The sequence below is a fragment of the Mauremys reevesii genome, linkage group 2 (genome assembly GCF_016161935.1).
Source record: "Mauremys reevesii isolate NIE-2019 linkage group 2, ASM1616193v1, whole genome shotgun sequence".
Taxonomy (NCBI): domain Eukaryota; kingdom Metazoa; phylum Chordata; order Testudines; family Geoemydidae; genus Mauremys; species Mauremys reevesii.
Window position 1 is genome coordinate 177346574 of NC_052624.1, and position 136254 is coordinate 177482827.

General features: G+C 42.6%; 1 protein-coding gene across 4 annotated transcripts; it reads right to left on the reverse strand.

Annotated features, from left to right (window-relative positions):
* Positions 1–6115: 6115 nt before the first annotated feature.
* Positions 6116–106013, reverse strand: CAP2 (cyclase associated actin cytoskeleton regulatory protein 2). Of its 4 annotated transcripts, none has more exons than XM_039526878.1 (13): positions 105778–106013; positions 94814–94938; positions 91124–91224; positions 66153–66230; positions 36271–36414; positions 35683–35768; positions 33612–33717; positions 15730–15919; positions 14563–14738; positions 13050–13173; positions 12742–12824; positions 9928–10068; positions 6116–8047 (listed from the first exon to the last, which is right to left on the reverse strand). In XM_039526878.1, the coding sequence occupies exons 2-13, from the start codon at positions 94935–94937 to the stop codon at positions 7964–7966; spliced, it is 1437 nt and encodes a 478-aa protein (XP_039382812.1). In that variant the 5' UTR covers position 94938; positions 105778–106013; the 3' UTR covers positions 6116–7963. The 4 variants fall into 4 exon arrangements, with proteins under 4 accessions (XP_039382812.1, XP_039382814.1, XP_039382813.1 ...); XM_039526880.1 differs by lacking the exon at positions 105778–106013 and adding an exon at positions 98727–98737; XM_039526879.1 differs by lacking the exon at positions 105778–106013 and adding an exon at positions 95556–95573.
* Positions 106014–136254: the final 30241 nt, after the last annotated feature.

Consider the following 136254-nt stretch of genomic DNA (forward strand, 5'->3'; position numbering starts at 1 on the left):
TCAACAGGGCTGGCAGCAGTACGTCAAAGAAAAACCACATCTTCCCGCTGCCCAAGTTATGGTGCTCAGCAACATTGGAGAAGTAGCTGTCTATATTACCTACAAACCTCACAGGGATTAAACCATATTGATTTTAAAGTCAATCTAGTTACTTTGTTGCAAGCCCCAGTACAGATGGATTGAAACCCATTTAAATCATGCTTAAACTGATTTAACTGAGGGGGACAGACATATTAGCTAAATCAGTTTAAGCACATCTGTAGTTGGAAGATCCACACTAGTGCATGTTTTCTAATATAGCCCAGATGAAAAGTAGAGATCGGATTAGGTAGATGAATTGAGACCTTATACTGCAAAGTTTGGCATAATGGGGAAAGATAAGAGGAGAAGAGGGTAATGCATAAAGTGATCTGAAAAAAGTGTTTGTGTGGGTCTAATATTTTCTATAGAAGTGAAAGCGGTATCACATCTGCCTGTCTCTCTGCAGCCCATCAGTTCTGTCCCTTCAACCCTTCACATCAGGTCTCCCCCCGCCTTGCCTCATCCCTGCTCCTGCAGCTCTCACATAGGGTGACCAGACAGCAAATGTGAAAAATTGGGACAGTGGTGGGGGGCGCCTACATAAGACAAAGCCCCAAATATCGGGATTGTCCCTATAAAATCGGGACATCTGGTCACCGTACTCTTGGGGTTCTTTGCCTGTCTCTCCCAGGCTCAGGGGCTGCACTGGCATCCTCTCTCCCCTTTCCAAGCTGGCGGGGAGGCAGCTCCAGGGGCTCTTCACTCCCATACACTTTCCATTCGAAACCCATTTGTTCGGGGGTGGGGAGGAGGTCCATGAACCATCCCGTGGTTCACAGGAGGGGAAGAGGGAGTGGAGCTACCCTGCGTTTTTTGTGCTCCCTCCAGTGAGAAGGGCTTTGGCTCCTGAAAGGAAAGGGAGAGAAAATGGCTTGTTTCCTGCAGCAGCTCTGATTGAGTGGCCCCAGGAGATGGGCAAGAGAGGAAAGCAGGACATATTCCCCCTCTTCCCCCCCCCCCCTCCCCCCAGGCAGGGCTGAAATGTCACCCTGCTTGAGTTTTAGAAATTTTATTTCTGGGCCTCTAACCCAGTGCACTTTAATCACCGAGAGAGGGAAAGGAGAAAAGATAAGAAAGGCGGTAAAGAAGACAAGAACTGCACCGTGTGATTCATGTAAGGTAACCTTTTGGATGGAAGACCGTGAGATCAGGAACTCTTACAGTAGAGAGTTGCTCTGCTGCTGAATGACTATGGCAAGCCCAGGGATTTTTTTAAGAGATCCTGAAGTGGATTATTAATCCTTAAATGGAGATCTATTCTGGAAAGGGACTGTAAAATTGGTATCATGGGGGCTCCTTGTTCATTACTTTTCACTGATTTTTGTATTAACTGTACTTTTTTAAAATTTTGCTTTAAATAGGTTTTCTAACTTCCAGCCCTGCAAATTCAACTAGCCTCCAGAAGTCCAACTTAGTTCTTTCCTTCCTGGGCATTACCACTTGTATAAAGAGTTCTGAAGGCCAAATTAGACCTCCAGTTACATTTGTGCAACCTCCTAGGCTACAGGTATGCCCTCAGTGATACCTGTGCAATCCCATTGTCCTCAGGGGTTTTACACATGTGTAATTGGTTGGAATTTAGTATGTAATTCTGCTCTTGAGGCACAACACGAAAGAGAATCCAGCTCACTTTCCCACAGCTGTGTTGATTCTGGGTCTGACAAATTTTATTAAAAAAGCAGCTACAAACATCCTCTTGTTATGTAAGTGATCAAACAGGATTGTGAATACACACAGAGAACAGATCTGTTGCATAAGAAGGTGCTATTTTTACATAGTCACTTTTCAGAATAGTACTGCACTAATCCCTTGCGAAGTTAATGGAACTTGGTGAAAGCATGTAATTCACCTGCAGTGTGGGGTGCACACAATCAGGTGCACTCTGAGTGTTGTGAGTTATTAATATGAAGTAATTTTATTCCCCTGGAACAGTTTTGTAATGCTCAGCTTGGTCTTTGGATTCTCAGGCACCAATCCTGCAAACTTGGGTGCTTAACTTTAGTACTGTGAATACTGATTAAAATCACTATTCACGATACTAAAGTTAAACAAATATGCACTTGCAGGATTGGGACCCAACCCCTTCTCCATAAATAACAGAGTAATTCCATTGTCTAAGGGTTAGCTATACTCTCTTGTGAAGGAAAATCAAAAGGGGGAAGTGGTCTCTGGTAGCCCAACCTGCCATTTGAAGAGAAATAGGAGGGAATGGCCTTTAACAGCTTATTATTTTCTTCTCTAGAGCTGAGACCTAGAGGAAAGCTCTGTCTCTGTCTTCCTCAGGGCAGCAATAGCTAAGGAGTGGCTGTCTCTCACACTAGGTTCTACCTATCTTAAATACTTATATGATCCTCATTACTATAGTATCTGAGCACCTCTTTAATGTATTTCTCCTCACAACATCCCTGTGAAGCTGGGCAGTATAATTATCCCCATTGTATAGATGGGGGAGCTGAGGCATCGAGAATGGACTCTTTCCCTAGAGATCTGTAGTCACTCATCTGGGATGGCACTTGAGGCACATAAAATACCACTTGAATGCAGTTAAGGACAAGGTAAGAAAAACATTTTAAATGCTTTAATTTCCTTTTCTGACAGACTAATTTTTTTAGTCGGCGGAAGAACTCCAACGTAGAAAGGAGTGGTAGTGTCTGTGTCGAAAGAGGACTGAGTACATAGTGCTAGTAATGCCTCTGCTATTAATAATGGTATCTGTGACTTCTATAATGTTTTATATGGTCAAAATACTTCACAGACATCAGCTTATTAATCATTACTATATAGACCAAATAACAAATGCTACTATCTACTCCAATATCTCTCTTTTATTATGTGGGTGCAGAGGACCTTGGATTGAGCTGAGTGGCTAAACATAGTAGCTGTTTGTGGATAGCCTCGGCCAGGCCAGAGAACCCCTTGCCCTCTGGATCCTCTACACCTTCTCCCCGCACCCAGCTAAGTAATCAGAGGGCATTAGAGGCTGGAGTAATAGTCACAGAGTCTTTCTACCAGCATGTGGATCTTCCATTCATCCCCACCCTCTGCAGGTGCAAGGGATATGGGGAGAAATCCTGTCCCCATTGAAGTCAATGGTACCAGCATTTCACCTATGTAGGCTATTTAGCTCTTAAGTTGGTGATCTGCATTGACTTCATGATATGGGCTGATGTTTGGGAGTAGAATTTGGGGTTTCAGGTGTAGGTATTTCTGGGATATGTATATATTACAATGGCACTAAATTAAATACTGGATGCAAGGTCTACAGGGCACGTGACTTGTACAAAGCCGAGCACCCTAACCACACTTAACAATTAATAATAACATGAATGCTTTGGTTGAACACGCTGGCAAGATTTCTGTATTTCAAATGCAGACTGGAAATGATTTCCCCTGTCACCTTCTTTAATAACCCTGCTCACTAGACTTCAGTGTTCTAAGCCAACTAGGTATTTCCTGTTGCATGTGTTTTTAAAAATGGTTATTATAGGAGGTTAGCTGAAAATGGATGAGATTAATTATTCACTGATACCTAGAACTGAATGTTCTCTCCCCCCTCCTCCCAACCCACCGCCCCCTCGGCACTTTCTTAAAAAAAAAAATCCTTTTATAACTCTGGATTTACTCAAATGATCATTTTCAGAATCAATCTTTTCTTGTTTTTAACAATGTTAATTTTGCCTTGTTTTTGGAGTGTAAACTTTCCTAATTCCTGGATTAGCTGCAATTTTAAATTAATACATGCATTCTATGTAAATAGTATAGTTCCTACATTGTCTGATTACCAACAAAGTTTGGAATTGCTTGCACCATAATAGTTTTCTGCCACCCGGTGGATATATAGGGTCAGTACCTCAATAGTTACAATCTCTTATGTTTTCCTACATTTTTAATGACAAGTATGATTAATTAAATCAGGATTTTTAGAGAGTTTCCTTTTTCAGATAATATGAAACAAAAGGCCAATTCACCATTTCTTGATAACAGTTAGGGAATTATTGTATTTACTACCTGAGTTTTTGCTTTCAGGGATATATCCTGTCATCAGTCTGAATCAAAAATTGACCTAGATTCTATTATATAATGTTGGGATTATTTCTAGAATTGCATATCCCTTAAAGTACTTAAGGTCTGATCCTGATCCCATTAAACTCCATGGCAAAACTCATGTTTTTAATTTGGCAAGAGCAGGTTCTCCAGGCCCAAATACTACACAAAGTGCAAGGCAGTAGAGACAAAGGCTAAGTGTCAACAAAGGGTGATGAACTTCATATGGGATGTTGCCCCACAGTATCAATCAATGAAACCTTTATTTTGTGGCTTTCTACAAACTTGATCATTCTAACACCATTACATGCAAACTTTGTATTATGCAGTAATTATTTTCATTATTTGGCAACACACATTGCATGTGTCCTTTTGGCCACATACTTACAGTATCACTGAAATGCAGTAACCTCTGGAGTGGACAGCAGCGGCCAGCCAGCCAACAAATGGCACAACAGTGTGGAGCAGGCAGGGCTGTCCTTACCCATACGCAAAGTATGCAGCTGCGTAGGGCACCAGGAAACTTGGGGCACCAAATTTCCTGGTGCCCTGTGCAGCTGTGTGCTGCTCCAGCCCCTGCCCCTCCTCTTCCCCGTGGCCCCCAGCCCTGCCCCCACTCCACCCCTTCCCCAAAGCCCCCGCCCTGCTCTGCCTCAGCCCTGCCTCTTCCCGCCCCTGAGGACTGCAGCAGGGCTGGGCCTGCACTCACTGGTGGTGGGAAGTGCAGGGACCCGGCCCCAGCTGTGCCGCTGGTGAGTGCTGGGGGGTGGTTTTCCCCCAAAGCCAGCCTCCCCTCCTGCCCCCCCAGTGGAGGCCTAGGGCCCACACCCTGTGAGGGGGCTGTACAGGGCCCCAGAATAGCTAGGGACGGCCCTGAGAGAAGGGACACTTTTGGCTAAGAACCATGAAGCAACCCCTTACTTTGTGGAAAGTGTCATAGGATCTCTAACATCCATGCAAAGCAGACAGGCCCTCAGGGAAGGTATGATAATAATAAAAAAGGATGTACACAGTAAACAACGTATGGTGTTGTTTATACACCTTGGAAGGATAAAGGGCGGAATTGATGCCAGAAGGATTTTAACCTGTGGTTCCAGAGTCTAGATATTGTCTTTATTAGTACAATGATGATAATCACATTTATCTATAATTACACTGATGAAAAGAAGTTGAGATGTGTTTAGAAGATACAGCCTCGTGTCCTGTATTTATTACCTTGGATACAAGGCTGACTCTTCACTCCTAAAGCTACAACTCTTCAGCCACTGAAACTAGAAGCTGCTATTTTGGCCACCTCATAACTCCCATCTCTTTCCATTAACAAACAAAAATATACAGACACTGACAACATTGAGAATAAAGGCTTTAAAGTTCAAAAGGGCCTGTTCTTTGCGTTATTTCCAATATTTAAATGTTTTGCTTCAGCAGTCCAAAGGTTTGGTTGGCATCATATTGCTGAGTGATGACATACATAGTATCAATATCAGATGCAGGATTAGAAGAGAAGTCAGTGGCTCAGGTTTAGAATGTTCTTTGTGTGATTGTTTTACGGCAGAAATGATTAGTGTTCTTAATGTTAATAAACTGTTCTGTCATGACCTACACCAGCCACCTGTTTCTTTAGGTATGTGCTCTACATCCAGGTGAAATATATTGCACAACTAGTGGATGATGCTATGCTGTGCATCTCTGACAATCAGCCCAAAAGGGACATGCCCAAGGACCCACATTGAGTTATTGGCAGAGCTGAGACTAGAAACAAAGTTTCAGTGACTCCAACTTGTCATTTCCAGGACATACCCTATAGCACATACAGATGCACCAAAAAGAGTGATGTTGTACAATGCAATTATTTAAAGTGAGGGCCTCTGAAGTTCTGTGGTTGCTACTAAGGCTTTAATTTTGAAACTATAAGTCTGCCCATTATCACTAATACATTATATCCAAGCTGGGAGAGGGAAGGTTGGATATGATGTACAAGAGACACTCGGTCAACAGCAGGGAGTCAGAGCTGCCTCTCCTCATTTTGAAATGACATTTAGGAAAATGGATGAAAACACTTAAATGAAGTACACTTTGAACTCGCTGTATTTAAACCAAGTACAGACTCCTTTTTTATTTCAGAATAGGTTTACGGTTCAAAAATGGTATGTACTAAAGCCACAACATTATACATACAGATAAAACATCAGATAATAAAACCTTGTTGTATGAGCACTATTGGTTGTGGTACAATCAGATACTTTAAAACTGAAGGAATTTAAGTACTCTGAAAAGGTGCAGTAGGCACAATGTATATCCTGTAACTAGCTTTGCAAGCATATAACCATGATTTCACTCTTACAAAATATTACAAGTGATCAAAAATGTATGCTGAATTTTGACTACTACATGCTGAAATTGTAAAATGTATAGCACACTCCACCTTAGTGTTAAAAAAGCATGTAATAAGAACTGTAACATAGAATCAAGGGTCTTAAACAAGAAATAGTCCCTTTAATTTGGATTCAGAATTCAGATGGAATACATCTATGGCTTTTATTTATGGACATATTTGAAGATTAGTATGCAAATCTTGCAAGTGGCCAAAAAAAAACCCTGGGACTACATCCCCAACAGACCACTTATACAACAGAATACTTTAGAGAAACAAAATCAGCAAGGAAACCAGGTATAGGGCATCTGACACTTAGCTTGAGATAGCATGTGCCCCAAATCATAAAACAGCCCTATGTCTACACTACCATGGAAAGTCGACCTACATTATGCAACTCCAGCTACATGTAGCTGGAGTCGATGTACCTTAGGTTGAGTTACCGCGGGGTCTATGCCACAGGGGGTCAATGGAAGAAACTCTCCCATCGACTTACCTTACTCTTCTTGTTGCGGGTAGAGTACAGGGGTCGACTGGAGAATGATCTGCTGTTGATTTGGTGGGTCTTCATTAGACCCGCTAAATCGACCGCCAGTGGATTGATCTCAGAGCATTGATCCTGGCTGTAGTGTAGACCTGCCCTCAGTTTTCAGAGCAGGCTGTGAGGTACTATGTGAAGGAAAAAAATGTCCTCCCCCCCCCAGCCCCAAATAAAGGAACACAAGAGAAATTAGAGAAGTGAAAAACTTCAGATGATATGCTAAACATTAAGTAATGTTTTCTAGAAGATATTAGGATTAATAATTTACAACCAAAAGGGATACAACATGTCTGTGTAAACTGAAAGCTGAGGGATACTCTACATATACATATTAGAAAAATGTTTGATTAAAATATCCTGTTTTTATATTCCACTGGCAAAATGTATTGCTGAAAATTGTACTTTTGCGTCTTAAAAACCCCCATGATGATTAGAACAGAACTACAAGAATCACACACTTCCTAGGGGTACATGTTCACCACATCATACATGAATTATCTAAAAGGTAAAATAAACATCTTAACTGTTTTTAAGATTATTTTTGACTAGCAGAAACGTAAAAAGGAATGCACTGAAACATGATTGTAACAAAGTATATCATGCAATATTTTTGGCTTATTGTGTGCAGTGTAATAGCCAATAATGTGAATGGAGTTTTTTTTTTTTAATCCCTTATGTTCACATGACATCATGTAGAATCAAAACCGTAAATGAAGGCAAACTGTGTGGAAACTTTAAAAATATCAGAATGCCTAATAAAAGCGTGCCAGACATGTCATTGTTTCTAGTGTACAGAGCTGCTGTTTGAAGACCGACTACAAAAGTATGAGCTACTGTTACTTCTAGTTCTTTATGTTGCTGTTTTATTTAGGCTGACCTTGGTCTGAGATTGTGGTCAGCAGGTGCTGTATGGCATTAGGAAGTTAACCTACAATCTCTGCAGGTTCAGTGACCAGCTTAGATCCATCCCATGCTGTCTTGAACTGTTCAGGAACAGGAAATTCTTTCTGGTAAATGGAAAGAGCAACAACGAGTGTTAGATAAACAGTGGCTATCTTATAAAAACTGATGGAGTACTATTAGTGCTGCATGATTGACAAGGCATTTATAACTCAGACATGCCTGGATTACAAAGAGGCCTTCTTCATTGCGTGCAGAAAACTGTTTCAATGCCACACAGAAAACAAGCTCATTACTACCATAACTCACATAGCTTTGTTCATGTGCTAGTTTGTAACAGTCCCCTTTCCTCATTATTTGGGCAAACTACGTCAATGTACACCTCTACCCCAATGTAACGCAACCCGATATAACACAAATTCGGATATAATGAGGTAAAGCAGTGCTCCGGGGGGGGGGGGGGGGGGCTGCGCACTCCGGTGGATCAAAGCAAGTTCAATATAATGCGGTTTCACCTATAACACAGTAAGATTTTTTGGCTCCCGAGGACAGTGTTATACCAAGGTAGAGGTGTACCTTGTTTCAAAAAAGACTATGGACTCCATTAGCATGCAGCCAAGCTAACTGGATGGGAATGTAGAAAAGAAGGTCTTAAACCTGGTAAGGTAGTGACAAGACTAACAGGAATTTTAAAGAGAAAAGTGATATCCTACAGAGCAAAACCCATGGTCAATCCCCAGAATTCGGTGGCAGATTTAATCTCAGATCTCAAGATAACTGTTCACCAGTCTTAGGTGGATGAACAAAGGTGCATGTAACAAAAACACTGTCACGTTATCACTTTAACAGTGAAGCATTCCAAAAGACACAATATGTACAGTCAATGATGCAGGACTTCACAGGAGTCCTTAGCTCATTCAGTGTGCACCTGTGAAGGTGGCCAGGGACTCTGTTGGAGCCCTGGCCTCAGGTTCTGCACACCCTGTATGGTAAAAATTGTGTGATGCTCCTAAGATGTGGAAGAGAGGGCTCCTTTCTTCATACCCTGCAAAGGCATTTCAGTAGATTTACATTTTCTTAAATGACTAGTGATTTTGGGTACCCAGCTCGAGACACGCTTAAAGGGGCCTGATTTACAGAAAATGAGGCCCTTTTAAGGTGTCTGAAGTTGGGCACCCAAGACCACTAGCCACTGCTGAACATTTAGGGTATAGTGTCTAGCTTTTTTTTTTAATTAACAAAAAACTCCCCAATCGAATTGGAGCACAAAAATATTAAGAGAACGTTAAGGTAGCCTGGTTAAGCCCTCAGTAAAGTTGCATACACAACTTTAACCCTGCCCCTTTGAGTGTATGTATTACAACACAGTCTAACTATATGATAACCTGCTACTGTAAAGCATGCAGTGAATGAGGCACAGCTCCACAGGAGGTGCTGAGATACTGCAGTCCTAAGTATAGTATAAGAACCTCAGTAGAGGAGTCAGAGCCCTTGCTTCAGGTAACGTGCACCTTCTGTATGAATGGCTTTCCTGGACTCTGTCTGGCATGCGCAGAAAGTACAACAAGATACTATACGTGTACAAAAAGCTTGTATTTAAAAATACATTGTATTATTTGAGAATTAATATGTGATTATGTTGACCTTTAACACTAGCATTTCCTGATCTTCGAGTTAATAATGTGTGTCAGGAAATTATAGTTAGAAATCTGTTTCACACTGGCTAGAGACTAAATTGACATAGGAGACACTGGCTTTTTTAATGTAAGAAATTACCTTGCACCCCAGGAAAAGGTGTTCTTTGATGGACTGTAGCTGAGACTATTGGTGTATGAAAGAGGGTTTATTTCTATGGTTTGAATCACACCTTGCTGGGGGGGAAATTGTGGCACTTTATAACTTCTACTTGCCTAGTAATATGAAAGGCTAATCACTGCACAGATTAAAAGAGGGAGAAAAATTGAGTCTTTAAAAATATTCCACTTACATAATCTCCATTTAGGGGGATGAGAATGTTCATTTCAGATGACTTGGCACTCACAATCTCACAGTCTAACGAATCTTCACTGAGGTATATGTGGCAGCCTTCTGTCTTGTTAATCGAAATGGTTGGCACTTTCCCCATTACCTGAAGAACAATAAATGCACCTAATACCAAATGCCACTGTGACAGTGAAAGTAACAGTTAATAACAAAACCCCCATCCGCCTTCTGGTCCTGACTTTGGCCACCAACCTCTGACATATGGCAGCTGCATTTACATTTGGGGATTTAAACAAACTAGCATTGACCAATTAATAGATGGTGGGAAGGTTGCTACTGTTTAACTGTATTAAATGTTATTCTCTAGCCCAGAAGTTCTAAAATATCAGCTTTTAAACAACAAGCCTCTACTCCTCTCTCTCTCTCTCTCTCTTTCTCACACACAAAGTCTCCACCCCTTGGCACTCTTTACCAAAGGGGATAAGATCATGGGATCCACACACACTCCCACCAGTACTAGTGCATAACTTGCATGTAGGTCAGTGGGACTTATGGGGAAACAGATCCCCCCCACCTTCCCCACACACATACAAAGTGACTGACTGCAAATACTCCTTCACTGGAGAGATGCTCTATAAGTTTCTGCATAAAACATTCTGCAGCCTGAAGGGTCTCTGAGGTATTGCAGCACATAGTAAGAAAGAATTTTTTTTTCTTCCCCTGCCAGCTATGGTACAGCTCTAAAAGTGTATTGAAATTGATTACAATTTAAATTAAACAGACATTTATTTAAGTCAGTTTGAAAGCAAGTGCAAGATTTATTTGAGGCGAGAAGAGGAAACAAGCCAACTCCTCTTTGCATCTGTGGGGTTGTAAACAACTCCACAGGACAAAGTGGCTGAGTCACTGTTTGTCAGTAAGAATCCCCTTCTCTGCCCCGCCCCCCCCCCCCCCCCAAAAGCAGTAACTAGAGCCACATGGTATATGCTCGCCAAGGTATCAAAAGGACAGAGGTTAGTTAGGGTCATAAAACAGCAGCAGCAGCAGGGGGATATATAATATATATAATCTTCACATGCAAATAAAAAGGAGTGTTTGCTCACATCATTCACGTTAATACATTTCAGATTCAGTTCCTGAACAACATGCTGATAAACACAGAGTGTTAAGTGACCATGGCCTTGATTCTATGGCTAGTCTGTGCAAGTGGAGCACTGTGTCTAGGCTGATTTTAATGGAGCTCCACTGAGGCGAAAGTATGTTCCTATATGGATCATATGCTATGACTGGGGATATTTTATTTGATTAAATATTAACCCACCAGGAAAAAAAAAATCAGTAAATAGTTATACTGGTGGGGGTGAAGAGCTAAGAGCATTGCACTACTATTGCTATTTATGGCAAGATCTGCTTGTGAATTCCAGTGATCTGTTACATTAACATATCATTCATATGACCAAACCTGCGAAGTGCTGACAGAATTCAGGTGCTCAGCACCTTGCAGGATCAAACCCTTAAAAAGAAGACAGCAGCCTGCTTGAAACAGCTGTTACTCAGCCTGATTCATACTTTTCTTTAAGTGCAAGACCAGCCATGCTATAAGGCACTGAAATCTTATGCAACATTCATGAAGCCTGAATCATCAAAGGCATTTTGATTTTAGCAAATATATTTCCCTCTTACTTGAATTTTAACAAGATGTGGCATTCCTATTCATTATGTATAGATTTTTCAGCTTTTGTGAATAGTTCTAGTGCTAACAAACAAAATCCTCTATTTATTGAAAAAAAGATCACTGTGTCCTAAATAATCATGCCCTTTTCTCTCTCCCAACTGCCTCTTTCCCACAAAAGGAAATGTAGTAATTACCTATAAAGTTATTGGTTAATGTTCAGAAGTAGACACGTAGCTAGTAGTAATGGCATCCACTTGTTTAACATTTAAAATATACAAAATATCTTGCTGTTCCTCTCCCTGTGATGGCTTTGACCCACATTACTGAAGCATGGTACAGTATTCTTCTTTATTAATGTCACTCACTCTGCTGTATCAGCCCATCTACATGTAAGTAGAAGACCCCACTGATTTCAGTGAGGAAGGTGAGCCTTGAGACCAATAGCAGGATATGAGCTGATGAATGTTTCAAGGGTTTTATTTTTTATTGATATTTTAAAGAAAAGCCATTGTCTGCCCTTCTCCCAACACAGCCGGAGAAGCCATTTCAATTCCATTCTGTTGCTAACAGGGTAGACTTTCAAGGGTGCAGCACCTAGCTCTCAATTAAAGTAACTGAGAGTTAGGTGCCATTTAAAAATCTACCCCAACATCCTCAGTGGGCAAATGGAGAAAATTAGCTGAGCCTCACAACCACCTTCTTGACTTTAGCACCAATTAGGCAAACGAGTGGCACTATGCCATGACGCTTTGCCAAACTCCGGCACTGATGGACCAGGATGCATGGAGTCCAAAGCTGGGTACCATTCATTGAGAGAACCTGACCACCACTCCCCAGAAGTAACAGTTCCCAGTCTATCAGAAAATACCTCTGCTGATCTCAACTACGGCACCAGAACATTAAGGAAAGGTGTTCTTGAAAGGGAGCCTTAATCAGTGGCACTTTAAAACTCAAAGGCAAAAACAATAGTAACTTTCTATTTTTTTCTAGACAAGTTAGAAGAATTTAGTGCATCTAAAAGCTAACTTTTGGAAATATAGAAATTTTTTGTATACTCCAGGGAAGCTGAAATAATCTCGAGTAGCTGAATACCACTTTGCAGTTGTTGGTTCTTTTCTTCTTCTTTTCTAATTGGATGTTTACCTGAATCTGAATATCCCTGGAATTGATCACTTCCACGATACCCACGACGTTGTCAAACACAAGGCCAAACTTTCTGCAGTTGTCTACAAACAAACAAACCCCAAACAAATGAAGGCAAAATAAAAAGATGTCTTTTTTGAAAAAAATATTACATGACCACATTAAAAACTAAAATGCTTCAACCCTTCAATGACTTACACTTGTGAGTACCTTTACCCAGGACTACTCATGTCCATAAAGTTAACTGCATGTGCAAATCTTTCCAGGACTTACTGACCCAAAGCTCATATGTGAGACTGTTCACTCACCAATTGTAATGGAATTTATTTTTCCTTTCATTTGTAGTGTAGATTTGTTGCATTTAAAAATGTAAGCCACTTGCTTGAGTTCAGTATCAGTAATAACAAGGTCGTTCTTATCCTCTTGGTATTCCTGTTTTAAAAAATGCATATAATAAGGCAGCAATAAGGTAGACTTTAAGCACAACTTATTCCAGTCACTGCATCTTCACATAGAAAGAGAAGGGGGAAAAAAAGATTCACACTTATCTCAGCCTGTGATAAGTCTAACTGATTGGGTTTATGAGGGCACATATTCAGTGCTGTGCATGCATGATTTAGAACTGAAGTGTCTGTGTTGTGAAGATCTTAACACTGACCAAGACAAAAAAATGTTTATTTTGGTACTAGGTTCTTATACACTCAACTATTTAAAACTATTCCAGTGAAGTTGTTGCTTGGTTACCACCCAGTTTTAGAACAAGAAGGCTCCTTCAGGAATAGAACAAGTTGTTGGTGCCATACTGTTATATAATTCATTAGGGTTAGGTGTGAGCAAGGCAGTATCCAACAAGGGGTAGCGCATGAAGACCTTCCCTTCTATCTGTAAGACACTGAGGGCCCATTTTGTGCTCAAGACTTCCAACTGATTTCAATGGGGAGACTTGAGGTACGTAAGCTACACACTGCCTGTCCCAGCATGGTAAAACAGAATTCATAGCAAAATGCTGGTCTACTTAGCATGTACACAGGGGCTCTCCCATGTTTTGCCTTTACTGCACTTTCCTGTCTCAGTGAGAGTACCTGGAATATTCTATCACTAGCATAGCACAACCCATGTAAACAATGGCTGTCCCTCATGCACACTGTGACCCATGCAAACAAGGGCCTATGGAAGCTACCAACTGACTAAATCATGTCTTGTCTTCCCCCCCGCTCTTATAAACAACGTAACTTTCCATTTAATAAGTTCTTTGCATGCATATGCAACACTCGCCCCCCCCCCAAAACCCCAAACAAACAAAAAAACCACCTTTGATTAGTTTAATCTATTCCTTCTATGGGCTGGGAAAGAAGATGGAGCAGAATCATTCTCTCTATTTGTAAATACTATGATATTGTGATGATATGAGTACCTAGACAGGTGCTTCCACTGGCTAATAAATGAGGAGAACTTCCATTGCGTCACAACAACTATATCTCTCATATGTAAGAGTGGCTTGCACGATGGGACCTTACCCAACTGGAGCTCCCAGTTCCTGCTGAGGGACTTTTTGACTGAGTTAAGAACTAAAGTATTGGTTCTGAACCTTATAACAGTATTTTCCAGTTCAGGTAAATTATTATACTAATCTCACCAACAAATGAACAAGCTATAAATCCCACAAGAATATTAAGGACTAAGCTGTGGCTAGATGGGACAGTGCAGAACCGCCGTGCCCCCAGAGGAGCACTGGAAAGATTGTGCTTCAGGCAGGTACAATTCCTCTGGGGATATTCCAGGCACAAGTACACGTGCATGTGAGATGTGAGCTGAACTTACCACTCTCCATTTCTTCCCCTCTAGTTCTAACAAAGGAGAATGAATCTGCTGAGGAGAATTTTTGGGAGAAGTGGGGCTTGGAGTATGGCTTTTTGTAGGAGAACGAACTGGCGGACCCTGAGCACGTAGATTGGGATTCTTATGGGTCTTCTGGTCATCTGAGACATGTCGTAGCCCTAAAAAAAAATAAATAAATAAACAAAGAGGTGTTAATATGCCTAAGAGTCTCTGTCACAGCATTAGGCCCCTAGGGAGGTTAATATTAAAACAGGGAAGAGAACACCATAGCTAGTTTGATTACAATTGTATTCAAATGTCCAACATGCTTTTATGCTGCTTTAGGTATTTAGCCAAAAAGGAACGGTCTGGCCTCATACTTTTATTTAAAAGTTCTTTTACTGTGAATGGGCTGGCATTATGTCTTCACAGATAAGCTCAGCAATGTCTATTGGCATCTCTCTGTACGTAGATCTAAAGGTTCACTATATCTGTCGTGATCTGTGCATGCTGCCACTCCATTAATTTTATAGATTCATCTGTGACAATTAGATTCTCTGTCTAATCTGTTTGTAATGCACCCATCCTCAGAATACCAAAGACTGAACTTTACTGTACTGAGTATATTTCAACTCAAAGCTGTGTACACTAATTAAGACTGTCCAGTCTTCTTGAGAAAAGCTTAATAGCTTTATCTAGGTGTACTTACAACAACATTATACTGTGGTATAGCAATCGGTAACTGCTTATCTAAACCAATGTCTCAGTACAAATCAGTGTACTGGGTGTGAAAATGCAGAGTGGACAAATTCTGGTCTCAGCGACATTTGGGCACTGCCACTGAAGTCAACAGGACCCAAAGTGTCAAACTTGGGTGTCTATAATAAGGTGCCCAAATTCACACTGAGGGATCTAAATAAGTGGCCTGAGCACCTATGAGATCCTACTTATTCAATGGGAGCTGCCAGTGCTCAATATCTCTGAAAATCAGGCTATTTATTTGGGTGCCTCAATATGAATTTAGATGCCTAAATTTAGGCTTTCAAGCTTAAAAATATACTGGCTTTGGGCTGTATGGATGTGACTGAAGGGAGAATTTGGCTAAGTACGTTTAGCAGTAGCTAGTATCAGTTGGCTGAAGAGTGACAAGTTGAACTATTTCCCTCTAACCTTTGGTAATTGCTTCTCCCTGGTTAAGCTGGGCAAACAAGGCTGAGCGAGACGTGGTTGCTTCATCCTTTCCACTTTCTGTATCAAAGACAGGAGGAGGTCCTGGGGGCAGCGGTGGAGGTGGGGGTGGTGGGAGGCACTGCCCACTTGTTAGAGTGGACAACACAGATGCTGTTGATGCAGTTGGACCCTATGTGTGAGAGAGATGGAAAATATGTTTAATACAGTTTTTCAGAAAACCCTCTATTATGGAATCTCTTACTATTTTTCATCCTTGAATGCCGCTGGGAGCTGGACTTCGGCCAGCAGTGGACTTGGAAAAAATTGATGGTACCAATGAATGAACTTGCATATTAAGAAAGATTCATAGTGTAAGGAAGAAGGTTTCTTCTTTCCCCAAATATCCAGATAAAATAAAACCCAGAATGATGCACATTCAATATAGGCCAGACAAATAAAAAAGCATTTCACTTTAATTTCCAGTGATAACACAATGAATAATAGGGTGGAACTTGGCCAGCCAGTTATACACATGGAAAGTGGGTATAAAATGCTACCATTCAGATTTTGCATATACTTTGCAACATGGTGTAAGGCTGTGGTGACTCAGGCTGTTAAATTCAACACTATATTTCAGAATTCTGATTTGACTGCTTTTTATTTTTTTAAATTTCTATGTTTCTAACACAATAGCTCCAGGTGCATTCATAATACAAGTTAGACACATACTGTCATGAGGGACATGGATATAGTTTGAATAAACTAATCTTTCAAGCAATTGATTTGTATAATCAGCAGTACACGGTATTGGTCTGTCTGAATTATATGTCCATGCCAGTGCACTATGAAAAGAAACAGAATGGCTTTATTAGTAAAAAATCAGATTCAGATCTTAGATTTCTAATTTGCCTGACTCACAGGAAAGTCAGGAAGGATCAAAGGAATTGAGATTCTTTTTTCTGTCCGACCACTCACTGAGTGTCACTCTGATTCCAAGAATCCCTCATCCGGACAGCACCTCTGCGGAGGAGGACAACGACTATATTTGATAGGATCCATTATGGAAGATCAGACATTTGGAATCTATACCTGAAAACCTCATTGTTTCAGGCATAACTACCACCTAGAAGCAGCAGTCCAGGCTGGCTATATGGAAGTAGCATGAGGCCCTCTGCCCCGATTATATCCTGCATGGGGGCTGCACAGGCGGGTTGCTAGGAGAATGGATGCATAAGAGTGCCTGGCATCTGTGTGGGTCCAGCACAATCCAATGGGGAAGGCGACAATGGAATGAGGCTGCAGGAAAGGCCATAGGTTCACATGTGAGCAGAGTCCCTGAATTATTCCAGCCCATAGACTAGAACAGCAGTCAAGAGGGTGAAGGCTAGGCTGGGCTTCACAAAACCTGAGACGGGAAGGTGGATTTTACCTCCAGAGCCACTCCACTCCCATAGAGCACAGATACTGGAGCCTTATGTGAGATGGGTACATTTCTCCATTAGAGAAAAGAGAACTTTTAGTGTGGGTTTTGGGATCATTTTCCCCCCATGCTGCCCAACTGCCTCACATCCTGTTACGGGCCTGGTCAAAAGCCCATTGCGGTCAATGGGAGTCTTTCATTTGAGTTCAGCAGGCCCTATAACGATAAGGAAGCATTCTGGCAATTGTGTCAGAAGTAAAAAGCATGGCAGTAATTGACAAAAATATGCTAATAATATATTCAACCAACAGTACCTCTGTAATGTACTTTCCCACCGTTTCAGTCTGGGGTAAGATCGTTGCATACAAGTTATGACTCATGTAGTGAGTAAAGGATCAGAACTCTAAACACTTTAAAACCACCAGTGTTTTGTATTCCTCCTGCTCTGTGGGCTAAATAAACAATAGAGGTTACAAAAATCATTATACTTCCACTATTCTCCTAGAATTCATAGCAGCTCTCACTGAGCCATCAAAGATTGAATAGTAAATAAGCTGCATTTTTCTCTTGTTTCTTACTTTTATGCACATTTAGGTGGCTTGGGAAGGGGAGAAGAGAAAATAACAATCAATTTTGTAACAGAAATCAAGGAAGTTCAAGAGTTAAGTTGAACTTCTGTTGCAAACTTTTTTCCTGTGTGCCAAATTCTCTTCTCAATTACAGCCAAGCAACATAGACAGAATATCAGCAGACTTCAGATAAATCAATCTGCACAACAGCCTAGAGTACAATGATAGGTTTTGGAAGAAGGCTATAAATGTTGCTGACACCGAATAGGGAAGTGTCTAGAACAGTGATTTTCAACCTTTTCTCATTTGTGGACCCCTAAAAATGGAAGTGCAGATCCTTTTGAAAATCTTAAACAGTCTGTGGACCCCAGGTAAAAACACTGGTCTAGAAAGAAGAAGAGTTACAGCCAAGTAATCTTATAAAAATCAACAGAATAACATGGGTGTATGTGAGAGCAGAATTTGTCCCTGTATTTATGCATAGGAAGAGATTCTCAAAACCTAGTTCCACTTTTTAACCTGTCATGAGTTTCAGTCATAATTTAGGCCATTGAGACATCTAAAAACAAATCTAAAGTAATAAGATTGCTAGGGTATAACTCAGGGCTGAGTTTGCTCCAGTGTACGTACACATCTCAAGGCATGAGGGACTCAGCTGAAGTTACCAAACACACCCAGTAAGCACACCTGGGATAGAATGACAAGAGAAATGACAGACAAATTTAAATAATTAGGAGGCATACAGAAACATACTGCAAACACTGGTGCTGCTGTTGTCAACTATCTGTCTCTGTGTGTACTGTGTGTCTCCCTCTTTCTTTTAACCTGTGCAATATTGAGTTGACTAATTGAGATCAAGTAAATATTCATGCTGCATGAAGTTCATTCCATGGAGGAGGACCCATGTGTAGCACAGAGGCTCCTTGGCCAAGAGTCTGCTGTTCTTTTAAAACAAATCTCACCTCATACCTGACAATCTCACTACACCAAGCACACCTCTTACAGGATATTTAGCCATAAAGAGCCACATGTAAGGTATCTACAGAAAGCTTATAACCAGACATGCCAAAACCTGGGGGGGAAAACGCAGAAATTTGGCTTGTTTTTGGCTTAATTGGCTTGTGAGTTGCTTGTTGACTAGTTTTTTGGCTTGTAGCTTGTTGTGGCTTGTTGCTTCTATTTTTTTTGATCGGCTCCCGGCAAGCTGGGGCAAAAGGGGGAGAGAGTCAGGGGTGCACAGCAGGCTCACCACAGTCCCAGACTGCACGCTGCGGGACTCTAGTCACAGAGCATTGGGGTTCTTAGGGATTGGTTGTTTTGGCCTTGTTTTGAAATGGGATTAGCTTGATTTTTGGCTTATTGTGAAAGTAGAGTGCTTATTCACCGCATGAAAGTTGGCAACTGTACTTCTAACTTGTCAAGACTCATAATCTTTGTAAGATATATATGGCTAATATTTAAGGAATAATGTATTTTATATTGAAATTAGGCTTTATCAACTTGGAGCAAAAATTAGTCACCAGGGTAGTCTTGGTGATGACCTATTCGAGCAGGCGTTGTCACCCCTCCCTAGTCAGCTGGTGAGGTAATGCAAGATTCTATTGTCTACCATTGCCTCATTGAAGAACAATCAATGGAAAACCATCAAAGACAAATGCCAACAATCAAAACCACTTGGAGGTGGAAAAGAACATTTTAGCAGGCAGGAGATTGCCCTGGCTATGAATAAAACCAAAACACTGTTTCAGTATAACAGAGTGTAGGGAAAGGCGCTCCGGACCCATTCACTGAGGAAACCCGTTAACAAGGGGGCTTTCATGAGTGTTTGGATCCCGGTTCTTGGGAAACCAGCCAGCTCTGCAACAAGCTGAACTTTGGGGGGAAGCCTACTTTATTGTATAGGAAAGGTAACTATTGGTAAGCATAGACCCAGGTTTGTGTTTTACGATTGTTTTGTGTTTGTAACCAGTTGTTTCCATCCCTTTCTCTTTAGTTAACTTCTACTTAAATCTTTATTCTTTCTTACAAAAAACCAAAAGTAGTTTTTTGTAAGTGTTCACAAGTGCTGTGTGGTTTACAGGAGTGGTGGTTTAAGGTAAAACTTGTAAACTGGGGTACACTGTACCTCTGGGTGCTGAGAATCTGGAATTTCTGTGAGTAGCTAGTGTCTGGGGCTAGCTGTCACAAGGGAATGATTTAAAGGGACTCAAGGCTTGGGGTGCACCTATTGTTAACCCGCAAAGTGACGACAGGGCTGGCATAGCCCAGAGGAGAGTGCTTGAATGGCTGACGGGTGTCATCTCCCTGACACCACCAGCCTAGTTACCAGAAGGAAGACTCCCTCTTGCTGGAGGCAAGGGTAAGAGAGAGGACTCACAGTCCTGGGTACCCCGAGAACCATCACACCATGAAAGGCCCTCATGCTGTGGAATCCCTGAGATGCCTCTTGGCAAGGGGACAGGGAGCAGGCAAGCAGACTGGATGTGCAGGAAAGTCTCTCTGCATCCCTAGCCTGCCAGGGCAATGGGTTTTGTGCTGCTTCCAAATACGCTGGTATGGAGGGCAGTTTAGGAGTGGGCTGGGTTAGGGGGTCCACTGGATCCATAAATTGCTCTAGTACTTAGGAATGGCTGCATAGGGACGACAGTGGTGCAGGAATCACCATACAAGCTGGAGTAGTAGCTTTGTAAGGGGTATTTTACGGTTGGGTGATCTGTCCCTGAATTGGGGTGAATTCCATTCCTGTCCAATTTCCACTGAGTTCCCGTCACAAAGCCCATTTATTTGTGCTTTGTATCACGTGGTGTGTGTATGTGTGAGCCCCTGGGAATAGGAAAAACAGCACATTATACGCTCACAAAAGTTCATCTTTTCTAGTACAGCAGGTGCTTAAAAGGCTTGCTATTTGCAAACAACTCTTTACATTAACTTTGAGCAGATGTCCACAACAATGTATCTTTACACAAAGAGTATTTAAGAGCCATTTGAGTAGAGAGGGCTGTTATCTGCAAGCCCCTGTCTTCTATTTTCATTTCAGCTGTTCTCCTTGGTAACAGCTGCTCTCCTCAGTGCCCTGGTTTACATACATCCACTCAAGTTATGCTCAGGGATGTCGGTTCCCACTTGCATCTTTGGGTGGTCATTTTCCATTTGTAATTAAGATCTTTTTGTTGAAATGGTGTCATCACTTGCAAATGTGCCCCTTGTAAGAAATATTAGGGAAGTGACTGACTTCAGCACTAGCTAGCTAAAATGACAATTTTATACCAATACAGGAAGACATCTGAGAAGAAGGGAATGTATCAATAACTTTAAACCCATATATGTTTCATCATACAGTACTAGCAATTTCAATGTGGTTTAAAAGCTTGCTTTAGTGAAGATTTATGTAACTGGACAAGGAATTTTTTGTAGCTGTCTGAGTAAGATCCTGTGAACATTGGAAAGGCTAGAACCTAGCTCAAAGTGGAAATAGCTGTGTAGGGGACAGTAAACGCCACAGGATTATCTTCATGGTGTTTCCTCTGCAGCCGTCCATTGGGGTCAGGATTTGACCCTGTGTAGGTCAGAGTCCTCTGCACAGAGGCCCTGTGCCTCCATACTGACTCTGGCTCCCCAGCAGCCCCCTGTACCTCAGTGACACAGTTCCAGTGGAGTCATGCTTATAAAGCTCCAGCAGCTTCTGCATGCCCCAGGAGTCTCTGTAAAAGGGGGATGCTGCTGTGGAAGGGGTGTACGAATGTAATACAGACTGTGGCTGTATTATTTCTCCACCCTTAGCTCCACAGAGCTACGACATGTTCCTCCTGACCTACCTCTTTTTCCCCCACTGGATGGGCCAGGAAGGTGAAGGAGTAGAATGTTGCATGGAAGAACCTGATACCCCCACACCATGCTGGAGGGGTGATATCAAATGTGCAGATCAGTGGGAAGGGGTGTTTGGACCCAAAGCTCTTTATTCTGAGTAGCTTCTATATGGTAGCTCTTGGAGCGTAATTTAAGCCAGGTAATGTGCTTGAGATAACCTGGCCATTCCAAGTACAATGGCATCAGCGGCAACTCCTTTGATTCAGTGAAATGACATGAAATCTGAATTTGGCCCAGTGCCTGTAGGAGTCTGGGTCTTGATTCTGAGAACTTTCTCTACTTGGGGGAAAGTACCTATAGCTTCATCTAGAACACAAAGCAACAGCCCATCTCTTGAGTCACGTTGAATGCTGTATGCACATACCATCAGTGCTCCACGCGCTGCCCTGGCACTACCTGTTTGTTGCTACAGGGAATTCCAGGTGTTAGTTATGACCTCTTTAGATCTAAATCATGTCTCATCTTTTTTATTGTTTTATTTTTATGTCCCAACACAGGCATTACAACCTACCCAGTCACTCTTGCTGCTACTTCCCAAGGTTAATTTCCTAGGAAGTTTCTGTAGGGCTTGAAGCAGAAAGGATCTCACTTCTGCCACGCATTGAGTTCAAACTGAGTGAGTTACAGAAAGGTATCTGTCCTTATGATAGCATCCAGATGCCACAATGAGAAGTGAGGCCTTATTGTGCTAGGTGCTGTACAAACACACAGAAAGACATGGGCACGCCTCTCTTTTTGTTCAAGCTTTTGGTGATCTACTGCAGGGTTTTATGTGTAATAACAAGGAAGATGGGAGGATGAGGGTTCCAGTGTTGTGTGAGATTGCTGCGGAACATTTAAATGGGAACACATCTCATTTTGTAGTCTACTGATGGCTTTTAGTGAGGAAAGACATTGGGTATAATTAGACATTTCTAAATAATACATACAATTATATTCTATATAACTAACTGACATAAGTTAGAAATAAAATGTATCCCTGTATATCTATTTCATGATGCAAGTATCTACCTGAGGATGAGACAAGTGGTTTTGGGGGGCATAACTCCCTGAAATTCATTGAACACTTTCCTTTTCAAGGCAACAGATGAATAGGACTCCCAATGGGGAGGTTCACTTTCTCCTCATAAAAGGATACCCCACTCCCCTTTTTATAATCCTAGTTACATGCCTGAAATGATTACTGCTCTGTGTTGTTCTCCTCATACACATGCAGGCACAAAGATGAGGATCGTAGAGCTCAAAATATCATGTAACCGTCTCTGGGAACAGGTGGACTGTGACACAGAGACATAGATCTTTTGTTAAGGTGTTTCTTCTGTAAAAGTGGCTTAATGTTATGGCCCTATTAACTCCAACATGTTAGGCCACCTGTCTGCAAGCATTCATGCTGCCCAATGATATGGAAGTTATAAGATGAAACAGCTGATGTGCAGGGGCTGCAGTCTTTGTGAATTAAAAAAAAATCCTCTTTTTCTGGTTCTCGGCAGGATTATTTATCTGTCTGGCTCTCCAGCTCTGAAGCCGCTTTTATGCATTTGTGCCATTTATCACCTGTTCGGGATTTAACATAGGGCCTATGTCACCACGGAGCAATGGTACCACTCAATCATGCAATCAGAGATGCTTTACAACGTTTGGGTTCTCTAAATCACCCTGGAGCTGAATGATGATGTACTATCATTAAGTAATTTGTTTAATGGGCCTATTTAAGCTGCTTCTTTTTTAAAAGTAAGAAAATGTGGAAATACTTTTTGTAATCTAATAAATAGATTAGTAGACATCTTTCTCTCCTTTTCCCGCTATGTATGTTCAGTCCTCCCATTCCATCCCCCTGCTTCCGGAACCTATGGCTGTGTTTATACTACAGCTCAAGCTGCACTTGATGGTTGGTGTCAAACAAGCCATCCCAGGGTTCCCCTTAACCGGGGCTGAATAATGTTCGGCCACTGGTGTGGATAAGGTCAAATTAGTATACAGTGTTACCAACCCCTGCTAGAAGCAGGGAGCAAGGACACTTTCTTAGTGTGTTGGATATAACCGACCCTATCTACACCAGTGGGGAAACTGATTTCAGCACTGGGTGGTGTTCTGCCATATTTGCAGGGGCGGCTCTAGGCATTTTGCCGCCCCAAGCATGGCAGGCAGGTTGCCTTCCGCTGGTCCCGCGGCTTCAGCGGACCTCCCGCAAGCCGTGGGACCAGCGGACCCTCCGCAGGCATGCCGCCGAAGGCAGCCTGCCTGCCGCCCTCGCGGCGACCGGCAGAGCGCCCCCAGTGGCTTGCCACCCCAAGCACGCGCTTGGCGTGCTGATGCCTGGAGCTGCCCCTGCATATTTACATTGAATGTCCTGCATGGCAGTTTCTATAACATTAGTGTCTCAGTGGTGAGACTCTGTCTTACAAGGGAAAGGTGACGGCTGAAGCTTTCTGCAGGAACCTCTGCCAGGCAATCTCCAGCTTGGCACTGCACCAGCAACAGTCTCGGAGCACAGCGTGTTCTGTGAAATGGAAGTGGCTAACATTAAAGTGATACAAGCTGTTCAGCAAAATGAGTGAGAGGGAAATACAACATGGGGCAGAAGGATGTCCCAGAAAATATATATATATATTTTTTTTGCAGGGCAGAGGCCAGGGGGAAAGGCAGGGCAAGCCCTATTCTCTTACCAAGACCTAGAGAATTAAAACACTAGGTCCAGACTCTGCCCTTACTTATATTTGTGCAGTCCCGTTGAGGTGAGTGGAGTTGCACTGCTATAACTTGGGGTGGAATTTAGCCTGATCATGTTAAGCCCTTGTTTTATGAAAGATGAATGTCGCTGGCAATGGTGAGTGCATCGTTTATTTTCTAAAGTTCTTGTTGGAAATATGGAATTGCATCAGGTGTGTGTTTATACCTTCCCAACGTCTCTTCTTTTGAGAGGATGGTCAGAAAAGAAATATGAACTGTACTCTACATAAGAACGCAAGACTTATAATTCCCCCTGGATGTGGCTATGTGGCTTCTTGATAAATGGGTCAAACTACACATAGCATGACAGATATACTATAAAGATAGCATGAGGTTGCTGGTTGCTAAAATCAGCCTTTGCAGCCTCCTCATCTGAGCATGCAGATGGTAGGCACGAGACAAAGTTCTATGGGAAAATGTTGAGGTGTTAAAAGAAATGGTGGAGATTCTGTGAGAGAATGTCTAGAGGAGGCTTACGTAGCTGGGAATGAAATGCCAAATTATTGTATTGGGACTAATATACGGGCAGACTGGCATGCTAATTTATGGGCTGCAGTACTTACCACTGTTTGATCTATCTCTGGTTCTCGCTGAAGATGCTTATGGAAGTTTTAATCAACATTTCAGTTTTTTAAAGAACATTTAAAATATTATGTATTCCATTATTAATATTTTAGAAAAATATGTGTTAGGAGGTAAGACTTGCAGACACGGATAAAACTCTCATTGGCTTCAATGGGAGTAGGATCGGGCCACTGTAAATAAATCTCAATTTTGAAACTGTTGGTAAATTGAAGATTTTCTCCTAGGTATCTGTGTTTAATTTATAAATGGGGAAAATGTTTAGTGTTTCCTTGAGATTGTGTTTAAAGAGAACATTATCACTAAATTCACTACTATTTTGAGACTATTTCATCAAATTGAAAACTGGCCAATTTTGTCCCAAATGACCACGGTCTACAAAAAATAATTTATCCCAGCTCTACACAAGTAACTTGAGATGAATGTTTTGGAAAATAATCCTCAAGCAGTATTTGTTTGTTAGCACTGATTTGAGGTACAGTTAGCTACAGCAAACTCGCCTTATTGCCAGTTGTTTTCAGGTCATACAGTAAACCTGCATGAATAGGAGCAGAAGTGTTTCCCTGGTCCCTCCCAACACACTCAACCCTTCCAGCAAACTAAAACTTTTATGAGACATTCCTGATAGCTTCTACTACAGCTGTTCAGTCCTTTTCTCAAAAAAGAGGGGGGAAAAGTGGGACAGGGGGAGGGAGAGAAAGATAGTTCAGTAGTTTCTTGCATTTCCCCAGTGACAACTGAAAGGAACACTTTATTACTACAGCTGTAGATTTCGTCTAGAGTTCAAAAACAAGGAAACATGGTTGCAACTGTCACAAAACAGAGCAGTTGTTGTGTGGGGGAAATGCTATGCTGATCATTTTCAACAGTCTCTTCTGACATCTGAAAATGTCCAAACATTAATTAATTAAATTTTACAGAGCTCTATTAGGTAAGTAAATATTATTATCCCCAATATACAGATAGGTAAATTGAGGCACAAGACTTTGTGACTTACCTAAGGTCACATAGGAAATGTGTAGTAGAATCAGGTATCACGACTCCCACCCTTTCACGTGATTTCTGAAACTTCACACATTCCAATCAATTCAACGAATCCCCAAAACTTTACTTTAGGGAAATGATTTCAGATTGAATTATTTTGGATAATACTGGCAAGAACAGCCTCTTTGAGTTGCACAAACACAGTTCTGTTAACATTCATTGAAGTTTATGCTTGCACATCATGATGAAAAGATAATTCTATATTTTATTCCATGGGTGTCAGCGGGGCTGAGCGGTGGGCAGCCTGTATGCACTGGTCAATTACCAAGTTGCAGTCAGGAGATGAGTCAGGGTCAAACTGGGTAAGGATACCAGGGAGTCAGGGTCAGGCACCAAGTTACAGCCAGCCGGCAAAGAGCAGAGTCTGGGACAAACCAGGGTCAGAAGCCAGAGTTTAGGGTCCGCAGCAAGGCAAGGTCTGGAGAAGAAGGCAGCAGGCAGTCTATATCATTGCTCAGACAATTCCCCATGATGGCTTCCTGGTTTATATACCAGCATGAGACAATCAGTGGTCTGCGAGGGGCTGCCACTCAGACCCTGTTAGGCAGTATTTCCTGCAGTGCCTAGCTTCACAGGGCACTCCAGTGAAAACCTGGCTTAAGCTTCCGATGACGATGTTGAATTGTTAGCAGCCCAGAATTCTCATGGTCCAGGTTCTAGTCCCCACCCACCCCCCACCAGTTCTGGGTTGGGTTCTACTTGAGTGTTGGGGGTGGTTCCAGAGCATGAGATGTTGTGGTGCCCAGGCTGTACCCCCCCTACTGGGCCTGGTCTGGTTCATTTCCTGAGCTCTTCTGAGCTGGAGAGGAGGCAAGGGTGTGTTCTGGCGCCACACAGTAAAAACAGAGCTTCACTGCTGTCTGTTTTCTCCTGAGGTCAAGTGTTGGTGACCCTTGTTGACCTATATGGATTCAGGACTGGGTCCTACAGGCTTTGGTGTAGAGGGTGGACATGGGGGCATCCAGCCACCCCTCACTTCCTCCTGCTACTCACAAGGCTGAGAGTTGATGTGAGTTCAATAGAGGCCTGTAGGCAGGTGGGGCAGGCTCGCTCATCTTTCATATACTCACTGAGCGCCACTGGAATTGATGTACTTGGGCAGCATAATTCCATTGGACATCTGCTGCACACTGTTGGAAATGCCAACATAGTGGCTGGCCCTTGCTCCTGGGGAAGCTTCCAGAGGGCAGCCTCTGCAGAGCAGCCACAATGTGGGTCATCAGAGATGGTTGAGAAGGCTTGCAAGAAGGAGTCCCAGTCAGAGACCATGGGCCTGCTCTGCTCCAACAGCAGGGAAGCCCAATTGAATGCTTCACAGGCAATCAGGCTGACTATTAGCTCCACTTTTGTCTGGTCTGTGGGGTACATTGGGGGCACAGCAGGAAGAGAAGCCTGCCTTGGTTCAGGAACCCCTGGAATTTCCAACAATCCCTGTCAAACTGTTTGGGCAGTGGCACCGCAGGTGTTGGTTCAGGCGATGGGTGATCTGTCAGGCACATAGTGTAGCTGCTTCTCCTGTAAGCATGCCAGCTGTTTGTGTAGGGTTGTACTTTGGCAGTGAGCTGCGTTGCTCGGGTCTGTAGTATGAGGTTCTCCGCCTGCAGGTTGATGACTTGGTCTTGCAGGTCCCAGGCCCTCGGGGAGCTACTGGTTGGAGGGCAGCCCGCCCCTTCCATCATCTGAGGAGGGGTTGGATGGGCTTAGGGGGTGACGGTGATCTGAGCAAACTGTCAGGGCTGGGCTGTGGGTAGCCTGTGTGCATGGTCAGTTATTAAATTGCAGGCAGGAGAAGAGTAGCAGGGTTGGGGTCAAGCCATGTCAGGATACCAAGACATCCGGGTCAGGCACCAAGCAAGTAGCAGGGTCAGAGTCAAGCTGGGTTGGGATACCAAGGAATCAGGGACCAAGTTACAGACAGCAGGTAAATAACAGAGACGTGGACAAACCACGGTCAGAAGTCGGAGTCTAGGGTCCAGAGCAAGGCAAGGTCTGGGGCAGAAGCAAGCAGGCAGTCTGTGTCATTGCTCAGACAGCTCCTCATGGTGGCTTCCTGGTTTATATACCAGCATGAGCCAATCAGTGGGCTGTGAGGGGCGGCTACTTCAGGCTCTGCTGAGAGGTACTTCCTCCAATGTCTATCTTCACAAAGTCCTCCAGAGGAAACCCAGCCTAAAGTATCAGCAGCCCAGAACCTGCCATCATCCTAGGTTCTAGTCCCTCACGTTCTTCTAATGGGAGCCAGTCTTGTGAATAGTTTTTTCCATGAGCAACATGCCCAGAAATGCACTAACCCTATTTATTATTTGTTAAAAAATCTGCAAATACAGGTGGCTCATTTCTGCCACCTGTATGCACGTTGAGAAGTAACTTACTCTTCAGATAATTACACACATTTCAGTGGGACTGCTCGAGGAATAAGGTATTACTCAACAGGGTGGCAGACTCAAGACCAAAGTGAATAAGGGTGACAGAACAGGGCACATTATCAAAATCTTTCAGTCTGTTCAGATCTGTATTTATCAGTGTAACCACAATAATAAAAGCTGTTAGAGTTCCTGTGATTATATTATGAGGGCTGATTGCTTATGTGTGCTTTCACCCTTATGTGCACTGTACTAGTGCCTCTATACTGTACTCCATTAAGACCTATCTTGACCCTTCCTCTTAAAGCATCCAGAACTGGCCAGTGCCAGAGACAGAGATACAGTTCTTGATGCCCTAATGCTCTGATCTAATTTGGTAACTCCTATCTTGATTTTGTACATTTTCCCAAGATATTTGCAAACTGCTTGGAAAAAAGTAGTACTGTAATTTGCTAATCATTTTCCAAGACACTTTTCTCTCTTTAAAACCCCCCAAAACACTGATCTATTTATTTTATTTGTGTGTATGTGTGATTTCTAGCATTCCTTGTCCAGTTTTATAAATACTGAAGGCAAATTATTTGTATGACATAGTAATTATAAATATGCATTCAAGTTGTTCAAAAGTTTTTTCTATACACAATAGCAATTCTGTACCAACATTTTCTTTCCATAAGCATTCCTTTCTCAATGCCTAGCCAACCTACCAGTTTTTCCTTTTACGCACATAAGTGGATGCTATTGCAAGGATTAACAATTTTGTTTGTAATAGTCCCACAGTACCTATCTAAGACCCTGATCTTGCAAACACCTGGGCATGTGCCCGACTTTATGCACTGTGGGTCTGGTCCTGACCTGTTGAAGTCAATGGCAAAGATCCCATTGACTTCAATAGTGCAGGATCAGGCCTTGTGAATAGTTCCACTGATTTCACTGGGAGTTAAACCTGTGCTAAATTGGTCAAAAGTTCCCTTTTAAATGCAGTATCTTTATGATACAGTCACTTTATGCCTGGCCGAAACTCTTAGGTGTATCAATTTTGAAAGCCTGAGTATATACTCAGGGATTCACTGAAAACTATCCAAAAACACTGATACGTGACTGTTTAATTCTGACTTTAAAAAGTAAAAGAAAAATCTAATTACCATTTTAATAACTCATGGATTTGTTACAGGTGTCTGGTAAAAATATCTAAACAGAGAAGATACATGCTAATTTATTAAACTTCTGACTTTGTAAAGTTCATTTGATGGTATGTCAAAAGAATTACATATCACATCAATAAGAAAATATGTTTAGAATTTGACATTTCAGTCCCAGGTCATCTGACATTTAACTGAACCATACTTTCAGGATAACCCACTTCAGATATGAGGACATACTTCAAGTGAGTGAAACTAATACACCTCTACCCCGATATAACGTGACCTGATATAACACGGGTTCGCATACAACGCGGTAAAGCTCTGACACGCTGCTCTGAGCAGTGTGTTAAGGGTGCCAGGCCGGGGCAGAGGGTCTCAGGGGCGGTCAGAGGCTCCTCCACCCCAGGGTCTAGGAGGCAGGAGCTGAGGAGGGGGCAATTTTGGGGGCGCCGCAGTCCCAGAGTGGCCCAGGGCAATAGTGGGGGGCTGGGAGCAGCCCGCTCTGCTTCCCTCACCCCGGCCCCAGCTGTGTCGCTCAGGGGAGGAGGCTTGGGGGAAGGGATCCCCCCTGCACTCACCAGCAGCGGCGGAAGCGGAGCAGCCCAGCCCCAGCCCGCTGTACTCTGTCAGCTCCCAGCCGCAGCGCTCCGCTTCCCACCGCAGGTGAGTGCGGGACCTTTCCCCAACCCCCCCCCCCCCCCGACGCCCCCCGCAGCGACATGGTGGCTTCCTGGGGCTCCCAGCCGCAGTGCTCTGCTTCCCGCCGTCGGTGAGTACGGGGGGCATCTTTTCCCCAACCTCCCTGCACTCACCAGCGGCGGGAAGTGGAGTGGACTGGGGCCACATTGCTCCACTTCCCGCCGCGGCTGGTGAGTGCCTGTCAGGGGGCGGCGTGTGTGGATAGGGGTTGGAGCAGTCAGGGGTCAGGGAGCAGGGGGGTTGGGTAGGGGGTGGGGTCCTGGGGGTTATTAGGGACAGGGGTCTCTGCAGAGGGCGGTCAGGGAACAAGGAACGGAGGAGGCCAAAGCAAGTTCGATATAACACAATCTCACCTATAACACGGTGAAATTTTTTTGTCTCCTGAGGACCGCGTTATATTGGGATAGAGGTGTAATACTATGGATGAAGTAAATTGTCTTTTAACCAACTGTGATGGATTGAGTACTGTCTGTGGAGAAGTTATATTTGATATGAACAAATAGTGAGTCTCGGTCTGTTTGCATACAGCACTCTGATTGACAATTAAACCAAAGGAAACAGAGAGACCCTGGGTGAGAGGTTGAGATACTGTCTTACAACCAGTCAAATGTATCCTGCAATAGCTACTATTCTGAGAAAGATTGTAAGTGTCTACAAAGCTAAAAATGACTCCTATTTGACAAAATGCAAATAAGATAGCTTTGTCTTATAATATTAGTTCCATACCTGTAAAGTTCCATTATGTAAAATAAAATTATTTCTTTTATATATTAGCAGATATAAAATTGGCCCTTATTCTAATGCTCATTCTGCTAACAGGGTAATAGAGTTCCTTAGCCCTGTCTTATAATCATTTCAAAACGGGTAATTCTTCTCACACCCACTGACTGGATTAAAATAGAATAGGATGCAGCAAGGGTGTAATTTTATACTAAACACTGAGAAAGAAAGTGAAGTTTAATATTTTAAGCCTTTGCTAAATAAAGAACCCCACAAAAAGCAGCTAATTTCTCAGACACCTCAAAAAAGTTTAATATTTTACTTTGGTTCAGACCAAAAAGTACACACATTTCAGCAAATGCTAGTTTCTTCTTTGTTGGAACTTGAACTTGCACTTGCACTTGCTATGCTGCAAGGTCTTGCATGGTGCTCAGGGAAGAGTGCAAAGTTGTAGTCCAGTGCAAATCTGAGCAAAGGCTATCCCTGGGCACAAGTAACAGGATGTACTAGGCACACTTGTTTTCCCTGAACAGAAGTAAGTTGCAAACCCCTTGAGTGCAAAGCATGTGCAGTGAGTGTATGTGTCTAAAAAGACATGTCAAGTCTTTCTTTCTCTGGGCCAACGTAACTCCTATTAAAGTCAGTGGAAAGACTCCCATTGACTACAATAATAGTTGCATCAGGGCCTTTATCCTGACTCCTACTATTAGGCTGTAGTGATTTGGCAACCATGGGTTTGTAATATTAGAATAAGTCTCAGAAGAGGTGGCTTAGTGGTTAGGACGCAGGCATCAGTGGTTAGAAATAGATGCAGTTTATCACATGGATCTCACCTCTACATATGTGTCATATATATTGGGGGCGGGGGAGAGAGGTATCCTCTTCATAGTTGAAGTTAAAGCTAGTTTCCATTATAAAACACTATTTTAGCTCCTCTATGTCTTTGGATTGGAAAACTGTTTTGGCCTGGAACTGTAACATTCTGGTGAGTTGTCCCTTCCCACTTAATTACAAATTTTAAAACCGTCTTTATTTGCTTACACAAAAGAAACTATGAACAATATTGTATGTGTGTGCTTTTTAAAAAAAAATTAGGGCACTCCAAAACCAAAAAACTGTTAATGATATTTCAGGGCCTAAGACATTTTGACTCACATCTAACTAGATAGTAAGTATGTGAGTACATTCTTTAGAATCCCAAGAAGAATCTTAGACTCTTACATTTTTATATTGACAGGGGATCAAAATCCTTGCATGTGTGTCAAACACAGCAAATTCTTTAAGAATAAAATTTAACCCTATTTGAGAAGAATAGACAACAGATTGCCAGATGATCCTCTCATCACATCACATCATAGCTGTAACACAATGAAAGTGTACTTATATTGTATATATGTACACACAATATATACACACAGCATGGAGCTCAATAATTTATATTGTATAACATAGTAAAATAAAATTATCTATACTATAATATGGTACGTGTCCCTTGTATTTCTTTTTCTCATTATTAAACCTCCCTCTTCTCTGTCTTTCCCTCCCATTCTTTCACCTTTCAATCTCTCCTTAATTTTTATCCACTTCTTAATCTTTCTTCTGCTCTCTATCCCCCCCAGCAATGGCGCACCAGACCTTGAGAATCTAATTTTCCTACTCCTCCCTCATTGCTGCTGAGAACTAGGAGCCCAAAGAATTTCTCCACCTCCCCAAATGTCTAAGTCACAATTGTCCTGAAGCATCGTTCCATCCATCTTTCACACATGTTTCAGCTGTTGTCAGCAGAGAGCAAAAAGGATGTCACGTCTGATACTGGCTAAGAACAGTGAGCTGTGACTGTTGCCTGCTCTGCCCTGGAGAAGCACAGTTGCGCAGCAATACCGCCAGCACTATTTTGTCTCTGATTTCTGTAAGATATAAAATTTCTGGGGAGGCTTCACTTCCCTGGGGCCCATCAGTCATGATGCTTTGGCAAAGTGAAAGGAAAGATGAGGGTAGAGATGGCACTACCCACAAATGCAGATTAAAGAAAGAAAAGTCGTGCAGCCAGCATGCATTGAGCCTAGTTTGTTCATGTCTGATGACTATTTGATTATGATGTCCACCTCTGCCCGCTCAGGTCTCCATTTTATCTTATCAATGCACCCAACCCACTTTAGATCTTTCATACTAGGAGAGTAAGGCTTTGTCTACACCAGCACTTTTGTCAACAAAACTTTTGTCAGTCAGGGGTGTGAAAAAAAACACACCCCTGACCAACATCAGTTCCGCCGACGAAAGTGCCAATGCAGATAGTGCTATGTCAGTGGGAGACGCTCTCCTGCCAACATAGCTACCACTGCTCATTGGGGATGGTTTAATTATGCCAGCAGGAGAGCTCTCTCCTGCTGGCTTAGAGCAGCAACACAGGAGACCTTACAGCTGCATTGTACAGCTGTGCCACTGTAAGGTCTGTAGTGTAGACATAGCCTAAAAAGCTACCTTACTACAACATTCACTGCTTTGCACTGTCAGCTTTTGTTTTGAATCTTCTTCCTGTGTCACATTGGTCTTATCCCCTTCTTAAAATATTTTGAGAATTTTAAATACAGAAATGTCTTGTCTTGTCTTGTTTTGTTTTCTTTATCCTTTCCTCTCCCAGAGATAATGTTTGGGCTTGCCGCAGTAATGCCAGAATCTGGTAAAAGCAGAATCAGCTAGTATTGTTTTCCTGTTCTGACAGTGAAAGGGGAGGAGCACTCACGGTTTTACTCCAGGTGAGGCCTGTGGTATGATGCTCTTTGATGTAAGCTTGAAGCTCAGTCCAGATGTTCAAGTATGATTTCACCCAATCAACATGACGTAAGTCACTGTAAGGAGAAAAAAAAAAGGAAATATTTCTATGTATGATTTATAGTGTTTAAATATAGATACTTGCTACCCTGTATTTAAAGCGGACTAGATACTGCATCTGTCACTGGCCACAGACAATGAAGTCAGAAGTCTGCTGACAGATAGGCAGCCCAGCAAACGGTGAGGCCTAGCAGACTGGTGAGCCTTGCAGAGGAGAGATAAGGGAACAAGAGGGCTCCAGGCTCTTCCTGCCCAGGCTCAAAGTGAAACAGGGCAGTAATAAAGCAAGATGGGCCCTGTGCCAGGAATTCAAACCTGGTTCCCCTCAGTGTTTGATTTTTAGAAAATTAAAGAGCAGCATGTTCTGTAAAATGTCCTGGCTTCTGAGTCCAAAGGTAGCTTGTCACTCTCCTTTACACCTCTCAACCCAGTATGTGCTCTGCTACCCTTTCCCCTTGGAACTTTTTAACCAGCACCTTATAAACTCTTAAACGCAACCAAAATATTTATCTCAAAAGAAAAGGAGGAGTTGTCATAAATGAAGGCTGGTCAGGAAGCAAAGGTTATATGTATCTTTAGGCTAGATAATATGGTGTCACATTATAATTTCTGTTAGACTCATATTTATAAGCCAAGATTTTCAAAAATAAGTTAGGTTCCCAAATTATTATTTAAGCACCTAAATAAGTAGCCTAATTTTCCTAAACTCCAAGCACCTGGATGGCTATCATTGACTGCAATGGGACAATGAGTGGAAGTAAGAATATGCACAGGAGTAACTGTTTGTAGGATGGAGCCCTTAATGGTGAAAATCTAGTTAAAGATAATAACAGTGATCACTAAAAGCCTGAGACTCCCATTGATTCCATTGCTTGGCAGAGGGATCAGGTCTTAAAGTAAGTTGAAGCCTCAGAGGAAAATCTCCACACTTAAATCCTGTGTCTTGCTTGTTTATTTTTATATAACTTTTCCAGCTCCAATACTCAGAAATGTCTTGGTGTGAAATACTAAACAGACATCACCCCTAAAAATCATGCACATAGTTTAGTCCTTTTAAAAAGGCGCACTTTCTCACCTGGTGCTTATGCCCCTTCAAAAAGTACATTCTAAAATGGAGCAAAGAATTACCCAGAGTAGATAATTTGGGGCTTTAGCAGGCAATTCATAACTATAATTAAAAGAACTTTCACAAAAATTCAGATCTGCAGATTAATTTTTACTTGAGTAAAAGATTAAATTACTTGAGAGCTGCTTTACCTCTGCTGACCAGTGTGGATGAAAATATGTATCAACAGCCCTGATGTAAGGACTTAAATCAGGTATGTTGTATAAAAGAACAAAAATGGGTTTTGAATCAGACTAATTTGTCATGGAAGATGATGGCTAAGGGGGGAAAAAAACAAATGTGCAGGTATTGTATTTTAGTAACAATATGGTACTAACGGCTAAAAACTGACACCTCTACAAAGGCCAAGAGAATAGGATTTGTGCAAGGGTTCTCCAAAGGGGCTCAGAAAAGGAGTCATCCTCTCCCTATCTCAGGCCACAGAACACCAGTATCACTGCACCGTATCTGCTGCTGCAATCACATGCCTTCCTGTGCCCACACCCTTAAGATCCCCATGCATTGGTGCAAAGAATGCCCCTTTGGAAACACAGCATCAAGGGGCAGTAAAGTCTCAACTGCATGGAGCAGGACTCCAGGTGATAGAGCCAAAGTGCAATTTTTCAAGCAGAAAAGCAAGATGGCCAGTCAGGGAATTCCATCTCTGCAGCAGTGTATCAGTCAGACAGGGTAGTGCTGTAGTTGCCTCTGTGTGTGTGGGCAGGGGGGCGTAAGTTCATGTGTTGAGTGCTTTTTAATTTTCAAAACACTTTCTTGTGATGTTTTTACAAATAATACAGTACTCTCTAGCACCTCAGTTAAGCTAGTTCTAAGCTATCAATAGAGAAAGTGTGGACATTAACACCAGGCAACATACCTGTTTTTGTAGTCCTTTAACACCCTGTTAGTATAAAAGGTAGCAGCATCATTCATCTCCTTGACATAAGGGCCTGGTTTAGGAGACTAAGAGAACAGCACCATCACCCAAGTATAGCAAGAAAAAAATAAAAGAAGAGAAGATTTAAAACATTAGTCAAAACCACCCACCAGTATTTTAGACTAAGGGCTTGACTTCACTACAGGGGAGATCAACGGGGCTGCGAGCAATGCAGCGGGGGAACTGTCTAGTGAAGACCCGCTAAATCGACGACAGAGTGCTCTTCAGTCGACTCCGGTACCCCAGCTCTCCAAGAAGAGTAAGGGAAGTCGACAGGAGAGCATCTCCCATCAATACAGTGCAGTGAACACACTGGGGTAAGTCGACCTAAACTACATTATTCACATAGCTGGAATAGCGTAACTTCGGTCGACTTACTCCCCTAGTGTAGACAAGGCCTGAGTGTAGAGATAAGGAGATGGGAATGCAGAGTTAAATAATATTAGGGACTGCTCTGATTTGATTATTTGTTTATGGAGTACCATTAAGAAGTGTGTCTAAAAATGCCCTAGTCTGTGTGTAACTCACCACTGTTATCCACCCAAGTGCAGGAATGCTTTCGCTGACAGCTGAAAGGTGGTTGAACATTTTACTTCCTCGGTTTCTCTCTCTGAAGGTCTGGATTTCCTGGATCTTGTCAGATATTGGTTTGAGCAGCACGGCCATCTCACTCTGCAGTAAAACATGAAACTATTGTTACCACTGGAAGCACTCTGTGCTCAGTACTTCTCTGCGTAGTGCCATCGATTTAGGGAAGGAATAAGGGTCAATGTCTTGTATCACTTGTAAGCTCACCACACAACTTCATTTGCCCTACTCCAATTACAACAGCAAAACATCCACCCATTAAATACTGATGTGCATTGCAACGTAAATTACAGTCAGCAACAGCAATGTCTGAGATATGTGCAACCTATATAGCAGGGCTTGCCAAACTGTGGCTTGTGAGCCCACATCCTCCCCCATTCTCTGCTTACCAGACTGGAGGGGAGCTCAGGACCTCTGCCCTGCAGTGGGGTGGTGGGGTAGGGGTTTCTGTCCAGCAGGGAGGGAGGGGTCTTGGGGCTTCACCCCTGTAGGGTGCACTTGCCGGGGCTCGGGGCTTCAGCAAGAGTGGGGCTGACGCCCCAAGCCCCAGCTCCTGCCAGGTGTGCTCCAGCTCTCGAACTTCTGAAGATTTTTGTATGTGGCTCACAGGGCCAGTAAGTTTGGCCACCCCGCTATATAGTTAAACAGGGACCTGTGCTTCCTGAGACCTGTGATGCTCCACAAGGGTACCCAGGGTTGTGAGACACCTCACCACTACCTGCCCTTAGCAGACACAGACAAGACTCCATCATACTGTGGATCAGCTCCCTGAAACCAATGGCCTCTGGCAGTACAAGCACTGCCTTCCAGGCCTCTGTAGGCTTCACTCCCTCTGAGCAGGTTGGCACACACCAGCGGCCAAGCTCTCTCTGAGCATTCTCTGTTTTGTCCAGCCCCATTTGCACTAAACACTCAGAGAAATACCAGGACACAAAGAACACTCACATTCGGGAAAACACACACAGAGAAAACAAACATATACATAAGCATACACCAGCTTGTAAGATTCAGCTCAGGACCAGCATTTGTTTAACACCAGCGCACTGAGATATATTTATAGTGAAAACAAGAATAAGTTTATTATCAAACAGTAGATATTCAGGAGATAGTGAGTAAGGATACTGGAAACATGGTTACGTATGAAACAATATAACACACTTTCTAGAGACAGATTAACCTCTGTCTAAAGATTTTCAGCATTTTCAACCAAAGCTAGCTGAGATCCCATTTTCATGAATATAAACACATCCATTTACTTCCTAGGTACAAGATGAAGGGGTTGTGATGTTGCACTCCATATGTTTTATGGAAATATGCTTATGAGTCTGAATATGATGTAACTAGAATATGCTTTATGCAAAAGGTCTCTTGTATGGTATCATTAGAAAGCTTGTAATCTACCGAGTGTGTTCATCCTATTTGTTTGCATGTATTATTTCTATGTCTGGAGTTAGGAGAATAAGATATAAACTTGTATTACTGATGTAAACATATTAAGTGGAAGCCATTAAGGGTGCTTCAGAATCAATGAACTGTGAATGGATTTATTTACCTGCAAGCCTTCCTATGTACATGTGGGCCAGCCCGGGGGTAATGAAGAATGAGGTCTCACAGGGACATGAGACCATGTCACCTGATACTGAAATCCATCTTAAATCTTGTACTTTTCCATTTAGAAGGAGGGGTGGGGGTTGAGCACAGACAAAAGATCCCCGCCTTGTGCCAAAGCTATAAAAGAGGGTGGAGCAAGGCATGAGAGAGCCCCTGCTTACCACCTGAGATGTCAGCTGGAACTAACAAGGACTGTGCCAGAAGAAAGGATTGGGCCCAGACTAAGAAAGGGTCTAGTCTGTGAAAGAAGCTTATTGGAACATCTCTGCGGGTGAGATATAGTACCTGTAATCAGTTTCTTAATGTATTAGGTTTAGACTTGCATGTATTGCTTTATTTTGCTTGGTGACTTACTTTGTTCTGTTATTACTTGAAACCACTTAAATCCTACTTTTTATACTTAATAAAATCACTTTGGTGTATTAATAAACCCAGAGTAAGTGATTAATACCAGGGGGAGCAAACAGCTGTGCATATCTCTCTATCAGTGTTATAGACGGCGGACAATTTATGAGTTTACCCTGTATAAGCTTTATACAGAGTAAAATGGATTTATTTGGGGTTTGGATCCCATTGGGAACTGGGTGTCTGGGTGCTGGAGAGGTAACCTGCTGAGCTGTTTTTGGTTAAAGGCTGCAGCTTTGGGGGCATGGCGCAGACCCTGAGTCTGTGTTGCACCAGGCTAGCGTGTCTGGCTCAACAAGGCAGGGTTCTGGAGTCTCAAGCTGGCAGGGAAAACGGGCTCAGAGGTAATTTCAGTGCAACAGGTGACAATCCCAAGGGGGTCTCTGTGGCCAAACCCATCACAGGGGTATCTTCTTTGTCTTCTAGATATACCCCTGAAGTTCATGGTCTTTACTCACAGGCAGGATAACCTCCCACAGATTGTCTTTTTTCCTGTGTGCCCCTTCCCTGTTTGCTTCACATCTCTTCATTAATATTTGACTTCATATGTGTTTACAATCCTTAATTTACATCCCAACAGAGAGAGACACATATTTCTTACCTCTCGTTTGGAGGAAAACCTGTTTTTCACCTTTGCTGCTGACAAATATCTTGATACAGACTTAAACATATTTTCAGTGTATATATACATAACTTCTTCATACATTTCACTATGATAATAATAACCAGTGTGACACTGACTTTAACTTGAGACCTCACGTGACATTCTTTGGTGAACCAAAATGTACATACTAGAATCAGGATATGCCCATAACCTTATCAGCCGGGATTAAGTGATTCTTGGGTCACAGGACCCCACTCCAAAAATGACTATACATCTTGGAGTTACTGTGACAGTTAGTTTTTCATATGATATTCCAGAAACTTCTTTAGGACATTTGGAATGCCCTGGGTTTTCATTTTATCTATCAAAATGTATTTTATGTCTGATTTTGTTTTTTAGAATTACAAAATATTTTGTTTTGATGTATTGCTATACCAAGTAGAATTTGCTCCGTGTTTACCAGCATCAAACAGTCCAACAGAATGAGTACTCAGTGCGACGAACAGCGTTTGGAATGAAGAGAAAAGCTGGATGAGCACAGACCTCATTTAAGCTATTCTTTTATTCAGTGTGAATATTAATCACACTTGTCCAGTGTATCAGATAAACTCATTCAGAATATTAAGTTGCTGGAAAATGTACCACATTCAGTAATATACACATGTTGCTGCAGAGTGAGAATCTATCAGCATCTTCTTGTCTGTAATATAAACTATCTTGCGACCCTAACATATGTTGCCACAAAAGTGGCTCAGTTTTTTATTTTGAAAGTTCAGTCACCTAACCCATGCCACACACTGACATGTGACTGACTTGAGAGAGCACCATTCCTCAGTGCCCGCAATCTTACCTCAAATATAACCGAGGGGGGAAGTTGGCACTAGTATTTACGGACAAAGTTGTCTGAGACAGATATTTCTTTTCACTTTTCCTAAGAGTGTAACTGTTTGACTGACTTAACTGTTTATTAGACAAAATTCATTTTTCAGAATACTTTGAGGACCAGCATTACCATGCCACATTATTGTACAATTACCTGCCCAGTCAAGGTGCAGGTCCATTCTGTAATAAGAAATTGGTATATCAGAGTGCTTAAGTACTACAGTTATGGATGCTATACAATTCCTAAAATAGGTAGGTAGTGTAACAGAGAGATTAATTATCAGAAAGACTTTCCAGTCAGCAAAGAAAGATTGATTGTAAGTGGCTTCATTTGCAAAAGATGTATCCAAAAGTGGGATGAGTGGAAAAGGTGAAAGCTCCTAAATGGCCTCTTGAGAGCTACACATTCTTCTTTTCCGTGTTGGGAGAGAGTTGTAACAGAGAGAAGTTCAAATGTTCCCCAGATCAGCTGAGGAAAACCTTTACGGGATGACCTTCTTCCTCCCTTGCCATTAAAATATCTCATGACTTCTGATTGGGTAACAATATCTCATGACTTCTGATGGCTGTAAAAAATAACACAGTAGTAAGCTTTGCTTGTTTATTTCCCTCCCCTTTAACATGTGTTTCAAGCCATTCCGCATGACCTAAGCTTCTTAAAATATTCCCCCTACTTAAAATAAATGCATCAAAGTTACCATAAGTCAACATGTGGTCAAAAGGCTTTCCCAGCAACAGGGGAAAAATCAGAGTTTCAAAAATTTTAAAGGAGTCAGTCTCGAACATTATTATTGTCACATTGAGAGAGACCAGTGCATTTGAAAAGTTGGTGATATCTGGCCTGCCTCCACAAAGGGAAAAAATGTGATATTTACAATATTAACTGGATCAGAAAGGATCTCTGGCTCCCCAACTACGAGTCATTAAGTCTGAAAAGACCCTGCGATCTCTTAAAAATTGGTTGTGTGACCATAATATTATCAAGTTTGGGAAAGTTCTTGTTTGTTTGTTTACAATTTTTATTTTTTCATACAACACTCAGGAAATCTGAGTATAAGAGGGGTTAGCAAAAATGAAATAAAAAAAAATAAAATAAAGTATTTGCCCTGCTTTTCTGTTGTGCCAATTTGTTCCTAGAGTATAAGGAATGTTTACAGTCTCTAGTTCATCATGAACCTTCATGGCCCAGATCCAAACAACCCAAGAGAACGTCAGGAGTAGAACATGTAGCTCCAGAAAGACCTTGCATATTGAGGCAGCATGGTCATGGGGATAGGGCACAGGATTGATAGTTAGGAAACCTCAGTTCTCTTCCAGGCTCTGCCACTGACTTATTGTGTGACTTTTGGAAAGTCACTTCAGTTCTCTGTGCCTCAGTTCCCTATATGTAAAATGGGGCTAATGATACTTACCTTCGTTTGTAAAATGCTTTGAAAGCCAAGGATAAAAAGCCCTAAATAAGATATAAGTATTATTATTACTGGGGGCAGGCAGGGCCGGCTCCAGGGTTTTTGCCGCCCCAAGCAGCAAAAAGAAAAAAAGAAAGGGGAAAAAAAGCCGCGATCGTGACCTGCAGCTCTACCACCGCCGCTTCAGTCTTTGGTGGCAATTCGGCGGCTGGTCCTTCGCTCCGAGAGGGACTGAGGGACCCGCTGCCGAATTGCTGCTGAAGACCCAGATGTGCCGCCCCTCACTATTGGCCGCCGCAAGCAGCTGCTTGCTGGGCTGGTGCCTGGAGCTGGCCCTGGGGGCAGGGGACTCAGTTCTGCTTTCACTAAGGTCAACAGAAAAGCTCCTATGACTTCAGTAAAAGATTATGTACATTCGTTTTACGTGTGTTAGAGTATTTCTGTTGCTTTGAATGTAGGGAGATGTATCTTTTCTTTTACTTCACTACATATTAAATATTTCTAAAAATGTAGTCCATTTTACATTTTCTATTAAGTTATTTAAGCCCATCGCAGGGCTTTTAAAGATGAAATATTAAGTGCTAGAGAAACTGAAAGGAGAAGAATTCGGATTCATACAGCAGCTATATTCATCCTCAAAGTGTCTCAGAGCAGTCTACAAAATAATGTTACTGATAGCGTAGTGGCTATGGAAACAGAGCAGTCGCAGTAGGCTAGATCCTCAGCCCTGTTCCATCATTTTTGTGTTGCTCGTAAGGAATGATGCAGCTCTTAAGGGTGTGTGTGTGTGTGTGTTGGGTGTGTGTGTGTGGCTTCTTGTTACTCATGCACCTGGGCAAGGGTCTGTCACAATCCAGCCCTAAGCATCTGAACTTCTTAAAATGAATGAAATGTACCATTAGACGAATGATATACAGTGCATTTGACTATACGGTGAGGGGGAATTAATTAATAAAAGACTTACTTCTGGCAGTAATAGCTCTTGATTTGGCTCTACAATAGGAGCAATATGGATCTGCTCTGCTCAGGATTCTAAAAGAACTTCCTCTTTATTAGTTACCAGCTGATTTAATATTCATTGCAATAAAGTGAATCTCTATACTGTATCTGTAACAAAGAATCAATTCAAAGAGATTAATCTGACCAATTTAGTTGGAAAAAATCTTCAACATGTCTTCGGCATGTGCTACATTAAATTTCTTGTCATGTAAGATGGCACAGTTGTTCAAGGTAATTTAGGACTCTTGGTACATAAACACTAGACATTCCTATTATAACATCATTTTACTGACATTTTAAAAATGCAGAATAGTACAACTGAAAAATATCAAATATAATTCTTATTTTCTCTCTTACCCTTCAGCCTTTATAATAATTAGTAATGCCAGACAAGAATCTCTTACCATTATTAGTAAATCTAACCTAAACCAAACTAATCCATTCCATATAATTCTGAATTAAAAAAACTAAATCAGAGTGACAAGGCTACTGAATTGGTTAGTGTAGCTGAAAACACTCCAAAGAAGTCACTGAATGCAAAACACTGGCTTCAGGGGTTTATTTTAACATACTCTGCCCCAGTCCTACAAAATTGCAGTGCACATCCATGAGGCACTGTTTATTTCAGCAGACCTTGCTGAACCGGTCCCTGCTCCTGGAAACATTTCACTTTATTCATGAGAAGTCCCACAGCTGCATTGGCTTGCAGGAATGGGAACTACATATATCAGTGTTGCCAACTCTTGTGACCTTAGCACAAGTCTTGCAATATTTGGTGGTTTTGTAAAGCTCCAGCCTCTGAATCAAGGTGATTATTTGAAAATTTCAGCTTTAATTTAAAAACAAAAGTAAGTTTCTACCTCTGCCTCCTCCTTCCCCCGCAGTAGTTGTGGAGCAAAGCTTGAAAATGTGAATCCTAAACCACAAGGCAAATAAAAAGACGCCAACGTATTATTTTTAGTCTCATGACTTTAAGCCAATGTCATAGTGTTTTGGGGCTTGACTCATTTTTTTAAAAAAATGCTTGGGGTTGACAATACTTAGGGTATATCTACCCAGCAACTGGGAGGGTGTTCCCCAGCATGGATCGACAGACATGTACTAGCTCTGCTTGAGCTAGCACACTAACAATAACCGCGTAGCCAGGGGTAGCTCAGGCTAACCACCCAACTATATACCCGTGGGGATGGGTGTGATTGTATTCAGGCGGAAGTCTGAGCCATTGCCCGTGCTGCTAAAGGACACTGTTATTTTTTTAGCACACTAGCTCCAACAGAGCTAGCGTGTGTCTATATACCTGTGTTTGGAAGCACCCTCCAGCTGCTGTGTAGTCCTCCCCTGAGTTCTCTCCAACCTTGTCCATACTGCAACAGTTAGCTTGAGTTAGTACGTTTCAGTTACAGTATCCAGGTTACCTGACTTCGAGTGAGAGCAGAGAGTGGTCGCACTGCGAAACAATGCTGGAGCTACACAGAGTGATTGGATTAGCATCTGATGAGTTGTAACCTGAGATGCTGCATCCTCACAGCTATCTGGTCATCCTAGATCCTTCCCATCTCGGATTCCAAGTTAGAATAATTCCCTGCACTTCCACCAAGCAGTACAGTATATCTTTTACTGTGAATTGTGTATGGCCATAAGGTAGGCCAGAGTTAGTGATATCACTGTGTATTGAAGAATAAGGCATTGTAGTTTCTGTTATCGCTGATGAGATGAAACTCTATTATAGATGGATAAAATCATCTAAGAGTTTCTGGCCTAACTACAGTTGCAGAGTTTGTGTGCATTAACTGTGCTTTTCCATACTTTCATATGTTTGTGTTTCTTTTAATGGAAATCTGTAAAGAGCATTTTTTTTAATTGGACTTGGACCCTTCTTTTATTATGCATAAGGAAGACATGAAAGGTTTTGTTTTTGACATTCAAGAATGTCAGCATTGTGATGGAATAATTTTTCTATTTTATTAACAATTTGAACTCAACTGAGATGGTGCTTGTGTTAGGCTGACAAATGATTTTCAGAGCTGAATCTAAATAAAACCAAAACAAGCTGCTAAACAGCCTTGAAACTCCAGGGCTTGCTGCTTGGGAAATATCTGGATCCCTTGAATGGTTACAATTTTCTATTTATTTATTTCCTAGCAAAAATGTATCCAGCTTTCAAAGGCAGCTGCCGGACGGTTCCTTTTGCACACTCCTCCTCCTCCATGGGACGAGATGAGTCACCCCTCCTTGCACAAATGGGCTTTGTCTTGTGCGAGGTTTGAGTGGGAAGAAATTTCAGCCCCTCTGCATCTGCTACTTCAGCCTATGGGCCAGAATAGCATCCTCTGCCCTGTGCAGTGGGGAGCAAGTAGGTTACTGCTAAATATGTGCAGCTGCAGCTTCAGTAGAACTTCCCCCACCCTGAGCCTATAGGGCCTCACCACACCAGCTTATTCGGGATCAGTACAGAGATCCGTCTTCAGAAATCACCCTGTGTGACCAATCCACTCACACCTCCCTCAGGGAGGGCTAGAGCAATATTTCCATGCTGGGGGCCTTGTGCAGACCCTCCATACATAAGTGAATTTTCTGATTTTCTTAAATTAAATGCATCTCCAACACAATGGTACATTTAGGGCTTGTTCCTGCATTCACAGACGTCAGTGGCAAAGCTCTGATTGACTTTAATAGTGCAGGATGAGGGCCTTAACAAGGTGCGACAAAAGTGTGGGGAAAAATTCCTGGCCTTACCAAGTCAGTTGTCTATTGACAGAAGCATGTGATTCAGCATAAATTCATAGATTCTAGGACTGGAAGGGATCTTGAGAGGTCATCGAGTCCAGCCCCCTGCCCTCATGGCAGGACCAACTAATGTCTAGACCAGGCCTGCACAACTCATAAAGCGGCGAGGGCCACATTCCTCCAAAGAAAACAGCTGAGGGCCGAAACCTCCCAGCCCCGCGGAAACACCCCGCCCCAGAGCCGCCCAACCCTGCGGAAACAAACCCTCTTTCCCCAGCGCCGCCCCACCAAAACAGCTGTGGGACAAAAAGGAAGGTTGGGGGTGGGGAGGTGATACTTTATTTTAAATCAACCAGGGGCTCCCAGCTAAAGAGGTGGCTGGGAGCCCTCAGGGTCAAATTAAAGGGACCGGGGCTCCAGCGGCTGGGGGAACCTGGCAGGGCCGGCTCTAGGTTTTTTGCTGCCCCAAGCAAAAAAAAATTTGGCTGCTCCCCTTCCCAGCCCTGGGCTCCCCCCTGTACCCTCCTGCTGCCCCAGTCCTGGGCTCTCCCCCCACCCACACACACCCCCTGCCGCCCCAGCGCTGGGCTTCCCCCTTTCCTCCCCACCAGTGCCCTCCCTCCACCCTGCTGCTGCCCCAGCCCTGGGTCACTGGTAACTCGCTCCCAGGGCGGGTCATTCAGCAGGAATTTTGGATGTGCACAAAACACAGACAGGATTGGTTCCCATATGGTTACAGAGCTGCAGTAAAGTGGAACAATTTTCAGCTTGTGTGATTGGAGGATATCTGGATGCATATTATAAGACTGTCCTCCATAAATGAGGAGAAGTTGAGGTGCCTTTATTGTTTTTTTGTTCCACTCTTTCTTTCCATGGGGAATTTGCCAATGCAATATCACTGTCTTCCTTTCAAACAAACAAAAAGGCAATGGCTGTTGAAAATAGCAATTCCAGTCCTAATAAGCATTTCTTGCTCAATTTTATCCTACTTTTTCTACAGCAAGTTACAGTGGATCAGTATATTTGATTTGGGAGAAATGAAGTAAAAGCTGCCCAAACTGAGCTTGAGCACTCCTGAATTTTGAGGTGTTCAAATCTGGAAGGCAGGTGCTGGGGGCGGGAGGGGACTGTGGGCTCCACGGGGGAGCATGGCAGCAACTGTCTGGAGCTGCACGGAGCCAGACATGCTGGTCTGAGTGGCACGGTAAGGGGGCTGGGGGTGGGAGAAGGGGTAGGGAGTTCCGGGGGCAGTCAAGGGACAGAGAGCAGGGGGTGGGATGGGGCAGAGGTTCGGAGGGGCAGTCAGGGGACAGGCAGCAATTGGATAGGCATGGGAGTCCCAGAGGTTTATCAGGGGACAGGTAGGGGGTGGGGTCCTGGGGGGAAGTTGGGAGGGTCTCAGGAGGGGGCAGTTGGGGACAAGGAGACGGGAGGCTTAGATAGGGGCTGGGGTCCCATGGGGCAGTTAGGGGTAGGGGTCTCGGGAGGGGGCAATCGGGGGACAAGGAGCAGCGGCAGTTAGATGGGGGTGGGGTCCTGGGGGGCAGTTAGGGGCAGGGGTCCTGGGAGAGGGGTATCAGGGGACAAGGACCAGCGGTGCTTAGATAGGGGGTAGAGGTCCTGGGGGGGCAGTTAGGGCAGGGGTCTGGGGAGGGGGAAATCAGCGGCCGCGGGCTGGGAATCTCTGCGGGCAGCCCAGAGCCCTCTGACTCCCAGCCGCGGCTGGGATTTAAAGGGCTCTGGGCTCCCCGCGGCTGCGGGCAGCCTAGAGCCCTCTGATTCCCGGCCGTGGCTGAGATTTAAAGGGCTCTGGGCTCCCCGCGGCTGCGGGCAGCCCAAAGCCCTCTGATTCCTGGCTGCAGCTGGGATTTAAAGGGCTCTGGGCTCCCTGCCCTTGCGGGCAGCCCAGAGCCCTCTGATTCCCGGCCGGGGCTGGGATTCAAAGGGCTCTGGGCTGCCTGCAGAGCGCCGTTTGCGGGGGGGGCTGCATGCGGCCCGCGGGCCATATGTTGTGCAGGCCTGGTCTAGACCATCCCTGATAGACATTTATCTAACCTACTCTTAAATATCTCCAGAGATGGAGATTCCACAACCTCCCTAGGCAATTTATTCCAGTGTTTAACCACCCTGACAGTTAGGAACTTTTTCCTAATGTCCAATCTAAACCTCCTTTGCTGCAGTTTAAGCCCATTGCTTCTTGTTCTATCCTTAGAGGCTAAGGTGAACAAGTTTTCTCCCTTCTCCTTATGATACCCTTTTAGATACCTGAAAACTGCTATCATGTCCCCTCTGTCTTCTCTTTTCCAAACTAAACAAACCCAATTCTGAACCTTTAATCATTCTTGTGACTCTTCTCTGGACTCTCTCCAATTGCTGCACATCTTTCTCAAAATGCGGTGCCCAGAACTGGACACAATACTCCAGTTAAAGTCTAACCAGCGCAGAGTACAGCGGAAGAATGACTTCTCATGTCTTGCTCACAACACACCTGTTAATGCATCCCAGAATCATGTTTGCTTTTTTTGCAACAGAATCACACTGTTGACTCATATTTAGCTTGTGGTCCACTATAACCCTTAGATCCCTTTCTGCTGTACTCCTTCCTAGACAGTCTCTTCCCATTCTGTATGTGTGAAACTGATTGTTCCTTCCTAAGTGGAGCACTTTGTCCAGATCATTTTGAATTATGACCCTGTCCTCCAAAGCAGTTGCAATCCCTCCCAGTTTGGTATCATCTGCAAACTGAATAAGCGTACTTTCTATGCCAATATCTAAGTTGTGATGAAGATATTGAACAGAGCCGGTCCCAAAACAGACCCCTCCGGAACCCCACTTGTTATACCTTTCCAGCAGGATTGGGAACCATTAATAACCACTCTCTGAGTACGGTTATCCAGCCAGTTATGCACCCACCTTATAGTAGCCCCATCTAAGTTGTATTTGCCTGGTTTATTGATAAGAATATCATGCAAGACCGTATCAAATGCCTTACTAAAGTCTAGGTATACCACATCCACTGCCTCTCCCTTATCCACAAGACTCGTTATCCTATCAAAGAAAGCTATCAGATTGGTTTGCCTGATGTATTTCTCTTAAAAACCACAGCAATCCCAACCTAATAACTAATAGGTGTTCTGTCAAAACTGACAAATTACTATTTTAGTCACTTGTGGTTTTTATTTTTATGCATAAAATGTTAGGGAAGTAAACAGCCAGGGACATGAAAGAGAAATAGCTTCCTAATCAGTGAAGAAACCTGGAGCTGGTGTAAACGTCAGTGGAGCTGTGCCAAGTTATACCAACAGAGAATCAGGCCCAATATATTTATCCTGAGAGCCTGGATTTAGTCTGACAATATTTATAATCAGAATTGCATGCTACTGCACACCGTGTTACCCTCTGCGGCCATTCTGGCTAGGCAGTGCACTGTACATCCAACAAAGAGACACTCCTACAGTCGGACAAACTGTGCAGACCCATCTGGGTGTTCTGCTACCCCAGGCAAACTGAACAGATGCCACTCCTAACTGTGGGCTGCTACTCAGGCAAGAGCAGTTATCAAGCTTTTGATTTGCTCCTAATTTTTGCTGCTCGAGGTAATCCTGGGTTCTGTTTGTTAGGTGGTATGCCCTACGATGTATGTTCTAGCTATACACTGAAGCAAATTTCATGACAGAGAATGGCTGTACGAGGGCACGCGCACTAACTGAAAACACAGAAGTGCGCAGGAAGACTGAGCTGACTAGCTATATAAGCTTCTCGGGTTTTAAAAAGAAATCACATGCTGTAGTACCGCTCCAACATGGGCATTCATGGACACTCCAGCTTTAAGGACAATCATTCTTCTCTAAACACTGCCACTGTTAAAATCCACTAACTGGATTCATCCTGTGTTTATGATGGCAAAACCCCCAGTCCCAATGGTAGCAAATTTGCCAGAGGTGGAGATTGAAGCAGTGCCCAATCGCCATGTTGTCTCTCCTGCCAGAAGATGTAGTGGGGGTGAGTGCAGCCCAAAAGTGCTGGGAAGTGGGTGGACATGCTGGCCAAGGGAGTGAGCTACCTCAGTTTTGGGTGTGCAAAAAATGAAGACTATGGTCCCTAGTGTATTAGGGATTCTTACCAGAATGCTTACATCAAAATGGTTTAATGTAAGCTTATCTGGCTCAAGGGCTTGAGTATGAGCATTGCTGCAGGGATTGAAAACTGGCTGAAGGACTGTGGAGAAAGGATAGATGTTAAAAGGAAATGTTTCAGGCAGGTATCCAGTAAGGTGCTACAGGGATTATTAGTGTTGTGTCCAGAGGCATTTTCTATTTCACTCATGATCCTCGAGAGACAATGAATAGCATATCCGTTAAAATGATAAGATGGTGCTCAGCTGCTGCATGGATGTGCTAGGAGGTCAAAGATGGAAGAAGCCTCCCTCTTACTTGTGTCTGGCCCCTGCATGCGTACATGATGAGAGTGCTCACACTGAGAAGTGCAAGGTCTGTGAGAAGCTAGTCCTGGTGGTGGTGTCTGCCCCTCAAAAGGGTGTGAAGAAGCAGGACCGTAGCCCCATCCACCTTCTGCACTGGCCAGAAGAGCTGGTAGGGTACAGAGACTGGACTTCCTCAATGGCAGCACAACAATCACAGTCTTTCTGGACTCCCTGAAGCTTCAGGTGGCATTATGCCTGCCCGAGGCTAAGTGCCCTGCCTGCAATGCAGGGTGTGTCTCAAACACCTCAAACCATTGAGTTGCAGAAGACATTAATTTGGGAGGTTGTGCAGACACCAATGAGGAAAGAGAAACCATACAAGGGGATCTAGAGAGGTTAGCTATGTGGGCAGGAAATAAAATGAGTCTGAAGCTGGTAAAGTGCAGTTGGAGAAAAGAAGTGAGAAATATGCAATCAATGGTGGGTAGCTATTTGGAAAACAATAATACTTACCAAAAAACAACCAAGGATGGTGGTGGACAACTGGATGTAAGTCTGCAATGCTGACCAAAAAAAGAGCCCATGCAGTTTTGGGCTGCATATAAAAAGGCATCATGTGAAGGAGCTGGGAACTGTATGCTGCCTGTGGACCCTCTTTATATGGCATTAATGAGACCGCAGGCATCACATAGTGCTAGGCTTATTCATACCTGAAACATGCTGACAATTAGGAAGGAATTCAGAGAACCAGGGGAGGGTGTGTGAGGGGTGGGTGGGCAGGGGGAGAAATAAGAGTCTAATGATGCAAGGTACTGAGTGCCTCCTATTAGGTGCTCAGCACTCTCAACTCTCATTCACTTCAACCTCCATACTTTTTACAAGATTGTGCCCTGAGGGTCTAGAAAGATTTAAGAAAGAAGAAAACATAATTGGACCAAATTCTACTAGTTACAAAGGTGCAACCTTGCTGAAGTCAACCAAATGAGTAAAATGACAGCGGATCTTGACCTAAAATGTTTAGTTTGGCTGAGCAATAATTGAAGAGGAAGGGATGTATTTAGAAAATAGGTGGTCCATGGGTAGTATATCTAGGAGCAATCAGTAATGGAATGACAATCAACAAAGATAAATTGTACATAAGTAATAGGAAAAATCTCCTACTTGAGGCAGTAGTCTCCCATGGGACGTAGTGGCCATCCTATCACTGGGGTCATTTAAAAATAGGTTAGTTCCCATGCTTCTGCTTGGAGAGCATAGAGGCCACTGAACAAGTTATATGCCTCCATAATGTTTTGTCCTGAGCCAAATCTGGTGGGTTACTGGATTAGATGCCTATGAGCAACATGTTTCTGTTGATACTATCCAACCATTGTGTTTTAGGTCTTCCAAGGGGTATTTTCTATCCTGCTTTCATTGGATAAAATTGAAAATAGTTCTCTCAGGGGAAGCTGGTGGACATTAGAAGCAAATGACCATACCACCTTAGAGAATGTTGGGTGACCGTCCAAGAGAGTGGGACCTGTTTAGTTGGAAGACAGGTTTCTTCGATTGACTTGAATTCATACCATTTGATGTTTTCGAACGTTTCTGAGATGCTAGCTTCATCTGAATGGTGTTCAACTTCTTTTCAATCTGAACAAAATAGACTGGAGAAAAATGTAAGAATATGATGCTGCGAACAATCCTGCACTTGCAGGAACTAGCTGGCTAGAAACATTCATCTCTAATTTCTATAGACTAAATTTTGACACATTTATTCAGTCTCTACTCCAGGCAAATTCCCACTGACTTTAATAGAAGTCATGCCTGAGTAAAGGGCCCTTTAAAACCTCAGATTTTGCTCCTACGATTCTACTCTAACTTCCCTAGTTTTTGTGGGGTTTTGAGTACAAGTTATTGTGATTGATTTTTTTTCCCATCCCCCACCCCCAAATTGGTTATAGCAGAGGTTCTCAAACTGTGGTCTGCAAACCACTAGTGGTCCACGAGCTCCATTCAGGTGGTCTGTGGACAGCTCCCTCTAAGGTATGCGCCTTGGTGGCCGCACATGAGAGAATGTGGGGTCACCCACCTAATTAGTGGAGCCACGCAGGCCTGGCTCCACTAATTAGGTGCCTGGACCCTGGAGAAGACGCACATGTAAGGTGAGATGGTGGCGTTGGGGGGAATAGGGGGTAGGTGGGAGGGGGCAGTGGGGTGAGAAGAGGGGATGGGGGAATTTGGGATGTGTAGGGCTGCAGCAGCCAGAGAAAATGGCAACTTTCCCCAGCTCCAGGACTGCGGCTGCCGGGGAGAGACAGCCCTCCTTCCCAGCCTCAACTCAGGGGCTGCTGTGCCAGGGGAGAGAGGGAGAGACCCCCCTCTTTCCCAGTCCCAGCTCCAGGGCTGCTGTGGTGGGGGAGAGAGGGAGAGGTCCTGCTCCTTCCCAGCCCCAGCTTGGGGGCTGCCGCAGTGGGGTAGAGAGGGCACATCCATCGCATTAGACTACTGATATAAAAATATGAGTTGTGTGCTTTTATTTGTAGAATAAAAAAAGTTAATTATTAAGTTTTTTATATATATAGTGCTTTTATCCAAAGCGCTTTACAATAGTTAGCCAACGGTACAAACAACATTTGGAAAGATCATTAAGTGGTCCGCCAAGACCCTCTGTAATTTGCAAGTGGTCCACGAAAAAAAAAGTTTGAGAACCACTGGGTTATAGCATCTGCACATTAAAGGCAGGTATTTGAGCGGAATGTTTGTCTACAGAATGTTAATATCAGACCAGCTGGGGACTGGCAGACATTTGAATTCAATCAGCACTTTTTGTGTATGTGTGTGTGTGAGGAATTATATTCTAGCACCATTTATAGTCTGAACTGCATCTGTCATCTGAATCAAGTTGTAATAATCTCTTATGACCAGTTTCTTACATTTCTAGCTGTGCCTATTTGTATGGACACTAAATTTTGAATGTAAAGGGTTTTACCTCAGAAGTGCTGTGGTGTAATTTTAAATGAATGGACTTAATGGCAAGTCCATTCATTACATCATGAAAAAGCAGCCTCTCTCTCCCACAACATATCTGAGGAATAAACTTTAATATGAGAGGTTCCTGATAAAATGGACTGCAACATCTCAGTCCAGTACTATCTGCAGCAATGCGTTTGACACAGATCTAAATCTGATACTGCTTATACTTATAATAAATCATGGGCAAATTTATCGTATTAATGATCCCCTTTGTGGGAACAGTGATACAAATAGAAGACCAAACTGACAAAGCAGTTTCTTGAGATATTTAAACTCTTGAAGTGAAAAGAAACAGTTACTGAAGAAGCAGTGGCATAAAATTTATCATTCATAGAATATTTACTGCTATGACTTTGAATGGAACTATTCTGGAACAAGAATGCATTTCTTGAACATCACAAGTAAAAAATTATGTTGTTAAAAAGATAGTTACTCAAGGAAACAAATAACTTTAAATATGCCACAAAATAATATTCTGTTTGATTCAGAATTAGATTTGGAGTAGAATGTGTGGAATAGGAAATGCAGTTCAAAACTGTTTCACAACGTTTTGTTATCTTAATTTCTTGAACAGCTCAAAAAACATATAAATCGAAGTACTCAAAATGCCTTTAAAATAATTTCTCACAGAACACAACACACTTACAACTCTTTTACTCTCTTTTCACCCCCTTCCATTCCCATATATAAATAATTTATGGTAGATAGGTTTACATTTTATAACATTTTAAAATGCATCAGAAAATTACTTCCAATAAGTGGATGAATATAGGAACTCCAGCATTAGTTTGTATCCAGCAGCCACTAGTTGGGAGACAAACATTAATATAAAATGATAGTTTTGTCATGTGATCTTTTCCACTGCACCTCCAAATATAGAACATGACCATAAAAAGTAAGGAGAACATGCACCCTGCTAAGTAATTTATTGCAGTTGATGCAGGATTGGTATGCCATCTGGAACAGCTATTTTCACATATACAGATGATAAAGGCTGTGCACCACAACAAGCTCCAAGATGAAAAAATGCAGAAGCTCATATTAAGAAACAAATCTGAACAAAACCAAGCTAAATGAGTTTAACTATTAGAAGAGCATTTGATAGTAACACACTAACTACAGATATTAAAGAACTAAATTAATTAGTGACCTCAGCATTTGAATAAAAGGAGAAGAGAAAAAAATCCCGGCTTCTACACATTATGTATTTCTATTTTCTGACCCTCAAAGTTATAATATTATTACCACAACAGGCATCTTTTTAATGCTGATTGCCTAATTCATTAGTTTCTTTAGCAAAGACAGCTGAGCTAATTTGTTTTTTCAGGGTTTTTTCTCTTTATTTTTTTTTCTTAAAAAGTCACCATGTGCAACATCCCAACACCACAGGAACTCAGTAAATCCTCTCAGTCTCCACACCGCTGTCTCTGAATATCTACAAAGCTACTATGCCATAATTGCAACTCACTGGCTCATTCACAGCTTTACATTACTAAAGCAAACAGTCTAGACAGCTGAATGACAGAATTACTCGCTTTTCTCTTGCATTTACAGATACCCTGTTATCTTCATTTGCTTTTCTCTGCCCTGTGCATTCTGATACACTAATGATTAGCTTTCCTGTTTGGATTCCACACTGACTTTGTAGCTTTAGGCTATAAATACAAGCAGACCCAGATGACATCACATTGATATAGTCATGGGGGGTCTCCCCTTCCTTCCTTCTCTTGGGCTATTCTATGCTCACCAGTTTTCATATGTGGCGCAGAAAACAATCTGCAAACCCATTAATCTGTGTAGAATTATTAACACAGATTTTTTTTCTACCACTGACATGGAGATGTGAAAAGACAGAGTAGTGCCTGGAACTGCATGCTTTGCAATGGAAAATACTATTCAAGCTGCTGCCATGCAAACTACATTTTGCACAGAATAAGCAGCAGTCAACAGTGTTCAGGTCTGCCCACAGGATAGCTGAGTGTAAAGCTATGCAAAGAACTGAGTCTGAAAAAAAATCAGAATGAACAGCAATATCTTTTTTATGGAGGCACACCAAAATAAATGTGTATATCAGCAATGCTGTCTAATGCTGTTGATATTAAAACCAACAAATGCACTGGGCCTGGTCTCACTCAAAAGTGATCAGAAAAAAAACCTTATTGATTTTTCAATACTTATGACATTTTTAACTTTCCAGTGGTGTTCGCCTACACACTATGTCTATGTGGACCTCCGTCTATAGCTATAACATTCCAGCCTTGACCCCGTAAGTCCTAGTGTAGGTTTCAACAAGGTAAACAAAACTGTGTCAGGGCAGCCAAAGTTCAAGTAAAATTATGCACCAAGTTGCCAAGTCTTGTGATTGTATTGCAAGTTCTGCAGTATGTGGTGTGTTCCTTAAAGTCCCAGCTCCTGGAAAGCAGTGATTTACATGAGAATCTTAGGGTTTTTTTGTTTGTTTTTTAACTGAAAGTTTCTAGCCCTCATAGTTAGTGAGAAAAGCCTGAAAATGTGACTCAATTATGCTAAAAGCTCAGAAACAAGAAGACAAACAAAAAGAACCCCCAAATCCATTATTTTTTAAAGCCAATCATGAACTTTTGGGCGAGCCTTACTGATCATTTTTCAGGTTAGCAATACTGCACGCCTAGTGCTTAACCTATCGTGACCTAGGAACCTCTTGATTGGCAATCAACCAATTGACAGAGGGCAAAGGGGGTTCATAGAGTTTTACAGGGATCCCCTGTATCAGTTATATGGATAATAATGTGCCAAAGAATGTCATGTAAGGTCTCTATTGAAAGCCTGTCTCACACGGTTCATCACAATCACTGCAAAATATATTACAGATAATATGGAAGGGATAATGTGTGTGTATATATACTGAAAACTGCATTCCTAAGGTAAGACAGGTCACCAAAAGGTGATAAACAGCTTCTGTTCAGACAAGGGATAGGAGACACTTATCTCCCTGGCTGACCATTGTGTATTGGGTGTCTTACAATGGAAGTTAGTCGTTAATGGACACCATTAATGACTGCTCCTTGGAGCAGCTAGTTCTGGAACCCACAAAGAGAGAGGCAATTCTTGATTTCGTCCTAAGTGACGCACAGGATCTGTCCAAAAGGTGAATATAGCTGAACCACTGAGGAATAGCAACCATAATGTAATTAAATTTAACATCTTTGTTAGGGTGACCAGATATCCCAATTTTATAGGGACAGCCCTGATATCTGGGGCTTTTTCTTTTATACTCCCTATTACCCCCCACCCCCATTCTGATTTTTCACACTTGCTATCTGGTCATAGAATCATAGAATCATAGAATTCAAGATCAGAAGGGACCATTATGATCATCTAGTCTGACCTCCTGCAAGATGCAGGCCACATAAGCCGATCCACCCACTCCTTAGCAAGTGACCCCTGCCCCATGCTTCGGAGGAAGGCGAAAAACCTCCAGGGCCATTGCCAATCTTCCCTGGAGGAAAATTCCTTCCCGACCCCAAATATGGCGGTCAGCTGAACCCCGAGCATGCGGGCAAGACTCTCCAGCCAAACCCTCTGGAAAAGGTTATATCATACCAGGCACATAATTGACCTATTGACTAAGCCCGTTATCCTATCATACCATCCCCTCCATAAACTTATCTAGCTTAATCTTAAAGTCATGGAGGTCCTTCGCCCCCACTGTTTCCCTCGGTAGACTGTTCCAGTATTGCACTCCCCTGATGGTTAGAAACCTTCGTCTAATTTCAAGCCTGAATTTCCTGACTGACAGTTTATATCCGTTCGTCCTCGTGTCCACATTAGCACTGAGATGAAATAATTCTTCTCCTTCCCTGGTATTTATCCCTCTGATATATTTAAAGAGTGTAATCATATCTCCTCTTATCCTTCTTTTGGTTAAGGAAAACAAACCGAGCTCCTCAAGTCTCCTTTCATACGAAAGGCCTTCCATTCCTCGGATCATTCTAGTGGCCCTTCTTTGTACCCGTTCTAGTTTGAATTCATCCTTCTTAAACATGGGAGACCAAAACTGCACACAATACTCCAAATGAGGTCTCACCAACGCCTTATATAACGGGACTAGCACCTCCTTATCCCTACTAGAAATACCTCGCCTAATGCAACCCAAGACCGCATTAGCTTTTTTAACGGCCACATCACATTGCCTACTCATAGACATCTTGCGATCAACCAGGACTCCTAGGTCCTTCTCCTCCTCCGTTACGTCCAACTGGTGCGTCCCCAGCTTATAACTAAAGTTCTTGTTAGACATCCCTAAATGCATAACCTTACACTTCTCACTATTGAATTTCATCTTGTTACTAATACTCCAGTTTACAAGGTCATCTAAATCTCCCTGGAGAATATCCCGATCCTCTTCCGAATTGACAATACCCCCCAACTTGGTGTCATCCGCAAACTTTATCAGCCCACTCCTACTCTTGGTTCCCAGGTCAGCAATAAATAGATTGAATAAAATCGGACCCAAAACCGAGCCTTGAGGAACTCCACTGGTAACCCCTCCAACCGGACAGTTCCCCTTCAATACTACCCTCTGCAGTCTCCCTTTAACCAGCTCCTTAGCCACCTCTGGATTTTCATTTCGATCCCCATCTTTTCCAATTTAACCAGTAATTCTTCATGCGGTACCGGATCAAACGCCTTACTGAAATCCAGATATATGAGATCCACTGCATTTCCCTTGTCTATAAAATCTGTTACTCTCTCAAAGAAGGAGATCAAGTTGGTTTGGCACGATCTACCTTCGTAAATCCATGCTGTAATCTATCCCAGTTGCCATCGCCTCATGCTCCGGAACCACTCTCTCTTTTAAGATTTTTCCATGACTTTGCATACTACAGATGTTAGACTAACAGGCCTATAATTCCCGGTCACTTTTTTCCCTTCTTGAATATAGGAACTACATTAGCTAATCTCCAGTCAGTCGGTACAATCCCGAATTTAGGGATTTATTAAAGATTATCGCTAACGGGCTAGCAATATCCTCGCCAATTCCTTAATATTCTAGGATGAAGATTATCCGGGCCCCCCGATTTACTTCCGTTAAGCTGTTCAAGTTTGGCTTCTACCTCAGATACCGTAATGTCTACCCCCATATCTTCATTCCCATCGGTCCCTCTATCACTATTCCTTAGCCCTTCATTAGCCTCATTAAAGACCGAGGCAAAGTATTCATTCAGATATTGTGCCATTCCAAGATTATCCCTAATCTCCACTCCATTTAAAGTTTTAAGCGGTCCCACTTCTTCTTTCTTGGTTTTCTTCCTATTTATATGGCTAAAAAACCATTTGCTATTGGTTTTAATCCCCTCGCTAGGTCCATCTCCACTGTCGCTTTGCCTTTCTCACAGCTTCCCTGCACCCTCTGACCTCAATAAGGTAGGTTTCCTTGCTGATCCCTCCCATTTTCCACTCCTGGTACGCTTTCTGCTTTTTCTTAATGACCCTCTAAGACGCTTGCTCATCCAGCTCGGTCTAAAACTGCTACCTACGAGCCGCTTCTCGGGATACATGCCTCTGACAACTCCTGCAACTTCAACTTGAAGTAACCCCAGGCGTCATCTGCCCTTAGATCCCTAAATATGTTAGCCCAGTCCACTTCCTAACTAGTCGCCTTAATTTAGTAAAATTAGCCCTTTGAAATCATACACCCTAGTCTCAGATGCACTATTGATTATCCTCCCATTTATTTGGAAACGAATTAGCTCATGATCACTCGAGCCAAGGTTGTCCCCTACAACAATGTCCTCAACAAGGTCCTCGTTACTGACCAAAATCAAATCTAAAATGGCATCCCCCCTCGTCGGTTCAGCAACCACTTGATGAAGGAATTCATTAGCTATCACGTCTAGGAAAAGCTGAGCCCTATTATTATTACTAGCATTTGTTTCCCAATCTATATCCGGGAAGTTAAAGTCCCCCATGATCAAGCAGTTCCTATTAGTGTTTACCTCCTTAAAAACATTAAAGAGCTCTCTATCCATCTCTAAGCTAGATCCTGGCGGTCTATAGCACACCCCAATCACTATCCCGGATGAGGCTCTGGTAGTTTTCTTCCCCAATGTGACCATTGCCCAAACAGACTCTGTATTGTCCATTGCAGCGCTAGTTATCTCATTACATTTTACCTCATTATTGATATAAAGTGCTACTCCCCCACCTTTACCTTTGCATCGGTCTTTCCTAAACAGCACATACCCTTCCATACCTGTACTCCAGTCATGGCTACCGTTCCACCATGTTTCTGTTATTCCTACGATATCCGGTTTCAATTCCCGGACCAGGAGCTCCAGTTCCTCCATTTTGTTACCTAAGCTTCTCGCATTGGTGAACAAACATCCTAATTTTTCCTGTTGGGCTCCTCTCACTCTTTTCACCCAACTCGGTAGGGACACAGTACTTCCAGTATGACTTGTAGATCTAGAATCTGTCCCCCCCCTCTTCCTTACACGTAACCGCCCCCCTCTGGCTATATCTGTTGTTATCTTGTTGTCCTCACTCCCAATGTGAAAATGGTCACCCTAATCCTTTTAGGGGAGGAAATACCAAAGAAACCCACCACAGTAGCATTTAACTTCAAAAGGAGAACTACACAAAAATGAGGAAGCTACGTAAATGGAAATTAAAACGAACTGTCAGCAGAGTGAAATGCCTAAAAGGAATTTTTTTAGAACATCATACTATATGTATACCTCAAACAGTAAAAGGACCAAAAAATAGCTAAACGAGAGAGTAAAAGAGGCAGTTAGAGACAAAAGGACATGAAGTCAAATAGAAGGGAACATAAACTCTGGCAAGCCAAGTGGAAAAGTATAAATAGGCAGGCCAAAAAATAATTTGAAGAGCAACTAGCAAAAGACACAAAAACTAACAGCACAATTTTTTTAAAGTACATCAGAAGCAGAAAGCCTGCTAAACAATCCATGGTGCTAGAGAAAAAGTCAAGGAAGACAAGGCTTTTGCCAAGAAGCTAAACGAATTCTTTGCATTGGTCTTAACTGCAGACAATGTGAGGGAGATTCCCACATGTGAGCCATTATTTTTAGGTGACAAATCTGAGGAACTGTCCCAGATTGAGGTGTCAGGAGAGGTGGTTTTGGACAGTAATAAGTTAACAAGGCCAGATGGTATTCACCCAAGAGTTCCGCACTTTCATATTTGAGTTCCTTCAGAACTAATAACTGTGGTTCGTAACCTATCACTTAAATCAGCCTCTGTATCACATCACTGGTGGATAGCTAATGTAATGCTGATTTTTTAAAAAGGCTTCACAGGCAATCCTGGCACTTACAGGCCAATAAGCCTAACTTCAGTACCAGGCAAAAGTAAAGACCAGATTTATCAGACACATAGATGACCACGATATGTTTGGGAAGAGTCAACACAGCTTTGTAAAGGTAGCCTCACCAATCTATTAGAATTCCTTGAGGGGGCCAACAAACATGTGGACAAGGTTGACCCTGGGGATATAGCATACTTGGACTTTCAGAAAGCCTTTGACAAGGTCCTCACCAAAGGCTCTTAAGCAAAGTAGACAGTCAGGGGATCGGGGTGGCTCTATGTATTTTGCCGCCCCAAGCACAGCAATCAGGCAGTTTTCAGCGGCATGCCTGTGGGAGGTCCGCCAGTAACGCGGATTCGTACCTGCCACTGAAACCGCAGGACTGGAGGACCTCCCGCAGGCACGCTGCCGAAGGCAGGCTGACTGCCGCCCTCATGGCGACCAGCAGGGTGCCCCCCGTGGTTTGCCGCCCCAGGCACACACTTGGTGCACTGGTGCCTGGAGCCGCCCCTGCATGAGATGAAAGGGAGGGTCCTCTCAAGGGTCAGTAACTGGTTAAAAGATAGGAAATAAGGGGGAATAATAAATGGTCACACTGGAGGAAGGCAAATATCAGGGCCCCCAGGATCTGTACTGAGACCATATTCATATTCAACATATTCATAAATGATCTAGAAAAAGGGGGTAAACAGTGAGGTGGAAAAGTTTGTAGACTATATAAAATGACTCAAAATAGGTATGTCCAGAGTTGACTGAGAAGAGTTACAAAGGATCTCACGAAATGGGGTGACTGGGCAACAAAATGGTAGATGAAATTCAATGTTGATAAATGCAAAGTAATGTGCATTGGAAAACATAATCCCAACTATACATAGAAAATGAAGGGTTCTAAATTAGCTGTTAACAATCGAGAGAGATCTTTGAGTGATTATGGCTAGTACTCTGTAAACATTTGCTCAATGTGCAGCAGAAGTAAAAAAACCTAGCAGAATGTTAGGAACCATTAGGAAAGGGATAGATAATAAGGCAGAAAATATCATAATGCTACTATAGGAGTCCATGGTACACCCACACCTTGAATACTGTATACAGTTCTGGTTGCCCCACCTCAAAAAAGATATATTAGAACTTGAAAAAAAGAAGGGCAACAAAAATGATTTGGGGTATGGAATGGCTTCCATATGAGGAGAGATTAAAAACACTGGGACTGTTCATTTTACACAAGAGATGACTAAGGGTACGTCTACACTACGGGATTATTCCGAATTTACATAAACCGTTTTAGCAAAACAGATTGTATAAAATCGAGTGTGCGCGGCCATACTAAACACATTAAAGCGGTGGTGTGCGTCCACGGTCTGAGGCTAGCGTCGATTTCTGGAGCATTGCACTGTGGGTAGCTATTCCGTAGCTATCCCATAGTTCCCGCAGCCTCCCCCGCCCCTTGGAATTTCCGGGTTGAGATCCCAGTGCCTGATGGGGCAAAAATCATTGTCGCGGGTGGTTCTGGGTAAATGTCGTCAGTCACTCCTTCCGCTGGGAAAGCAACGGCAGACAAGCATTTCGTGCCTTTTTTCCCTGGATTGCCCTGGCAGATGCCATAGCATGGCAATCATGGAGCCTGTTTTGCCTTTTGTGACTGTCACCGTATGTGTACTAGATGCTGCTCACAGAGGCGATTCAGCAGCACTACACAGCAGCATGCTTTTGCTTTTGCATGATAGCAGAGATGGTTACCAGCCATATTGCACCATCTACCATACCATAAATTAGTAATAAGATGATCGTGGCTACCAGTCCTTTTGCACTGCACCATTTGCTGCCTTCATAAGTGCCCCTGGCTGAGATCAGCCAGGGGCGCAAAAGCCAAAATTGGGAATGACTCCCTGAGTCAATCCCTCCTTTTTGGTATCTAGAAATAGAATCAGTCCTGCCTAGAATATGGGCAAGTGTACTAGAGAACCACTGTATCATAGAACCAGAGAGCACAGCTGCTCTGTGTCAGATCCTGCAGAAATTATGAGCTGTATGCTATTCACAGGGGGTGCTCCTGCAACAACCCCACCTGTTCATTCTGTTCTTCCCCCAGCCTTCCTGGGCTACCATAGCATTGTCCCCCCACTTGTGTGATGACACAGTGACTTGTTAGTGAGAAATGAGTGGAAGGCAGCCTCCAGCTGCTATGATAGTCCAGACAGGACATTAAGCAGTGTGTAGGAGAGGAGCCCAGCATCCCACTGCTAGTCCAGGGGCAACTGAATCTTTTCTTTACACATGAAGGGTGGGGGCTGATGGAGCTCAGCCCCCTGTTGCTATGATGAAGACGGTTACCAGCCATATTGCACCATCTACCAGGAAAAATTAGGGGCAGGCACCCTTGATCGACCTAACTGATGCTAGTCGGCATGGTTACCAGTCCTTTTGCACTGCCCCATGTGCCAATAGGCTGATGATGACGATGGATATCAGTCTTACTGCACCATCAGCCACCCATGGCGGGGGGGGAGCAAGGATGTTGGTGTTGAGTGCTGCAGCATCGCGTCTATCTGCAGCATTCAGTAAAGATAGGGTGACATGTAAAAGAGTCAAGAGAGGATTGTTTTCCCTTTCACTTATGGGTGTGGGTGTGGGGGTGCGTAAATTGCCGAGCTATGCCCTGACCCACCGCGGACACTGTGTTTGACCCTAGAAGCATTTGGAGCTCAGCCAAGAATGCAAATACTTTTCGGAGACTGCAAGAACTGTGGGATAGCTTGAGTCCTCCAGGCCATGAGCGTCCATTTGATTCTTTGGCTTTCCGTTACGCTTGTCACGCAGCAGTGAGCTGAGTCCCTGCTATGGCGTCTGTCTGGAGATTTTTTAAAAATGATTTTGAATTTCGTCTTCTGTAACGGAGCGCTGATAGAACAGATTTGCCTGCCCTTACAGCAATCACATCCGCATGGTCCATGCTGGAGCTCTTTCTTTATTTTGATTTTTAACTGCCTCACCACACGTGCTGATCGGAGCTCCACGCTGGGCAAACAGGAAATATTCAAAAGTTCGTGGGGCTTTTCCTGTCTACCTGGGCACTGCATCCGAGTTCAGATTGCTGTCCAGAGCGGTCAGTGGTGCACTGTGGGATACCACCCGGAGGCCAATACCGTCGATCTGCGGCCACACTAACCCTAATCCGATATGGTAATACCGATACTAGCGCTACTCCTCTCGTTAGGGAGGAGTACAGAAACCGGTTTAAAGAGCCCTTTATATCGATATAAAGGGCCTCTTAGGGTGGACGGGTGTGGCGTTAAATCGGTTTTACGCTCCTTAAACTGGTTTAAACACGTAGTGTAGACCAGGCTTCAGGGAGGATATGACAGAGGTCTATAAAAGCATGAGTGGTATGGAGAAGGTGAATAAGGAAGTATTATTTACCCCTTCACATAACACAAGAACCAGGGATCACCCAATGAAATCAGTAGGCAGCATGTTTAATAAAAAACAAAAGGAAGTATTTCTTCACACAACTTTGTTGTCAGGGAATATTGTGAAGACCAAAGGTATACCGGGTAACTGGGTTAAAAAAAGAATTAGGTAAGTTTATGGAGGATAGGTCCATCAATGGCTATTAGCCAAGACAGTCAGGGATGCAACCCCATGCTCTGGGTGTCCCTAAACCTCTGACTGTCAGAAGCTAGGACTGGATGACAGGGGATGGATCACTGGATAAATTGCCCTGTTCTGTTCATTCCTTCTGAAGCATCTGTCACTGGCCACTGTTGGAAGACAGAATACTGGGTTAGATGGATCATTGATCTGACCCAGTATGGCTGTTTTTATGAAGTGTATTTTCATATGGAATCACCAGCTAATCAAGACTGCGAAATTGACAAGAGATCACAAAATCTACAGGAAGGAATGCACAGCAGGAGGGTGTCCGGTTTATGGCCATGAATTAGTTTGGTACATCAGGAGAACGTAAGGAGACACACAAGTTATTTCACCTAGGAAGTAAGCTGACAATGAGCTTGCTTCATGAACATACAATCACAGCCAAGCCTGGCTGTAATACACTGGAAGGATTTTGGGTGAACTTTTTCTTATTAGTTAAATTTAGCCTCTAGCAGGCGTGTTATGATTTTATTTCACATGTAACCCTTTGTTTCTAATATTTCTCCTTGCTATTACTTGAAACTCTGTACTCTGCTAAATAAACTTATACCTGCTTTCTCTATAAACAGATCTAAGTGCCTGGTGTTAAGTGGAGCTGTGATCAAATGTGTAATGGGTACACTGGGGTGTACTGTTCCCTTGGGAGCAGAGGATTTAGGATTTCTGTGAGTGCCCAGTGTATCAGGGCTTGGATACTGCATGGAGATGCTCAGAGGACTCGGGGGTTGGCATGTGCCTATCTATCGCTAACCCACAGAGGGGACAGTATAGCCTGCGTGGGCTGAGAGGGGAGGATATGTGCTACCTGTGGCTGGTGGTTTCAGGGAGCTGACCCCTGGCAGGCACAGACAAGGATTCCTCACGCGAAGTGCAGATGCTAATGAGGTGCCTCACAACCAGGGTAACCTGGAAAGGGTCACACCTACCTCGGTTGTTATATAGCATCTCCCATTATAGTTTCTATGTCCTTTATGCTGCACGGAAATTAGTCTCAAGTCCATTGCATACCTGTCCCCTTATTCACAAGAGCACAAGGTAAGAAAAAATAGAAGTCCAAAGTTTACGCATGAGCTGAATGTATCTTGTCAGTGTGTGTCAGGCTGATTTGTATAAACTGTATGGCTCTGACTTCAGTAAAAAGCTTTTAAAACTGAAATAAGAGTTAATGCAGGCCAGGGGCAGGTTTAATCTTTAGGGCTCTTCAGGATGGTAGAGCACTATAGAGCATGGCCTGAAAGTTGTTATGGCTCAATGTAGGGAAAGGCCACCACAGCTCTCACTAGCAAAGCATGGAGAAAATAATTCTGATACCCCAACATCTAAAAAGGCAAACAATAGCAATCCCCAAAATCAATTTTTTACTCCTGTCAGAGATGTCTATATAACAACAAGGAATTGGAATCTGTCTATTGTAAAGGGTTGATCTACCTGTGAGTTTCTATAGCTTCGTGCAGGGATGGACTTGCAAACAGGATAAATGATTGCTTGAGGCCATGCCCTATTGGGAATCATGACCCCCTTCTACCCTCTGAGCCCAGGGCCAGATGGGGATACAATTCACAGCCTGATTCCTTCTTGCTCTGGGCTGTGTAAATCAAAGGTCTGGCCTGGAGTTTGCATGTGTCAAGGTTTGGCCCTGTTTTCCTCCTGGAGTGCCCACACCATTAAAAAGTACTGATTCAAATATCTTTTTATTTGTATCTGTAGGAATGTCAGCGACAGCAGAACCTTGCTAATTCAGACTAGTGACTAGAAGCCCTGCTGAGGGATTACTGGATTATACACTTTATCAAGCAAGGAGCCAAAACAAGGGGGTTGAGATTGCAAGCCACGGACAGACTGTGCACAGGGACTCTTCATTCCCTGCACGCTCCATGAAGGAGGATTTGAAGGTGGGCCCGTGGAGAGACTGGGATATTTGATACAGACACATCAAAGACCAGTGTATTACAGAATCTGCAATAGAGGCTCCACAGCAAGTACATGGCTGCTCCAATCCCTAGCTTCAAATTATGAAGAAAGATTCAAATAACTTCCCTTTAAAAAAATAATCATCCTGACAGAGAAATGTTTCTTCCTTCTCCCCATAATACTACCTCCTCATAGTATTTTCCTCCCATAATTCATGTAATCTGGGCCTTAGGCAGGGCATGAGTCAGCCCTGGGCCAATAATAATGTTTCTATACATTAAAAATGTTGTGACTTTCAAGTCTGTTACCTAGTGTCCCTGCATGGTAGAAATGGGAGTTTTATTCCACGGGAAACAGGAGGTTTCCAGCTTCCCAATGAGATACACAGCACTCACTTCCAGTCCCAGAAGGTCCAAAGATCCTGTTAGTATTGTGACACTTTTAGGCATGGGAAAACTGTTTTAGGACATTTGATGGATGTTATGGCTTACTCTGATCCCTGTGCAATGGAATTTCTAGCTACTAAGGTACCTTGCTTTACAGGTGGAGGGCTGCAAAAACTAGTCCTGGGAAAAAGGTTCTAAAACTCTCTAAAATATTTTTTAAATGTTCTGTCATATGTGTGACAAACAGCATAAATAATAGTGTGGTTATATCAGCACTCATTTAAGAGTAGCCGCATGACCCACTTCTAGCTTTGCCACTGGTACTGCTCCCATCCCAAACTCATGTGAGTACAGCATTTATACCACACCATCACACATTCGCTCTAAATACAGAGCAGTGAATGCACCAGAGCTTGTATGCTGCCATTTATACATACACAGACATTCTAGCAGGTTGCCTCCCAAAATGTTATACTGATTTTCTTACCTCTTGAGGTTCTTGATATTGAGACACTAACAACAGGAAGGCTCTCTGTGCTTGGAAAGCAGCACGTACCATTTCTGCCTATAAGAGGAGGAGGAAAACAAATTGAATTTTAATCTTGGAAGGAAAATAATTGTTAATAGTAACATTAAACCTCGTCTTTTTAGCATTAACAATTATTCTGTTCCTTCTTTATGCCCTAGTTCCCCCCTACAGCCTTCATTCTTCTAGTTGGTACCTCCAAGTCAAGTGTTATGACTTAATTCTCTCTTTCTGCTTCTACTTTAACTCCCTGCAGCAGCACAGACTGGCCACAAGACAGTGGCAGTAGGGGAGGCCAGCACCTTACAGGTACTGCTAGCAATGGGTCCTCTGTGGTTTTGAACATGCACAAACAAGCACAAAACTTGACATGGGCTAGAATGTACCATCTAATCCTCATTCAACTGCAGGTCAGGAGAATCCAATACAGGCATAGAAGATAACAGTTCATAAATACATATAGCTACATTTTCAAACAAGCATATCTGTGCTTTCTCCTAGCCAGGGTGGACAAACTTTTTGTCCCGAGGGCCACATCTGGGTATGGAAATGGTATGGCGGGCCATGAATGCTCACGAAATTGGGGGCTGGGGTGCAAGAGGGGCTGAGGGCTCCAGATGGGGGTGCGGGTTCTGGGGCCAGAAATGAGGAGTTCAGGGTGCAGGAGGGGGCTCTGGGCTGGGGCTGAGGGGTCTGGGACTTGTGGGGTGGGGTGAGGGCTCCAGCTGGGGGTGCGGGCTCTGGGCTGGGGCTCAGGGGTTTGGGGTGTAGGAGGGGGCTCTGGGCTGGGACCAAGGGGTTCAGAGGGCAGGAGGGGGATCAGGGCTGAGGCAGAGGGTCAGGGCACAGGAGGAGGTCAGGGGTGCAGGCTTCGGGCGGCGTTTACCTCAAGCAGCTCCTGGAAGCAGCGGCATGTCCCCCTATGCAGAGACATAGCCAGGCGGCTCTGCTCGCTGCCCTGTCTGCAGAGCCGCCCCTGCAGCTCTCGTTGCCCGCGGTTCCCAGCCAATGAGAGCTGGAGAGCCCCCTGGCTGCCCCTATGTGTAGGAGCCAGCAGGGGGACATGGTGCTGCTTCTGGAAGCCGTGCAGAGTCACGGACATGCAGAGCGGGGCAAGCCCCCACCCCCGTTCCCTGGTGGGAACTCAAAGGCTGGTTTAAAAGGTCTGACGGGCTGGACATGGCCCGCGGGCCGTAGTTTGCCCACCCCTGTCCTACGCGGTCTCTCATGCTTGGGAGGAGCTCCCACAAACATCCACAAAGCTATCTCATTATCCACCTTCAAACTCTCCTTTACCATCAAGCCTACAAAAAGCTTGACAACAGCTAGGCTGTTGGTGTGCTGAAACCATTGTGTATAATGCTGACTAATACTTGTCTCATTGTTTCCTTGTACTCCCCAGTTGGTCTGTCTGCATACAGCCGTTGTCTCTGTAACCTCTCTGTGGGGTACGGACCATCTTATGGCACCTAGCACAATGGGGTCTTGGTTTCTGAATTTGGTTCTTGGGCACTATGATAATACAACTGAGTAATAATATCAATAAATGAAAACAGGATGACTATGTTAAATTAACCTAATAACTGTAGTTTCAAATGGGAATGTACATATTGGTCCTTTTGTTTTTTCCCCATTGTCTTTCCTCTATTTATCTGCCCCCACATCTAAAAATAAAACAAGGAAATTAAAAAAGGCCATGGAAATATAACTTTTGATTGAGATTTTAAGTATATGAGTCAGGAAATTCAAAGTTATAGCAACAGTAAACCAGACACATTTGCACACATGAATATTACCTTTAATATCATACATGAATATTACCTTTAATATCATACCTCACATACTTTGTGAGCCAATTCATGTCTGTGGTGTAATGTTGCTGATTTCCTGTATACCAGGAATTAATCTGGCTTTAGATACTAGAGGCTGCTGTGGGTACCAGAATGCTCATGTTCCTGGCATGAGTATTTAAATCTTGACTGAAAGGTTGCGTTAACATAGCCTTTGCAATTAATATAGTATAATTTTATAAGGCCTTTTATTGTCACTGTTTCCTTCTTTCTCCTAGCAATAATATTTAAAGATGATCCTACTTGAGTTCTACTGCATATCAATGTTTCTGGGGGTGTGTTGATTTCATTCCATCATGTCCCTGCGAAGTAACACAAATGCTTCTTCACATTGAGAATGCAGTGTCACTGGCTGTAATCTACCACTGCACTTCCTTTTTTAATCACCTCACAGGCTTGGAACTCTATTTTACACATTTCATTGTCACCTACCTGATGAGCCCTGCAAATCCGTGGATATCCACTTGATATCCGCGGACCATTTTTGCAGCTCGTGGATTGGATGTGGACACACATTTTGTACCCACACAGGGCTCTACCTACCTGGTTCTAACAAACTAGTTATTTATCTAAACAGATACATTTATTTTTACAGAGACCTGGTCCTTGAACTGGACTCTTTATTCAATGGGCAGCCAGTGTAGTGACAGTGAGCACAGGGGTGATGTGTTTACAGTGACTTTTGTGGCTGAGCAGATGGGCTGCTGCATTTTGTATCAGCTGAAGCTTTTTAAGTTTTATTTGGCGTCCTTCCCAGATATGAAATTCAGTCTGGAGGTCATAAATGCATGGGTAAACATGGCTAGATTTGTGTCCTACAGGACGAGGCATAACTTCTGGCTATCTGCGGGTGCCAATGAGCATATTTTGCAGCCATTGCTCTCTGGGCATGCAAAATCTTTGGGAGTCCTTTTAGTCTGTTCAAGGCTGTGCACAGATTTCACAATTAGTGGGCAGGTGCCTTCAGTTGAGGTGTATGTTACAGAGGAAGAAGGTTCATCAAAGCACTTCCCTCTTCCTAGCAATCTGCCCTACAGGTGTTCAAAACCACTTCATAGCAAGAGATGAGGCAACATGATTAACAGATTATTGGCCAGGATGCCAAAGTCTGCCTATATTCTAATCCTGGCTCTGATGTGAGTCCTTAGGCAAGAGACTTAACTTTTCTGCCTCAGTATCCCCAAGAATAAAATGGGGATGACGACACATTATATTATTACTTACCAACCTGAGGGTGTATTGTATGGAATAATTAGTTGATGACTATACAGTGCTCTGAAGATGAAAATTGCTACAATGACAAGTATCATTAAAAACAAACAAACTATGAAGCCAATTCCTTTGCTATGGAAGTCTATAGTGCAGGGGTAGGCAATCTATGGCACGCATGCTGAAGGCGGTACGCGAGCTGATTTTCAGTGGCACTCACACTGCCCGGGTCACCGGTCCAGGGGGCTCTGCATTTTAATTTAATTTTAAATTAAGCTTCTTAAACATTTTAAAAACCTTATTTACTTTACATACAACAATAGTTTAGTTATATATTATAGACTTAGAGAAAGAGACCTTCTAAAAACGTTAAAATGTATTACTGGCACACAAAACCTTAAATTAGAGTGAATAAATGAAGACTCGGCACACCACTTCTGAAAGGTTGCCGACCCCTTCTATAGTGTTTCCATTGACTATAATCAGATAAGGAGTGGGTCCTTCTGTACATTCTCAGTAACATTTATCAATACCCAGGTCTTGTGATAGTGACGCACAGGTCACTGTGAACACCTCCACCCTATGCTCCACTCACTATGCTGGCTGCACATTGAATAAAGAATCCACTTCATGGACCAGCTCCCTGTAAAAAGAATGCTGTCTGTTTAGGTAGATAACACATAGGTAACAATGAAATGTGTGAAACAGTCCCAAAGGCTGTGAGGTGTTTAAAAAGGAAGAGCAATGGCATATTACAGACAGTGACACTGCATTTGTCCTACAAAAGGTCACTGCAGAATTCTGGCTAGATTGCTGTACAGGCACATTATACATAGAACCAGATGTTCAAAAAAACTCAGCACCCAATAGCTCCCATTTAAGATCCTAAATAAGAGGCTGGATTTTAAAAAGAACTCAGCTCCTAACGGCTGTCAATGGGAGCTGCTGAGCTCTTAGCAGTTTCGAAAATCTGCTCCATAATGTACAAGTACAGTAGAGTAAACTATGCATCTAAAAAGCACTGTGCCCTAGTTCTGGCCAGAACTTCCCATTCTCTGGAGAAAGCATGATGAAAAACAGCATACCTGTATCATCCTAGCTGCCACAGCATACACTTAGGTCTGTGCGTGACAGCTGACTAAAGAGATTAAATAAACTATATGCTCTGTGTGTGTGTGTGTGTGTTTGTTAAACGGTTTTAAAGCTGCCTCTGCAATTTCACATAGGTATATATTTGGGCTGATGCTAGCTAAAATTCAGGCTTTAGCGAAGGCTGTCATCAGTACATATGTTTGCAACATCTGGAGGATACATGTATTTTCACAGTGGCTGGTGGTGGTGTGTTCTCAGCAGAGGGTCCTTGATTCAGGATTTCACTTCTTTCCCTTATCCAGCCAAGTAAGGCCCTGTCTACTCTAGAGAATTTTACTGTTCAAAGAACCTTTAGTTTCCCTAGCAGACTTGTAAAATATCTCATGTCCACATACAAAAGTGCTCCAAATGGTTAAACTTCCATTTTGGATTCAATTTCCTGTTAGCTAGTCTAAACTACTGCATTGTTTTAGTGCCAGTGTAGATGGAGACCACTGCCCTAATCGTAGTGGTTCAAACCACTCTCTCACAGTGCACCCTCATGATGGGGTCTAAATTAGCTATTACCACTCAAGAAAGAGATCTTGGAGTCATCATAGTTCTCTGAAAGTAGGGTGACCAGATGTCCCGTTTTTATAGGGACAGTCCCATTTTTTGGGACTTTTTCTTATATAGGTGCCCATTACCGCCCACTCCCTGTCCCATTTTTTCACAGTTGCTATCTGGTCACTCTATCTGACAGCATCTGCTCAATGTGAACCAGCAGTCAAAAAAACTAACAGAATGTTAGGAGCCATTAGGAAAGTGATAGATAAGAGGACAGTAAATATCACAATACCACTATATAAATCCCTGGTACACCCATTCTTTGAATAGTGCATGCAGTTCTGTGTGCAGTTACTCTATCTCAAAAATATATATATTAGAATTGGAAAAAGTACAGAGAAAGGCAACAAAAATGATTAGGGGTTTGGAACAGATTCCTTACGAGGAGAGATTAAGAAGACTGGGACTGTCTGAAAAGAGACGGCTAAGGGGAGATGTGACAGAAGTCTACACAATTATGAATGGCGTGGAGAAAGGGAATAAGGAAGTGTTATTTACCCCTTCACATAAACACAAGAACCAAGGGTCACCCAATGAAATTAATAGGCAGCAGGTTTAAAACAAATAAAAGGAAGTACTTCTGCACATAATGCAAAGACAACCTGTGGAACTCATTGCCCCTAAGCCTCTGACTGCCAGATGCTGGGACTCTGTGACAGGGGATGTATCACTCAATAATTGCCCTATTCTGTTCATTCACTCTGAAGAATCTGGCACCGGCCACTGTCAGAAGACTGGACCAATGGTCTGATCCAGCATGGTCTTTTTATGTTTGTCCACCACTGGCTTTTGACATCTCCCTGAATGCACTGCTCTAGTAGTGGTGCCAGGAACTCTGGGAGTGATGCCTAGGGAGTATACTGCAATCAAACTGTTTAGAATAGTGCTAGTTTGGACACTGGGCAAAGTTTCATTGGTTCAGAATGTGAACTGATAGGGTCACACTGAGCCATTTGTGCTTGAACCAATTCAGTTAGGAACAGTTCAGTTCTGTAGTGCAGACATGGCCCTAGGGAATGGTAAGTCCATCCCTTCTCTCAGGCCTTGGGGGTGGTGGTGGTAATTCACTTTGGTTTTGGGTACTGTTTGTTCTTTATTATCTTTGCCAACTATAAATTCTGTATCTGTATACATTTCATACCTGCACCTTGAGTTTGGGAATATGAGTGCTGTAGGCTGGTGGGCTGTTCCAGCAGCCAGGAAAGGGAAGCAAACTCCATGCCCCAGTCCCTGCATGGTAGATTGTTTATAACAAAGGAAATAAACAACACAAAATAACAACTCAGCTGAAAAATGCTGCTCACCATTCCCAGGCTTTTCCATGCCTCAACCAGCCCAGGAGAAAGAGGCCATAGTCTTCTTCCCCTATGACCCAGTTTTTATTTCCTTATATATCCTGTCCGGCCAGGGACAGCAAGGATCCTGTCATAGGATGACTGGCCCTGTTAAGAGGGAGTGGGTACAGTTCACCTGTGTTTAATTAGCTGCCTTTCAATGGGGCCTCATAGAGAATCCCTGGCCTCTATAAAGAGCCTTGCAGTAGTCAGGACAGTGTATGCATGTGTGTACATGTGTACTCGTGGAAGCTCTCTGGGAGAGCTGCAAGGTGCTTCCCAGAATCCCCTGGTGAGGGAAGCAGTAGAAAGCTACTGGGGTAAAGGATCAGGGAATTACCCTGGAGCCTGCTCTCCTGTACAAGCGACAAGGTCCTGGGGAAGGACTAGGAGTTTAAGCCCAGGCGAGGGAGGGCAGACACTGATTGCCTGGGAGTTTTGTTTAGGCCCAGGATGTCTGGACGCTATTTATTCAGCTTCATCATTGGGGGCCTTGACAGAGGTGGATTAAGATTTATTGGGGCCCTGGGCACAAATAACATTGCCCCCCCCCCCACACACACCACATCATGGAGCCCTGTCCCCTGCTCCTCCCCTTCCCCCCATGGCCCTGCCTCTTGGCCTGGCCAGAAGCCAGGCTGTGGTAAGAGCTGCCCAGGGAGCCTGGGCTGCTGTGGGGAGCCCTGGACCCTCCACCTGTCCTGGACAGCGCACCCTGGGAGGCCGGGACATGGGCTGGGGGCTGCTCTCAGGGCAGGTGGCGGGTCCGGGGTTCCCCACAGCTACCCAGGCCCCTTGGGCAGCTTTTATTACAGTCTAGGGTGACCATACGTCTTATTTTGGCCAGGACAGGCTGGTTTTTTTGCAAAACTGGGCATTTGTCCATCATCGGTTGGCAAGAGCAAATAGGATAAATGCCCAGCTTTGCTAAGAAGGGACTTGGGGCGGGAGCAGCTCCATGCGGGGGGAGGGGAGAGAGGGACTCATGGGGGCCCCTAGAAGGGACGGTCTGTATAGAATACAGGGAGCAAAAGAGCAGTGTGTATATATGTTTAAAAGAGAGAGAAAATTTTGGCTGTCTAAAAGGCCTATTCAAATAGGGAAGGAATGACAAGTGGCAAACACTTGGCTGGGGGAACAGTGAGGCAATTGATTGCTGTCAAGTCTTGGGGTGGTGAGAAACAAGGAGTTCAAACCCTCCCAAAACAATTCAAATGGCCTGTGCCTCTGTTCACTAGGGAGAATGAGAAAACCAGAGCCAAAAGTCTCAACTCTTTCCTGGGCCCCTAACACTCAGGTCCTCTCTTCTAGTTCTTGACCACAAAATGTCCCTTGCACAATAGTCAGGGCCGGCTTCAGACCCCAGCGCGCTAAGCGCGCGCTTGGAGTGGCATTTTGCCGGCAGGGCGGCAGGCGGCTCCGGCGGACCTTCCGCAGTCATGCGGGGGGGAGGTCCACCGGTGCCGCGGGACCGGTGGACCTGCCGCGGGCATGACTGCGGAAGGTCCGCCGGAGCCGCCTGCCGCCCTGCCGGCAAAATGCCGCCCCAGCGGACCCTCCGCAGGCACGTCTGCAAGAGGTCCCCCGGAGCCGCGGGACCGGCGTGCTTGGGGCGGCCAAATTCCTAGAGCCGCCCCTGACAATAGTAATCTGCAGATCTCTCCACCTCCAGCCCCCTCAACTTCTGCAATGTAATTTTAAGTTGTCCATACAAAAATCTTCAACACATCGATAAATGACAACTCTAGAGCAGCAAACAAAATAAATAAAATTTAATTTTGAAAATAAATGGCCCAGGGGATCCTTACATAATTAAGATTCATATTCACTTTTTAAGTCCTTTTTAAAAAATATCCTCTATTTTTCAATTTGTTGGAAAATGCTGCAGAATGTAAGTGTGCTCTTTATGTTCAGCATCATGCATGCTGCAGGAGCCTGGTTACAGGATTTAGATTCATCTCGCTGCAGAGTACAAGGGTGCAGATCCTCACCTCGTGTAAACTGTTGTAGTTCAGTTTAAGCCAATGAAGGTATGACAATTTACACCAGCTCAGGATCTGACTCATGAGGCTTACTTACTGAGGTACTATTTTGGTTGATATATTCCAAATTAATTCTCAACCTTGCAGAAGTTTGTGCTCTGAAAGTCACATTATACAATGTATAATTTCTGATGATCATAAAACTGAACATGATGGCAACAGCTAGAGTCACTTACAGTGCTTCCCCACACAGTACAAGAGATTGCTTCACTACTAATATACACTATCCTGCCATTCTAGTCCTCAGTCTTTCCTAACTAAAGGAAGTCTGTCTATCATGGCAAATAATATGAGTTTTGTGATATGGATAAGGGCAAATAGCTATTTCATTCGTGACCCACCTATGATTTGACACCAAGATTCCTGAGGTGAAATGCTAATGCTATAAAATAGTGACCACCGAGAATAGCATGTGATTTTCCAAGCAGAAATCATTTAACAAAGTGATTTTGAAGGAATAACCTCCAACCCCATGTCAAAGGTTATAGGGAGTAAACATGACACCAGTGTGATTTGTTTGGAATCATTCCTGAGGATAGCAGGTAGAAAAGGATGGACGGACAGATGCATCACAGCCTGCAAATACATCAACAGAGCAGCATAGACAGCATCTTGGGAAAGGTTATGTCTCTCTTCCTTCTGACCAGATGTTGTAGTCTAGAATGGCTGCCAGTTCAGTGAAAGGGGAATAAAGGGAGGGAAAAAACTACCACTACCCCAACAGGTCAATATGGAATGGAAACTGCTGTACTCAATGCCTTCTTATTTCCCACAAATATTCAAATAGTTTAATATATAACATTACAGGGACTCAAATTCCATCCCCACATGCAAGCATGCAGTTCCCGCTGAAGTGAATGAAAATCATGTGCATGCAGTGGACAGATTAAATGCAAGTCGTTAAAAAAAACCATTCAGCCCCAGTTCCAAGCAGCTCAAAGACTTTAAGCAGAAGGAATGAGCATCATTAACTCCGATTCACTTCCCTATGGAAACCTGAGTGCAGACTTCTATTTTTTCTTTTGAGAGCCTGATTGTCCTGTATTAGGGAATTACTCATGTAGGGGATTGAAAACCTGATGAGCTTTTCCTCATAATGTTTATGGGGTATCCTTCCCAGGGGCTGAGCTTACCCCTGCAGAATGAACAGGGGCATGGACCCCAAAACTAGCAGATCACCTGAGATCCACAGAGATCTCAGAGAAACCAAAGGGTCTAGAGTCATCCGCACAGAGACCCTGTGCTCTGCACTGGTTCGTTCTTCCGCTCTACTCCATGCTGATTAGGCCTCAATTGGAGTATTGTGTCTAGTTCTGGGCACCACATTTCAGGAAAGATGTGGACAAATTGGAGAAAAGCCAGAGAAGAGCAACAAAAATGATTAAAGGTCTAGAAAACATGACTTGTGAGGAGGGAAGACTGAAAAAATTGGGTTTGTTTAGTCTGGAGAAGAAAAGACTGAGAAGGGACATAACAGTTTTCAGTACATAAAAGGTGTTACAAGGAGGAGGGAGAAAAAATTATTCTCCTTAGCCTCTGAGGATAGGATAAGAAGCAATGGGCTTAAATTGCAGCAAGGGAGGTTTAGGTTGGACATTAGGAAAAAGGTCCTAACTGTTGGTGGTTAAGCACTGGAATAAATTGCTTATGGTGGTTGTGAAATCTCCATCATTGGAGAGTTTTAAGAGCAGGTTAGACAGACACTTGTCAGGAATGGTTTAGACAATACTTAGTTCTGCCATGAGTGCAGGAGACTGGACTAGATGGCCTCTTGAAAGCCCTTCCAGTTCTATGATTCTATGGCTCTCATCATTTCCTGACAGGTTAGCTTCCACAAGAACTGAGCTGCTATGTAATCCCTCACCAGCCACTACAGCAGAAACCTTTCTGAGATGAGATTCCAACCTGTAGAGGAGAAACTCAGGAGAGGTAATGCTGATGTGAAGAGCAGCCATTCCTCTGTTCCATGCGCTCTCACCTCCAGCCTGCTCCCTTCCAACACATTCAGGCCCTGGCCAACTCCCTGTAGCCTGGGATTAATCTAGGGTATAATGTGCACCTATCACAAACAACAAGTTCTTTGTTAAGGTGGCTACTTAGAGTTAATTAAGAAGATGAAATTGGTGAAGCACACACGGGAACTTTGAGCTTAAGTTAATATATACAAAAATAATTGAAATAATAGAAAAATCAATGCACAAAAGAATAAGTACAGTAAAGTGGTTTCCTACATAGTTCATATTGACAATGTTACTTTGTGCATGCTTACAACCTTATGGAGACCATTAGAAACAAAGATGGAAGAAAACATCGTTGGAGCTCTCCACAAGAGGATGGTGCTGGGCCAGGCTTCCTATCCGGTTACCACATGTGATCATCCTAGTGTCCCAGCTATGGATAAGTTTGACAAATTTTCCTACACCTTTTTCAATTCCCCCCCCCCCATATATCCGGGACCACATCCCATTAAGACTCAGACTCCTATGCATATTTGGTATTCCAGTTGACCCTAATTACATTTCTGACAGTTAACCCAACCATTTGTGTCAGTCCCTTTTCCAATAGTTTCGATATAGCAATGCCATTTGCTCTTCTTGCAAAAAGCCCCTAAAATGCTATCATATATTCTTTTGTAGTTTACCTGTTTGCTATACAATACATTGCTACCTATCACAAGATACATATTGCTAAATTTCATGACCTTCTGCAAAGCACATAATACCAACTTCTTCTAGGCTTCACTCTAAGTCTCTAACACTAAATGCTTAAAATCTATAGCCAAGTCTATTTTTAGTACATATATTTTACTTCTTCTACTTGCTGTTACAGCTTCAGTAACCTCCATTATTATTTCTAGAAGCATCCTTAGCAAATAGATATTTCACCCAAACCTATAGACCCTTCAAGATGAGGTCAACAGTCAACATTCCCATGGAGGGGCTTCAGTGAGTTTTGGAGGCAGGTGGGGAATGATATGCAATAACAGTGGCACTTCCTCCTCTGCTTCCCAAATCAATTGGTTTCTCTGAAATGCAATATTAGATGATTTGCAGACACTTGTATTTGTAGTTTAACATGTCTTTGTGAGAAGACTTAGTCAAAAGAAGTTCTGTGAACTTCAGCTATTATGTGTGTAAAGTTGAAAGGTTACAGCATTCTTTGAGGTTTCTCTTTGTAACTATTCTTTTTGCTACCTTCACTGGGCTTCCTGATCTCCAAAGGCCAAAGGCCCAACTGAAAGACAACACACAGGGGATGAGGTTTTCTCTATTTAATCACAAATCTGTCAAAATGCCTCAGTACAAAGAATAGATAATTGCTCATTTTTTCTCGTTTGTATTATCTTCAGAAAGAAATCCATAACAAAGGAATTCTTACGTTGCTCAGTCATGAGTATGTTAAATTTTCTATACACCTAGGTCTAGAGTCTGACACCCTTACCCACCTTTCTCTGTGAGTTATCCTACTGAAATCAGTGATACCATTCAAAGTGAGTAATGGTCTCAGAATCTTGGCTCCTTTGTATTTGATTTCCATTTATATGGTTTTGGAAGACTCCCAGGCCAAAATTTACAAACATAGGTGTTTAAAGTTAAGGCATTTAAAACTATATTTAGGTACCCTTCTGCTAAAGAGTGGCCTGACTTTTAGAGGTGCTGCGTACCCAGGGTTCTCATTGACTTGGAGTTGCAGGTGCTCAGGATCTCTGAAAAGCACTAAAGCAGGCCAGTTATCTAGGGACAGGTCGACACTACAGACTTACTTAGGTATAACTACATTGCTCAGGGTGTGAAAAATCGTGTGCCAGTAATACATTTTAATGTTTTTAGAAGGTTTCTTTCTCTAAGTCTGTAACATATAACTAAACTATTGTTGTATGTAAAGTAAATAAGGTTTTTTAAATGTTTAAGAAGCTTCATTTAAAATTAAATTAAAATGCAGAGCCCCCCGGACCGGTAGCCAGGACCATGCAGTGTGAGTGCCACTGAAAACGAGCTTGCGTGCCGCCTTTGGCATGCATGGCATAGGTTGCCTACCTCTGGCTTAGAATGTCTTCACCAGAAGTGCTACAGCAGTGCAGCTGCATCAATGCAGCTGTGCCAATGCAAGTTTGTAGTGTAGACCAGCCCTAGGTATTTAAATATGAATGTAGGTGTCTACTTTTAGGCACCATGTTTGAATATTTTTGGCTATGATTTAATTTTTAGTATCGATTGCAAAGAAAGGTATTAAATATGCAGTTTCTGCAACCGCCCTTGGTCTCTGTTAAACAGGTATTTTATAAGAATAAGCTTGTGAGACTAAATTCTGTCCTCAATTATACAGGTCTGTCGCAACTTACATGCATTTAACATGCGTGATTTCAGCTTTACGCTGTAGGGCCGGAGTCCGGGGGCGTGGCCTCAAGCAGAAGAGGCGTGGCCTCAAGATTTAAAGGTCCTGGGGCACCAGCTGTGGCTGGGAGTCCGAGGGCCTTTAAATCACCCAGGGGGCTCCCAGCTGCAGAGGTGGCTGGTAACCCCTGGGGCAAACTAAAGGGCCCGAGGCTCCAGTCATCGTGGAGCTCCGGGCCCTTTAAATGCCAGCCCCAGCCCGGCTGTCAAAGCTGCGGGCAGGATTTAAAGGGCTCCTCCGGGCTCCCCGCCGCGGCAGGAAGCCCGGTGGAGCCTTTTAAATCCCGCCCACAGATTTGGCGGCCAGAGCTGCAGGCGGGATTTAAAGGGCGTGGGGATGTAATTTTGAGTATATGCGGTTTTCGCTTTACGCGCTAACCGCGGAACGGAACCCCCGTGTAAGATAAGACTTGCCTGTACCAGATGTAAATTCAAAGTAACTCCACTGAATTAAATTGATTTATTCCAGGTTCACAGTGATATAACTGAGAGCAGAATTTGGCCTAAGGTCATTCTTTAAATAGGAGGCTATAAAAAGATTTCAGACTTAACTCCTGACTTCAAGACTCTGCACCAATCTATTTTACTGCACCTCCAGGAGTTGGGGAGAAATGTGAAATTAAATTTGTAAATAACTAAATAAATTCTGACATTACCAAATGGTGTTTTTGTGTGTGTGTGTGCATAATTCCGATTGATTATGAAGTGACAGTTTAGTTTATGATGTCATATGATAACAGAAGTTAGAAACAACAGGATTGTTCTACCCAAATTAACTCTGCAGCTTTCATGAAACTGGACATACTGATAATATGCTTCAGTCTGAACAAAGAGAGGCAAATGCACATTTACAACACCAGTTGCTCCCCCCTCCCGCAACACCACTCTCAGCTTATTTAAAACAACATTCAAACTGCACATCAGTTTCTCTTGTGCCTTGTTAATGCTCATTATTCACTGAACTCCTTTTTTCTAGAAACTGACTGAAGAGCCAGATTCTGAACTCATTGTTTGCATATCTGCTGACTGCAATGAATAACCCCCAGTTTCCAAACCCAGCATTTCTATGCGACTCAACAGTTGCAGCCACCAACTACCAAAAAAAAGTGGGGGGCGGGGGGGAAGGGGAGAGGAGTTATGCAGGGCAGTGAGGGCACATGGTTCCTGGAGAAAATGAGATTGAAAATTAATGAAAAAGCTTGTTCACAGCCTGTAAACAAATAACTCCAATCAAGCATAAGAGAAGGGAACCACTGTTTAGCATCAGAGGAAAAGCTGTAAAAATGGACACTGAGGGGTATATTATTCTCAGCTTGAAAAACTGGGCTCAGTACTGTAGCACGACAGCTCTGAGATGAAAAAATAATAATACATTCTCCTTCATTGTGAGAGAAATTAAAACTATGGGAGAGATTTGATGGTGCAAGAAGCTGTCAACTATAGCTTGATGCGGGGAGCTCGCCCTGATGGGGAGGGCAGGTAATACTGATTCTGCCATTCTCCCTCAGATTTTCTCCTGGATCAGGGCAGCTTCTATTTTGGCGAGGACTCCATAGGAGTCTGCTAGCACTGTGACAGGCACAGAACTCCCATCCTAGAAGGATGGGTGGCTATGGCAGCTTTAACCCACCTTTGCACTCTCCCAATCTTGGGCTGTCTGGGGCTGAAGAGGTCCCCAGCATAAGTTAGCCTTGGGGCTGTCTAAAGTATGGCCTCTCAGGACTTATTATTATTTATTTTACCATAGCTCCTAGGAGCCCTAGTCATGAACAAGGACTCCACTACGCTAGGCGCTGTACAAACATAGGGAAAAAAAGATGCCCCAAGGAATTTATAATCTAAGTATAAGACAAGAAACAAGCAATAGGTACATGCAGACAGATAGGGGAGTGCAAGGAAACAATGAGACAGTATTGGTCAGCATGATATGCAGTGGTCTCAGAACACGAAGCAGCCTCACCATTGTCAATTTTTTTTTTACAGGCATCACAGCAAAGGAGAGCTTCAAGGAGAATTGCCCTACTGCAGTGGCTCCCAAACTATGGGCCGTGACCTCTAGTGGGGTCGCTCTGTTAGCAATCCTGAGTGTGCGGGATTGTAAAATGGAATCCTCCGTACAGCATGACCTCGTATGTATGGTGTATGTGAGATCACACTCCATGGTGGACACCATTGGTGCGCAGAACAAAATGGCATCCTCCATGCAGCCTGATCTTGCACCTACAAGTTGATGCTGTTCAAGGACACTGTTTTAAAATGGCATCCTTCAGACTGTCTGGGGTCATAGGAAACAATAAATCTGAAAATGGGGTCATATGGGGAAAAGGTTTGGGAACCGTTGTCCTAATGGCTGTCAACCTCCAAAGTCTGCCTGCTGCAGTGCCACCCCTGACAAGCCCCCTATCCTGGGGCTTAGAATGGGCTCCTTGGAAGGCAATCTTACAGCTGCCTTCTACAGTGCGTGTGCCAAAGGAACCTTCCCCAACTGCAACCGAGGCTTTTAGGACCCCTTTATGACACTCAGGCCCTCTAACCAAGCAAAAGGGAGATGGACTAGGGTTGAGGATGCCACCTCTAGAATTAAGAATGCAGAAAAAGCTCAAGTTATAACACCATAATCCCACCCAACCCCTCTTTTTACTCACTTGTGACTTCCCCCAAAATTCTTCTTATGGGCTAATATTTTACATGCTTGGTTTCTGCACAGAAGATGTTTGTTTTAAACTGAAGCTGATTATGTTCAGCTGTTTTGGGACTTACAAAAAAAAAACCCTCAACAACATTATTTTCTATTCTCACCCCCAATTTTTATCATAAGAGATACTTCAAAAATTGCTGAAATTTGAAAGTTAAAATGTTGATTTAGAGACTTCAAGTGACTGAAAATCCACCACATCTCTCCTAAATTTTTCCAGGGTTAATTACCCTCACTGTTACCTGCACATTTTTCTAGTCTGAATTTGTCTACGTCAGCTTCCAGTCACCTCTTAAGCTTCTCTTGGATAAATTACACAGATGAAGCTTCTTTAATCTCTTATTGTAAAGCAGATTTTCCACCTCTCAAATCATTCTTGTAACTCCTTGCTGAACTCAGTGGTGGATTAGCCAACAGGCCGACGGGGCCCATGTCCAGGGGCCCCAGCCAATTGTGGGGCCTGCCCCAGCAGACATCTGCCGTGGGGCGGCAGAAGCTCGGAGCCCTGGCAACAGCACAGGGCGCGGTGGGGGAAGCCCCCACGCCCCAACCCCACTCTCTGGCAGAAGCACAAGGCAGTGGGGGAAGCGTCAGTGCCCAGACTCCAGCAGATACCACAGGGCAGACGGGGCAGGGGAAGCCTCAACACCCCAACCCTAATCCCCGGCAGAAGAAGCGCCCAGCACCCAGACACTGGCTGCAGCCCCGGGATGGAGGAGCTCTGACTCCCTGCCGCAGCCTCAGGGCTGGGGGAGTTCTCACTCCCCACTGAGACCCAGGGCCGTGGCGGGGGAACAGCACTTCTCCAGTCTTGGGCCACAGTGGGGGATGGCAGAAAGGAGCAAACAGGGGCTGCAGTGGGCGGGGCAGAATGGTGTGGGGCCTGGGGCAGGGCCACAAGCAGAAGGAGTGGAACGGGGGCGGGACCATTGGGAGGCCCCCCCCACTCACTCTGGCCAGGGCCCCACAAAACCTTAATCTGCCTCTGTCTGAACCTTCCCTATTTTGTCAATATCCATTTTGAGATAAGAATCCCACAATATCTAGTGCTGTACAAACACAGAAGAAGACACTGTCCCTGCCCTGAGAGGCTTACAGTTTAAGGTTGTGATCCTGCAAACACTTATGCATGTGCTTAACTTTACTGCCTCCCTCAAGCAGTCCCAGTGGTTTCAGTGGGACAATCTACATGCTTAAGCATGTGTGTAAATTTATGCAGAATCCAAGCCTAAGGAAGCAGGTTGTTGTACAGAATTGTTGATAGATTGACTATTTTTGTTTTTGGGTTCTTAATGTTCTGACTTGACTTAAATGCCATCTGGAGCACCCCCAGTATAATTTTGTCCCCCTTAAAACTTACAGGTGCATGCTTCTGGTGCCAGCAATGCACAGGTAGGCATGCTGGGCACCATTTCCCAAGATTTTAACCAGTGTCTGTTGTACTTTTTTCGCCTCCTTTTTAAGATAAAGCTGGCATTACTGCAACATTATGGTTAAGAAACAAAGAACTCAATCCAATTTGCTATTAAAATCAACAGAAAGATTCTGATTGGCTTCCATGGGAGCTGTTTCCAAGCAATCAAAAGTCAGGAAATTCCAAAAGTTAATGTTGGTATTGCATTGGTAATTTGGTCACATTGCATGTATATAGTATCTTGTATTCCTGTCTGTCTTCTTAACCAGTAATACATTAAGATTTACATTTATATTATGTAATATTTTATGGTACAGATATAGGATGTGCAATATAGCTAAGTCAGGATTACCAAAGCAACTTTAACTTTGAGAATTTCTGCATTTTTTTAATATTTAATTTTTTTCAATGAACATTACATTAAGACTATTTTTTATTTAATTTTCTCTTTATTTTATGAAAGTATATTTTGGATATTTTAAAAATATTTTTGCTTCATTATTTTTTCTTTTGCTCTGTTGTTTCCCTACCCTGGAAATGGTTCTATCTAGTGTTTGCTTTCAACAGCTGAGAGACAGCCCCGCTGCATGCTTCTCATTGGGCAGACTGACATCATGCTCTACTTTGAGTCCTGACTCAACTTTTAGCACAATGCCTGAAACCATACAGCCTGTGGGCACAGCAAGATCAACATGAGAGTACACGTGTGCATTCTGCTGCCCTCTAAGCACATTGCCTTGTCAATGAGGAATCAGCCAAATAATAGGTTTGATAGTGCGTGGTTAAATTAGGCAATATAAATTGTAACAGTGTTTTCTGCCCATCATAGAAAGGAGATCCTGTTGAAAAATCATGACCATGGAAGTCCATTGTCTACTTCTACACATTTCCCTGTAAAGGACAGATAATTTGAGTACAGGGAGTGTTATATCTTTCAGTAAAATGCTTGTCATGAACAGATGTAGATTGTTACTTATTTTTGTTTATAGTAGTTACCAACATGGAAGAAAAAGAAAGCTACCTTCCCTTAGTCTAATTATTATTAATGATTTGGAAACTTGATCAGTTCCACATGTGGTGTGTTTGGTCCATTTGCAAATGGTGGGGCAAGATTCCCAATATCAAAATCCTGAATCGTTGTCAGATGTCTGGCATTCAAAGCATGCTCATAAATGCTCAGCTGCGTTAGTCTGGGCATCTCGTTCTATTGCCAACTTGAGAATACTTAGGGCCATATTTTATGGTCATCTAATGCAAGATACCTGTTCTCATGGTGGCCAAAAGAAATAATATAAAGACACACTGAAGTCAAACGTGGAAGTATATCAGGTTGACTCCAACAACTGGGAAGCAACAGCCCCCAACAGAGCAAGGTGGCTGCAGATATGTCATGTCACCATTAACTGCTTTGAAGCAAGGCGCATTAATATGTTCTGTGAAAAATGTGAACAGCACAAAGCAAGGATACAACAGCCTGCAAAGATCATGGACAATCTTGTCTGTCTCCCACATAACTATGTTTCTTGCATTAGTCTGACCTCGCATGTACATGTTCACCTATAGCATTTGCTGAATCCTGGTACATGGATATTGACATGAGATTCCATCATTAATGATTTGCACAGGCACCGGATTTTTCCTCTGCCTGGGGGTGCTCAACCCCCATTCAGCCCAGGCCCTGCCCCCACTCCACTCTACTCCACTCCTTCCTCCCAAGCTCCCACCCCCACACTTCCTGCCCCAACTCTGCTCAGGCCTTGCCGCCACTCCACCCCTTCCCCTAAGGCCCCACCCCACCCCACTTCTTCTCACCCAGTCCCGCCCTCTCCCCAGAGCCCGCCTTGTCCCTGCTCCTCCCCGCCAGCGCCTCCTGCACGCCGTGGAACAGCTGCTCATGGTGGCAGGTGGCGCTGGGAGAGAGGGGAAGGAGTTGATTGGCAGGGCTGCCGGCGGACGAGAGGTGCTGGGGGTAAAGGGAGAGCTGGCTGCTAGTGAGTGCTGAGAACCCACTAATTTTTTCCATGGCTGGCGCCTGTGATGATTTGCATTACAGTAGTGCTTAACGGCCTCTGTTGAGATGGGGGACTCATTGTGCTAAGTGCTAAGTGCTGTGTATATGCACAGCATGAGAGAGTCCCTGCCTGAACCATCTAAAATCTAAATAGAGAAAGTATGTGGGGGAGAAGGATTATTATCCCCATTTTACAGATGAGTAACAGAGATTAAGGCCCAGATTCTCAAAGGTATGTAGGCACCTAACTCCCATTTATTTTTATTGGGAGTTAGGCACCTAAATACCTTTGAGAATCTGGGCCTAAGTGACTTACCCAATGTCACACAGAAAGTCTGTGGCAGAGCTAGGAACTGCACCCAGATCTCCTAAGTCCCAGGCCAGTATCTTAACTACAAGTCCTTCCTAGAACATAAGAACGGCTATACGGGATCAGACCAATGGTCAACCTAGCCCAGTATCCTGTCTTCCGAGGTGGCCAATGCCAGGTGCTTCAGAGGGAATGAACAGAACAGACCATCATCGAGTGATCCATCCCATCGTCCATTCCTAGCTTCTGGCAGTCAAAGGCTAGGGACACCTAGGGCATGGGGTTGCATCACTGACTATCTTGGCTAACTGCTATTGATGGACCTATCTTCTATGAATTTATCTAATTCTTTTTTTAATCTCATTATAGTTTTGGCCTTCACAACACCTCCTGGCAACAAGTTTCACAGGCTGACTCTGTGTTGTGTGAAGAAGTACTTCCTTTTGTTTTAAACCTTCTGTCTATTAATTTCACTGGATGACCCCTAGTTCTTGTGTGATGTGGAGTAAATAACACTTCCTGATTCATCTTCTCCATGCCATTCATGATTTTATAGACCTTGGATATATATCCCCTTCATCGTCTCTTTTCCAAACTGAACAGCTCCAGTCTTTGTAATCTCTCCTCATACGGAAACTGTTCCACATCCATAATCATTTTTGTTGCCCTTCTCTGTATCTTTTCCAATTCTAGTAGATCTTTTTTGAGATGAGGCAACCAGAACTGCATGTAGTATTCAAGATGTGGGCATACCAGGGATTTATACAGAGGCATTATGATATTTTCTGTCTTATTATTTATCCCTTTCCTAACAGTTCCTAACATTGGTAGCTTTTTTGGCTACCACTGCACATGAAGTGGATATTTTCAGAGGACTATCCATAATGACTCCAAGATCGTCTCAAGAAACTACACAGAAACCCAATTTAAATGTCAAACACAATATACAGGAGGGTTGATTAATTTCTTCTGGTGTATGTGTGTATAAAAATCACCCCATCCCCTCCCCTGCGTGCCAACAGGGACAGCTTCATCCCAGGGGTACTGCCAAGGGAAGGCAGCTTTGAAGGACAGCCAGGGCTCCATAGGAGCCCTACAAGCAGAGGCTGCTCAAAGGATTGGCTAAATCAGCACAGCCTGTGGGCATACTCCATGCCTCTTCTGGGAAGAGCCACCTTTGGCTGGCTCCAAGACCCCTGCTGGAGTCGGGGGGAGGAAGTGTCTTGAGACACTGTAGTCACTTTCCAGATACACTTTGTGCCACCAGGGACTGCAGACTGTTTCTCTGGCAGAAATAGTAGAACCTGGAAGTGTAGAGAGACCAGTAACCTTTTCCTCTATGGACTAAATAAATTGGAATGTGAGGAAAGGGAGCTATAATTAGAGTTCACCAGACAACCAATTCTTTGATTACAGTAACACATATCACGTAATTCTTTTCCATCGTGTGTCTAACAAAATATTGTCATATGCCAATCTTACAGCATGCACACCTTACCTCAGAAGACTTCTCTACTTGTATGTTCTATTCTTATCATTACATTGTACATCTTATCTTGTACATCATTATTCTAACTTGCTTGAGCCAAAGCATCCCGTAGTCTGTGATAACAGACTCCCACATAACCAACATAAACTGACTCATACTGAACACTTGACAAAGCCAGGTTCTCGGCCCCTTTGTACTGCTTGACCAGTCTCCTCAATGTAACAGAATCACTAGGTAGAACAGATCTGGCATAGCTGGCTCTTTGTCGGGGCGGCTCTAGGCATTTTGCCACCCCAAGCACTGCAGGCAGGCTGCCTTCTGCGGCTTGCCTGTGGAGGGTCCACTGGTCCCGTGGCTTCGGCAGTCCGCCGAAGCTGCGGGACCAGCGGACCCACCGCAGGCAAGCCGCCGAAGGCAGCCTGCCTGCCGCCCTCGCGGCGACCGGCAGAGCGCCCCCAGTGGCTTGCCGCCCCAGGCACGCGCTTGGCATGCTGGTGCCTGGAGCCGCCCCTGCTCTTTGTCACCCTCATCACAGTCCTGGGAGGAGGGGATATGCCAAGCAAAAGGGGATGTAGCTGATGCACCTCTGTTCCAGCTATCTGTGACTGCTGGAATATCCCCATGGGTGCAATTTAAACCAGGAGGCCACCTTTGCACTTCCCTGATTCCTTGGACCTTTTCATCCTTGGATGAAACTCAAGTTAGAGCAGCCTCACTATGTCAGGGGCTCTGAGAGGACTGGATTAAATACCCAGATAGCCAGTTACATGAGTTTTGTGGCCAATATGCATCACCCTAGGGGCACAGCAAAGCCAAAGATCTGGCCGTAAACGTTTAATATAGCTTGTTTTCAATAGGCTATACAAAAATCTTCGCTTTTGGTTTTTAATGTGGTTAGCTATTTTAATGCAGTTGACCTCCCAAAATAATCATCACTAGACATGCTATAGTTTGAATTCAAAACCATTCTACTACAAATTGACTTGGGTCTACACCAAACTCTTCTTTAGTGAACTAATCTTTCTGAAATCCACTGCACTGTTATGTTCAGCAGGGCTTACGAAAGCTAGTTATCAGTCCTCTTTTTTATTTTGTTCTGTTTCCAAAGACTAGCATACAGTAAGCTCAGAAAAACATAGCAGGGCACTGCAGCAGACATTAGATGTAGCTGTACTCGTCCTTTCATCAGAAACACAAACCAGACCGTTCTTACAGCAATCAACATGAAATGCATCATGTTAAATCCCTTATTTCTTTAGCATAATATAACATCCCCTATGAGCTCTCTCTCATATTACCATCCTGATCAATCAGGTATGTGAGGTTTTCTAGGCAACAGGTGTTTTTTGAAACAAAATACAACCTTTCCTTCAGCTCATTATGTGAAAGAGACAGCAGCTGCAAGCATAATACTTAGGACACATGGTCTATAAGACACGCAGAAGAAAAACACTCCTTGTTCTGCTTGTTAAGGTAAAGCACAGATGTTGTTGCAGCAGCAAGTAAAAACATAAGGCAACTATGGTCTGTGTTTCATATTGTAAATTCAGAGACTAAAATTTCAGAATATTTTAATAGGTTATAAACAGAATCCCATTTTCTTTATATGATGGAAACTTGCTAATAGTTTCTGTAGCTCTGAACAAACACTCTTTGTTATTATTGTATTTGTATTCCAGTAACACCCACAACATGCCAGCACTGCCCACACATTCAGAAAGATTAAATCTTTTCATTTAAGTATTCTTTTAAGTGGACTAAATTGTGTATGTCAAATGGTGGCCAGATTAGAGTGGATGTACTCAATTAGCAGAGTTCTGCAGCTGAATTTGCAGTGTACCGCAAATCCATAGAGGAGATTTGGGATTCCATATGTAAATTAGCCCGTGTCATTGTTTTGTTTGTTTGTTAGGATGCAATACTAAGTTTTCCTATTTATCATGGGGTTTTATACTGCTGCCCATCAATTGCAATAGTGAAGTTCATAGTGAATTTCATGGTGGCTCTGGCACTTCTCTATTTTTGAGGTCAAATCTCTGCTTAGGGCCTGGTTTTTGTTTTTAAAAATATTTTATTATTATTTTATAATTTGTATTCCCATAGCACCTAGGAGTCCCCTCCCTTTTTTTTTTGTTTGTTTTATTTTTTGCTGGTAAGGGCTTCAGGCTAGAAGTGTTGGGAGTGTCATTCTTATGGTAGGAAGGCTTTTTTGAAGAGCAAAGTTTTGCAGCAATTTCTGAAGACAGTCAGACTCTGGATCCACCTGATCTCCTGACCCATTCCAATATGCTAGAGCTTCCTGACCGAGGCACTCTAACCCTGTTGGACAATAATATATAAAACCATATAAGAGACCCAGTTCAGAGAGCAACCTCAGAACTCTTGTTCCTCGAGCAGACTGGGTGCAAGGTCTTTTGAAGGTGATGCTCTCAGCCGCTAAGATGAGGGTAAAGTAGACACCCTTGCTTTGCAAACTCAGTGGAGGTTGCATGTTTTCCTTGCTGCAGGGTTTGTGGGGTAGAGTAGCAGCAGCAATGAATTAGGCAAGGATTAATTCATATGGTGAAAAGCATGGATGCACAGCTCTATGGAGATGAGATAAAATCCCTGACGCTCTTTCACCCCCAACTCAGATCAGCTAACTGACTTTGAGTGATAAGCCCCCCATTTGCATGTAGCTTTATGACATTACCAGGATAGACAGGATTTTGCAAGCTGTGATCAGATGAATCCATCCTTTGTCCCTCTGCCACAGAAAAGACAGTATACTCCTGATTATCCAAACAGTGTGGGGGACACAGATTTTATCTCAGTAATTGGGAGTTCAGATAATCAAGGGCAGGAGCCATTCAGTCATTCGGCAGCAGGGTAGTCTCCCCCAGGGCCTGGAGCTCCCTGCACTAGCTCCCTGCACTGCCATGGCCAGTGACACTTGATCCCTGCAGGTGCAAGGTGAGGGAGGGAGGCTGCGCTCTTGGTGGGGCACAGCAGAGATCCCCGTACAGAACTCTGCTCTGCCCTGCCAAGACCGCAGCCTACCCTGTACCTTGCGCCTCCAGGGCTCGGGTGTCACTGGCCCTGCAGCTGCACAGGGAGCCCCCTGCAGCGCTGCTCACTCACTCCCATGACAGCAGGGCTGCAGAGGGCTCCCCTCACTCCCATTCAGCAGCAGGGTGGCCTCCCCATGCCTGGGGTCTCCTCCTCCTGCTGTTCCTCGCAGTCGTGGCCAGGGGTCTCTGTGCTGTTATCAGAACCGCCTCATTATCCGAATCCCTTCCTTGTCCCCCAGCATGAGATACATGCTACAGAGAGTTATGTATCTCATGCTGGGGGACCAGGAGGAATTAAGATAATGTGGAGGTTCGGATAATAGGGTTCAGATAAATGGGAGTATATTGTCACTGAATTTTAGAAAAGATAGTTTAAAAAATATAAAAACCTAGATCACAGAAGAGAGGTGTCAGCACATAACATGACCACATTCAATGTGAACTAATTTTGTCTTTATAAAAATTCCTTGTTACAAAATTTATTGCAAAAGAAAAAAGAAACAGGCGTAGATATAAAAAACTGGTCAGATTAAAAACAATTTAATAATTTAAAACAAAATAGACAAAAGTCCTGAAAATAAAGAAAGTAGATGAGGATTAAAATAAAAAAAACAACAAAACTTAAGATCTGGAACCGAGTTGTGCACATTAATACCCTCTGTACTCATGTGATCTTACTGGTGCTGGATCCTCCTTATTTCATATTGCTTTTTACTCATTTGTTGCACCTTGTCTTTAATTAGGCCCCAGTCCTGCAAATATTCATGCTCTTGCTGAACTGTATGCAATGGGACTACTCATATTGTGTACGCTAGCGCATACGTGTAAGGTTGTTTTTTTTCTACATCAGTGCCTTGGATTGTAAACTCTCTGGTTCAGGGACTGTATCATATTTTGTGTTCATAGAACCACTAGCACAGGCATCCCCAACACAGTGCCGGCATCTAAATGCGCCCGCGTCCTGGCCGGTGGTCGAGCATCTGCCGAAATGCCGCCGAATTTCTGCGGCATTTCGGCGGCGATGCCTTTCGATGACGCCACTTGCTGCTGACAACCGCATCATTGAGAGGCATCGCCGCCGAATTTCTGCGGCATTTCAGTGGCGATGCCTCTCGATGACGCCTCTTGCCACTGACAAGCGACGTCATCGAGTGGCGTCACCGCCGAAATGCCGCAGAAATTCGGCGGCATTTCGGCGGATACTCGACCACTGCCACGGTCCTTCGTTTGGCGCCCGCCAGACTAAAAGGTTGGGGACCACTGCACTAGCACAATGTGGCTCTATCTGATTGAGATCTCTGGGAACTACTACTAATAATTAAAGCAACAGCAATGAGAATTCCATCGCCCTCTCCACAATCAAGACTGGTAGAGGAGGTTTTGTGTATTTACAGACAAACCATAGTTATATTGGGGGGAAATGGGAAAATACTCACATGTATCTTCACATCACCTTCAAGGATCTTGCTATTCCTGAGAAACTCAGCCACACTCCCATTTAACAGTCTGTCAAAGGCTTCTACGTACGGTGCTACACCTTTGGGAGAAAGGCATTTCATTACAACCGGTTCATAAAGTCAGTAATTTGTAATACTGTCTTTTGCTGCTGGAGGGAAAAATACTGTAGAAATGGGAAAATATTGTTGTAATATTTTGCCATATTCACTGACTTGTAAAATCAGTAAAATTAATGTATAAGCATTATTTCCAGCAACAACCAAACAATATTGCTCCCAGCGGAACCTGGCTAGCCACGTGAAAATAATGTAATCTATATACTGTATGTGGCTAGCTGCCTTTGTGCTAAAATAACAGGTGCTAAAATAAATATTCTTCAATATTGCAAAGTCAGAATGGACAGATAAGCATGATTTAGACTTTTTTATTAACACAGTGCTATTAATATACATAAAACAAGTATCATCCCCCTAAAGGAATCTATACTGAACCACTGCTATGTTTATTCCACACACCCATTCCTGAAGCTTTATAAATTGTTTGGCAGACATTAAAAAACAATAAGTCAATTTCTAGGAAGATGGGACTTCAATATGGCAATAGTGCAATTCTACGATATGAGGAAACCAGTTGCTAAGCAATCAGTATACTGAAGCACAACATTGGAATCTCCTTGCTTTGTTGTCTGAGTTTGCAAAACTTCAAATTCCGTTAATGATAAAAGCTCCTCCAGTCACTGGAAAAAAATCTAACTTTATTAAATTATTAATCTCAATGACTATGTGACCGTTAACATACCAAGCTGATGAGTACAAGCATGATTTTTCATATAGAGTATACTACTGTATCCTGATACAATGGATTCTATTTAAACTGGATGTGGATTGTCTTGACTATTGGGAAACCCAGGTAAGAATCAGTTTCTTACACCAAACTGGCTTTCTGAATAGCCTTATATATCATTTAAGCCAGAGAAAGTAATCTTTTCTTGGATATTTTCCAGTCCCTTTTTCGCTCCCTGATATGCCGTCTACATATCCTTTCTATGGAGATATATCACCTCTATGGCCCTCATCCAGCACATGTGTAAATTTAAGCCACTCAAGTGCTTTGCAGAATCAGGGTCAAAATTCTCTCCTTCCTCTCTCCCTGAGCTTCTCCTCTACTTGGTAAAAAGTAAAACCTGTTCTGAAGGGACACCAGGCTTTGCCCAATGCGGTTAACCAGTTGGCACTGCACTACTGCAGAACCCTGATTAATAACCCTGAAAGCTCTTTTTGCAGTAACAGCATTTTGGCCCTTTGACAGAAAACACTAGCTTTGACAATGAGGACTAGGAATTGCCTTTGTTTAGCATTCTGTGTTTAAGTTACTTGATGGAATGCCTAGGCTGTCCTGTTCTCCTTATGTCACTTACTTTTCCTCTCACCTTTAATTCCTCTCACCTTTAATTCTAAGGAATTTCTGGACTTTCATAAATGTTTATGTGTAAGTTTCTTGTGGGACCTACCGCACAAAGTTTTTTATGGTGGAGTCGGAGAATAAAATGTTTTCCAAAGCCCATTTATATTCTTTGTAAAAATCCATGCCAGTCTCCAAGACACTCATTTTAAGCTTTTATTCTGGAGCACAGAGACTCAAAGAGCAGCCCATCAACTGTACTAACACTGTAGAAAGTCAGAACACAGCTACAACTATTTTTAGGAAGCAAAGCTGCTGATTTCTGAGACCATATCCTAGAGTTTGCTGTGGACCTTTCTGTAATTCAGAAACTGCATGTTTTTCCTGCAAGCCTGCTACCATGATCTTCAGGACCAAAATGTGTACTCTTCTCCCCCGTGCCATGTCTGATAAAAATATTAACCAACTAAGATGGAATACAATATACATTCAAGCCTAACTGATCACACACATATTCTGAAGTAAGCAATGGTAAATTATTTGGGTCATTGCTATGAAAGAACACATACTCTTTTACATAAGTTCCTTAAAGGAAATAAAGACACATTCCCTGCTTATAAGACAGGTGCAACTGTAAAGCTCTAAGACTATTGAGCGATAACGTGGCTTAAAACATGGTATGTCCAGAGCCTTCACCTTTGAGGGACACTGTTAAGGAAAGTGGCGTGAATAAATACAGACGGGGAACTTTATGTGTCATGTTACTGAGCCACATTCATCCCTGGTGAGGAACTTGGGGCATCATGTTTAGCCATAGAGACTATTTGGAATGTGAGAACCTGCCCTGGAACATACCATCACAGGCATATAATGTATAGCTCTGCTCATGGCACCACACACGTAACAATAGCCTAAAATGAACACTATTGCTAGAACTGATACCATCTCTCCAAACTCATGGATTGCTTGAGTGTGACACTGCACATGATGTGGGCTCTATGCACTCTGTCAGCACAGCCTAGGTTCTGGGCTCACATCTGTGGTAATTGCTTATGGCAGGAGTGCCATACAGGGAACATCCTGTAGCCCCTGCTCCTCCAGGAAACTTGGGACTGACAGATGCAGCCTCCAGAACAGGCAGGGCCAGACCAGTTGGGAGATGTGTTGATTTACAACCTCTCACAGACAGGCTTTGCTGGTTGAGTTCCTGTGCAGCCCAGCAAGGATTTAAAAGCAGCACTTTCTCCAGAGGTGAATGCCCCACCTGATGTACCTGGCCCCATAGGCAAAGGGTTGTACAAATGTAATAGGTAGATGTGGCTTTGCAATTAAAATAATCAGAACAGGGACCTTAGTAACAATGGCTCCAATCTGCAGTGAGCTTTCTGTGGATGCAGGGGTCTTCCCCGTGTGGAGCTCATTGCAGGACTGGAGCCTATGTTTTGACAATATGTAGTTCTTAATAGTTACTTATTTTCCCAGCTTCTGTGTGGGTCATGTGTTCTTGTTTGACTATTTGCTCATGCAGTTTTGCTTAACCTGGAAATGTCAAGGACAACCAAAAGTCTAACTTAAGATCTGCACAGTGTGAGTAAGTATGGCTTGGGAACATGGTACAGACAAGCGTGGGTAGATTGTGGTCCTAGCCTTCCTTCCTCTGTTCCAAACTCTAGGGCTTTGGAGATGCACTTCTGGGGGCAGAGGATGAAAGAGAGTGTAAAATAAGGACAATGCTGCAATGGTGGCAGCAATTAGTGAACAAATGCTTATGAACAAGTTCAGCTGTGATTAAGGGGATCAAGCTATTAAATGCAGTGTTTCTGCACAGTGAAATTCAATTCAGGAGCTGGAAAATAAATCCTGATTGCTGATTTCTTCAGTAAAATGTATGTTCTGACTTTTCAGGAACACTCATGTCTTCTGCTAATTAGCCTCGGCAGATATTTTCAACTGGTGAGTGCTCTGTAACAATATAAACAGTAAAACAGAGCCATAAAGCTTGAAATATGGACTATATATTTAAGACTAGTTCAAATCTTGAATTTTCTAGGGCATGCTAATGTATGATTATGATTAAGGTTAAAGTTGCCTCCTGACATTTTCCAACTGTGCCTACAAAAAGAAAAAAATTGCTTTCTGCTAATGTGCAGCTCTCAAGGGGCTGGGATTATTCTTTCTCTCTTGGAACAAAAAACATGCTCCACTTACAAGCTATATATCTGGCATTCCAAAAAAAGGCATGCAGTTCTTGAAAGAGCCACTCATACCTCCATTGATGCCGTTTACAGCTCCACACTGCATTCCAATGGAACTGTGTGAATCTGAAAACAATGATTCAAGTCGAATTACAGCTTTTTCCAGCCTCTCCATCAACACCTGTGTCTCCGCCATTCTGAAAGACAAAAGCAATGTTAGACATTTGAATATGAGCACAGGTTTTACAGCACTATCATTCTTCTGTAGTTTTTGGTGATTTTAACTTTCATCAATTTCTAGGATAAGGACAGGTTTACTGATCTCCCTTATAAAAACTACTTAGCTTGCATCATCGCAACATTAGAAAAACCATCTCCACTCTCTTCCCCAGTAAATCTGTTATATTTTAAGGGATGGGTTTCCAAAAGTGGTCTCTATTTTTACATCTCCAAATGACAGGTACAAATGACTGTCAGTGCTATTTTGGTTACTTGCACAGCCTGACGGCACCTGCAAATTAGGGACTTGGATATCCAAGTGACTGAAATATAGTTGTAAATAATTGTTGGCATAAGGTTGTGCCTGCAATCATTTGTACCTGCTATTTACAGATACAATATGGAACGCAGTTAAGTCTGGACTAAAAGTTGGGTTGAGAATGTACATTCTCTCCTTGGATTTCCTAGATCTTTCCAATTATTGTATATACTGTGGTAACTGGTAAGGTTCTGTCTTGGTTGTTTTTACTAATAACCATACAGCTTCAATTCAAGAAACCAAGAAGGTCTTGTATTTGCTTCTTTAAGATCTGACCTCTCATCAGTTATGTTGTCTTCTTTCTCTTCTAAAAGTACATGAAGTGAACAAATCAAATAAACAGCTAGCTTTCAAAGCATGGAACCCCTCCCCCTTCATCATTTACTTAACAGGTTTCATGCACACATGCTCCATTTAAGGTTGTGAACATTTTATCCTAGTAAGTGACATCCAGGGTATGCTATGTTATTTCCTAATAAACATAATTGCTAAAAGTGTTAATCCCTCAGAGATACATGTGTAATACTAGATTCCAATAAACTATGTATTATTAAGCTACACTAGCAACCAGAACAAAATTTGCAAAATTTAACCTGCATATTCAGTGAGTGGGGTGGTCATAAACATTCCAAAAATTGTTTGTTTTTTAACATACCGAGTATTTTGTCTGAATGAAATAAGATAGATAGCACCATGAGAGATTCCACAATGTGCAAGATTTTATGAAAACATAAGAACTTTTTTTTAAAATGAGTATTGTTTACCCCTAAAAAAAAACTACAGACTCTCTTCCTTCCACATTCTACACAAATCTCATGTGCTAAGGTCTAAAAGTGAAGTTGTAAAATACTCTAAAGTGAAGTTGGGCTGACTCATCATCTTGAAATAAGGACCATCTACAATCTAAGTCAAGACAACTATCTGATGTAAAAAACACAGCTTTCTTTTTCTTCCCAGTAAAGACATAGCCTACCTGAGCCTGGAAAAAGCCTGGAACAATATCTCTGAAAGGTGCTCACTAGGGTGTTAACTCAGATGCCCAGTGATGATAATTAAATACCAACGCTATTAATTATTTCATGCATGTAAGAAAGGAGAGGGGATCATGGACCTGCACAATTTACTGTGATATCTCATTTTGGTGTCACGAGTGGGTGGTGTTGGCACGGGGTCACCATTTATTTTTAATCCAAGCCCAAGGAGCCTAGCACAGCTTATGGAGACATGGGCAGAGCATATTTTATAGGCAGACCTTAAAACAGAATCACCATTCCTTCCACTACCCCCATCTGACCTCTACCTACAAATATACTTATGTGTATAACCTAGGAAAGAACAAAACTGCAGAATAACTTCTCTTGACATGCTTCACCTCAAATATTTGCCAACCTAGCAGACAAAGAAAGAGCAGCACAAATGGGCCTGCTCCTGCCATCATTCTGTATGGCTGACGGGAGAAAACCATATTGCTTTGTCTCAAGTAGAAACAAGCTATAATGAGTCCATGAGGGTAAGTAGCACAGTGACATAAAAAAATAAAAAAGTGAAAAAATATGATGACAATCAGAAGAGCAAAGATTCCAGTTTTGAACAGAAGAAAGGTTGTCCTCTCTTAAGTGTAGTTTGACTCTGAAAAGTAACTGTAAAAATAGTATCATAGGGTTCCATGTTTAGTGGGGCTTTCTGATTCCTTACCATATTCACACAGTTTAAAATTACAAAGATTTTTTTTCCCCTAGCTGCCAGCCCCTTCAAAATCAGCCTGGGATCTGAAAGTCAAGCTGGGTCCTTTCTTTCTCACATATCTCCACCACACTACAGATAGTGCAGGGTAAATTCTGCCCTCAGTTGTTCCTGTGCAACCTCATGAGATGCAATTTGGAAGTTTTGTTACTAAATCCCTTGCACTGCTTGGAGAAATCACTATCATAGTCTTCAAATGATAGTGGCCCATGTAGCATTTGCTCTCTGATAAGATGGAACTGCACTACAAACTATACAATAATCAAGCCTACAGTATTCTAAAAAGGTAGCATCTTAAAGCCAACCACAAAGATATTACAGGTTTAGAGTAGTATGTAGCAATCTATAGCAGGAAGGCTTGTTTCATTTGCTAGCTAAGAAAGCAGTACAGCATATACTAAGCTAGGAGAAACATGCCAACATGTTCCTGGAATTCTTCTCAAACTGGAGAAGCATCCAATCATAGTTTAATTGTCATAAAACACAGCCAATGTGAGCTGAAATGCAAAGAATAGCTACTTTCCCCTGTAATTGACATGTAACCTCCTTTAAATTGTTAAAGGTGTGTTGGCATTTCCTGGTGAGGAACCCAAATCTTTGCTGCTCCCTACACTCAGGTTGTTCATAAAATGAGACCCTACTGTGCCAGCCAATGGCTTATGGTTTTAGGGATTAATTCCCAGTCAGAGAGGGGGGGAGGGGAGAGGAAGAATGGGACTAATTAAGTGCAGCAGAACCTATTTAGTTTCATCACCTTAAAAGGGGTGGGAGGGAAGAGGAGTAGAAGGAAGAAAAGGAAAAAGAGTATGGGTGGTGAGTTTGCTTCACCATAAAGTATAAGTGGAAGGAGGAGACAAAATGGGAATTTCTCTCATAGAAGACAGTGTGTTTGCCAGCAGCTCACATATGGCATGTTAGAGAAACAGAAGTGCTACCTTGTATGGTTAGTACTTTGTTTTTATGTTAACTCCATGGAAAGAATGTAGCTAGAGACATGCCAAATTAATGTCAATTTAGATTAAACAAGAATCCCTGCAATAAAACCCTACCTAGAGAGAGGGTAACTTTGTACTCAAACCTGAGTCTTTGGTGAGCTTTCTTCTCATTTTGTTCTTGGCCCTGCTGCAGGTTGTTTCACGAACAGTGCTACTAAGTGTAGAGGACAGCTGTCTGTTCTAAATATTTTTTAAAAAAATTAATGCAATCCTTTTACATTTTTATGGTAAAAAAAATCAAAATGCTAACATTTTGACTAGCTTTAACTGCCTTGGAAAAAAAACTAGGCAAAAAGTGTGCATGGGGGCGGGGGGGTTGGTTGAAATTTGAAATGGAAAAAATGGTCAGTGTTTGAAGCTTTTGACTGGTTCTAGTATGGTACAAAGTATAAAGGAACTTTCATATCTGTATCTTGATGGATACGGATGATGGAAACTGATGTTCTATTAATAAAAAAATGGGTCTTTTTAGTAGGTGAAAACCATTATCTAAAAGTTGTATCTATTCTAGGCATACAGGATGGTATATAAAGGGTTTTTTTCTGTGAGCTACACTCTTCAGGTACAGTGTTAAGTCTTGGAGACCTCTATGGAGAAGGGAAAATCCTGACCTTTCCTTGTTTTCGCCTACTTACCCCCAAGCTTTTTTCCTTTGTTTGACTTCATAGAGTTGGTATGCAAATTCACTAGTACTGCAGAGCCTACCTACTGTGTGTTTGGTTTTTCTGTCACTCTTCCTCTTTCCTGTGTTTTGTCCAACAGACTAAAGTTTAAAAAAAAAAATTCAAGAGGACAGTGTGGCATTTTATATTTTGACAATATTTTATATTGGGAGAGCTTACATTTAAAAAAAATCCCATCCAGCAAAACAGACTAAGATTAGAAACACATCTTAAATTTCTTATCATATCCCAATTTAGTCTCATATAATTACAGGTAAGCAATAGCACATGCCAGGATAATTATTCAAGAATTTGTGTATACACACACTGAGTGTGCTGAGGTCTTTGAAATATTTTACTGATTCACATTTTTGAATACAGTATGTGCATATATATTTAGTATGCCTTGAAATAGCAATTCATTCTCTAATTACACATGAATATCCAGTTTTAAAGAAAACAAACACTCCCATCAACAGCTGAATAATTCTTAATGCTTTATCAATGGTGATGACAAAGAAAAGTTCATTATTTAATCATCTACTGTAGCAATCAAGGATTGCTAATTTGATGGAGTTAAAATAACCAAGGCAACCCATTTCCTAGTACACCCTCAATCACTTATGCTTCCTTTTATGTCACTGTGTTCCCAGTTCTCTCCTTATCTTTTGTCTGGCTTTACTTGCTTCTCTTCGTGACAACGAAGTGTAAGATTTTAAGTATTTTTCCCATCAATAGATGTACTGTGTTCTTAGGCACCCATTTGCCATGTATTAGCACAATACTTTTCAAGTAATCAAGCATTCTATAGGGCTTGCAAGCCACTTAATTACATGCCACAAGTCTGATTACTGTATGCAAGCAAATTGCACTGCTGAACTTGGAGAATATACTGTGGAGAATATACTGCATGTGGCCACAGATGTTGGAGCTGGTGAAGTATGGCAACCTCACCCAATAAGATTGAATGGTAAAATCCTTAACTAAATTAGAATTCTATCTAAGTTGTGCTTTTAAAAACACATTTGTTCTATTTAAAAGAGTATGCTCCCCAATGCAAAGAAGCTGTCAGTGTTTCACTTCTTTGACCAGCCAGAATTATGGTAACCTATAACAACAAAAAATCATGGCAGGAAAGAAGACAATAGTCTCTAGGCAAAAATTCCAGAACTGGCAACCATTAAGTTGCTGTTACTACCACTTAGGGCAAACTTGATCGTTTCTCTATAGTATACCCTAGCTCTTGAGAATGTCCATACTCTGCCAAATCCTGCATTCCTCATTCAATTTTGTTTTATTCAGACAAAATGTGCTGTCAATGGGTAATCTTTTCATCACATTCTCCCACTCAAATCTGAGTGAGTGAGTATTACTCAAGATTTAAGAGAAACCAGGCAGGAATCCTCCTGCAAGTTCAGGAGGTATGTAGGGATGGGTAAGTAGTTACTCTGCTGCTATTAATACTGCACTCCGTGGGCTGTATCAGCTGTGGCTTCACAAAGCCTGATTCAACTCCCACTAAAGTCAGTGGAAAGACTCCAATTCTCTTCTAAGAGATTTATATCAAGTTCTAAGTGAGGCCTGTGGCATATTAACTGACCACACTCTCTTAGCCCACTTCCCGCCACACCATGCTACCACAGAGAAACATACCATGGATTTGTGGAGCACTCCTCTGTCCTGCTCCTGCTATCCTAGTACTTAAGGATGGGGAAGGAGCCTTTCTGCAAAATGAGGTAGAATAACATCATTTGAACCTGACTTAGATTAATGAGAATTGGTCAATTTCTGTAAGAGAGCTAGGGTAGACCCCTGGGCTGCCTGCTGGTGGTGGCGCGCTGATACTAGTGGATTGAGAAAGGAGGATGGAAAACAGTTACCATGTATATACTACATGATCCAATAAATTTCACTATCAGAAAATGAGGACAGTTCAGCCAATCATAATTATAAAATCCATCACTCATGGACCACATTAAGTCTGAACTTTATAAGCAGAGGAAGCACTTCATTCAATATGGGAATGTAGCCACTTCTGGTGTGACATATAGCATTGGTCTAACAACTCACAGGAGTTTAGAACAAGTGAAGAATACTGCCATATCCTGTTTAAACTACAAAAGAAATGGCAGTTGGAAGAATGTCTGGAATAGGGCTAGGACAAGGTGGGTACCATTATTACTCTTGCAAAAAGCGCTGTGATCTTTACTGATCACAAGTAATCAGGCCCTTTTTTCATGTCTCATTCCAAAGACAAAGGCTCTAATACCACAGTGTCTCCAGAACTATGCTGGGGCATGTGTTCACTTCTGACACAGAATGAAGAGTGCCACCTACTGAATTATCAACAACATTTCTTATAGCACCTTGGTTTCAATCTGAAGATCTTCCCTTTTAATAGTGACCAAGCTCAACCTTATTCCGTTTTTGAGAACTATATCCCAGGGTACACAACTTATCCCCTGTCAGAGTTTCAGTGTGTGGAATTAACAACTCCAGAAGACCAAGTTAGTCCTGATTAGGTCTTTTTAACTTGACCATTTGTACAGTTAACCTTTTCTAACATGGCTGCTCTGATTGACATGAAATCTTCATATGGCTGAATTGTTCTTTTCCCTAAATCACTGGTGGTTAGGTGCAGAATGTGTTGAATCATTGATTGTCTTGCTTCAGAAAAGTAGCACATTAATGTGTAGTTACATTGATGGAAAAACTGGACTGAAATATTACAAATCACATGCTGTAATAGGATTTGAACTCAGTGCCTTGGAACTAAATCAGATACTTTAACCAATTATGTAGTTGGCCACTTATCTACCTTTTAACTAGGCCACAAACCTTATTCATTGGACCAGTGATTTCTAATGCACAGTAGTACCTGCACATCAGGCTTTTATAATTAGTACTCCTGCCTGTTCTGGCCAGCCTAAGTCTTGAGATGCTGAAGACCACCGGCCACCACTAGCTCAACACCTCACAAGAGTGGGTCACTCTCATGTATGTGTGTTAACACTTGATGGAACGTCCTCTTGCAACCATAAGACTGAAGTCTTCAGCAGCCCAAGTGCCATTGTAAGGGTATGTCTACACTACCCGCCGGATCGGCGGACAGCGATCGCTCCAGCAGGAATTGATTTATCACATCTAGTCTAGACGCAATAAATTGATCCCTGAGTGCTCTCCCATCGACTCCTGTACTCCACCACCGCAAGAGGCGTCAATGAGGGAGCAGCAGCAGTCGACTCACTGCAGTGACTAGGTCTAAGTACGTAGACTTCAGCTACGTTATTCATGTAGCTGAAGTTGCGTAACTTAGATGGACCCCCCACCTCCAGTGTAGATCAGGCCTAAGTTAATATGTATAGATGAATTAGAGATACATGCAAAGACTTAGCACCTGAACAAGCTCTCACTGATATCTATAGGAGCAGGGGCAGTGCAAGGAAGTTTCACGCCCTAGGCGAAACTTCCACCTTGCGCCCCCCAGCCCTGCGGCAGCTCTGCCCTGAGGCATCCCCCCGCCACAGCAGCTCCCCTCCCCGGGAGCCGTGCAGCACCTCCCCCCCGCCAGCTCACCTCTGCTCCAGAAGCCCTGTTGTCGTGCCCATCCCCAGGCTCATGCCACATACACTAAGCAGAGCTGCAGAGCTCTGCCCAGCCGCCGGCACCACCACCGGCAATAAGAAGAATCGCATGGGATGGAGCGGCCGCTGCGCTGGGAGGGAGAGGGAGTCTGAGCTGCCGGCAGGCAGCCCAGGGGTTCCCCTGGGTCAGCGTGCCGCCGGCAGCCCAAACCCCTGGGCTGCCTGCTGGCGGTAGCGCACTGATCCAGGGGAACCCCTGGGTTGCCTGCCGGCGGTGGCGCGCTGACCCAGGGGAACCTCTGGGTTGCCTGCTGGCGGCTCAGACTCTCTCTCCCTCCCAGCACAGCGGCCGCTGAAACACTTAAAAAAAAATTGGGGGTGCCGCTTTTTGGCACCCCCAAATCTTGGCGCCCTAGGCAACTGCCTAGTTGGCCTAAATGGAAGCACCGGCCCTGTATAGGAGTCTGACTGGGCCCTTAGTCTGATAAACTATTACCAGTTTTCCAAAAGATTTGGGAACTCTTGGCATAGACTAGACAGCTTTGATACCATTCATGGGAATTTATAACTGTTAAGTTAGCTATACAAAATAACTTGCCTTTTGCATTCCAAATACAAGAGAAACATCTAGAATTAAGAGGAAAGAATTTTTAAAAATTGAATAATGCAGCCAAAGTCTCTTCCTTAGTTTGTTATAAGATCTATGTGCCTGAAAACTTAGTGCAAATCAGGGTTAACTGTTTTGTTTGCCTAATAAATGTGAGAAGTAAAGGAATTTTCCCAATTTTTACTATAAAAGTGTCTTACTAAGACACACCTACTAAATTTTTTATTTTTTTTTTGGCATATGATTTTTAGGGCAATGAAGTCTGTGCAAAACCACAATGACCATTCCATTAAAGGTACTTGGCATGCCAGCATTTTTCCTCTATGGATCTCAAAGCATTTTACTAAGGTGGGTAAATGTCCTTATTCCTTAAAGACTGTAAACTGAAGTACAGCAAAATTGAATGACTTGCATCAAGTCACACTAAAAGTCAGTGGTAAAGCCAGGAACAAAATATGGGTCTCCCGACTTCCAGTCCTCCTGCCCGCTCCACTGGGCCACATTCTTTCTCCAGTGTATGATAATTTAGGGTAAAATCCCAGATTCCCTGAAATATAGTCCTGTATAGATGGTAATTTTGGAGCCACTATCAGGATTTTCAGTATTGCTCTTGCAAGAGAGATTTAGGTGAGTTACAGTTTGGAATGTGGAAGTCTGATATGAACATAGGTAAACAAATATTTCTTTGTTTTACTTTAGTTAATATAGGATCTTAATATACCAAGATCACTCACCATTAGCTATAGAACTGAGGATACTAAGCATTTTTTTCACTGAAGTATTTGCCATTGTCTACAGTGGATGACTAAGCCATGTAATGTGTTAGACCTACTGTAGTAAATAATGCACACCTTTTTCATTTTTATTTAACAGAGAAAACATATTTTATTCATTACACTTGGAGTTCTGCCTGTGCACCATCTAGATCTGAGCAGTGCTCACTTTCTTGAGGGAGAAGAGGTTGATGAATCACAGAAATATTGTAAGGACCTTGTAACATTTTATTACAGCAAAGATCTAAAATGTCATATTATTCTACACACCTTGCTTCCCTACAGAAAAAGCACTGTTCATAGCATTACATTGTTTAAAAGCTTCCCCTGTTCTCCCCCCTTTCAATTTTGTTATGAAATTCTTGTTTTAAAGTTTATAGTGTTAAACAAAACCTAAAGGAAACTTTACTGTTCTGTGAGCTGTAAACAAAAGAAAAACCTGCTTCAATATGTCTGAGGCATAAAAATTAGGATGTGAAAATATTCACTTTGCTAATCTATTATGCAATAAGGACATCTTTGAGAAACAGTATTTAACAGCTTGCAATTTCGTGGGATGGTTCTAACCACCCCCACTATCTGCAATATACTTTTAAAAATACCACTCACTCCCTGAAATATAAATGGTTTCCAGATAATGATTTCATAGAACAATGAAGCATGGTACCCACTGAACCAAACACCACTTTTGTCTTTATATCCTGCAGCATTTTTAAAAAACACAGTAGTCCCATTTTTTAAACAACGGTTAATATAGCTGCCTCTAGATCAATGTTTAAAGAAAAAAATATTCTATTAGTAGAACACATTTAGATAATGGAACTTTAGAAGTCATTTTTTCAAAAGTCCTTTATTTAATTTTTTTTACTGATTATGATTAAATTTAGTCTGATTTAATATAAGCCATCAGTTATGTTCATCTATTGCAAACATATGGCTCTAAATTCCCAGTCATTAAAAAGAAGACATTTATTTTATAGTCTTTCAGGTGGGCTCATGATCAGTTCTACTCTGCTATTGTGCAAAATTAATCTGTTGAGAGTATTCCTTTAAAATGTTCATTTATTTAAAAATGCAAGGTGTAGGCTTTGAGTTCCTTGATTCTTCTCTCTTGACCCCCCCACCCCACCTTCCTCCTTTGGTTTTGTAGCATCCCTATCAGTAGTATCTCTCTGTTATGTCCTCCCTTTCCATAGTATATCCTAAATTGCTCTTTAACCCTTTGCTTCCCACACAGCTATACCTGTAGGCTAATCACTGACCTAAATCTCTTGTCACCTAAAATTTTGCTTCTGTGGCTCTAGGTGTTCCCTGGCACATTTTAAGCCTAGCCACCATCAAACAGCCCTGGCTCCTGAGCAAAATTAGCCAATCTTAGTCTTGCACTGTCCGAATTAGCAGGGCATCACTTGACACCATCAGATCTAAATGAACAACCAGACGGTTTCCGATAATCTCTTGGAAAGACAGGCTGATGCGGGTGTGGGGTTTCTAATCCAGCAAAGCTTATGGCCATCTACCCTCAACAAGTCAAACCCTGCAGTGCTGCTCTCAGGGGCTGTCACACACCTTCCCCCCCTGCTGAATAGGAGGCTGAAAAGCAGAATAGGCCGGTACAGCTGTAATAATAAAAGCCCTGGTTCTCTGGAAGCGCTTCTCTGGTGCTGCGTGCAGTTGGCAGCCTGGCTTCATTGGGGGGGGGGGTAATGTTGGGGCTTTTCGGGGGCTGAGCCGAAAGTTGCAGAGCGGGCCCGGGCCCTGGCCAGCAGCAGGCGGCCGCCCCAGAGCATGTGGGGGAGGCAGCACCAGTGTGCAGAGCTGACCCAGATAGAGGAGGCAAAGGCAGCTCTGTCGCTATGCAGCCCCGCCCCCGAAGCATCGCTTGGGGATCATGGCCCAATAAACCCCCTACCTCACCCCTCAGCATCCCCCCAACCCCCAAGACGTCCTCTGCAGGCAGCAGCCGCTTGGCAACGCAGGGCCCCTCGGCACGGCCCCCGGCAGCCGCCGCTCCGCCTCGCGCGCGTACACACACAGACCGCGCCGCTCCGGATCGCCCCGCAAGGCTGCCCCCACCCCAGGCCTCCCGCGGCACTTCCACAGCGGGCTCCGCCGCGGGCTGCTCTGCAATTACCTGGCTGGAGGAGCCCCCTGCTCGCGTCCTCGCTGCGGGGACAATCCCTGGCCGCGGCCGCCTCCTCCCTCCCCTCTCCTCCCCTCCGGGGGAGCTGGTGTCAGTCAGGCCGGCAGAGAGACACGCACCGCGGCTTCCGGGAGCGCCCAATAAAGCCAAGTCCAGCAAGAGAGCGATGGAGAAAGACAGCAAAGGGGGTGAGGGGCTGTGTGGAAATGGAGAGGGAGCGAGAGCTGCCTCTCAGCAGCTCCACCAACCGCCCTGTGTAACAGGCGGAGAGGAAATGGAAATCTTAGCACATCACTAGGGAGCCGGCAGCCTGGGAAGAGGCTGGGAAAAGTGGGCTCACCGAGGCCAAGGGGAAAGACAGCAGGTGGGGTGGGGGGAGTAATGGAGCAGGCGTAGGACGCAAGGATCTGGGGTAATACCTTGCCCTTGGTGAAAAGCTGGGCAAGAGAAAAGGAAATCTACTCTGGCTGGCTACCCAGGGCAGCCCTGCCTGGTCTTCCCTCTCTAATACTGATACAAGGTGGGTGTGAGGTAATAATACCTTTTATTGGACCAACTTCTGTTGGTGAGACAAGAAGCAAGCTTTGGAGCTCTTCTTCACGTCGGGAAAAGAGCTCTCTGGAGTGCCAGAGTTTGTCTCTCGCTCTCTCCAACTGAAGTGGGTCCAATATAAGATGTCACCTCGCTTACCTTGTCTCTCTCATATCCTGGGACCAGCATGGGTGGCTGTAACAACACCGCACGTTTACTGAGATACACGCCAGGACAGTGCCCTTTATTGTCTCTCAAACATAAGGGCAGATTCAGTCCAGGTAGAATTCCACTGAAGTCAATGGAATTAGGTGTGGTCTATGCTAGAAGAGTTATAAGGGTATAAATATGTTGGTTAGTGCCATGGGTTTTTTTATTTATTTTTGTTTTACTGTAAAAGCCATAGTGTGGATGCAGTTGTATCAGTATAGCTTATTTTGATTCCTGAAATGGAATAAGCTATAACAGCACTTTTATAATGATAACTGCATCCACACTGGGATGGGAGTTACTGCTATAACTATACTGGTATAATTAAAGCATCAACATTTTCTAGTGTAGATAAGCCCTTGTGCTAGGGAGGAAGTTGTGTGCTTTAGGCTAAATGCAAAATGCTATTACTCTGCACATGGATAGCATTTGTCATCAGAGGATCTCGTATTACTTATGTCCATCATCCTGTGATCTGCTCTATCTGTAGGTCTCAGTAAGTTAGACATCTGCAGTTAAATGTAGAGGGGGGAAAAAGCAGAATGTTTTTAAATTCAGGAGGTCTAGAAAAGGCAGTTTGCCTCTAAAAGGAAATTAATTGCCTAACTAAAAAAATATTTATTTTTATAGACAACCACACAGTTGGGATGTGTGGCAGCTTCCCCTGTTGTATGTACATATATATTTTAAAAGTCCTTCTGTAAGAATGTGGATGATTTTCTAGAATTCAGTGTTAACACTATAAAATATGGAAAATATAATGTTTGTTTTGAATTACATAAGTGTTAATTGGGATTGAGGAAACTATACATTAATGAAGTACTGTCTAACCAATTCAGCAGAGCTATATACACCTCTACCTCGATATAACGTAATCCGATATAACACGAATTCGGATATAATGCAGTAAAGCAGTGCTCCGGGGGGGCAGGGCTGCACACTCCAGTGGATCAAAGCAAGTTCAATATAACGCGGATTCAGCTATAACACGGTAAGATTTTTTGGCTCTCGAGGACAGCGTTATATCGAGGTAGAGGTGTATTTGTATATGGTGACGTAAGAAAAGCTGATGGCAAAGATCAACAAAAAATGTCTTGCAAGCCAAACTCATCTTGCTGGATAGTGAATTAGTTCATAACTAACAGGAACTGGTGCTGCATCACCATATACACAATTATGAAAATATATCTATTTGGCTTGTTGGCTTTGATCAAACTCCTACTGAATCAGTAGAATGAATCCTAGGAGGGAAACAGATTAATATGAATGGAAGTATCACAGATAGAGCATAGAAACAAGACTTAAATGAAAAGAGGGAGACGAGAGAAAAGAAAGTTTGGGGAAAGAGAGAAATGGAAAGATCAAAAGTTTGAAAGATCCATTTGAATGTTCCTTTGTAGTTTGGGGAGATAATAGGTTAATGTGATAAACCGAAGGTTCAAGATGATAAAATGTAAACAGATTTATTCCTTCCAAATGATGGAAAGTTCATCTGAGACAATGGAATACAGTCAAGATCAAAAGAGATTTACAAGCAAATTATTAAACATTTGTAAGCAGCTGGAGAAAAATAGGATTATAAGGAATAGTCCTCATGGATTTGTCAAAACAAATCATGCTAAACCAACTTAATTTCCTTCTTTGACAGGGTTACTGACCTAGTGGATGGGGGGAAGCAGTAGATGTGATATATCTTGCTTTTAGTAAGGCTTTTGACACAATTCTGCATGACATTCTCATATGTAAACAAGGGAAATGTGGACTAGCTGAAGTTACCAAAAGATGAGTACACAACCAGCTGAAAGACGGTACTCAAAGATAGTTATCAATGGCTTGCTGTCAAACTGGGAGGTCAAACCTGCAGGGGTCAGTCGTGGGTCCAATACTCTTCAGTATTTTCATTAATGACTTGGATAATAGAGTGAAGAATATGCTTAGAAAAGCTGAGAGGGGTTGCTAGCACTTTGGAGAAGAACATTAGAATTCAAAATGACCTTCACAAATTGGTCTGACTTCAACAAGATGAAATTCAATAAAGGCAAGAACAAAGTATTTCACTTAGGAAGGAAACATCAAATGCACAGTTACAAAATGGGGAATAACTATTGAGGTAGCAGTACTGCTGGAAAGGACCTGGGGGTTATAGTGGACCACAAACTGAATATGAGTCATCAATGTGATGCAGCTGCAAAAAAGGCTAACATGATTCTGGGGTGTATTAACAGAAGTGTTGTATGTAAGACAAAGGAGGTAATTGTCCCATTTTACTTAGCACTGGTGAGGCCCCAGCTGGAGTATTGTGTCCAATTCTTGGCATCACAATTTAGGAAGGATGTGGACAAATTGGAAAGAGTTCAGAGGAAAGCAACAAAAATGATGAAAAGTTTAGAAAACCTGACCTATGAGGAAAGGTTGAAAAAACTCACCATGTTTAGTCTTGAGAAAAGAAGACTGAAGGGCGACCTGATAACAGTCTTCCAATATGTTAAGGGCTGTTATAAAGAGGCTGAAGAGCAATTGTTCTCCATGTTCACTGAAGATAGGATAAGAAATAATGGGCTTAATCTGCAGCAGGGGAGATTTAGGTTAAATATTAGGAGAAACTTTCTAACTATAAGGGTAGTTAAGCTATGGAATAGGCTTCCTAGAGGGATCGTGGAGTCCCCATCACTGGAAGCTTTTAAAAACAAGCTGGAAAAACACCTGTCAGGGATGATGCTAGGGGCTGGACTAGATAACTTCTTGAGGTCCCTCCCAGCCCTACATTTCTATGATTCTATAAGCAAAAATACAATACATCTAGCCAAGCACTATGGTTATAAACATCACCCATTTGTATTATAGACTCATAGAAATTAGAGATGGAAAAGACCTAATAGGTCAATTCCCTTGGCAGAGTAGGACTGTTCACTTGGGTACCAAGATCATAGGTGCCCTATAAATATCAAAGATAGATATATAGTTCCCTACAATATATTTTCTAGCACTTTGTTCATTCTGGTTTCAAACATCTTAAACAGGAGCTACAGCTATCAATAAAACAAAATAAATAAGAATGGGCATCCATCACTTCCTTTAAGAGAGGCCTTGTCTATGCTACGGGGGGGAGATTGATCTAAGTTACGCAACTTCAGTTACATGAATAACATAGCTGAAGTCGACGTAGTTGGATCTGCTTACCGCAGGGTCCACACTATCTGATGTCGACTGGAGACACTCTCCCATCAACTCCCCTTACTCTTCTCGTTCAGGTGGTGTACAGGAGTCGACGGGAGAGTGATTGGCAGTCGGTTTAGTGGGTCTAGACCCACTAAATCAACCGCTGATGCATCGATCGCCACACATCGAACCCCCAGTAGTTCAAGCCCAAAGCGTTGGATGACATCAACAGCAAAGAGAACAGCAACACGTGGTAAATTCAATAAGAGAAGAAAATGAATATGATATTGTAAATGACCTTGAAGTACAGAGAAAACTTAGTAGGAACAAAAGACCTAAAAAACAGGTATATGTCAAAATATACAGTCTTAAGAGCCATGTCCACTTCTGTTGCTATATAAATAAAAAAAAATAATATTAAAAGACAATATCAGGAAATAGAATTCTTATTAATGGTTTTCTAAAAAGCAAAAAAGGATAAAAAACCTGCAAAATAAGTCTTATGAGCCTATTTGTAGTTTACAGAATACTGTATATGCAAAGGTAATGAACAGATGACTCATTATAAACCATTTCAACCTCTCAAGAAAAAAAGACAAGCTTTGGATCGCAATAGAGCAGGTGATACGAAACTATATGATACTGACTTCAAATGGAAATACGTGTGTACGTGAGGATTGCAGGATCAGGCTATAATGGCTGAGCACTCTGCCCGTGATCCTGCAAAACATTTATCCAGGTGCTTAACTTTATGCACATGAGTTGTCCCATTGATGTCAATAATAAATAATAATGATTACCTTTCAGCATGTGCTTAATTATTTTTCTGGATTGTCAGTGTGTTCAGTTGCTTTCAGGATAAAACCCTAAATCTTCAGAGAGACTTTGAATACTACTTATTAATTTATGGAGGTCTGACCTACAATTCTTACTCAAGCAAAACTCCCATTGAAATTAACAGGAGCTTTGACTGAGTTAAAAACTGCAGTAGTAGTCTCTTGCTAGAGAATTTCTGAGATTAAATTTTAATGCTGCATGAAGTGTGTTGTGTTGTACTTTAATGGATCATGTTTAATATACCTTTTGGTTGTATCATTTTTTCATTTTGCTTTTTGACTTTCACACAGATTGTTGCTGCACCCAGGGCTTACATACTTTAGTTCCTTTTCTGGAAGAAAGAGTAGTTCTGAAATTCTGAACAGATCCCACAATGAACTACAGAATCTGCTACAGAGATATTCTATGTCAAGCTCTATAAAATAATAGAATTATATTCTATTAAAAATACTATGATGCTTTTTTTTACCAGCATACTCATTTTTACAGAGAAGAAAACTGAGGAAAATATTAAAAATCCTCTCCTCAATCCCTATAATAATGCACTGGGAATAAAATTACAAAGCATACGTTTGAATTTGTACTGTTGAAAATTTTTACCAATGACATAAGCCATATCTGAATGATAGATGAAACTTGGAAACAAACAAATATGGTTATTAGTTACCTTGATTTTATAAAGGCTATTTTGTTGAGGCATTGCAGAACAAAATACCATTGATTGATATTAATTAGATATTGATTTCAAGCCAATATATGTATATAACACAAATGGGAATAGCTTATTGAGAACATCTTGGCAGTTTGAATTGCGAGACATACCTATCTCATATTCCAATCTATTCAGGACATATCTTGATATCTTTCATCTATAAAATCTGCATCTTAACCTATTGAACCAAGTACATATATATAATTAATTAATTGACTGGAGCATTTTGTAGACACCTTTGCCTGTATCAGATATCAAGATATGCAATGACTGAAACAGATACTACCAAAAAAGCAGAAATATAAGCAAACTAGTTAAAAACAAGGGGAGAATCTGTCTTCATCCAATTTGACCACCTGTAAGAAAAGATTAGAGCAAATTCAGATTACATGTAGTCTCAGATAGGGTATTATACTGCCTCTTTTTGGTCTCATTTACTTGTTATGTCTTATCTTTTAGATTGTAAGCTCTCTGGGGCAGTTACAGTTATTTAATGTATATTTGTACAGTGCCTAGCCCAAGAGGGTCATGAGTTGGCTGACCTTTAAGTACGACCACATACAAATGTTAAATAATAAACACATGGTTAGCTTTAAGCATGTGGATAATCCTTTCCCTATTTAGCACAGCACATAAGCATTCCACATGTGTTTGGATATATCTACATAGCAAAAGATACACCCAAACATGGGCTAGCCTACCTGAGCAAGCTTGAATCCAGCTAGCATGAGTAAAAATAGAGTGAAGACAGCCTAGCATGGAATTCAGAAAGGGTTAGCAAGCCAAGTATTTACCTGGGTCCTTACCAGGCTTGGGCTGCTCACAATGTGTTGTCTTCACTGATATTGTTACCTGTCCTAGCTGGATTCAAGTTAGGGCTAGCCTACCTGATCTGTGCACAGCTTTTGCTTAAGTGATGGAATTACTCACACACTTCAAGTTCAGTAGATGCTTAAGTGTTTTGCTGAATCAGGGCCTTAATTAAAAAAAAACAGGTGTAATCTAGTGTCCTGAGCACTTTACTAACATAAATAAAGTTATTCATGTGTCCATTTCATTAAGTTCAGGGGACAGTTAACATGGGTAAAGCACAGGATAGGGCCCTAAATGTGCTCAGTTTTTGCATCACGCTACTCCATCTCTGTGATGAAAGGATGGGTAATGATTTAGTGTTACAATATACAGGTATTCATTCTATTGCTAAAAGAAAAAGTCTTTCCCTACAATATTGCTTTTCTGAATCAGTTTCAAATGAAGTTTTATGTTTTCAATACAAAATAAATAAAAACACAACAAACACACACACAAAACCCCAAGTATTTTCAAGCAGGATTACTTATCTGAGAACCAGGAAAAGCAACAAAGAACAAATTCAGTTTTCCTGAGAGCCAGCACAGTGTTGCTCTGTATGGATTTACAGCACTGTCCCTCACCAGAGAACTTTACATTTACAGGTGCAGCACACACTGACCCAGACCAACTTTTTGATGCACTTCTGTCTCATTAGTCTATAAGCACCGATGAAACAATAACTCCAAAGGAATTGTGTACTCTTAGCCATAATGGGCTATTAACTTTTTCAGCGTCTCACTTGGAGCCCTATTGATCTCCCCATGCTTTTGGCTCTCCATTCTTTTCATTATTCTTTTCACCCACGCAGATTGGGGTCCTTTAAGAGATTGTCTGTATGTCTTAGTTGTATTGCAGTTGGATGGAAGGAGGCACTACCTCCAGCATAGTAACTGAATGCACTGCCTCTGCTTTATGATGAACTCCAGCACTAGGCCACCTCAAATGCAAGTTATGATGCATCTGAGTAGGGTAATTACAGCTAGTTAAATGACAGTGCTGGAAACCTAGTTGTTGCTCAGGGCTTTGAATTCATCTGTGTCTAGGGAGCAGATGTGAAAACCTGCTGCTTCCTGCATTTGAGAAGCAATACCAAAAGTTCCACCTCTCTTCTCCAGACCACTGATTCACCCTTGTTGGGCTCATTCAAAGTGCCTTATCCAGGAGCTCCAATCATCCTCAGGCCCTGTAAGTGGTTCAGGCCTAAGAGTATAAGGGGGGTTCTTACCCTCCCATAAATGGGCTTCTACTGCGAGTCACAATCTAGCCATAAATAAATATCTCCTGTAGACAGATTGAGTAATCTTAGCACAATGAATGGCCATTTCAATATTATTATTTAAGTGATAGCGCTCATGAAAGGTACTGAACCAAACTAACCCATAATTTCCCCCCCCCCACAGAACAGGATCAGGGCAGCCACAGTGTGAGCTTTCCCCAAACTCCATTACCTCTGTGCCGCAACCAAGAACTTGAAGAATCACATCTAGGATGCAGGATATCTCAGTCTCTGTGTCCTTCTCTGTCCTCTTAAATGAGAGTGATGATATGGATGCCAAGGTACATTACATTATATGAATTGTTCAGTTTAGTCTATCTGAATCAATATCTTTTACAAGCCTTTTTTTGGAAAAAGAAATCAAATGTAGCCTTACTGTTTTGGGGTCTTTGCAGTGGTGATTCATATTGGTCCTAGCCTTAAAAATGGCATTGTACCCAACATAAGTGTGTTTAGTGTCCTAATCAGCACAGTGTGTGACTGGGGACAATGCCTTTAAGGGCTGAGCTTCCCAGGCAGAGAATCTGCATGAGGTGCTATGAAGCATCTTGTTATGCACAGCCAATTGGAACTTGTTACCAGAGACAGAATAAAGCAGAGCTCTTGAAATCACCTAAAACATTGAATGATCAATAACAACCACACAGTGATTCTGAAACTGTGGTTGAGAACTCCCTAACAACCTGTGAAAAACTGGATGGGGCTAACTCACCTTGTTTCACCAGATAAGATAAAATCAAAAGAAAATTAAAATAACATTAAATATGTTTCTAATATTAATTTTCCACATCATTGATTAATGTAGTTGCTACAGTAATGTCATGAATGTGAGAGAAGTATCTGCGAGACAATTGTTCTGCTACAGTGTGATCCAAGCTATGAAATCTAGGGTGGTCATTTTGTATTGTAAAATTCTGGTGAAAAAAGTAAAGGACAATTTACATTCAGGTCTGTGAGCAAGGACTGCCTGATTGGTGTAGGTATGCTCAGTCTTTCCATTATGATACTCCATCACTGTTAAGAAAGGACTTGTACCTTTTTAATTTTTCAATTTTCAAAGGGTTCTTTTATGGTCAAAATAAAATAACTTCATCTGCTGTCTATGCTTTTGCCATTTAATTTCAGCAGGTCATGTTTCTTTCAGTAAAAAAGAAATAATAATGTGTGTTCTCCCTTTGTAAGTACACCTCTACCTCGATATAACGCTGTCCTCAGGCGCCTAAAAAATCTTACCGCGTTATGGGTGAAACCGCATTATATTGAACTTGCTTTGATCCACCAGAGTGCGCAGCCCCGCCCACCCTGGAGCACTGCTTTACCGCGTTATATCTAAATTCATGTTATATCAGGTCACGTTATATCGAGGTAGAGGTGTATTGCAGTATGAGGGTCTTAACAGACACAGCTTTCTTCTGGTACCTTGGTTTTTGAATTGTGCTTGTCTATGGATGAATTTCTACAATGAAAATACAGTATACATAAAAAATAAAGAGGGAGGGAGGCTTTAAGATGAATGTTGGAATTGCAAAGGCTCTCATTCCATTTGCCATATTTTGCTTTAAAAATGTAGCAAAAAATTAATTCATACTGATGCATGAAAAATGGACTAGAATGATCTGTAAATGCTTCAGGCTCTAAGGGTGAAATCCCAGTCCCATTGAAGTCAATGGGAGTTTTGCCACTGCCTTCAAAGGGTCCAGAATTTCACTCCAAGTTCCAAGACTAAAGATTGGCTTGAATAAAGATAGGCTAAAAATATTTATCTAGGAAAGTTCAATACCATGTGTCAGAAATATTTTTCTTTTTATTTCCAAACCATTCCTTCATTTAATACCTCTCTTTCTCACACACACCCCCATCCCTGTATTTACACTAGCTCTATACCATATATAAAAAAGCTATACTTTTCCTTGGAAAAGGAATTGTTTGTTCTGCTAAATATTTCCTCTTTGAAGTTCTCTTATTAATTCCCCATCAAATATTCCATTCCAACATCTTTCAGAGAGAAAAGAAATGTTCTAAAGCTGATTTATGAATTAAAACATGAACAGAAAAAACCCATAAAAGGTCATTACAAATTAGTACTTCAGGCCAGATTCTGATTTTAGTTACCCCTATGTAAATCTGGAATAAGTTCACTGACTACAGGTTTTGATCTGTGTAACGAAGATCAGAATTGGGTTCTTTACATTGTTTGAAAAATAAGTATAAGAGAGGATTTGAGGGAAATTTGGTATTTATTCCTGGAACAATATAATGAATGATATACAAGAGATTTTTGGAGAAAAGATATTAGTTTGTATAATGGTTAGATACCAGAATGAACATAATACAAACATCACAATAGACAGAATATGGTTTGTAATGTGTGCATATGCAACCGCTTCCTTTATCACTTTTCTTCCCAAATATGTTGGTAAACTACAAATACTTTAAAAAGAAAGGAAAAAAAACCATAGTGTGGCCACTAAGAAACTGTGACACAGAGTTACACCACATGTTTAATCTTTCACTTTACCTACTAACTTATATTAAATCCATAAATGAGATCAGTGAAGCAGCATTTTGGCAGCACGCACCAAAGTTCAATTGGAGCCTGTCAGTCTCATCTGCAGAGGTCATCTAGCCCAGCTGTTGAGTTGGAGTATCTCCAAGGATTTGTTGAAAGGGGACCTAAGCTAACTATACTTTTGTCTGTACAAAAGTACAGACCTAGCATCTTACACTGAAGTGTTGTTTCCAAGTCCTATAGCTCATGGATGCTCATAAAACAATGAGGGATAATAACCAGAACAGTTTTATAGTATCTCCTTGAAGAAAGTGTAAAGAAATCTTCAAGGTCAAGATCATATTAAAGACACATGTTGGTTCCACAACATTTAGACATATTAAAAATATATAACAGACTATTAAATTACATTTCAGCTGTGCAATCCTGAAATCTCAACCTCTCTCAACTTCTTCAGAAAATATGTCTTCCTAGTCTACTTGGCTCATGATAACCAGGAGAACTGGTTTTCCATTTCTATAATCAGTTGTCTCCACATGCAGTGCTCCATATCTTGATCACAACTGTCTTCTGCAGCTTCTGTGGGCAACCCCTTGTAGTCCGTTGGGGGGAGTGGCTCCTCCTCCTCTGGGTCTGTGGGCGGCCAATCTGTCCCACTACATCTTTGGAGGTCACCTGACGTGGGGAATCAGCGGGGCAGCAAAGAATCTCACACTCAGGCCTGCATTCTGGCTGAGCAGCCAACAGTCAATCAGCCTAGAGCGGGGCAGTAAAGAAAGTCACTCAGCTCCAACCTGCACTCAGGTGGGGCTGCAAACAAAGTCAGTTAACACAGGCTTTCCTTCAGCTAGCCTGAGGGAGGAGGAGACTGCCACCCACGGCTTGGGTGGGAGGGGCAATGCAGGCCCCCCCCCCGCTCCACTGCGTCCTGGCCCAGGGCCCTAAGGGTGGCCGAGGGGTCTGCCACTGCTTCAGTGGGGATCCAAGCTGCAACACACTGACTCACCCTCTGCCAGCGTTGCAGCCAGACAGGGGTATACTACCCCATGGCCACTTCCACACTCCCCCTCCAAGGGTACTTGCTGGTCCAGTGAGGTAAGGTGATCGGTGGGGGCCTCAGTTGCCAGCAGAAGCTCTGCTGGGGTTGGGCCAGCCAGCGGTCCGGGCCAGCTGTCTGTCTCCTGTGGAGTCGGGTCATCCCAGGATCTGGGTGGTCTGGGCCAGTCATCTGCTTCCTGTGGGGTCAGGTCATCCAGGAGTCCGGGTGGTCCGGGCCAGTCATCTGCTTCCCCTGGGGTCCGGATCAGTTGTCTGCACTCTGCAGGTCTCCAGCCACCTCCCAGCGCAAGTGCCCAGGGGATGCATCTGTCCCCTCCAGTGGCTGGGCCCCTACTGAGCTTCCAGGTCTTGTCTTTATACTCCTGGCTCCACCCCTTGGCTTCTGGGACGGAGCTAGGGATTAAGGTTCCGCCCATGTAGGGGTGGAAGTCAGTTAACTTCCACTGTCACTGTCTTCCTCTGTGTCTGGAGAGGGCCAGTCCACCTCACTACACCCTCCATGATTAATGAGCAAGGCCATGGACCACACTGTAGGACTCAATGGTCACATTTAATCTGTGCTCCAGACTATAACCCCTCCTGTTGTGTACACAGAGGACAGTAAGCAATGGACCGCTGAGAGTCTTTGTGTACAGCACTAAATGAGACAAAATTAAAAAGGGATTAAGGAAGGGGTAGACTGAATTGTCATTTGGAGAAGAAAAGAAAGAGTCCCCATGTTAAAATATTCTGCAGGTAGATCTACAGTATCAGTCGCAGTGAGCAACATGTACAATATCTTGATTTATAAGCCATCAGTAAAAGTTTATAGTCATTCATCATGGCTAGGGTGACCAGATGCCCCATTTTTAAAGGGACAGTACCGTATTTAAGCCCTCCCGCAGGAGTCCCGACTTTTTCTTAAAAACGGGCAAATCGTCCCACATTTTCTGTCTCCCCTGCATCAGTACTAGCAGGTTCTGCTACTGGCCGGATCCCATCAGCGGTGAGTGTGGGGAAGGGGGTTCCGTGGCTGACAATGGGGTGTGCAAGGCTGGTGATGAGGCAAAACTGAAGGTCACAGGGCCGACTGCTCTTCCTGCTGGTCCTTCAGTACAGCCCCTGCTGTGTGCCGGCTCTGGGCCAGCAGGGCCCTGCCCTCTGTCCAGTTTCCAGCCAGCACTGACTGTTTGCTGCGAGCTGCAGTGGCTGGTGCCTCACCTGCTCACCCATTGGCCCTTCACATGATCCCTCTTTGTGTGTCCTCTCCTTGCTTTGCCCCTTCACACACACCCCAGCCCCACTACTTTATATCTCCCCCAACTGGGTGCATCCCACTTCCAGTGTTGTGCCAAGAACCAGTCCCTGGTCGGAGTGCTCAGCTCACCAACAGCCTGGTTGGAAGGCTCATTCCTTCCCCCACTGCCTTGGGCTGGCCTGGTGCCCTGGGAAAGCCCAAGACCCTCCAGCCCAGGGCACTGGCTGGGAGGAGCCGAGCCCCGCGTCTGCCAAAGCCCTGCACAGCGCTGGCACGGGCCATCCCCTCTGCCCCTCAGCTAAACTCTGGAGTGGCAAGGGAAAGCAATTTCCAGCCTTTTCGCGCCCCAACTCTGCAGGCTCCACAGCAGCCCCTGGGGCAGGGGCTTAGGCCTGGTCTACACTGGGGGGGGGGGTCGATCTAAGGTACGCAACTTCAGCTACGTGAATAGCGTAGCTGAAGTCGAAGTACCTTAGCTCAAATTACTTACCATCCTCACGGCGCGGGATCGACGTCCGCGGCTCCCCATGTCGACTCCGTACCGCCATTAGCGTTGGTGGAGTTCCGGAGTAGACAGGAGCGCGTTCGGGGTTCGATATATCGCGTCTAGATGAGACGTGATATATCGAACTCCGAGAAATCGATTGCTACCCGCCGATCCGGCGGGTAGTGAAGACGTACCCTTAGAATTTTCCTCACCTGCCCCCTCCCATCCCAGGGAGTATGGGGCTGCTCCATCTCTTAGGCACCCTCCTCTGAGAGCCTCCTCTCTGGCCAGGTTCATTGAAGCCCCTACAGTCAGGTTCCCTGGGCCCTGGTGCATCCTTAGGGCTTAACCCCTTCCTGCCCATGCTGTAGCTGCGGCACAGGAGGTGGCCAGGTTATGTTGGTGGCCAGCAGCAGCCTGGAGGTGTTAGCTGCCTTTCGACACTGTGCAGGCAGGGAGTGACAAGCTGCTTCCAGCCACGGCAGGGGCAGGGGGAAGAGATGAGCTTTGCAAAAACACGGGCCAGGTCATCCCTCCCCGCCTTTACCCTGTAGCTGGAAGCAGCTCCCATCCCTTCCCTCCCATATAGTGCCAAAAGGCTGCTGCTGGCCACATTCTGGTGTGAACCCTGGCAGAAATCTGGGGAGGGGGGCGTGTGACCCTGCATGCCTCCCCACCCCCATGTTGCTTCGGGAAGACACAGTGCCGGGTACTAGGAGAGGCAAGTCTGTCACAGGGGCCAAGCCAGACATGGAGGGTGGAGAGTGCCAGGCAGGGAGGGTCGGGTTGGTCGGTCAACCCCCCGGGTGAGAGAGGTGTACGGGAGTGTAGGTGTGTCACCTCTCCCCCTGTGAACCCTAAAGCCTTAAAGATAAGGTAAATAAAAATAATCCAACTACACAGTATTTCTTTTTAACAGGAGCTCAGTCAACTTGATCTTAATTTGAACGTTTATACTGCACAGGGTGGGATCTGAGTTACTACAGAGAATTCTTTCCTGGGTGCTGGCTGGTGAGTCTTGCTCACATGCTCAGGGTTTAGCTGATCACCATATTTGGGGTCGGGAAGGAATTTGCCTCAAGGGCAGATTGGCAGAGGCCCTGGGATTTTTTTGTGTGCCTTCCTCTGCAGCATGGGGCATGGGTCACTTGCTGGAGGATTCTCTGCACCTTGAAGTCTTTAAACCACAAGTTGAGGAATTCAATAGCTTAGACAAGGTCAGGGGTTTGTTTCAGGAGTGGGTGGGTGAGATTCTGTGGCCTGAGTTGTGCAGGAGGTCAGACTAGAAGATCATAATGTTCCCTTCTGACCTTAAAGTCTCTGAGTCTATGATTGCTGTTGAACTCGCTTGAATATGAGTAATTTTACCAGGTATCCCATATTCAGCATAGGGAAATATGGTCACCCTAATCATGGCTGACATGATAACATTTAAACCAGATGAAGTATGCTTAAGGTGCACAACTTCCCCTTGAAGTTTCTGTGCATTCCCAGAAACACTTCCTTACATCTTTTTTTCAATGTCAGTGCACAAGTCTGTCAGATAATCCAATATTTCATGGCATTCCATTTAGTACTTGGAACCATGTTTTTTTAAAATACCCCAGTGTCCCAACCAAAACATTGTAGTCCTTTTGTATGGGCTTGGTCACTCTCCCATTCTGGTATTGTTTGGAAAGCTGTGGGAGCTATGAATATGTCTTTGCTCTTACTAATTCTAATATTTATTAGCACTACATTTTCTCTGCTGTTGTCATTCCTGTGATGTCGGTTCTAAGAGATGATTAGTCACTACTCTGTGCTTAACATGACTCATAATACCGTGTTTTTCAAGAAGTGCAAAGTTCATGTTATAAGTAATAAACTAAGCTAAGATTTAAATTGACCAAGACTAATTTCTGATTGGTTGCACGCCAACAAATTACAGCAGTTAAAAAATTAGCTTCACATAATCATAAAAAACAAGTGGTGATTATTTTTCATATTTAGGGTCTGATCCTGCACCATTGGAAGGTTAGCCATTGAAGTCAATGGGCGCAGCCGCAGGCCCTTAGATCGCAATCCAGCACCATTTGAAGTCAATAGGGGTCTTTGCCTAGGAGTTGGCTGGGGCCTTTGGTCTAATATGAGCATTAATATAATAGCATAGTGGACAGCGACATGTACAGCCACATCAGGTACTATAGTTCAGAGTACAGCTAGTCAAAAATATTCAAAATTTTTAAAAAATGTAAAAAAGGGACACACATTTTACAAAAATGTTTGTGAAAAATGGTCCCAAAAGCATAAAGGAGGATGAGTTATTATTTTATATTTTGATGAGGAAGTGTGCCCCTCTGGGTAAGGTGTTAGCCTTGGACTTGGGGGATGTGAGTTCAAGTCCTTGCTCTGTCTCAGACTTCCTCTATGACCTTCAGCAAGTCATTTAATTTTACTGTTCTTTAGTTCCCCATCTGTAAAATGGGGACAATGGCAGTTCCCTTCCTCACTGAGCTGTTGTGAGGATTAGTATGTTAAAGATTGTGAAGTGCTCAGATATTAAGATGATGGGGAATATATAAATACCTAAAATAGGTAGATAGGTAGGTAGATTATAGTAACACCAAAAGGCTCCAAATGAGATCAGTCCGCACTCTGCTAGGCACTGTATACGTTATAAGAGACAGTCCCTTTCCCAAATAGATAAGACCGACAAAGGGTGTGAGAAAGGGACTATTATTATCCTCACTTTACAGATAGGGAATGGAGGCACAGGAAGGTCTGTACCAGAGTCAAGAATTGAAACCAGAGTTCTGTGGCTTACCCTTCCTCTCTGGAGTTTAGTAAATATTGTGCTCCTGAACCTTTGCAAAGTTGAGTCACCTGCAGTTTTGGAGGACACTGTTCACTCTCAGACACCATGAAGTTATAGACTAGAACAGCAACAGTGTGCGTGTGTCTGTGTATGTCCAGCAGTCACCATTCACTGGTGGAGGATTTCACCAGTCACACTCTGTCTCCATAGGGACTGATTACTCAGTTTCTATGCAGCTGCAGTGGATTTCACCTGGAATGAATATCTAATCAAAAGGCATTTACCCTACATGTCCTTACTTTAAAAAAACACCAAAAAAATTAATGTAGATGCTAGGATGAAAGTCAGTGGCCAAATTCTGAGTTCAGGCACAGCTATATGACCTCTATGGCTGCACAGTTGTGGCTGAGGGTAAAATTATATATGTAACTGAACAGTACCAGATTTGGAGGGGGCTGCCTCTCACTATGTGTATATGCAGCCCTAAGCACAATAAGGCCCTGATCTATGTTGGAGCGTCTAGGTGCTACTATAATAAAATTAAGTAATACCATATGTGTTCTTGTTACATACATTGTTTTAAATACAATGTGCTACTTCAAAAACACAGTGGACAAGAAACTAAAAAGAAATTCCATTCCCCCCTCCCCCCAAAATCCTTTCCTTCATTGATACTTTTTTGATTTGTGTCCTGGATTTTTTTTTAAAGATAGATGTTTATTCTGCTGTTCTTTTAGTTTTTCATCACTTACCTGATTTTCTACATCCATAGTGAATGCACTCATGTGGAAAATGAAAGTCTTTTATTTAACATCTTTCATCCAAAAGAATGAGATTCCCAGACAGTGAAAACCATCATACTTAATTGACATTGAGGGTGTTAAGCTGATTTACACCATTTGAGAATCTGGTCTCTTTTGAATTGTTCTAAGCTCTTTTTCTATATTTAAAGTCTTCTACTTGTTCAAAGAGCTGGTTTAGTCACTCCATATCTGAGCCACACACCTTGAAAAACTGAAAGGCTTTACACACCTAATTTAGAATTTAGTCTAGTATTAACGCTTAACCTTTTATTTTGTTCTAACTTCCAAAGTATCCTTGCACTTAGAGTGCCATTGTACTCCAGTTTTTTGTTTGTTTAGCAAATCCATTTAATATAAAATGTAGTGAGTTAGAATCAGATTCCCTAAATAATTAATTTTAGGGGCATGTTAGATAATCAGTTGGATAGGGCACAAAATGGAAGCAACAATCATAAATATGTAGTGGGCTCATTTTCTTCCACCATTGTAAAAAAAGAAAAAAAATCTGTCTCTTGAAAAGTGTGTGTAGTGCAGTGAAGAGAGTCAGACTGATAGCACTGTAACCTAAAGTCCTCCATTTATCCATAGAACAGAGACAACTCTGACAGCAGCAAATCAAGCTTCCTCACATTATCTTGCCAATGTCCTTCAACCCTTGACCTAGTGAGTATAGTATTAGCCTTTATGTCCATGGTGTCCTTCACTCCTCTCCTGAGATTTTTAGCAATGGTTACAGTTAGAGCTATTTGCTTTGGTGGTTTTTTTATGTGGACACTTGTTAAATGGACTGACCCCATCAACTGATTTCACCTAAGAAACGGCAAAGATTTGAAAAACAATCTCTCATTGATTTCTGTCCTTTTAGGGCTTGATGATGATCTAGCCTAAAATATCCACAGCCTTCTGAGCAGCAGAATCCTTGGAAGGCTGGGGAACCTGATTCCATGACAGGCTAACCTTTTCTGAGGAAAGGTCAGCCTGCCACACACAGACCAGCCAAATCTATTGCTTTTCACAGTCGACTAATGCTTTTGGTCCCTTTCTACAGGTCTGTTATGAAGCTTGGCTAGCCTACCTCTTTTTGTGATTTTGGGCACACTGAGAGTGGGAGGGGGATTTTGTATTAAATCAGAATGATTTGTGTGTGTGCTGGAAATAGACTTGGCAATAAAAATGTTTAAAAATCATCTTCTGACTCCCTGAATTATCTCCTAATATAGGTTTTATTATTCCAGACTCTCTACAAAACAGAATTCTAACAATATATTTTTTCTCTCTCATTTTCATGTCCACACTTCTTATTTCATTCCATTAAAGTTTGAAATGTATGTGTTCTTCTTGGAGTTACCTTGCAATTGTTCAAATTATTCTAGGGGTCAGAAGGTAAACTCTCTGGCAAAGGAGAAAATGGGAAGGTGAGGTTTCTACTTTTATTTTATGGCTCCTTGACTTTCCAGTGTAAAATCTCAGCACATCATTGCCAGTTCTCCTGCGTACATCAGTACAATGAATCACAAGCGGCTTGACCTTTTTTGGCATCAGTTGATGAATAGATCAAGTGATAGTACTAAAGGCACTTGTTCTCCTCATCTTCCACCTTTTCTTGGAATTTGTGGAGGTGAGGAAGATAATGGGAATAATACTGGAAATATAGCAGAAGCTGAATAACAACATGATCTTCTTGTTCTAAGCCTTTTCGTTTCTCACCACATCCCCCCAACTGCTCTTTATCCCCACTCACTGTGTTGTGTCTAATATTAAATTGTAATCTCTTCAGGACAAGGAACCATGTCTTCATAAGATGATGTTATGTAAGATGCCTAGGATGCCTTTGGGCACTGTAAAGTAAAAAATAGAGAAATATCTTAGAAGTATATTGATTTGATTTTATATTTATATCAAGAACCTATCGTAATTACTCTGAGCCTGATTCTCCCTTGAAAGTCACCATAGCTGCATTGAAGTCAATGGAGCTACACTCATTTACACCAGTTAAGATCTGGTTCTATGTGCCCCATAATGCATGTAATTATCTTCCCTTGGGGTTTTGTTAGAATGTAACTTCAAAATAGGAAGGTGCATACTTCTGGTAGTTTGTGCCTAAATTTATATGCAAATTTGCAAACCATTGCTTTTTGGTTATAGGATGTTGTCAGGTCTTCATGGAAGCCCAAAAATAGAAATAATAACAGTAATTTTAAAAAGTAGCTCTCTGGCTGCAGATTGTGAAGCCACCCAGAAAGTCAGGTAGGATAACATCTACTGTGTTTCACAATGCTTGTTTAGGGGTCCTCTAACCTTCCCTTCCCAGCTATAAATCAAGCCATAGTCACTCCATAACTCTCCTGTGTCAACAAATAAGGCGGACAGGTTCAGTCATCAGAGGCTGGGAATGATGGGTTCCTTCTGGTTGCCTTTTTAATTTTTTCCCCCTAAAGCTTTAATAGATGAATAGTTCAGCATTTCTTTTTTTATTTCCTCTTCTGTTCTTCCCCAATCACCTTTTAAAAAACAAAGACATTAAAGTTAAAAGAAAATTAATGTGATTTTAAGTTTGAAAAACCAGTCAACAGTTAGAAAATTCCTTAAGTTAAGGTTGCTCTTATAATTTTAACTGAGCAATATTGCACATTTCTAGTATTTGACATTCCTGTTTTCTTCATTAACTATGATTCTTAAAGCATTTGTCTTTTCACAAAGACTGGCTATGGATATCAGTATGGACGCAGTTGTTTGGAATATGTCCATCCCACATTAAAACCTTTAAACCAGACCATGACATCATGTATTTAGTTTCCCATTCTCCCCCTTCAATATATGGTCCCCATAACAAATTATGGATTGAGGAGATTGCATTTGGCTCTAATTTAGATTTCCAGGTTCAAGGCCAAATCAGGATTAAGGTTTGTGATTGGATTAGATGGTATCAAAATGCCACAAGCTGTTCTCACAAAGTTTTGGTCCAAAAGGTTGAAATGAAGACAAATCAGCTGAAAAATCAGCTGTTCTCATGATGTTCCAACCACATCCAAAGGGAGACTAGAAAACAGACACATTCCTACTTTTGGATTTAACACAGATTATCATATACTATCAATAGAAGCATGGTAGAGATCCAAAGAGATTCAGAAAATTGTGTTGCTGGATAGGTTAGGGATGAAGAGTTAGGAGTCTATGTTCATGGGTCAACATGCAAAAAATAGAGAACCATGGGGAGAAACTCAGTGAAAAGAGAGGGAGACACAAAAACTTCGGGTTTTCTGGTAAATCTATAGAAAGTAGAAAGAAATTGCACCAAAATCTTTGCTCTCTGCTGCAAGGGAACTGTTCTATGCCAACCAGCTTAATAAAAAATTATAACAGACAAATGAAACAAGTTGTTGCACATCATAACTTAAAGGGAAGACTGACATTGTCAGATTACATTATACACTGATTCAGAAAATTCTCAGTTAGATCAGCCAGGTCCCTCTGAATTAGGAGCTGTAACAAAAAGCTCAGTTTGTGAATGTGTTAGCAAGTTGCCCAAGATTGTATTTGTTACAAAGAGGCTTAAGCTTCTTACTATCAAAAAAAGATCAAAGAAGTCCTGCCTTTTAATGAGTGCTCTTCAGGGAACAGCAAGGTTTTTTTCCCACTTGTTCACTGGTTTGGGTGAACTGGGAAGTTGGAAATAAGAATGTTGGACTTGAAAGTAAGTGCTCTCAGACTGTGGTACTGATGGGTGTCTCGTGAAGCATTACTGATATGTGTACTGGGCATCAGCATTTTGAAAAAAGATGTCATTTTATTAATTTAATTGACCATTCGGTAAGCCTCAATCCAGATGTTTACTAGTGGAGCAGAAGGGAAAAAAATCAAGTTCCTGAAAGTTGTAATGGCACCTTGGCTATCAAGAACAGTCCATTTTCAAATCATAGGAAATCAAAGGTAAATTAGATGGTGGTGATTTGCAGATTGTCCTGCAGTAAAGTTCCCTCTCAATTCCAGCAGTGAGAAATACCTACTGGATCAGTAGGACTTTAAAGAGCACTATTACTTCTCAGTCACTTAGCAAGGATATAACTAGGTCAGTTTTGCAAAATGCATAAGTAATTTAGGGTATGTCTGCACTATGGAGCCTATATTGGCATAGCTATGCCAGCATAGCCCCCTAGTGTGGATGGAGCTTATACAGACAGAGTTTTTCTCTCAGTGTTGGAACACCACCTTCCCGAACAACATTAGCTATGTGGACAGAAGCCCTCTTCCATTGACATAGCTACAGAAGCCCTCTTCCATTGAAATATTGGGGATTATGTTGGGACAGCTATGTTGATCGGGGTGATTTTTTCGCACCTCTGACTGATGTAGCTACACCAACATAACTTTTAAGTGTAGACCAAGCTTTAGTGTGTATCTATACTACAAGTGTTACAGCGGCACAGCTGCAACTATCCTCCTGTAGCACTGGAGTAGAGACACTTACTTCAGCGGTGAAAGGGGTTTTTCCATCACTGCAGTAAATCCACCCCCTCAAGAGACAGTAGTTAGGTCAATGGAAGAATTCTTCTGTTGGAGATTCACCAGGCAAGTAGGTGTTGGAACAGAGCAATAATTCTGAAGGTTTCTGTGGCTACTGGTCCTCCTGTACAACCGCAAAAAGACAAGAAGAAAGTAATAAAGACCAGCTGTAGGATTCTAATGGACTCTACTCATGTTTCCATTAGGGAATCCACCTGAATATCAGTTGGATTTTGTTACTTTGTTTTCATTGTCACTGAGAACAAGAAATTCAAGACCACTTTACAATTAGTATTTGGCATTTTTAATTCCTGTCAGGATAATATATTATCACTGATTACTGGAAAGAGCCTCATTGTTAAAGACCACAAATCAAAGCACATTTTAACAATGTTTCACCTTCTTTGATTAACTGAGTACACACTTTGTTGCCCAAAATGTATAGAAAGAGGTGTCTGAGAAGAAGTAATTCTTCCCTATTCTGGCCTGTTCTTTGGCAAAATATTAATTGCAGTATGTGACACTTGAAGGGGTGCTAAGTAGACCACATTCTCATGTATGTATGATCTGTTTAGACCAGCATTTCTCATCCAGTGGTTTGTGATCTCCAGAGGGGTCAGAAGAGGCAATCGGTGGGAGGAGGTGTTTGCAAGATGTTGAAAATGTTATTACAGTCTAAAGCAAAGAAAATCTCACTCCTCCACTCCCTGCACATCCCTGCACGTCCTTAGTCTTCAAGGTCAAGTATTCTCTGTCAACTTCTCAAAACATACACAAATAAATTATATAGGCTTATCATTATCATCATTGATACAATTTTTACATTGGCTTTTATAGTAAATCTAACAGGGCACTTGGAAGAAGGGGTCACGAGCCTGAGAAGGTTGAGAAACACTGATTTATAGCATAGTTCCTGATGTGTCTAAATAGCTTCTTCTTTAGTGATTTCATAGGTTCTCTTGGGTTATTTATGTTCTATGGCATTAGACCCAGCAAGAATTGTTTTGCAGTTTAAAAAAAACAAATGTTATAAAGGCATGAAACAAGCAGGTAGTGTTTGAGCGCAGACTGTAAATTCTTCGTAGGGAGGTCAGTCTCTCCCTTGTGTATTTACGGAGAAGTTATTTGTAGTAAATATGTCTTATACAAATTTAGAATTATTTTCTCCCTTCCAGTTTATCATGTCTGGGAGATGGACAACAGTCCAGCTGCAACATGATATCCGTAACAAACTGGTGATTCACCATATTTAGGCATTAGGAGATGCTGCTAATAAGAGAAATGAGCACATGGCAAATCTACTGCATACGCTGCATTTTACAGTGTCACTAATTTGGCAGTTTCCAAGTAAAAAATAAATAAACAAATGAGACTCCATCACATACAGTGTTATTTCCCCTCCCCCAAATTGCTAGCTATTTTGGATCCGTGTGTCAACGATTCCAAATGCAAGGGGCTTCATAGTACAAGTTGGGATTAAAAGATCAGACATTGAAGTTTGTGTTGGACTTTATAGGAATAACGCTGCATTATCTTTGTATTTGAGCGTCTGAGGGATATCTGTTGTTAAGGCTGCAGGACTCTTCTGGTTGCAATATAACTCAGTTTAGCATAAATGTGTTCACATTTATGTATTTCCCAAGGTATGTAACAAGTTCCATCCAATCAAGGCTGCATCCTGGTTATATATTTTTGATGGCTAAAGATGCAAACAGATAACTTGTGTCAAGGTCCGTGGGAGAAGGCAAGGGAGTACATTTAAATCTGATCTTCTGCAGGTTGATCTATGATAGTAATTGCATTTTCTTTTAAGTTCTGTCTGTTTCAAAAGGGCGACAGACCTGAGTTTGTGGGTGTCCTGTCCTTTGGTAGGCCTAGAAGGAAGCCAGTTATTAGACGGACAGAGAGGTATATTTGAGTCTGGCAGTGGTAGCAGTTATTTGGGCAAGTGTCAGAAGGGATGAACTGTGATTAGCAGATACTCACATTGTGTGTGTTTAGTAGCAAACATTTGGTTGTCTCCATGGGTTGTATCCATAGACAGGATATCTTTGGTGAGTCAAGAGTCCAAAAAATGTGAGGTATTAATGGCAGAAATGCATAACACAGTGCTCAAATGTGTATTATTGCTGTGTTGCAATAACTGAAGGTATGTTAGCTTTTCCCTTATGATCCCCTAATTTTAGGGATTTGGAAGGCTGATGTAAAGATTCACCAAGAAGTGAAACTTTCTAGCAATTTTCAGATCACATGTGAATTTATTGTACAACTTTTAATATAGCCCCTCTCCCTTTAAATATTACTAGTTTCCAATGATCTTATTAAACAATTACTCCATAACATGGACCAATCCCATGCATTAATTTTTATAACAAAATTCACCTTTGAATCATACCTCTTTCCAGATTACCAGTCCTACTGGTGCTTTATATGTATTTTATATGTATGGTGTGCCTCTCCCTCCAAATGGTGGACATGGCATAATTAATTTTGAAAACCGGTGTCTGTATTTTCCCAATAATTACTTTTCAGAGAACATTCACAGTAGAAAATTATGGGACAAAATCATTGGGATTACACCAGGGTGAAACTGGGATTATTGATTCCACAGTTATACCATAGCTAATAAACCCCTCAAAAACATATTAATCATATTTCTTATAACACTACAGAGTTTACAGTCTGTGCCCAGATTAGAAATTTGTAAAGATCTGGACCGTGAGGCACCTAAAATATTTGGAAACCATACATGGTCATCTTAGGCTATTTGCCACTTCATGATACTCCATTCTGTATGAGTTATCTGGTGATCCCATCTCCCACATTTCACAAATTCTCTCTCAATCCACAGGTGCACGCACACACATAACTACACCTAATAATAAATGAGTGATCAAACTGATATTGTAGTGTGTACCATGTACAACATGGGATTTACTAATGCAGAGAGGATTTAAAAATAATTATATATTATGCATATAACCAAAAATTTTAGCTCAAACTCACAATTTTGTGCAAATTAACACAAAATAATCCCATGTGGAAAAGACATATGTGTATTATACACATAATGTATTACATATTACATATGTGTGTAAGCTTTTAATAGTTCCTATCTGAGACCAAACTAGGAATATATTTAATATATAAATGTGTAAAACAATGCACTATTTATATTGCATTTGCATATTACCTATATATTTTTTCCATATAAATTATATATATAATATTAAATGAGATATTCGTTTGTGTCTTTGAGATAACATTGCAAATGATCATTTGTATAAGCCAGTGGCTCTCAACATTTCCAGATTATTGTACCCCTTTCAACAGTCTGATTTGTCTTGCATACCCCAAGTTTTACCTCACTTAAAAACTGCTTGCTTACAAAATCAGAAATAAAAATACAAAAGGGTCACAGCACACCATTACTGAAAAATTGCTGACTTTCTCATTTTTGCCATATCATTATAAAATAAATCAATTGGATTATAAATATTGTACTTTCATTTCAGTATATAGTATATAGAGTAGTATAAACAAGTCATTGTATGACATTTTAATTTGTACTGACTTCACTAGTGCTTTTGATGTAGCCTATTGTAAAAATAGGTAAATATCTAGATGAGTTGATGTGCCCCCTGGAAGACCTCTGCATACCCCCAGGGGTACGTGTACCCCTGGTTGAGAACCACTGGTATAAGCTAAATAAAAATATGGTGGTTTTTTATCTTTCTCTGCATAAGTACTGTAGAGTGTGCATGCAACAATATCAGTTTGATTATTCACTAAATACTAAATTTGTTGAAAGAGCACACCGTAAAAGAGTCAAAACAAAATATTTATATCTTTCCTCTACAATACTTACAGATTGTCCTTTTTCCTCCCATTCATAAACGTATGTAATTAATAGTAAAGCTAGTTGAAATTTTTTTAACATAAAGGTATTTTCATTTAAAAATATCTTTTTCCAATTTTTTGTGATAGTTATCAATATTTTTCATTTACCAAAAAAATTTTTTTGGTGTTTTGGTTTTTTTTCCCCAGTAAATTTTTTATTCAAAGCTCCAGTTTTCAGTAAATTAAAAATGTTGATAATGGTTTCAATAAAGAAAAAAACCAGAATAGAAATTCAGTAAATGAAAAATAAGTCCATTATGATCCCTGTGAAACAGAAACAGCTTTGAAATTTCTCATGGACATTTTTAATTATTTTGACCTACTGTACTTAATAGTTAGCATGTCTTGTACGTATCTCTTATTGTTAATCTTCTTCATTATCAGTTAATGTTGTATCTTTCACACTGATAATATGGTTGTTCTAAAAGCTAGCAACAAAATAATAATGCTGGTAATAACAATAGAGTCCCAGACTATAGCTTGGCTGCATTGTTTTTATGATGGTCTATACAATCTATCTTTAGTTGATTGTCTAACAGTTCAGTCTTAAGTTAAAGACTCATACTAAGGCACTGGTTGTATTAAATATTTAGTTTGAAAAAAGTAAAGGAGAGCTCCATAAAGGCAGTCCAACTTTTAGTAAAATAAATGGGAATTCATCTGAGATTCTCTTAATTAGCTACAAGTACTGCTTTGGATTAAGAATTTCTTTTAAAACTAGATGTATATCCAGCAGAGTGCAGTACTGTGGACTGGTAAAATGCAATATATAGTGTGAGGCTATGCACCATTAAAGAGTGTTTCTGTCTAATTCACTTTAAGGGCCGGGGGGGGGGGGACATAAATATCTTCTAATCTCAAAAATATGTTTAATCCCATTCCTGTTACCTAATTTGATGTATCTCTTGATCATCCAAAAGGGTGGAGCTGTGTGGGTATGTTGAACACAGAGACATGCCCGGCACTCTACTTTCTCACTGTCAAAGATATCTGGTGATCTAATATGGGAAGTTCAGAGTGCGGTGTCACAGTGAGCATATTTGGTTTCTTTGAAACTAGGGCATCATTGGCTTAGTCTTTTCCAAATAACAGCATTTCTTATTAATAGAGTTCTTCATGTGGCCATGGATTATTGATAGTGCTTGATAGTTATGTGGAGCTGCTTGCTATCCTAGATCTGTGTGGCTGATGAACTATTTAGTTGTAGAGTCTGCTGCAGCTCTTGAGCTAACACACAACACCAAGTTTTCTCAGGTTGTTGGCAGAGATTCTTTTTGGGGCAGTAAAATCTGAGTAGGGGAACACTATTGGGATTCTTGTTCTCTGGCCTGGTGATGATCAGGTACCTTACCAAGACCCTAGGGTTGACATGACAACATTACACATTTTTAAACACCACTGCCTTTGTCTGCACTAAGTTTGAAAACATGTTGATTAACCCGTTAGCTAACATTTGTTAAAAACACCTAATTTCCTAGTCTAAACAGAGCCTCGTGCTTGAGCCGAAGCTCATTGAAGTCGATGAACATTTTCCATTGATTTCACTAGGCTTTGGATCAGACCATTAGACTCTGAGGAAAGGCAATGGATGTATTCTCAAAGCACATGCCTTACTGGCTAATTCATGGAGCACCACCTGCTTTGGTCGTGGAGGATGTCACTCCTCCAGCCCATTAAGGTGGGGGAGGTAGAATGGTCCAAGATTATACCAGGATAAATAGTTGCGTTGCAATGAAACTATGTAGCTACAGTGATTCAGATAGGAAGTAAAGCTATGCAACAAGACCTTTATGTTCTGTCTTTTGTATTACTTTATGATCCTTCAAGGATGTTTTGTTCAGATGGCATTTTCCTACGGGGCTTTTATAGAGTCCTAGCCAGGTTTTACATAATATCTCCTACGTATCCTCAAGTTTGTAAGCACTTTCAAAAGTCTTTCTTGACTTCAGCCAAAATAGTGGAAGACACTAAGGCTTAATAGTAATGTTTGTTGAAGTTAACTTTGGAAATTTACTTCTGCAGTGAATGTGAAGATTCATCACAGTAGCAGAACTAGCCAATGATCACAAGGTATTTAGGCTACCCCAGATTTGGGTTTAGGTGCCTAATCCCAGTTTTAGGCTCCACTGTGATCTACAAAACTCCCACTGAACCCTGTAGGCACCTAAACTTATTTGGCACCTGACTTTTCAGGGTAATAGTTCCCTCAGTACCTTGTTTATGCCTCTGGGCATATACACTGTTGCCTCACTCTAGGCATCTGGAGGCCTATTTTCTGCCTAAGTACCACAGCAATACATGAGCCCTGGGGAGCTAGGCATTCATCCACCTATCCTGCATGCAGGGCCCAATCTGGTAGAAGTGCTCAGAGGCCACCTACTGGATTGGGTCTCATTCAAAATCTGGCTGCTGGAGGAGGAGGTGCCACCCTCCTTATAACTTTTAGTTCAATGGTTATAGCACTCCTCTGGGATGTGGGAGACACAGGTTCAATTCTCACCTCTGCCTGAGGGGGGGAGAAAAGATTTGAATAGTGGTCTCCCACCGCTTAGGAGCATGCTCTAGTCTCTGGGGAATGGGATAGTCTGATGTGGGGCTCCCTCAGTCTCTCCCGTTGAAGCTGTTCCACTTTTTATAAATACTTAGGGTTTATTGGGCCACAGAGCAAGAGTGACAATGACTCTGTAGCCTAGTGCTTAAGGCAGCCACGTGGGAGACCCATGGTCCGGTCCAGTCCCCCTGCTCCAATCACTCTTTTGTTAGTGGAACAGCTTCAACAGGAGAGACTGTGGGAGCCCAACATCAGAATAGCCCATAGCTCAGTGTTTAAAGCACACGCCTGTGTGTAAAAGACTGCTGTTCAAACCCTTTCTCCCCCTTAGGCAGGGTGGGGCATTGAACCTAGCACTCCCACATCCCATGAGAGTGTGCCAATCACTGGACTAAAAAGTTATAAGGTGGCTGTTACCACTGCCCCTGCAATCCAAAACAATAATTTAAGAATTAGGTTTTTGGTGTATTGATGACATTAATTGCATGCTGCATGAGTAAGGAAAGAATTGGTAAATTGGTTACCTAATCATTCTGAGTTGTTGTTTGAAATTTTTCTATATTTCATTATTTACATTTTTAATGTAATGTGGGATGCTGAGTAGATTTTCTTAAACAGAGGGTGTTACAAACTCCATGAAATGATCATAACTGAGCTTTAGTCATACTAAGGCAAAGAGAAATCTTGTACAATCATGTCTTTGATAATTTAGCACCATGTGTCTTTCTGTCAGCTTCCCAGCTTTGTCCTTAGCCATAAGGAACTCACAGTTGGATTCATGACAACTGTGAAGAAGCTTAGATGAGATTTCTGTTTAATAGATTTCTATATGGTAAGAAAATTTTCAGATTTTGGAAGACAATCATCCTTGTAAAATTAATCCATGATAACATGCTAAAAAAACATTCTGGGGAAGAGGGGGGAAAGGGAGAATGAAAGATGTCTGGAGAGCCAAATGTGGCAGCTGGAGGAGAGAAAAAATAGACAGATGGAGTAGGCAAGAAATGCTACAAGGGGTAAGAGAGGCAGCTGGGAGATTTAAAAGAGATGGCCTGAGAGGTGCCAGGAGTCTGTCGGAGAGAGAGACTGGGAGATACGTGGCTCTAGCTGTAATGAGAAATGTGTCAAAAATGAGAAGAAAAACAGCTGTAGGAAACAGAACTTCAAATGTTTTAAAAAACATTGGTGGATGTGCAAATTTTATAACTACTAAATGAGTACATGGATTAACCACTCCTTTTCTTCCGGGGTACCTGCTCTTTCATGGCTCTGAAACCATGCTACCCTCCCAGCTCAGCTTTCACCCGGGACCTCTTCTTCCTCCAGGCCCTTCAAGATTCTTCTCCTGCTCCCATGCCGTACACCCTGGTTTCCTGATGCTCTGCTGACCCCTTCTACTGCTGTTCCTGGATGCCTTCTCCTCTGCACTCTTGGAGTCTGATCCAAAGCCTGCTGAAGGCAAGGGAGACTACCATTCACTTCAATTGACTTTGTGACAGGCCCCTGTACTGCCTCTTTTGCTGTTCATCTTTCATTTCCTGGCCAGCTCCTGTCCATTATTCAGAGAATGTCAGTTTTAATAGTGGGACATCTGTCTCTCTAAAGAGGATGTGCTGGCAGCAGACAGTTTTAATAGCTCCTACCCATAAGGAGTTTTTACTATAAGTTTCAAAGGCTTATACTCTAAAGCGCTAATTGGAAGAGGAGCAGGAATTGGCAGAATTGAAGTGTCTGACTGAACAGTTCCTAGAACTGGCAGGTTCTTTCACAAGCTTGTAATGAGCACATACTGTCTTTGATGAAAAGGAAACAGAAAAAACATGGATGGTTAGGCACTTAACAGGCCATGTGCATGTACAAATGTACAAGCTGTGCACACACTTTGGGGGAAATACACATATAAGCTAGGCAAATGCCAACATCTGTAAAGTATATACTTGTATGCTCCTACCTTTGAAAACCTGGCCCTGTTGTTAATCAGCAGTAACAACAAAGGGAAAGAATGATCAGAAGGAATGAAGGTTGTGGAATGAAGGGCCTGGAGCAGGACTGGAGGAGATCATGGTGAACCCTCTCCCATCAAGAACTCTGTTATGCAGCATCATGAAAATTACAGGCATGCTGTCTAGCTTCTCCAATGTTTCACAGGTACCTCTGATTTACCAAAGAGATAACCAAGGGACCAGGAGCTGCAGCACACTCAACTAACACATGGGAGGACAGAGAGAGACAACCAGAGATCCCTATAGCAGTTAGAGAGCACAAGGAAGGAGGGTGGGAAGAAAGAGTGTGTGTGTGTGGGTGTGGTGGGGAGGAAGAAATGGAGACCAGAACGAAGTTCCCACAAAAATAAATAAATCCCTACTATGCAGCAGACTTTTACAAACTACCTGACCTGTTGTGATGTTTTGGAGTCCACCCAGACCCATAAGGAATTCTGTCACCACCTGCCCTGTAACTTTGGGAGCCTTTGTGCTGTGCAACTATGGTTCGATTCCTTGACACCAGTAGCTTGCCACAAGCATAAGGTCTCACCCTGGCTTTCACCAGCCTAATTACTCTCTGCAGGGTGAACCAACAACCCTTCCAGTCCTAGGTCTCCCCAAATATGTCCTTCCTGAGTTCTTAATTACCAGACACTCAAACTGTTCCCCTCTGGTTTGCACACCTATATATTACCAACAGTACTATGGGCAGGAGAAGAAATTTAGGAGTTCATGAACTAGGGTGGTAGCATAATGAATAGTGGCAGAAATTGCAGGGCTGCATGTGTGTGCATTTGTGCGTGCACTATGTACATTACACAAAGAAGAAAATAGGGCCCTCTCTCCAAAGGAGTTTATAATCCAAGCCGACTACATACCAATTGAAACAGGCAGAGCTAGAACAAAGCTTAAGCATGAGAGGGTTATGCAGGCTTTGGAGTAAGGGAGGATCAGTGGTGATGGATGTAGGAATGACTGAGCAAGAAACTTTCTCACTGTGTTTATTTTCAAAGAAAGAGTTAAAAACAACAGAGGCATTCCACTAATTGGAAGCCTTTGATTT

Bases quoted from the DNA above. Each gene is read 5' to 3' on its own strand.
- CAP2 (XM_039526878.1), bottom strand. From the start codon at position 94,937: ATGGCGGAGACACAGGTGTTGATGGAGAGGCTGGAAAAAGCTGTAATT. The intron at 36,415-66,152 runs GTAAGAAAATCA...GTTTTACTGCAG, and splicing joins AATATCAAGAACCTCAAGAG to AGTGAGATGGCCGTGCTGCT. The intron at 14,739-15,729 runs GTTAGAGGGAAA...ATTTTTTTTTAG, and splicing joins GGGAGAAGCAATTACCAAAG to GGCTACGACATGTCTCAGAT.